At 38.8% G+C, this 125,555-nt stretch overlaps 1 protein-coding gene across 7 annotated transcripts; it reads left to right on the plus strand.

The window, feature by feature from the left end:
• The first annotated feature begins 731 nt into the window (after positions 1 to 731).
• On the plus strand, positions 732 to 119,052 carry LOC124178820 (voltage-dependent calcium channel type A subunit alpha-1). 7 transcript variants are annotated; one of them, XM_046562502.1, is made up of 36 exons: positions 732 to 938; positions 2,013 to 2,161; positions 45,771 to 46,001; positions 72,172 to 72,289; positions 73,130 to 73,512; positions 74,281 to 74,381; positions 76,775 to 76,930; positions 77,156 to 77,376; positions 79,572 to 79,675; positions 80,580 to 80,695; positions 81,018 to 81,077; positions 81,982 to 82,083; positions 85,558 to 85,770; positions 85,891 to 86,321; positions 86,565 to 86,887; positions 87,087 to 87,206; positions 87,313 to 87,891; positions 88,150 to 88,495; positions 88,671 to 88,835; positions 92,117 to 92,227; positions 95,491 to 95,601; positions 97,005 to 97,088; positions 98,075 to 98,122; positions 100,529 to 100,645; positions 100,883 to 100,948; positions 101,492 to 101,583; positions 104,057 to 104,541; positions 104,749 to 104,853; positions 105,012 to 105,118; positions 106,997 to 107,056; positions 111,000 to 111,220; positions 111,342 to 111,591; positions 113,000 to 113,133; positions 113,245 to 113,423; positions 114,153 to 114,185; positions 115,264 to 119,052. In XM_046562502.1, exons 3-36 carry the CDS (start codon positions 45,772 to 45,774, stop codon positions 115,773 to 115,775), a joined length of 6,483 nt encoding a protein of 2,160 aa, XP_046418458.1. In that variant the 5' UTR covers positions 732 to 938; positions 2,013 to 2,161; position 45,771; the 3' UTR covers positions 115,776 to 119,052. The 7 variants fall into 7 exon arrangements, with proteins under 7 accessions (XP_046418458.1, XP_046418459.1, XP_046418461.1 ...); XM_046562503.1 differs by lacking the exons at positions 95,491 to 95,601; positions 98,075 to 98,122; positions 101,492 to 101,583 and adding an exon at positions 103,267 to 103,358; XM_046562505.1 differs by lacking the exons at positions 74,281 to 74,381; positions 95,491 to 95,601; positions 98,075 to 98,122; positions 101,492 to 101,583 and adding exons at positions 76,202 to 76,293; positions 103,267 to 103,358.
• Positions 119,053 to 125,555: the final 6,503 nt, after the last annotated feature.

The following is a 125,555-nucleotide window of genomic DNA, read 5'->3' on the forward strand; positions in this document are numbered from 1 at the left end:
CGTAAGTGCGCGTGTTTATATCCATACACATTCGTTACTATATACACGGTAATATGGCTCTCAGCCAATAAGCAATTTACCAAAAAGCAATTTTGGTGATACGCTCTAGTGGTTGATCGTTTATTGACATCAAGTACATAAAAAAACTTAACTTTCCCGTTGCATAAATTCATCATCACACACTCCGGTAAAACCGTAAAACCGTGCGTAACAGCACCAGGAAATATACTCCGTACATATTTGTAATAACTCCTCTATATTCTTCATACAAACGGTTGTTATAAGGCAAGCAGTATAAGTGCCAGAATAAGTGATTTGACGTCGCACTATTAGATTCTGGTGCATTTCATTGCGCAGGGAAAAAATGTTTTGACACTTGACATTTTAGGTAGAGTCAAGTCCTTCGTGGTTTATTTCTTCACCTTCAATACGCGTCATTAATTTGTGAAGTTTCTTATTACTGCGGAATTATACGTCGCGTCGCGAACGTACAAGGGAGGAAATCGACGGCCGACCAAGACGCGCAGCTGTTACGTATTCCGCGATCGGTGTGTGTATTCATGCCCTAATTTCAACGTATGCGGTAGAAGCTTCATTCTCGTAAGAATGGAGCGAGGAAAACGAAGATGTAGAAGAAACGTCCTTTTCCTATACATCGACAAGGCCGTAGGCCTAACCTTTCGTGCCGATATCAACAGTAAACAAAAGAATGTGCGAGGTACACCACTGGCAGTCGACTCGGATCTCTCGCAGAGGCAGGAGTGCCGACGCGATTTTACGCGATTACACCTAATGTTTACGATCGTGTTTAATACGTGGCAATAATAATTGTGCTTCGAGTATTGTGAGATGTGCTTTTTAGTGAATTAGTCTTCTGCTCTGTGGTAAAGGGGATGTTTCCTCTTCGTCGATTCTAACGATAGTGGATTATCTGAATGGTGAGCTTGAACATACCGGAAAAAGGATTTCTCGTCTCCAGATATTAGCATTTTAATAACGCGTGCATTTTGTCGACAAGGATAGTGCGGTGTCGACGCATTGAATTATTTGCGCGGAAACTCTCGGGGATATATCTGTGGTATATAACTATATACGTACCTATACGCAATTTATTTGATTTGAATATGACGGCGAGCAATTGCATTGTCTGTTTTAAAACTCACGCGGTGGGTGAACGATAAATGAATAATGCATGTCATTACGATAAATTTTTAACGATTCGATTGTAATGTGATCCGGTGAATGTGGGCTGTAATTTTGAAAATCGCGTGATCTAATCACCTGCTGGTATTGATCCGAAATATTGAGGTAATGCAGGTGTATCTCCTTAGAAGGTATAACTTATTATAGCTTGAGGCAATTATACGGAAATTACAAACGAAGCTTGATTTTACAATAAATGAAATACCGAAACACAAGGGGAAAAGAATACCATTTATTATTCTTTTAGAATTTTTTGCTTCTTGTTTATTCTTCCGAAATGAGTTTTAGGCTGGTGCGAGTATGTTTTATAACTTTCGATCCCTTACCTCCAAACTCCCCTCCCTCTCAACAAGATTGATTGTACGCGATAATAGGTTCCCACAGTTTCTGTATAAGATTAAGATCACTTATATATTGAAAAAAATTAAATTAAATAACGATCGTGCGCAACAAATTAATATCACATGCTTTCTGTATACGATTTGCACTATAAATCGAAACGTCGAAACAAAAAATACGGAGGTGGAAAAAAACAAGAAATCTAAGGGATTTGGAGATTGTCTTTGAGACGGCGTTTGGCGGTATGCGATTGGTTGTAACTCGCGATTGCGCAGGCGCTGGCTTGAATTTCATTGGTTACGAGCTTGCGGAGTTCGAAATTCAATTGAAAGCGCCAGTTAGTGTAGCGACCGTGCGGCGCTTGCAGGCGCTACGCGTAGCCTGCGTAGCTTTAGTTAACGGTGCGCGCGAGTGAATTTTTAGTGGATATCGAACAATCGTTTATGTGATAAATAATGAAATTATTCCAGAAAATCAGTGATAGTGGTAAGCAGCGGGTGGTGATTAATGTTGAAATAGAGGAATAGAAAAGACGACCAGAAGAATAGAATGCCCAGCTGACGGATACCCGATCTTTTTAACACTCAAGTGGAACTGAAGATTGCAGAGACGGTGGAAGGTAAGTTTTACAACGCAACAATTCAGTCTTTCATTGTCCATACCGAATTCCTCTCGTTACACTCGCTTGTATTCAATGAGACCAATTTTTGCTACCCCGTCGCTCCGCTTCTCTGTTAATTTTTACTACGATTTACCCATCTATCCGTAGGGTATAAAGCATTTTCCCATCGCCTGCTGTACACGAAAAATTGTTCGTAATCAAACTTCCTCCGCACAATGCCGAGTTGACAGTTCAGTATTTGCAATATTTGCGATATTTTTAGCACATATAGATAGAATACCTGTTGCGTACAAATTGGATCGGGTAGAGTATCTTGATCGGCAAGCGAAGTTTTTATCAGGTACAAAGTAATCTCAAAGGTTGGTGCTCGTCTGAGGACTTTCAACTACCGTTGAGAAGGAAATGTCATTCTGTGAGTCTGAATTACCGGAACGAGTATTAGTCCAGAGCAATCCACTCGACTCGACAATGTTCTCGACATCCTTTTGTTACTTTGTCGGAGGGGAAGCTGTTTGCAGATTGTGTAAGATCGTACCGATATATGCGCGGGGGTCCTTCAGGTGTGTTGGTTATAAGGAAAAATCTCGGCAATGAGGGTGGGATAAAAGAATAGCGAGGGGGGCAAAAGCGAGGGACTTACAATAGGCATTGGACGAGTATATAGCGAATGCGTCAGTTTTGCATTTGCAGAATTTCGGAATTCAAACGCCCCGAGTTTGACGAAGTATCGCAAATTCACTATTGATCTGCGGGTGTGTTACTTGGATAATTTTTAAATAAAATAAGTAAATAGAGTGAAACAAGTAAGTAATTAAAATAAGGAACGCTGCAACAGGTACAAACAAATTTTCTCGCTTGTATTACGAAATCGTACGGCAGGAAACAATAAACTCCCTCGATTACTTCCCGCTGAATGATATCTACCCGCGAAGTATTCATGTAAAAGTTGAGTGGAATTCTCTCGAACCAATGTTCACTTAAAGGTGTAGAAAGATACTCACAATTTGTTTTCAAACGAATTCAGAAGTCTCAGTAAGGCCTTATTAAATAAAAAAGAATAAAAAAAAAATGAAGTTGTTAAATTACAAGGGGGAAAAAAGTTTGAAAGCCTACAGTAGAAAAAATGAGTGGTTTATTTCAATTCAACGATTGAATGTGTAATGCGTTCTAGTATGGTATAAGCGCTGCAGCACTTGAATTTTTCGATTGAAAAATAAGCTTACAAAAAATTCAAAATAGCTATAACGGGACAATATACGGGGTAGAAATCCCAAGGGAGAACTAAGTTAAACATCTGAGAACGGATAAACATGGATAAAGATCAAAATACAAGACAGAAGAGATCTTAACATACGGAAATACCGAGTAACGCTAAACGTTTCAGATTCTACAGGTAGCATTGATCGGAGCAAGACAATATGCGATAGCAGCTTCCAGGTGATTTACTTGAAAAGTTGCCCAAGTCATGATGAAACTACGATGCACAATAACTCTCCGTTTATGGGCCCGGTAATAAGATAGTAGGTATATACACTTTTCAAATGGGTAAATTGACTTTCGGATGAGAATTGAGCTTGCAAGATATTATAACGAGGCAAAAATTAATGAGCAGAAAAATGACAGGGCGAAAGTAAAGGACTATTTATTAACGTGACGGGAGATTTCGATTTGCAAAAGCTCTACGCGCTCTAGCTGTCAGGTGCAAAAGTTGAGTTCGTAAAATTTGCAAAAAAATGAAAACGGTGATTAATAGATGTTCGGAAGAATGCCGGGGATAAAGAGGAATTGTTCGCGGATTCTCGCGCGGGTGACAAATTACGCGTACACCTAATACTCTCGGTTCACGGTCCGATTTCCGGTTCGTATTGTAGTCCTGTGAATTACCGACGGACCCAGTTGCGTCGGGTTCCCTCTTCATGGGCTCGGTCACTCCTGAAGTTGATTACCGAATCGCGGAGATAAGCATCAGCCGTCAACAATTTCGAGTGGAAGCACTAAAAGTAAATCAGCGAGAAATGACAAACAGCTAAAAGCGTTTCGGACCGGAAGGATCGAATAGGTTTTCGCAAATCAATACGGTTAATGGAAAATTGATTGTACACCACGCGCTGGACAAATCACCGATGCGTGGTTGAAATTAAAACGTAGAAGCGAATCGCTTGTATCATAGTTGCTGGTATTTTTTTGGCTGGATGTGAAGGTTCTTGCAATCGTGACAAAAAAAAGAAATGTTAAAAAAAAAGTCACAGCTTTTAACACACATGAGCAGGAATAAAATTTCATGAGCTTATGACGGGCAGTGAGAATAATTGAATGGAGGTTTAACTCAGTAAAGAGAATGGATAAATGTAAAATAAAAAAGAAATAAAAATCGAAAATATAATATTAACATTATTATTATTACGTATATAATACATTATATATATTATTAACTGAGCGCGCTAAAAGTGTGTGGAAAGAACTCTGGCTAATTTTTATTCCACCTGCAGAGATTTTTAATCTTAGAAAGTATGGCAAACTGGAAATTTTTCAGTTGTCGACTTAAAATGTTCACAATATATTTACAGATGATTATTTCTTATCGTATAATCCTTCTACTCGCGAAAATGCCATGTTTGTGCGTTATAGTTATAAAAAGAATAAGAATTCTGAAAAATGCTTCGTGAGCAGGATTTGTGAAAGGTGGTATAAATTGAGCCCTGTATATAAAAATAGAAGGGATGAAATTCGCCGGTATAACTGAGATATATGTATACCGGCCGGGTGATGGGTATGGATGAGAATAAGACGCATTGAAGTTTACAACTGTGGAAAATGGTGTTGGGTCGCGTCTGACTTGTCGTGCGTCAAGAGATAAAAAATATTGGCTCAGAGTGAGGATTGTCAAACCGGTTACGAACTCGCGAAGCTAATCCTCAATTCGATGTTATTGATTTTTGCACCAATCATGTTTTATCCGAAGATAAATATACGCTGCAGGCGTTCCACATTTATTGCGTGCAAATAATCGAGTACCTGTAAAAAAAATTGGTGTGAAAATTCTCGTGCTGTTGATTTAGTCCACAGTCGAAGCTTTTCAAATGAATACGAATCCGCGGCATTCATTCAGCTGCAAATCATATTGGGTCGAAGAAATAAAATCGCGAAGAGAGCCATTCACAATTTGGAATAAATAAATTGCTAGAAATGTAAAAATACGTCGCAACTCAAACGAATGATTTATCCAACGTTCTGTAAAAAGTCTACATAAGTATGTATATCTTGAATAAACGAAACTCGCAATGTTGAGTAAAGAAATTATTATTAGTCGAACGCAATGAGTTTTCAAGTTTCTAACAAAATCTTCTCTTCTACTGTATCCAGCTCATTTCCGTAGAATCAAATAAATATACAGTCGGTAAAAAATTAAATGGACCCATGGTATATTTATTTTTTTATGTTCATCCATGCAGATGAAAAATGCCGTATAATGTTTGTTTGTTTGTTTTTTTTTGCGTCAAAAGCCACTGTCGAAACTTTGTAATGGAATATTGGAGGTGAGAAATAAATGAGAGAGTTCGATTAAAAAAGTCTTCGACCTCACGCCAGAGCTCGATTAACCGGACTTCCGGTACTTGTCTTTCTTCTCTGCGTGTCAGCGGTAAGCTCAATCAAACTATTTAATTAAACTTTTGGCGAACCTGCTGCGATTATGCTACTCGAGGCTCTCTGTGAAAAAATTTGCTCGCGACTTATGATTATCGTTCAGAGTCTGCCGTTCGCTCGAGGAATATGATGCCTGTCTGGTAATTCTCTCCACATGAACGCCTGCGTGGGAATATTTAACGACCGCTTGTGTAATGGATACAAGTAATTCCAGTAAGACGTAAATATAATAGCTGTGCGGAAAGTCATACTTGGTGCGTGCCAGATTATACGCACAGCAGGCGCATACCCGTTAAACTTTTGATACCATCGGATATACATTCGTTTCCCTAATCGAGGCTCTGAATATTATGAACTTAGTTGCTACAAAACAATGGATACAGGTAACCTTGCATGTTTGAGATAGGCAAATTAAGGATTAATAAATCCGAACGATATCTTTTCAGGTCTCAAGCCACGCGTGTTACTTATGCATTTTGAATAATTCAATGAATTCGGTGTGAACGATGTTCGCGATTTCGCATAATTTAACTATGTAAAATGTACCTGGTCTTTTTCTTCGGAATTTCGACTTCTTAGTTTGATAGTTTCTTCGCAAATCGTAGGACCAAGTCAACTGAGTTCATGCGGACATTTCACTCGTCATGCTTTCCTTTCCTATAAATTCGTTCTGTTAAAATAATTTTTCTGCGAATGGAATTATTAAAAAAAAACCTAGGATCTCGATTAATTGGTTTGTCGTTACACATCTTCTGTACAAATATTTTTACAAATCAGTCCTTACATTTAACATTCCGACCATGCATTGACTACTGTGCCTTTTTTTCACATAGGAAAGTTCTCGATTATAATATTTGTTAGTACACATATATTTGTTCATACTTCAACCAAATATTTGAAACTAAGCATGGCACAGCTCGTTATAATTCTCTCTTTATTGTTTCTCGCACAATTCATTCCGAGGATAAAATCTGACAGATTTTTTCCGTGGTCCGCAACAATTCCCTGAGATATTTTTTCAGACGAAACGCTGTAACTTCTGGAAAGAATCACTTCGGGGTATCGGTAGGAGTTATTATTATTAATTCTTTCGTAACGATAACCCTGAAGCGTCTGTTATATCAAACGTTGATTCGTAACTTTTCATTTCGACAAGTCTCGGCGAGGCATTACGAGACTGAGCCGGGATATCTCTCTTCCTCAATTTTCCGGCTACATTCAAATTCACCCTGTTGCTTTATTCGCACAGGCCGCAGGGAGCTGCCGGGTTACGAACTGACAGGGTGCGCCAACGGTCGATACGCAATCACAGCCCGTCTGTCTGCAGTCGGACCTTACACCTTACGCCTTACGCCTTACGCCTTGCGTCTTACGCAGACGCTTTTCCACACGCACAACCCGACACGAAGCACTAAGGCTAAGGTATCGTGCCGAATGATACACCCCGGATCACCACCTTCGTAACGCGACCGCTGCACTGCTGAGATTCCTATCCGAGTTCGCGTTAATTCGACCCGTCATATTACACCGGCTACCTGGGTAAACCAACCCTCTGGGATTAGGGGAAGGCATTCGCCTCCCGTCTTAAGTGTATTATACGTTCGTTAGAATTACACGCAATGGACGCTCGATGCATGGCGGTGTGACATTTTTTGTCGATTACATCCCGTAATGTCGGTACAATATTTGGCGACGCGATACAATTGTTCTTGTCTGATAAGTTTTTTGGAAAAGGGGAAATCAACCGTTTCCCGTTATCGCTAGTCGATGAAAGTATCGTCTACTAACCATCTATCAAGTTTCACATTCATTTTGCGTTTGCAAACTTTTTACTATAATTGTATTTGCTGAATCGATGGTACGGATGATACTCGTCGTCTGAGAGAACGTACAATTTATTGTACCCTCTTCGTTATTTGAATCGAATGAATCGTCGATCGGAAATCGTCGGACAAACGAATCCCTTGGTAAATTTAGGATTTTAACTTCACTGCGGCATTGACAATAATCATATACTACCTCCTAAAAGAGAATCAAATTCGTTACATCTGACTGATGTTGAAATTTTGTAAAATCGCGGACTTTTAAAAGTTGAACAGTAATCGGTACAAATTATATTACCTGAAATACTACCGTTAAAAAAAGTTGACAAATACATCGGACAAATTTTAAGGGAAAAGTTTACCGCGGGTCGTGTTTTTGGCGATACACGGTACGCTAGGTATAGAAGGAATAATTGATTCCCCCGAGAGTTTGAAGGTTTTCACCGGTCGAGCCATCGAGCCGCGGCTCACCGCATGAAAGCAGCGTTCGCGGCTGCAGGAGGGATATTTGAGAATTGTAGAACGCGACGACGACGTCGGCCGATGTTCTGATTGGATCAGCCGGAGTTTAGCTTGGCCATCGGGGGTCAATGAGGAGGCGGGCGACACGTGTATGCAAGCAGTGTGACCGTTGTCGGTGTTGGGAGAGCGATGCGCCGGTTGATACCACATCGCCACATGTAGGGCTGCTCCCTAACATTGTAATCAACTCTTTGATGTCCGCAGCAGTCTGACGTGACGCGATCCAAATTACCCTTAGACGCCCCCGAGTCTGGGTTACGGCGTCTCCGAGTCCTGTACGCGACGATACGCCACAGGCCCCCCTTTTACCCCGGCGATTTTCCCAAAATTCTCGAAGGAAATTACCGAGATCACGATGGAAAAAGTTCTTCCCCTTTCTCCAGATTTCTCCATTCCATGTGTTTTCGGCCGGTGTTACCGAAAACTTGCGGATCTCTGACTCCGAGGGTCGAAGGGCGGAGAATTTCAATCATCGTTTCACCGTATTATATGCGCGAGAGGATTCGCCCAACCAAATTTTCTAGGGTACTCGTTCATAGAAAACCCGGGGAACAACCCCATTAATTACTTTTATCGAGTCGACTGTGAATTGAATCGAAACAATATGGGCGAACGGAGAAATTCAGGGGCTTGACAATTTGTCGCAAGGCCGACTTAATTGTTCCGGGATCAAACGTCGCTGCGGAGTTTCGGGATCGCTGGCGTATGTATGCGGTATACATACACACGTGCCTATAACTGTATGTTCGGCAGGGTTCGTCATAGATATCGCAACTCGTCCGCCAACTCGCTCGACTCGAGAAGGCTTTCCATTATTGTTACGTAACTGTGTGCAGCTTGTTCAGGTTACAGTTTCTAAGGTTTCTCCCATCGGAATCGCGGGACCAAATGCCTGAGCAAACAATTGGCAATAGCTGTGTCTCCGATGCCAAGAAGTGTTTTATTCGCGTTCTTTTTACATCGGTTGCGTGGAAATCACGTCCGCTTTTGCACGCTCTGTTTTGTTATTCATGCCTGCATTATTTTCACTTTTTTTTTTCCTCTTATTTTTCTTCTCTCACTTCACGCATCGATTTTACCCTCTTATTCTTCATCTTCTCCATTTTCTCACACCGCTGCTACGTCCCTACGTGTTTTTCTTCTATGTGCCGTTTTTGTTCATTCTACCGATCGTGCGAAATGTGTTTGTTATCGAAGCTAAACATTCCACAAACGATTTCCCCGCAGTATTACAAGTGTATAACGGGTCTTAGAATGAATTACCAAGCAGCGATATGTATTTGATGATCCTGGAATTTTTTGCATCCTGCATTCGTTAGAAATGACTGTTTTTTTTGACGTTTTTTCGTTGATCCACAGCAATATCGATACTGTCGAAAGAATTGAAACTAGACTTGAATCTGTTCTCCGTATTCGAATCTTCGTCCTCTTTTTTCGAGTCCACACCGCAGAAGGTGAATTAATTCGTAGCTGACGATCGAATAACGTTCAGGTTGGCAAGCTGTTTGGTGGTGGGCAGAAAAAGAGTAAAAATAAAATAAAAAAAACTCATGACGACGCGTCGTGAGCAGATGCAGGATTGGAATATACGTCCGGAAATCCGGGAGAGAGGGTGAGCGTTTCGTGAAATCTGACGCCGAAGTTGGAAATTTCGATTAGCTATTTGAAATTCACCTTTTTGTGCTCGAGCTCGCAACAATTATAAGTAAGTTTCCCCTGACATGTTTGTGCTTTTCTATGCTTTTTCCATGAAACTTATATACACGTGAAAATAGGCGTTACATACCGAAGGAAAGCGTGAAAGGGAAGCAGAATTCGCGCGACGGTAGTTGCTCCGTTGCCTCTGAGTAAAGCTTTGCTAGAGCCGAAATCTATTTACTTTCAGGCTTCAGGCTTGCCAGATTAAGAGAAAGGGAACTTGATCGCTGGCTGCTTAGCCCCGTTCCGCAGGTGTACGTTCAGCTAGTATACATGCACGGTATTCACGAAAGATTCGAAGTACTCAGGGACGAATCCCTGAATCGTGGATGGGGGAAAATCTGAGGCAAATATATTCCGTCCACGTTTCTGATGACGGCCGGCTGAACGTTAAGCCACTCATTTTGGGCCTCTATGCCCCGCGTTTGATGCAGAATTCAACCCGACTAAATTCAAAGCGCCGCGGTACCTATTAGCTAGCCGTGCAAATTAGCTTAGCCTGTGTAACATCCGCGAGCATACACGCGTATCTGTATACATATTTATATCATACATCGTCGTACATAACGCTATATTGTGTGGCAACCAACCGCGTTACGCTTCGGCCCGTGAATATACGTGCACGATGCATAATGTTAAGGGATTAAAAATTTCTCAAATTCGTTTGTTCACGCTGATGCGATAAATATGGTGTAGGTACTCGACACTTGTTAGATCTTTCGTGACCCGCTTATGCTACGACTTAGGTACATATGCTACAAACTTTGCAAGTTGGGTGGTTGAAGAGTCCGAGCAAAGAGACGCCGTGCAGGCGACGTCGAAAAAAAAGGGTGACAAAAAGGAATCCTGACGAAAAATCGTAATTCAATTCCATCGATTGTAACCCGAGAGCGGATTAGGGGGTGCGACGTCATTCGTAAAATACAGAAAAGCTCGGTGTAGGGAAGTCGATCTTAATTTACCAAGGAAGAAATGGTCGGGATTTCAGTAGCTGTGATATCGAGTCCTCGATCCCCGTAGCGAACGTCGCGTGTACTTCGGTATGGTTGGTAACGTGTGTAAGCACAGCTGACTGCAGCGTTAACTCTCGGCGTCCCGGAGCGCGAGAGACAAATCCAGGCTAACTTTGGGAGTGCATCCAAAGTCCTGACGAGCAAGTTCACTTTGTGTATCACAGGGATGTATACGCGCGAGCAGACGACGAACGCATCGAGCCCCCGAACCACGTGCATCGCCAGGCTTTCGTCGGTGGGTTGAGACGGTGTTCACCACATTGGCCTCCAGGTCCCAGGTTCGTCGATCGATGCCCGGGGCACGCTCTATATATAGCTTGCTCTCTCCTGCTGACGGATATCAGGGACTTAGCCCTTGACTGATTGTGGGCACTTTTTGGCGAACGGCGATCTATCGGAGGGTGGGTGGTGCACCAGATGTAGCACTTTACGTCCTGTCTAAGGGCCTGCAGCTGTGCTGTTGCGATTTTCTGCACGGGATGAAAGATGACCGAGCGAAGGGAAGAAAGAGAAAAAGAAAAAGACTCTTTCCTCAATCAGACCTTTGACCGTGAATCAAACGATCCTCGATTTCCCTCGTACCTTTTGTCCCTTGTTGCTGTTTATCGTCGCTTTTCACCGCTTCTTGCACGCCCTGTACTCACATTCTCCTCGCCAACGGATGGGCATTAGATCTGGTTGATGAACAAGAAGCATGCAAATTCTGGTCTGAAGCGCCGGACCAGCTTATTCATGACTCTGGAGATTGTTGCATCGCTCGAGTTTCCCAAGTATAACAGTTTCAATGTTGGTTTAGAGGAATACGCGATCAACGATTCCCTTTGTGTTTGAAATTGTTTTGTCACAGTGCTACGTACTTTACCCATTCAATTACTCTCCGGTTGATTTACTCGTCTACGCTTACGCCGCCATTTTCTTCATTCTGTTTCATTACCGGTGATAATTAACAAATCGAAAAGAAACGTATAAATCTACAGCGCATTCGCTAAAGAATTACAATTCGTGCCTGCGTGTACACCTGAGTATAATTAATGATGTAAAAAATATTACACAGCGGTCCGGAAAAACATCGTTGAGAATATTCTTGCACGGTTATATTGGATTACAAGGATTAACTATATTTTTAATTCATTCCAGCTGTGGCGAAGCGTAATTAGGTTGTGTAAAGCCAGTACCGATGTGTACCAAAGTCTACTCCACTCAAAGTACGTTCGTATTACCTCCGGGTTTTCTAACCCCTTTGCTACATCCGCTTTGTACCTACTTGAGCTTTCACGGCAAAGTTCCTCAGCTTACGATGGACGGAGAACATTCGCCTGTTGAGTCTGACAGTTCTGGGACGATCGGTGGGAAATGGAATTTTTGTGTTTTATGAAATTGGATGACGGGTTGAGATTGTGCGGGTAAAAATAGACCGCTCGCGATTGTAGGTCGATAATTTCGACTTATTCTTGCATGTCGAATGGATCTGTGCGTTTTGTTGACTAGAATTGAAATTATCCGCATTTCACTGCGGCAATTGCTTTTATATTACCAATATTTTTTCTACTCTGTCAACGGTTTGCCTAATTCAATTTTTACCGGCGATTGATCTTTGTTAGCAGCTGAAGTACCGAGTTGGCAAGCAACGGAATTGTGAAAGCGACAAAATCATACATAGTATTAAAGTTCGAAACCCAAGTTTGGATGGTCGGATGTTCGGAAAGTGACGTCATCAAATTTTTTTTTTCTCTTGACGTCATCGATCCATATAGACGATAATCAGCTAGCCGAATTCCTCAGTCTGGAAACCACCGCGCAGTAAAGCGGACGGATGAAAATCGCGCGCCGCAGATGTCGAGTACCGGGTTCTCTACCTCCTGGATCCTGCGCTTCGGGTCCGCTTTCTGATGCAACTCGAGTTCCAGGACAAGCGCTCCGTAATTCTGGCTGTCCAGGTCCTTGACCTGGTGACTTTTGACTTTCAGGACTAATTTTCATGTTTACAAGTTTGATTATTGAAAACGTCATGTTTTGTACCATCAAACCAATATGCATGCTTCAGATAACATTTTGAATCGGAAAAATAAACCGAACGACCAGGATCAACAAATTGCGACTGGCGAGTAGTTGGCATAGTATACATAGGAATACACGACAATAACGTCGTTCAATTAGAGCTAAAATTGCTGTGCGTCGTGTTTCAAATCTGTTAGCACTTAGCTGATTGTTCCGTGGTATTTTTTGACGAAATTTATTGTCATAAAATCACAATACGTTATACTTACATGCATGTATAAACGTGATTTTTAACATTATACAGGAGAAATCGTACGGGCAGATTCGGTTTGCGTCACATGCATAAAGGCAGTGTTCATTCTGTATACTGTGAAGCAGATATCAGAATTTTTTGGGGAGTCCATCGTGCCCCAGTCTCCCCTACAGCTATGTCATATTATATGGTAAAACACTGACAACTAGTAAGCGAGTGCACGAGCACAAAAACCAGTTACACCAGGCATCCGACCCCGAGCGAGACTTTTAAAGTTAGTTGATATTAATCGATCAGGGTTAAGGTGCCGTTTTTTTCGCTACGTTTTGACTATGCAGATTAATAAATCTATTTCCATTTGGGGGAATGTTTCCTCTGACATTCAAATTGACCCTGCAGTTTGCTTGACTTCCAAATCTTCCGTCGCGTGACATTCGCGTCTCGTTCATACAGCTTCGTTAAACGCCAAGTGAATGTTATCATCGGAGAAGGTGACGTGAGGCTAAAAAATATGGCGAAAGAAAACATTTTTCATTGGCAAAAAATGGTCGTTCAGTGTCGATGTGCTTGTGAAAAAGTCATACATTCTATTGTGTTAACTTCCGTACACCTCGACACGTGTGGTAATGGCCGATATATCTTTCTGGGTATATTCAATGGACATAAACTCTTCTGGGCGCAAGTCACGGCCCACCTGTTGCGAGGGTTAAGCTTTTGCATTTCACGTACACTGTTTGCGACCAGAGAAAACATAACAACATGAACACAGGTGACAGTGAAATGTTTGTCGTTCAGATATAGCAAATCGTTCACACGCAACTAGTCATTCGATATTTGCCCGAATAAAAATTAGTTGATGGGCGAAATTGACGCTTGAATAATACTGTGTTGAAAATTATTACGAAACTTAACAGTCGTGTACTTTATAAGCAATACCTCAAATCAATTAGCTGCGTATGGTATTTGTTAGGGTGGCGGCTCAGCTCCACCTTGAATTCATTTGAAAGTCCACCTTTGGACGATTGGTATCCAAGGTAAAACGAATTACCGTAGCAGAAGTCGTTGGCTTTATTGAAACGTCAGTCGCGTCGTTTAGGATGATAAAAACTCAGTCTTTTTCCTGTTTGCAATGTGCTTCTGTTGTTTTGATTCAATATGGAAATGGGACGGTGTTATTCTTTCGATCGAAAAAGTTACAAAAACACGGTAGAAAGCTCAGCACAAAACGTTGAAGCGGCTTTACGCTTACGCTGCATCATATATAGCCGGAGTAATGAAGGAAGTTATAACTTGGCTTAATTATTTCGAAATTTTATCATTTATTCAAGCTTAAGACGGTGGATATCACGTCTGAATTTTAGGCAAATCCTGTCGTTAATTACCTTCTTTATAGCTCTGGATATGGTAATTAGTTTCGTATTAAAGACTGAAAGTTGTGCGGGTGTAATTTTCGTCCGAGTTTTGCATACGGTATGAACCAAGAATAATTTTCCATTCTTGACAAATTACCCTGCACGGTATGTCAAATGATTTTTTGATTTATACTCAACGCGTACCGGAGTACCTCGAGGTGCATGTTTTTCTTTTTTTCTGCTTTTTTCTCCGAAAAACGAATTCAGCAGCATTCTTCGTAACATTGACTCGAGGGCCACGTTCTACACGAAAATCGATAATTCTCTCATCGCAATGCAGGACGATGATCGGAGCCTACGAGAACTTGAATTCAATTTCCGGTTCAATAATTTTGCCAGCTTAATTCTATAACCAGCTCGACCCAAAATACCCTAAGCCATTTCAAAATAGACGCTCGTTATATCTCACCCTGTTAAGGGGTTGCCTTAATCGATTTCGACGTTGACGTATAATCTTCACAGCTTAACAGCCCCATTCTGTATGCAATTCCGAACGAAAACACTACAACCTATTTTCACTTGACGCAAGGATAATGAAATGGCACGGATTGTACGAAATCGCAATAGTAAATTCTTCGAATACGTGTCCTTTCTTTATTTCTGCGTCAAATGAAAACGAATCGGAGTGTTTTCGTTCAGAATCGCGTACAGGACGGGGCTCCCAAGCCCTTTTTCGAGCTTGAGATACGTGGACTTCGATATTTGGCAGATATATACGTCACCCTCGAAATCGACCAGAGCACAGACTTAATAGGTGTACGGAAATCGATTCGAACATTTTTCGTCGGCTATTCCCTCCCTCAAAAGTTGAACCTGCAATCACGGCGTTATACTGCAGCACCTCCGTAAGACTTGAGTCCTGCAGGAATAGTTCGGTTCGCCTCTAGCGTGTCGGTAAGATATTAGATAATCCACACGCTACCGTAAGCCTCGTGTCTATATATGTATATGTATATGTATATGTATATGTATATGTATATGTATATGTATATGTATATCGTATACAGGGTCTGGCTGCCCGCGGGGTGCGAAGGCGTAGGTACCGGATGGCCGTGTTTCGTTGGTAGGCTGGGTAAAAGAGGTAGAGGCTAAGAATTATCGCTCGTTGAGACCTAGGCCCGTGACGAGAGATCGATATTGCTCAGAGCGAGGCGGATGCATGCAGGTATACCTGTAACACGGTATTGTGTACGGTATACGTACATAGGTATAAAGAGAGACGTGGTGCAGGTTTGAGCCTCGGCAAAAAGCTCGTACCGGAAAATATGAGAAGCTATTTTTCACAGCTATTAGGTGTGTATTGTGGCCCCGGAATGCGGCAACGGCGTTAGCTGAAACATATCTACGATGCACATAAGTCTTGCAATATGATAGATTGAGGAAGCGGCGAAGGGGGGACCTCGGGTCTTATCAATGCCGACGGGGAACGAGAGCGGTGATTTTGTCGGAACGGGATTCGTTTTGCACCGCACCCTCGGCGAATCCTGTCCATCAGGATTCTACACCTTCGAGAGAAATGCCTGTGTTTACAGGAATTACCCACCCCACGTCCCCCGCCGAGGCGGAGGGCGAAATCCTTTGTAGCGTTTCTCGGGAGGAATTTCTGTTCCGACTGGCGGGACCTGCGTCGAACGTTTTCGATAACCCACCGAAAGCAAGACTCGCGAAAATCTCGGGCCGCATAAATTGTGGATCCGTAAACGTTTCGCGGTCGTTGAAGGAGATTGGAAAGCGCGTTTCGTGCGCACGAAATTTATTGTTGATTATTAGACCGAACAAGGCACTTGGTTCCGTTTTCACCCTGTCGCCAGCGCCTCTCGCCGGATCTCTAATTCGTTATTTCGCCACGTTTCGTCCGCTCGACATTTTCGGCTGTAACGAACTACGGGGGGAAGGAAAATCGAAAGACAGACGTAGTGTGAAACGTGAAATTACTTCTAGATCCGTGTTTTATCGCAGGATCTTCCTTGTTCTGGTGTTCAACTCATCGGATTGCTCTACCGAGAACAGCTTGATATTGATTGCCCCGTTTGGCCCACTCTATACCTAACGGAGAGTACGAAAAATAGAAAGAAGTAGAGAAAAATGGACAGGAATTGACAAGGCTGGGTCGGTTCGGGGCGCGTTGATCTATTGTTCTATTGCACCGGTCGATATTCGAAAAGGGTATTTTTATCGCCTGTTGTGAACACTGTGAGGAAGATTTTTAGCGAAAGAAAAATACGAGGCGAAAGTAATAAGACGAGGAGGTTGATTGCGAGTCCTGGAAAAGTACAATGCAGCTTACAAGGAGAGTAAAAATTGGATGAAATTATGTATTTTTTATATTATACCTGGGCGGTACCACAATCTCAGCGGCGATATGGAAACGTTAGCGAAATGTAATAAGGTACAGGACCAACCACTGACTGAAGGTTTCACCTCAGGGCCTCACCTAAGGGTAACCGGAATATGTAACCCTCGCATATCGCGTCGAGAGAAAAGGTACGGGGGAAAACATGAACAAAGAAATGGGGGAAATGTAGTAAACGAGAGAAAGTGGATCCAGGGTGGGAGTGGCGCGAGGGGGGCAAAGTGGATTTAGGACAAAATGGAAAACCATAAATTTTAAAGGTTGATACACGTCCTCGCTGCTTGTCCACACGTCGATAGACACGGCGTGTCCGATGCGTGTTTCCTGCCTGAAACCACGCAGGACCTTTTCTTGGATCTTATTTTCAGCTACGAAGAAAAATTTCGCCTGGTATCCTATCATAGGATATCAATAAATATTCTTGGCTTATGTTCGTAACATTTTTTTTGTCATTAATCGATTACTCGCTTCGACGCTTAGACTTATCAATTGTTTTTGTTTTCTCACATTAGGAATCCATACACAGTACAAATATCCTCGGGTATACGAAGTTGAAAAAAGTGCTCAGTTGTTGCCGGAAGCTCGTTGCGTTATTGGGGGGAAAAATGTCTGTAAGCACGACGATCCTTGTACAGGTGGTTCATTTTTTTCTAACTTCTTTCGTAAGGTTTTACTGTTCCACGAATCCCTTCGTCTTTTATTTCCCATTAGCTCTCTTTAAAAATTCTTCTTTCCCTCCGGCAACTTTATACCCATGTACACTTTGTATAATGTATATGATCTCAGGTTGCACGGATTTTCAAGTTACGGAAGCGTTATACTTATCCCTGCTAAAAATGCCAGATAGAATTAATAATTTCATATTAGAATTGTCAGAGAGCATCAGAGATCCGGGTTAAGTGACGATACAGCAAATTCGGTTTTTGAATGTATATCTAATGCGAATTTAACAGTCTCTATATCAGGCTTTTTATGCATTCATCGGAGAAATTGTCGTCTCCAACAATAACAGTTTCGAAAATTTTAATATCCATTTTCACCGTTCTCATTATTGTGTTCTTTAATAAAATTGAAGCAAAGAAATTGGAGTAAAAAGATATATGTATTATGTAATGAAAAGAAACGTAGAATGGATCAAACAATTTACCCACCCTTGTATATATTAAGTGTTACATACCAGAATCTCTTTTTTTTTCATTCGAATGAACAGATCGGAGAGAAAAGTTCACATGCCGTGTAGTATCTACGTATTATACATTCGTAACGAAGTTTTCGACGACTCTTGACATCATTCCTCGCGCTGATTACGAAATACTCACTGATTGTGAAAAGCTTTCAACTAAGGACCGATTGTGAGTCTATTCGAGAGAGAAAGAGAGATTATGAAAGTTGGGCTAGTTTCACCAGCGTGTGATCTTTGAGACCCCGATAAGCTGACGAATCATCATCATCCCAAAGTTCCTACGGTTCTAGGATTTGTTTAAAACACACGGGTGAGTTGCCAGTTCCTGAAACTTCAAACTTCGGGATTGTAATCGTGACGTGGCATTGTGTCAAAGTAAAGCTGCAGGACAGCTTAAAATGACGCAACTTCGTATCGTCGAAGGAAACGAAGCAGCTAACGTCGGTGTTTCTTTTTCCTGGTATCCTCAAAATATCTGGTTACATTGAGGGGACTAGGGAGGCTTAAATGACGGTTGAAAAATTCGCTAAATTGAGCTCAAGGGGACTAGGAAGGCTTTGACGGATGAAAATGTGGAAAAAATTCAATTCGCCTTTATGAACTACTGAAAAAACATGCAATGTTTTTTATTTTTCAATTTGATTATCACATTTTTGTCGATGAAAATCAGTCGTAAACATAAAAAAATATTTATAATAAAGCTAGATATAGTGCGTTGAAGACAATCGTGCGTCTAACTTTCTAATTTTACGCCTGTGGTACATGTTTACACGCGTTTTTCTCTAAACATCGTTTGTCATTAAGTTTACCACGATAACTCAAAAACGCTTCAAGTTATTGCCTCGATTTTATTTATTGTTCAAATAAAGATAACAATTTCCCTCACATATTGAACTGACCTCTATGTAAAAAAATTAATTCTTTCGTGCTGGTATGATAATAAATATAGCAAATTTTTCGTGTCTCAAATTATTAGCCGTAATTTTTTTTAACTTTGACATCTTTTTACAAATTGTAAGTTCTATCTACGTAGGCGAATTCCCCTGATGGAACGTTGTTTGAAAATTTTTTAAATTACGCTCGATATATCCCTTATTCATAAATACTTTTTTACTAAAACCGCTGATTTTCATCGGCAAAAGTGTGACGTATAACTTGAAAATAAGAAAAATCGCGAATGTTTTCTCAATTAATCATAAACGGCATTTGAATTTTCACCTCATTTTTCGCCGTCAAAGCCTTCCGGGTCCCCTCAAAGCCAGCTGTAGCGGCGAAAGGTGTCAAGAGTGTTCGGAACCACCGTTGACCACTTCAAGCGAAGAATCCCACGTGCATCGAATGATTATGCGTCAAAGTGAGGCGTCCCGAGCTTTCGGCCCGACGTTAGGACGGCTCGTGTTTGCGACACACCCTTGCGCCGCTTTTCTTGTTATATCTTCTCTGTTTGCGCTCCTAAATCACCTCCTTCTTTCCTCTCCTCCGCACCCATGAGAACCTCTCTATCCGCATCGCCTTTTTTCCCGGTGCGAGCGAGCGAGCGAAAGTAATTTTATCACCGTCCTTGCGAAGCTGAAGCAGGCATTTTATGGGGAAATAATTCTCTAATGGCGTGTGTATTATAGTACATGTGGAAGTCAGCCATCGTACCGCGTGGCGTTGACGGAGCCACGAGCCTGTCGTCTAGGGCAATTATTACTGTAATCTAAATCTAACATCTGATCGTTGAACCTGGTATACGGAGGTCCGGTAAGTGCTGGTTATACGAGGAACGTGAGTGCGGAGCCAGTCGTACGTCGTGATCCTATGTTTTATTAATTCGCTAATGCCGATTGATGCTGAATTGATCGACAGGCGGGAGAAAACGTGGCTAAAAAATCGCTGAGAAACTAAACATCGGTGCACTTAAATATTGGGAGTGATCGATCGTTACTCGATTCATATTTTTATACTCATTTTCACATGGTTACGTATGTACAATCAAACAATACCGCCTGTGGAATTTTTTTTTCCATGATCGATGCAAAGTGTGGGACGAATTAAATATTTCAACAGAATATGGTAAAATTGGAATATGTATGTACGTACATATGTCATATGTGTGCCGGATTCACCGTAATCATGTACCTCCGTTTCGCGATCGTATGTTGAAGAGAAATTCCCTGAATTCAGGACGGAATTTCCACTTCAATCAGTGGTAATCCGTCGGCGCGTAAAATTTCATTAGCGGTATTTTCTCGTTCATAAATTGTCTGGATGACCCGCACGTTGAGCAGAACAGTGCAACGCGACGTGAAGAAAAAAAAAAGGCTAAATTCAAAAGAGATAGAGAGAACGAGGGACGAGTTAGAGGGAAAGAAGAACAACGAAAAGAAAAGGAGAAGAAATTTTTAACGGTCGATAAAAGGGGATCAGCAAATTTCTCGGAGTACCGATAGTTAGAGTCAATTGGGATCAGAGGCCGGCTTAACAAACTGATGCCGTCTCAGTAAGTGGTTCTGACGCCCGGATGTTTTTTCACTGCCGTCTTCGGATCGTTCTCTTCCTATTTTCGCTACGTTTGAAGTGAGTAGCCCTCCTGCTCCTTTATTTTCCTGCTTGGCTCCAGGCCACCCAGGGGCGCAATCGATCGCCGATAAAACTTGTTGCTATACGAAGCTCCGCGGGTTTCAGCATCGGCGAAATAACGGATTAAACGAAAAATTATTGCATCATACTCATCGATATGAGAGATCTCATACCCGGAGCGATGGGTCCGGGCTGACTCCGCATAAAAAACACTGCCCTGTATTTCTTTTACCGAGTTGACGAAAAAACGTTAGCAAAAATATCGCAGACTTTTTCTCCATCACCAAATACATGTATCTACGTATACGTATATATGTATAGGTAATTATCGAAGCAAAAACCGAACCAAGAATTAATGCTCTAGACTGCTCTGCAGATCACGTCTGGCTTCGGGGAGTCCGTTCTTTATATATTATACGCGAAATGTCGTACTTACAAGATAAGAGGTGACCATTTTTCATTGCCTCGGCCTAATGGTCGGTGATGAAGAGTGCGGTTATATCGTATAACGCACACCCATGTGAACATATATATATATATATATATATATATATATATATATACGATGCGTGCGTTTGCTGTGTGTGTATACAATATATATGTAACGGGATGGAGGAGAGGAAATCCTTATTCGTATTAATCGAGCAGTTCTCTGAGTTTACCGCCACTCACGTCACTTTCGCTCCGAGTACATCACACGTGCGGGAAAATGTAATGAAAATCTAACGGCAGTGCATTAACGCGGCGAACTCAGCGGCTTTAAACTGCAGGACTTTGTTTGACTTTAAGGCCGTTCATCTACCGGATACCGGTCGATATTTCATAATTAATTAGTTTTAATTAACATTTATCTTGGCTGTTGAGGCAGCGTTTGGAGTAGCGAGAGGGGCGGAGGCTCTGATCTCGTTATCCCGATGATGGACGGTTGGTAAACGAAACGTGAAAATAACCAAATTGCCAATGTGCTGCCTGTTGATCCTGGTAGCCGCGGGAAATCGAATTTTCTCTTGATGTCACACCGCGTTGCTTTGCTTAGGGCGGGCTCGTTCACTCAAAATTCATTGCTCGATCACTTTTCAGGACTAATTAACAGAGCTAAAGCGAATCCCAATATTATGCAGTGCATGTTGATTAATAATATACTCGCAGGGAAAAGAGTATGATGATATTTATATTGTAATACGGAACATTGTTGACTCTGGGGCTTTTGTCTTGGTTGTACAATGTTCTAAAACGAATGAGTATCGGATGAAACGTTGCAACGTCAAACGCTTCAATTAGGTACGCACGTGTGACTCGCGACGCGACGTAGACGGAATAAATTACTGTCCACTATACTCGTGGAATGAGTAGTCCCTTGAAATTTTCATAATCTCGAGGGATTTTCCTCGTTCCGCACTTCTTGTCCGATTCACTTTACCTTTCCGATATTCTGCGTACCTGGGGAATCCCTTGTGGTGGTGTCACTGAGTTGAATAAACCCTTGTCACAACGGATGCAGGCTGTCACCTGATTCGATTCTGTCGTTTGAAAATCCTTCGCGATTAACGCGATGAGAGTATAAAGGAAGATTGACGTTGAAATCGTGAGAAGTCAGCTCGTCATTTTTATCGGAATACAGTTTGCTCCGGTAGAAGAATTCTTTTAACTTCGACGTAAACAGATTTCGTGTCAGTGAGTTTCTTTCAATCTCGGTACATGCGTGCGGACAAATTTCATACGTCGAAGACCGAGTTGGAAATTTGCCAGTTTTCATGAAATATTTCTCGCCGGAGAAATGTCGGTATTGAAAAAGAAAAGCCTCCACTTTTCGGAACTTAATCCCATTAATTATTCCAACGGTTGTTACAAATCGCGCGCGAGTTCTAATTAACCGAGGGAAAACTAATTTTCGACTGTTAAAGAAAGGCGATCTTGAAATACAAATTAGGTATTGCCCTAAATTTTACCTTCGCTAATTTATATTTACTCTCTGGCTCTTTCGCGACCTTTTCGAACCCTTCTCGACGAGTTGGTTCACCACTCGCGTAGGTACCTAATCCTAGAAACAAAAGCACCGTGAACCAAATTCCAACCTTCCTTTTTGTACTAGCGTACTGCGCTTTGAAATTGAAAATTAAGTTAATAACTGTTTGACTGCACCCTCTGTTATGCTAACGAGTGCAGGGCTTAAAAACGTGTTAAAACTGGATCTAATTTATCGGGAGGGTTTGTCTCCTGAGCACATCTTCGTACTACTCGTCCTCAATCATGTTGGCGTCTCAGTGTGACACGCTTAAGTCTGATGGATTTGAGAGGAAATATTTTCATTCGTTCTCGAGGGGCACTTGTTTGAATAAAACACGTTCCCAAGGCGGAAGTGCGAATGGCGATGAAACGAGTGGAAGGGAAAGCAAGGAATTAAAATACAATTGTCACTTCGTTACGACTGCCGTTGGGAGAAGAGGAGAGACAAATATATCATCAAAATAGTCGTCTATCCCTGATTTAATAAAGCAAACCGAAATTGAGAAAAACAGCTGTCACTACGGATCGACGCAAGGTGGCAGCTGGCTTACGAGTCAAGGCCTTGAATCACCGACTTCTTTTGCATATTCAAATGTCCGACTGTGATCATTAGGTCTCTTTGGCATAGCATGGATTTTCTCTTTTTGCCGGCGATGAAAGGCTTCTTAACGCTGACGTACTGCGCAGAAGGTATACGACAAGGGGAAGGGGGGATCAAGAGGGGGAGAAAAATGGACCATGAGAGCGACAGGGGGAGGCGGTTGGGGGGGGGGGGGATGAAAGGGAGGTAGGGGAAAATGACGGCTTGTTTTTGCACGAAAAAGCTTAGCAGTCTCGACACGTTCTTTGGCCCGAACCACCCTGAAGAGTAATCAAATAGGTGAGGCGGCGGTACAGAGTCCCCGAACGACTGATGGTAGAATTATTCACGGTTTAGGGAAATTGTTTATCCGGCGCCAGAATCTGGAATTCCCCTGAAATCTGGTGGTTGCTTTCGCTCACGGTAATAACCCAAACCGTCCTCTCGTAAAACACTTGCTGGAATATCCCGTTGCTCGATTACACTGCAGTTGCATTTGTAACTCGCTGAATTGATGTATCAATAGATTTGTGAATTAATGAGAATTGACTGAATTACTGAAACTTAATTGGAATAATGAAAATTAACTGAGAAATAACTGAATTACGGACAATTGAGTCGAGTTGATTTGAATTAGCTTGGATTCATGCCAGAATTATCTGTTTACAGAAAAAAGATAATTACATAGTGATAAAAAAATTAAGTCGAGTAAAAAAATCTGGATTGAAGTAAAAAAGTCAAGTTGAAGTACGTAAATTAATTTAAATCAATTCATCTGGAAAAACTGTTGTGTCACTCAAATATCGAGTCATTTTTTTCTCCGAGAAAACATGGGAGACGATCAATGAAATAGAAGCGCTGTCTTCAAGTCCGATTTTTTAATCCGCTGATCGGCCTGCAGTCGTTCCGACTCTGTTTTTACTCCATAAATCGTACGCCGAGGTAGGAGAAAAAGGGTCTTATTGTTTGCTCGAGGTTTTCCCCGAAGATAATATACGTATAACGTGGCCGGATTTATTTACCCAGAAAATGAAATTATCCCAATCTTTCATCCTGTTTTATGTATGGTGTGAGATGAAAACAAAAATCGACTAAGCACACGGAGAATTTTTGCAATCACTCGGCAACCTCGGATGTCAATGTAATACAGACTCCACGGTCTATCATCGGTATAAGTATACTCATATTCAGCTAATAAGACTGAATACACTCGTCGCGGAGAAAGCGTATATGTATAGACAAACAAATTGAGGACATGTTTTGTCCAGTTGAATTCATCCTTGCGAGTGTATATCCACATATTATATATATATATATATATATACCAATGTACGTATCGAGGTATAAAGGAAAGTGCTCAGTGCCTATGCTGCATGTAGATACATACATGCACAATGTATTCAATATACAACATACATGTCCTGTATGAACGAATAGTTGAGAACTATGCTCAGCTGACGGGATACGTGTGTTTTGTGATCCTCCGCTGGTGACCTTCCGCGAGAATTTCTGCACCTGCTGTGATGGAATTTCCGAGGTATGACGGATTCCTGTGGGATTATGTGCAATATAGCCTGCAGTGACCTTGCATAGCGTGTAATAACACGAAATTGTAATCCGACTTGCGTTGAATGGAAACACAGGCTTGGTTTTAACGTCTGGTGTGTAATTACACCTTGTCACAGAACAACAGCGTGAACCTTATTGAAACGCGATCATTCGGCTCGAATCGAAATTCCTTTGCGACGAATTATTTGGAGTGTAACAGAATAGTTTGTAAACGAGTAGAAAGTTCAGAGTTATACGGCACACCAGTAGCTGGAGTTCGATAGTGAATTCTGCCCCGATTCGAATGCCAGACGCAGCGGTAAAGCTCCGATTTCTTCGGTTGTAACCAAAGCTTTAATGGCGTGAAGTTGGACTCGGTAAAAATGAACAGGCGATGGATGAGTCCTGGGTTAAGAGGGAGTGTAACTCGACTGATTCCGAAGCGTATCCCAACACCTCGGTGAAAGGACTGAAGATCCAAAAGAACCTCGTCAATGAGATAGTCGAGTAACAATTGTCAAAGCATTGAACCCATTCAATCCGTGGTCAGTTGCGTAGTGGTTCAGGAAGTACCCTCAATCTTTCGAACTTCCGGGTCTGTCGATATGTCACATTCACATCGATTCGTCTTTGATTTCTATGCTCCGCGTTCCTCTTTGGAATCTGACAAATTGCCAGGTCGGTACTCGAGTCCAACGAGCCGATGACGCCCGGTCTCTTCGAACTCCAACATGTCCGACCAATTGACCGCAAGTTTCTCGGGGGCTATTGAAGAGTGCAAATAGGGCGTGAGGAAATCCATCGATCGAATAATGCTCGTCCTCGGTGTTCTTCTTGGCCTTTTTCAGGAAAGTTTGATACGGCTATCTCCCCCGGGTTTCTACTCGTTTCCAACTTATCGATCCGAGGACCCGACCAGCCGTTGACCAGCCCGTTCACTCGTGATAATCTTCCGTCCTTCCATCAAGCAGGCGAGGCACTGAATTATGTACTTTTGAAACTTTTCCTCTCTGATTTTCACCTTGCCTCATTGAAACGGTTCAGCATGGCCTTAAACCTTGGCACGTAATCCTTTGTCCTTGGTGGAAAAAGGTAAACTTTGATCCTGTGTAGAAGATCGTGCTTCGACGGTATCGATACGGAACTTGCTGAATTCTCTATAGCAGATGATCAAAGAAAAGCGTTAGTTAGAGCGATCTGCGCCGCTTTCTCGGCCGAGATCAAAGCTCAAATGCCCGGTTAATGTTTTGCTCGAGAAAGTGACGACCAAAGAAATCACATTGATTTTAAGAGTCGAAAATAGTAATGTAAGAATCGACGCAGGTCTGCTTTTAATTTTCTCGCGTTTTCCAAAATATTCGATCACACTGTAAAACTGTATTATCCTACGTCAGAGTGAAACACCGAATAATTCTCACGGTATAACGATGTATTAATAGCCCAAGTCATAAATTGTTCACGTAAGCTGCCGAATGTTTATTCGCGCCGCCGCTGGACCTTGAGGCATCATTCGTTTTTGCGACGGTGGAATCTCGCTCAGGTTTACACATAAACCTGTCACGACTGCTGCCAATGTGAAAACTCACTCATAAAGCTGATGGAAAATAAATAATGATGAATTACGAGTGAGCCAAACGTATTTTTTTTACTTGCATTGATTGTGCAATTTCTTCTTCTTTTTTTGTTGCTGTTACTATTATGCTTTCATAAGCAACTTGTACCAAAGGGTCGTTACTTTTGCTATCTCTACTTATACTCCAAGTTGAAACCGCTTTGATATCGTATACTCGTACATCTTACTCTCCCGTTCCTTTCAGGATTTACGTACGGTTTTACCATTCAGTGGGTTGTGTGAGGTAAAATACGTTTCCATTTCCTGTGGAAATATACATACTTACAGAGTCCTCTACCATAAATCGAAAGAGACTTTCGACGTTTGATTTTACAATTTTTGCTTTCCGTTGGTTATGTTTATACAGTCAAATATTATCCTTTTGAACTTGCGAAGTCTGAAAGTAATATTCCTTCGAATGACTTTTGATTAACGTGAAGTATTAATTGAATAATTCAACTGCAGCTCTACCCTGCCTCCCGGTAGACTTATGCGATATTTCCCAGTAGAGAGCCGGAATTGAATTCGGTATTCCGCTTCAAAGTTTGATTTCCACTTTTCCGCTGCTCCGTTTACGGGACGACTGTTGAGTTGAAGTCAAATTGGTTTGTCGACGGTTCGGACCTTTCGGTGTAATTATAAGCCCGATGGAAATGCTTGCAGTAACGAAAATCGCATGGTGAATTCAAGTTGCAAAACAAATGGAAGAAGGCAATGCTTAAAAACAAAACGAAAGAAATTGAAGTACAATTTTTTTCACGACTGTCGCTTCGCTTAATGACCTGATCAGTTATACTCGCCAACGGTTAATGGTCAGGTCAGAGTTTGTTGAGTAGTTTAAGTCACGCGATGGCTAGCCGCAACCTCTGCAATGGCCGAAGAAACTATAAACATACGATCCGTGGTCTGCACGAAGCAGAGTCAAGAGGATTCTTGAAGAAACAGAAAAAGAGGAAGAAAAGGGAAGAGAGAAAAAAACGACCTCTCAAGGTTTCCATCGTTATTTTACCGGTTGACGTCGCATAGATCGACCAAACAGAGGAAGATAAAAATCAATGGTAAATTTTAACCCGATAAACAGGGCCGTTAGAGCGAGATAAAACCAAAACGTAAATTTAGGAAGAAAGACTACGCAGAAGTTAAAGGAGTTGGGGAAGAAAAAAATTCTTGAAACATCACCGCTTCCTTCGCTCTCCGACCTTTTTCCCACTTATTCTCATCCCTCATCCGTATCTGAACATACGTGCGTGACGGATTTTTAGCCGCGTGTATTCAAGGTCCAAAATTTCGCCGTCAAAGTACGGTATCCAACAATGGTATAAATTCGCCCATCATTAAAACCCTGCAAAACCATAAAACTCTCCATATACTCGGGATTATGCTTTGAGCACACTCGGGCATAGAACCAATATATCTTTTGTCAAGAGATAAGCTGCGGTCCGCACGGAGTGCTGCTACAGCTCAACTCTCAGAAGATACTGAGAAATGATCCTGATACACACCGCCAAGGCCATGGGCTTTGATGATGCCCGGAGACGTTCGCTTGCGGCTAAATCTCGAGGATGAATCGTCAGGCCGGACTGTCTGAATCAAAAGTTGAGAAGAGAGAATATTTGCGACAGTGGCGGTGAACTACTCATTTATGATAGAAATAAATCCAAACGAATTCGAATATAACAAGCTTACTGTAAGATATTAATTATTTGAAAAGGGGTCTTACGATTAGACCGTTCAAAATGATTCAACTGCTGTTTCTGATCCGATCTAAATATGTTGGGGGTCGTTTTCGTAACCATAGAGATTTCTAGAAAAAGAAGCCTCAAGTTTTTTTATACAATATATTTTGCTATCGGATGAAAATAGATTTGTGCAAGTACGATACAACAGATTTTCGTTAGCAGTTGTTGTTGAGCGCTAAAACTATAGGTACTGTAACGTTTCTTTGAAAGTTTACAACACAATTTATCGGTATCTGATGAGCGAGGAGAATGAGCCTCAAAAACACGTGAATTCAATAATTTCGAATTGTTCAATTATAAAACCTCGATGTCTTAGCAATTGTGTCACTTAAATTTGCCCGTACTCATTTCTATTACATAGTAGGGATGTCGTTCTACTCGAGTTTAGCTTCACCCGGAGCCAACAACGTTGCAAGATAATCTTTGAGCTTTTCTTCCCCTCTTTTCTCAACTTTCGATCCAAACTCAACGGCCCTTTCATCTTTCAAACCTTCAACGGTTCCCCCAGTCACACCCCTAGAGCAAGTGCCTCCTTTATCCACGTAGTTTTTCACCTCCGTGATACATTACAACCCCCAAGGAAAACGGGTCGACGTTCCTGCGTTACAGGGAGTGATTTTGTTGATACTCCAACTCAGATACGTGTAACGCACATAACCGAAAACGCGGAATATCGCGTATCGATGTTGAGTCGGATGGAGACGCGTAGCCTCCAGGTACCTAGGCAACGGGACGGGACCAAGCGGAGCAACAGGGTGCCCGTAGATCTCTGACGTCGAGCATCCGCCTCTGCGTTGGGAGATGTTTATGCGCATATCCAATGTACCTACCCAGCTGCGGTTTACATCCGCATGTGAAGAAGACACGCGCAGTTTAACGTACAGCTTGCTATCCCAGCCTCAATAACATTTACATACAACCAGGGTGCCGGCTTGGGGTAACTTTTGGGTGCTACTGATTTATAATCGGTAGAAGGTTTCATCATTTCGGTGATTGATGGTGGAAATTAGTGACAGCCTGCACGAATATTCAGGTTCAATTTTTCTGTAGCTCGTCTTCGCTTATCGGTCGTCACCGTTTTTGAAAAAAATTACTTGCTTAGCTACATGTAGCAAAGGTTACCAGTAGTAGAAATATTAAGCAGTATATGTCTGATAATTCGTACTCTTGTAATTTATCGTGTGATTTCTTATATATTTTATCGAATTTACAGGATAAATCATGTAATAAATTACACGCTGAATTCTTTCCAAACATTTTATGATTTAACACGTGAACATTTTCAGTAGGATGAGCAGTGTGAAATCTAAAAATCTCTGTCTTGAACGGTTTTTGATTTATTTGGTTCTTTCGAGGTCGCAGATTTCGTTGGAGGAGAACCGCTGAAGCGTGACTCAGCAAAGCCACTGGCTTGGCAGTCTCAAAACAGTTTTGAATACCAAACAGATGTCATCTCCCGTAGATGCTAAACGCCTATTTGATTATGTTTCTGGGCCAAGAATAGAAAAACATTCCAGTCTTACGCCGTCGTGCGTGGTGCAAATATTGATCGGAAACACCATGGCACTAAACGTGCGTTTCGAGAGAAGATGTTGCGTTTACGTTTTCCACACACATAGCTGGCTGATGATGACTACGGGATAAACAAAATTAACGATGTGCTTAGACGAGTTATGACACTTCGATGTGTCATTTTGTGTACATTCCTTTTTTCTTCATCAACACATTTTGCCAGAATTTATTTGTGTGTAAAACATTCCGCGAATATCGAGACTGTAGAAATGATAGTAAAAACTCTGAGCTTATCGCTTGTTTTATGAAACAATGAAACGAATGTGTATCACATGGCGTATATAGTATATACGTATTGTTGGTTTTCATTCATTTTTCGGTACGGAACAAGTTTGAAAAACTCGTTCTATTGAAAGTACAAACTGCGAGAAAAACGAGGGAAAAATATTTAGCTCAAAATTTGATTACGGAGAATCGCCAAATTATAATTCTGAAATTTTAGGTGACGCACGGTTCTTTCACGAAATTCTCTTCGTGTGTGTACGTATATACGATGTTAGAGTTTGGATTGAAGTGCAAATATCCTACGAACCATTGTAAATTTTTTTCAATTAAAATTGAGGTGTTATTCGACGTATAATAATAAAACGTATTACCGCGTCTTTATTATACCGAGTGGGCAGGGTGATCACGTAATCCAAGCCTTATAAGCAAGCCCGGAATTACCAGAGGATATAAACCTACTTTTCTGTTACACACGCCAGTGAATAAAACTATAAAAGTCACTCTTCATGTTCGCTATTCTCAACGCCGAAGCGATCTGGGGAAATAACGTCCGTATAGTCGGCGAGTGGCTACACAGAGCAATATCGGGTGGAGTTTGATAAATTTTTAATGGCATATCTCTGGAAAGTTCAACTTTGTCGGGGACGAGTAAAAACTCGGAGGGTTTTTAGATTTATTTCTCCCCGCGTGATTGTCTCTGAATTTTTTATGCAAAACGGGGCAAAAGATTTTTAAATCGCGAAACATTTTGTCACATCAATAACAATTTTGTTACAGTAACGAAATATATTTTTACCCGTATACGTACTTTGATTGTACCCTTGCAAAGAAAATTTTTTCCTTTCAGGCTTCTCTCGGTGTAGGGGTGTAAAGAAAACGTGATGTATAGACTAGGTGAAGGTTGCGACACTTTGACATTTGGTTTAGATCGATTGAATATTTTCGTGCCTATAAATTAATCGGTAATGACTGAGCGTGCACGGTTTGTAAAAATAAGAATATTAAAAGGGAAAGAAGTTGATCACTGAAGATGATTAGTAAATTAAAAGGGCTGCAGAGGCATCGCCAACTTTTTATCCTTCATCCTTCTTGCCCTTCTTTATTTATTTTGTTTTATTTCTCTATTTGTCTTCTTTTCTTTTTTTAAGGAGTGACGTAATTTCGCGCATCGATGATTCGTTGTCTTCTATGGAAGATGAATAAATTAGTTATACAGTAAAAGATAATGAATTCTCTCTTTTCAAATGGCGTTTAAAGCAACTGATCATCAGTGTGAGTTACGATAAGTTAATAGCGGGAAGTGTTTGATAATCTTAGGTTGAAAATAAATAAATATACCCGTAACTCCGAGGGAGCGATGGAAGAAGAGATACGGCTGCAGTGATTTAAAAAATCGTAAATGTCTAATAAACAAAGTAAATGAGTTTTTTCCCCTCGCAAACATCATATTTTTACAAAAAATGATTAAGCCCGACTTTAATCTTGACTGCGAAGATAAAATACTGATTTAAATTTCGTTCAGGGTTTCTAGACTTGCACGTTTCCCTCCGAAAGACTTGAGATTTTTGAGTCTAGTCCGTAAGTCTTGGTTTTGGCCTCGTAGACTGGGAATAAAATTACGAAACAACAAATCTTCCGGACTTTGCCGGTTAGACTATTTCGTAAACTTAGCGCAATTGAGACCCGACTAATAAGTTTCGATATTAATAACTATGCGGAAATAGGCAAGGTTCGCCATACCGACCAATCAGATACGATTTCACAACAAAATGTATAACCGTCAAGGGAATGTAGAGTTAGAAGCGTAAAGTAAACTGCGATAGAGCCATGTATTAATGTGGGTATAGTGAAATGTGACTTTCTTGTTTGAATAAATTACTCTAGATATATGTGTCCCTTGGTCAATAATTATGTAATTAACGTCATGCTGTAACAACATTCTAGGCTTAACTCGCTATCGGTCTGGTTTATAATACGAGGAATACTTGTGAAACTTGCGCAATTATTTACTTCTGAATGGTAACACGCTATATATATTTCAAAGAAATTCATTCGGATTCACGGCAGGTCGATCAATGTTTATCAAGATTTCACTGAAATTTATAATACATTTCGCACATAAACGGGTATTTTATTTATAGGCATTGATTTGTTCGGTAAAAATTTACATCAGCGATTGAATACATTTTTCAAATTATTAAGTTCATCTTATAAATATTGACTGAGCTCTATTTTATTGGGTTTACAGGTATGCATAACTACTTGAGCTGTTCATAGCTTACAATTAATTTGACTTACATTGTATACCGTACACTCATATATAATATAACATGTATATGTATACTATTTTAAACGTAAACGATTTCATCTCTCGTATCGTTCTTATAACAAATGATAATTTTTGGAATAAGCGTGATTTAAAGTGCACGGGAAAATAATCACGCGTAACATAAAGTGAAACGATATTTTTGAACCGAAACGGTAGGAATTAATAATATTACAATGTTTAAATTCTTATAACCACATCCGCGCCTACGAAAGTTACAGCATGATTACCTTATGAAAAATTTCACACGATTTATACTTATAAGTTCGCGAAGGGATGCGAATGCAACGCGGGAGCTCGAGAATTTTTTTAACCGATTACCTGTCAGGTGTTCAAGGAGTATCTGACAGCTTTTGTGACAGTCAGGCGTGTGTACCTTCGTTACATTTTCGCGCCGCCCGCGTTGAGTGATAAACGAAATCCGATGAGAATTAGAGGCGAAGGTAGGGGGCAAATAAAAAGAAGACGAAAAAAGTCCCCGCGAAATGTACGCCCGGGGTTTTACTGGCTGTATAATATCCAGATACCCTGTACAGCACCAGAGGCGCTAACCGAACCGCGAAATATTTATAACTTTTATCACGGTTATACGACAACTGACGTCATACCGCGAAGCGCCTTTCCCTCCATCCCGCTTACTGTTGGTGTGGAGAAAAATTTTATTTGTTGTGGTTATTGAAAAATTTTATAGCTAAATGAATGAGGCTGCAATAAGGTAGTTAAGCTTAGTTGTTGGAAATCAACAAAATTTTTTTTTTTCACATCAATAAATATGGCACAAATAGGTAACTATTTAATGTGGCTATAGTCGTAGATACTACAGTTTCTTTACATATGTACTATAGGTACGAAACTCATTTTCATTTCGTGATCGGAACCACATTTCTTCAGTCATGGTGACAGATGATAATAGTTATGGAATGCACGTGGTAACTAAAACTGAAAACTCGTCGTTTTTGGAAGTACGTAGAAAAGCTGTGTACGCGAATTATCATAACGATTTGAAAATGTATGTTCAATTTGCAAATTCTTCGTCAACTTGAAGAATTTACGTACGGTAACGAAAGTGCATAAGATCTTTCCCTATACGCGGTGTAACTCGAGTGCGCGAGCAATTAATCCGTAGAATCGATATTTCGTGAGGTTCGTACGTACGAGAGAATCTGGGCTCGATAGCAAGAAAGCTTATCAAGGTTGTCAAGGGTGACCGATATCATGGAGTTACGCAGGAGACGAGAATGCGTAGTAAAGGAGGACAGAGCAGTGAGAATGGATCAACTAGATGGAAAATGAGTGGTGAGTTTCGCATTTCATTTCAATACCTCTTCCCACACTTTGCTCTTGGCTGGGTTGAAAACAGTGTTACTTTTCATATTAAACGACTTGACATTGCTCGATAATTCAGTCCTGATTATTCAGAGCCAGTTTATGACTGTTGCGTTAATTGAGCCGTTTAGAATTTTATAATTTTCTCTCTGCTTTCTCCACGTTGTAAAGACTGCACGAATTCTGCGAAGTATTAATAAATCAGCCTCTATAAAGTTTAGCTTCAAAATTGTGAATAATTGGAAATAGAGAATATGTACGTATTTCTTTTTAAATTCGTCTCCGCATTCAAATCGTCCAGCTTTTGTAACATTTTGGATTGTACGTGTGTCTAATAACCGGTAAAACTGTTGAATAAAAAGATGTTACGTCAATTTTGTTTCTTCATTTTCACCAACAGATCAGAAACGAAGCGACCGGTTACAATTTCACTTTACTTTTCTCCTTCATCGATTACAGTCTTTTTTTTTTTTTTTTGATTCAGCTTTCGAATAACGGGAAGGAAGCGGAAGCTTAGCTTTTCTCAATAAAAATTAAAAACCGCCCACTTGAAATCCAAACAGCTTGACTTTGAAAAATTCAAATCTAAACATGTCAGTCAGCCGAGCAAGCGATCAAACCGACGTCCTTTCGTCGACGTACTGTTACAATCAGGATCAGCTTGTCGCTTAGCAACGCGATTTTCCGTGCCGACGGTTGCATCGGTCGTCCGATAATTGGTAAAAAGTTAACCGTCGCATTTTTCCACGTTCAGAACCTCGTGTATATCGTATAGTTTAATTAGGTTTTCTTCGTCTATCGTTTTTTTTTGTTTCTGTTTTATGTTTTTTTTTTTTTATATTTATTTTTTATTTTTTCTGGCGAACAAACGAAAACTAGCGGCGCGATGCTGATCTGTGCACACACCCATCGAAATCGAGCGAGTAGTGCGGTAACACGCTATTGATTTTCAAACACGTAAGACGGTGCGAGTCGCCTGGCTGACCAACACAATGGCACCGCTACTTAATCCACTTTATCAAATGAACTGGTTCTTCCTTCTCAGTTTGGCTCGTGTTCCTCAGACGAGGTTATACCCACCTTGTAACCTATACCTTGTATACCTACCTAACTTATTATACATACCCTGATATTCAGAGTCCTTGCGGACGTGGTTATAACATCGGAATCTAATAACGGAGAGTGTAGTGAAATGCTCGCCGAGTCTCGGGGAAATGTAAATATACAGACGAATCCGAACGGCTGGATAGTTGGCTTGTTTCAACCGTTAACGATTTCACGGATTAAATCTGTGACTGCAGACTTTGCGATCGTAAATCCATACCTCAGACACCCCCGTAGAGTCATTTGACTTTCGGATAGGTTAGATGGGTCAAATTTAGAAATGATCTAGAACAAAAAGCCGTTGTAACGGAGTGATCGCTATCGCTACGTGGCGTGTTTCCAGCGTCGCGACATACAGCCGGAGCTCAGATATTGCAAACAATTATTGCACGGAATAATATCTGCCGAGACAAGCTGATTGTTACAGGTTGTCACAATACGAGGAAAGGGAAAGGCAACGTCAAGTTAAAAAAGTATATGAATACACACGGTTCGCGGTGAATACAAAGAAACTCGTACAGGAATCGATGTAAAACTGATGTTAGTACACCTAATAACAATTTCAGAACATTTGATTTGATATTGTTGCGTTCGTTATCCGTTATCTACTTTCGTCAACGTTTCTACGAATAAGATAAATAGATTGTCATTTTTCACGTTGAAAACTTATGCCCTGTTTGTTGTCCGCTCCGTCTTAGTTGCGATGATTTAGACTCCCTTGGCATTTCGAGGCTATTATACTGTAAATTATTATCATCACCCATACTAGAAACTCGCCTATGATGGTTGCATATGCTAACATAGTGTAATTACGGTCACTCCGAGGAGAAATCGAGCCTGAGGTTGAAGAGTACCCTGAACTATACCTGTTCTCTTCCTCGAGGCGACACCGAGGACCGCGTCTACCTTACTAGCTCTCCATATTTTAACCCCAAAGGACATCGCATAATACTCTGCGTCAATAATTTAATATCGCTATTCTCATGCCCTGGCACCATTAAGCGGGAAAGGGCGCCGAACCGTAGAACGCGAGGAATTTTCCATCGGTGTTGTACCAGCTATGGAATTTCCAAGCATGGTAATAATCGACACGGATTGTCTCCCAATTATTTCTGTGAAACACGTGTGAGGTAATTACGAACATTACAAACCTGTTTATTCAATCTACAGACTGATTCGATTATAATCGTGACGTTAATTTATCACCGGTATGGTTTTTCGTACAGCGTGAACAGCGTGGAAATGAAATTATGGAAAATCTACTTTTTCGATCGCTTGATCGAATTATACAGTATATAGCAGCGAGCGATGTATTTGATTTAATTTATACCGAAAGCACAATCAGCTGCGGTGTTGCTTGTGAAGCTCGGAGTGCAGAGGCTGCCAGGCAAAGGGTGTATAACGGCAGCTCATCACTAATTGGTAGATGCTAGAATTTCCCGAGCATTGTAATGACTAATTAGTAATTAGGTACGGCATCAACATGTTCAAAGGAAGAACGATAAAGCTTGCATGGCATGACTAAACACCGCTATAGTTATAATAATAAGTTTTCGTTCGTAAAAGCTCAGTTGCTGTTATCACGCTGAGGGTTCGCTATTGATTTGAATTTTTTTCTTCTATTTCCTTATAATATTCTCGGTAAATTTTTCGTTTAAAATAGCGTACTTAATTATACATACAAATGTAAATCGTCAAAGTAACGAAACGGAGAATGAAGCGATCGGTTGGGTTCATCAGATCGTCTAACGATTCGTTGAGGCGTGTATATATACGTTACTTATACGAGTGTGAATTTTTTAGAGACTTGAATACTAAATTTAAGTAAAAATCGTATATTATATAATTCAGAGACGTACAACGGCGGGATCGAAGACAATAATTTTTTATTTCCTCGCTGCCTTCGTTGGCCCGCGGGTTGAATGAAGTAGGTAAAACTTGACAGTAAGTCGGCCGGTGTAATTACTCTCCGTAAGATCGGTCGGAAATATTCCGAGACAAACAGAGATGGAAACCTTCGGATCGATCGGCAAGTAGTAATTCTGTTTGCCTGTCCGTAGCTCCTGACGGTTTTATTTCATTTCACTGTAATTCACCTGTGAAGTGGCCTCTGTCCGTCACTTGAGTCCATGTAGCACTATGCCAGATTCCTCGCAGCGAGGCGTCGCATCGCTATTTTTTATTCACGAAACGGTGCTCGTTCCGAGCTGAGATATCGAACTGGATGGACGTTCAGTTAATTGGACACTTTTAATTCTACGGCATTCCGCTCGTTACAAATGATTCGTAAAGTTAAATATTTCCGAAGCTGTGCAGTTCTTTGCTACCAAAAAGTCACCAGACTCGAAAATATATTTCGAACAAAATCGTGAGTTGCTCACGCGGAATTATCGAGCAAACTTGTCACTTAAGCTTCTCAAATACAATGGGCAATTATACAACGACCGATTTAATTTTGATGCAAACTTATTTGAAAAGAATATTCCTACAGTTGTTAAATTCAATTCGCAGAGTATTCGAACACGCCTGCCTCGTTATGGACTTTGCCGTTTCATTCGAGTGGAAAACATTTGCGACAGTTCAACGCCCGACATTCCGCACAGCGAATGATCGATTATAATTATCTCACATGATAAAGTTCACTCAATTTCGCTGCGTGCCTTTTGCTAATTTGTAGCGTTATTGCTTACTGCTTGGGTCTTCTCTCATTTGCGAACAATTCAGTCTAGACAATAAGATACAAGTGTTTCTAACCGTCTTTCTATACTATTTAAAGAATCCAATTAATCTCTTCGTTGTACAATAGTCTGATGGCGATGGCGTTAACGAAAGCGCCTTGTGATCATGGGATGAAATTCATTCCGAATAATATCTTGACTAGAAAATCATTTAATTATTAATATTGATCGAAAACTAATCAACTTATATCAGTACCAGAATTTTATATTAATGAGATTGGTTGGCCAAAAATAAAAACTTTTTATCGCGAGATGGTCGTAAATTGAGTACTTACTGATTTCTGATATTCGTATGCTACGAAGATCTCTTCAGTAATACTCTAATTGTGAACAAAAGGTGAGATAGATCAATGCTTTCTTTCAAGTCACTTCGAAATTGTAAGAAAACTAGCAGTTTCGTTCGGTTTTACTCCAAAGTGGTAAATTTTATTAAGAAGAATATTTTTTACAAAGTTACGAGAACAGATTTATCATTCGGTATTCAATTCGATAGTGTCGAATGTTCTTTATCATAATCAATATTGCTATAACATTATACATGTTGTGAAATTGAATATCTAACGATGCCAACTTTATGAAATAAAAAAAAGTGTATCGGCCTCAAATTTAAAGAATCTTAATGGATTTTTAACCATTTTGGAGCGAATTGAAACAAAGCATCGATTACTGGCGAACAAACCTCCTTATCGCAAACACACGCACACACAATTCGGTATGCTGACCGTCCAGGAAGGCTGGGAACACAATCCGCCTAACTTGGACGCGAACTTCCCGTGTACAGGAGGTAGGTATAATCGCACCCGGGTTCCCAAATTCCTAATTAATTAATCCGAAGTGGTACCGAGGTCGGCTTAAGTATGGAAAACTCTCTGTTGCCGGGGTGGAGGGTCAGGGTGTTTTGGAATCATCTCAACTCTGGTTGAAATCTTGAAGCAGGTCTGGTATGTTCTTAATGATCGGGGGCCTTTATGCGTCTGTGAAACTGACGAATTGCGGTCGCGCGGTAGGGAAATCTGTAATTTAGTACCTGTTCGCGGTGTTGAATGTCCAAGCGTTACGCGACGGTTAATCATAACTGATTGTTGAATTAACGAGCGTTCCGCCGATCCGCCACGGAGATTCCGCTTAAATTCAAGACGCTTCAGCATCAACGGCAGATGGGAGTAATTTAAGAACTTCGCAATTGGCGAATTTTATTCCCCTCCGTCAATTCGTGTAATTTCAGGGTCTTACCAGACCGGTTCTCTAATTAAAAAAAAAAAAAAAAAAATACCGCTTAAACGCCGAGTACTACCGACAGCTCTGCAATTAAGTTTATACCTCGGGGGGCAGATCGGCGGCATGCCTAATCAACTCGGCCTCAAAGTGTAGTGTAACGATTACTGACGAGATAATGACCGTATCTTTCTCCGCCTTGGAGCAGAATGTGTATTCATAATCATTTATGCGGGTTTCCAGCTCAATTTTAAACGATACTTGTCAAATTATTTAGCGTTTTTAACACGATGCCGTCGTCGCTTTCTTTCATTCTTGAGGCTCACAATCAGTTATGACGAGTCTTTGCTCTTGGAATGTACAAAATTCGGCATTTAGCACGGTGAACTTCAAGTTGCGCGTGGCTTGACAAAAATAGATCCAAAAAATTGTGCATGTATAAAGTTTTCAGCCTGTTCGTAAATGAAAAAAGCGCCAGCCCGGAAACCCTAGCTGATCCTCGTCGCGATCTATTCAATTTTTAACGATACTCAATTATTTTTCAATATAAACCACTTTTTGCAGTACCCAAAAAAAAATATATAAAAATATAAACTCTCTCTTAAAAAAAAAAAAAAAAAAAAAAAAAACAACATGAAAAATATAAAAATGGGCCATATCACCACAACGTACTCACCGTTAGTCCTGGGTAATGCAAAAAGTGGTTGATAGTGAAAAATAATTGAAATATCATTAAAAATTGAATATCTTGCGAAAAGGATCAGCCTTGATTTTTTTTTCATCTACGAACAGACTGAAAACTTTCTGTACGCACGACTTTTGGATCCATTTTTGTTAAGCCTCTTGCAGCTTAAAGCTCACCGTGTTGGACAGCGAGTTTATCTCTGCAGCACACGTGCAGCACACGTACCTATAGTGCACTTGTACTCAATTGCAGTCGGTGCTCGTTGAATACCATACCTCAATTAATTAGGGTAGTTTCAGGCACAAATCTCCTTGCAAATGATCTACCAGTGCTCACCACTAATAGCTGCAGGCACGTCGAGCGGATGGAGGACCATGCATGAAGTTGAATGCTTACGGGATAGACACTGAACCGAATGCAATTGAAATCTGATCTCTTGGCGTGATTCACGGGCGTTTTTCAAACTGATCTTTGATCTTTGAATCGCGAAGGGAAATACAACAAGAATCAAAGTAACAACTCACGGCTGCAGGTTGTCCAAAAACGAAAAAAGAGATAAAAATTTATCGGATAACGAGGCCGTCAGTTATTTAAGGGAGATGGAAATGGAAAGCCGCCGGGGGCCTAAGAGCTTGAAGAATTGATTTCTTTTGCTTCTCGTTGCCCGGAGTGGTTTTGTTTCCAATAATTAACGGCTGCAAAAATAAATAACAAAACGAATTCGACGTTACGTTTAAACTTGACGGACAGAATAATTTTACCCCAGAATTGCATGTTGCTGTATACTAGGAGGTAATGTGTGTGCAGCCACACGTACTTGTAAAGGTATACGTCCAGCGGTCAGATCATCGGTGAAGATTATTCCTTCACCGCGAAACGTTGTATGTTGGTACGTAAATAACCACGTGTTCGTTTAACGACCGTAATGGCGACTAGGTCGTAAACGTGTTTCAGCAGCTCAGCTGCCTATTGACGTTCACACTTCACCTGCGCCACGGAGCTGAACTAGCCTGCATATTCTATTTCTTATTTTTTTTATCTCTATCCATGATCTTTTTTACGTTTATTTTTATTTTCCGCACCTCGGTTATACTGCAAATCGTTGTCACTACGACACGTCCCTAATGTCAATATTGACGCAGACACATTGATCGCCCTACAGGATCGTTAACGCAACCCATATTCAAGGGCTATTTACTTCAACTCTACGAGTGGCGTTGCAATTCCTAGTTTTATTAACCGCCTGGTGAATAAAAGACCCTGTAAATATGGCGGTCTAAAAATTGTTGGCACCAGCTTTTATCCACGTATCCAGCCTTCCGAGATCCATCTGCATAAGATTATTTGTAGCGCGATCACTTAGTCTGACAGCACACGTAGTCTAGACTACTTCGGGGCAGTTGTGACCGCTCTAAGTTCAGCTCACATCAGCGCTCGGTGGTCGCATTGAGATTCCCGAGACTGCGGTTCACCCGGAATTCTCAAGTCGTATAATTTAATACGCCCCGAGAGTAGTTTGGAAGGTGAATGTGTGCATTTGTGTTATTGAATCTGAGTTACGTCCTCCACGCCGGAAGCGAAGTACGACGCGGCAGGTATACAAAGTACGCTATTTAATTCTTCCCCTCTTGGAAACTACGGTTGAATCGAATCTCAAGGTACTTTTCTCGATATTTTAATTTTCAATTGTCGAATCAATTGTACGGAAATTGTTCGCCGATCGATGTCGGCTCTGATTTCGAGACCCTGCTTCGTTATAATTTACAAATCAGATCACGGTAACGAAAAATTGTACCAACTCACGCCCCGGGAGTGTTTACAAGCAGCTGAAATTTCTCGACTGTGATGAGAAAATTTTCAGTAACATTGCAGTCGTTCTTTGGTCTGAAGAAAAATAAATAAAAAATAAAGAACAGAAAATGAGATGTACGTGTTATATCGCTGAGATGGGTTTTAGCTGTCGAAACGGACCCGTATCTCGGCGAACAACGGTTTGATTTTTAGCTCTTTCACCACCTTTCAGTCTCGTGGAAAAAGGAATGTGCGAATTGGAAAGGCTGGCGTAAAAAGATCGAGCTTTAAGCTACGGCCTGGATGCCGGGACGGTTTTACGAAAGATATATTCACCTGTTTTGCATCTACATTGTCGCTGCGACGCGTCTCGGTTCTTAATTTTTCATTCGTGCCGTATAAGAACTCTTGTGTGCGAAGTAATGTTCATTAATGCCTTGGGTTTCCGGCTAACTTATTTTCGGTATGAATCAAAATACGAGCTCGATTGTATTACGAATTACGTGACAATGACTGGCGACGCAGTATATTTGAGAGACCGGGAGTCATTGTCAGATAATTCGTACAGAATCGAGCTCGCATTTTGTTTCGTACCGAAATTAAGTTAGCCGGAAGCCAAAGGCATTAATTAACATCACTGTACAACCAATTCCCTTAATTCGCCGTGCTTTCATTCCGCTGCACGGTTTCTGATTTCCGGTTTTCGCGGGATCACTTTCCAAAGATTGCCATCTGGTCTGTACCCATCTCGTAATTAAATTTCCTCTTGAATCAAGACTATGCTAAGAAGGGACGGAAACGGGGGATGGAATCGAGATTGAGAGATCTATACGTTCAGCCGCAGCTGACTAGCTAGCGCTCGCGCAGAAACCGGAAGCGAATTGGCTCTGTCGGAGTGAAACTGGCCGGGACCGTCGTGACCAGGGATGGCCAAGAGTTCCCCGGGGTGCCTAGCAACAGGTTGCTACGCTAAAACTCCCTCTTCGCTTCTCTTCTTCCCTTCCGCTTTCTTTCGCCACGTTCGCCGTGCTTCTCGTCATCCCCCCGTCACGAGTAGATAATACGCCACCTAGGCATATATATATACGTCTGTGTGTGCGTTGGCTCGCCTGCAAAAGAGACACACTCGCGACACAGCTAAATGCTTATGCAAACCTCGTTCTCACTCGAATTATCATAATTTGTCATTCCCTCCTCGCCAAGGGCTGACACAATTTTACCTCACGGGATATAGCGGCCGCGTTTTTCGAGACGCAGAGGCGATGCTGGGTATATTTGTTATTCACATATCAAGGTCCGCGACGGGGATCCTCGCAAATCCTTGTCACTGACCTTGGCGGGAGATTGAAATTGCGGTCGAAATCATAGCAGCTGGCGTAGAGATGCGATTCAAGTCACAAGGGAAATTGACCCGAATTTTTTTAAACAAAAGAACCATTCCAGGCATTGACGATTGTTATATTCCCGACGCGGAAGTTTTTTCTTTGTTGGGGGTTTTTGTGTTTTTTTTTTTTTTATTTATTGTTTACGAAATATCTTTTGTACGCTGTGAAATTGCTCATATTCAGGCAAATATTCGACGGGTGTTGTTTCGGTGAATCAAAATCCCGTTATTTGACGATTAGCTGCATATTTGTATTATTATAAGTATTCACGTCAACTCCGCTCTCGCTGTCGAGCAATCAATGCAAATCAATCGCAAAACAGTGAATCTTCGAGTTACAGCAGCGCGCTTGATGCCTCGATCAGCCGTACGAATTATTGCACGAAAAGTAACCATCTCGTAACGAAAATATTCGTAAGAATTAGATTGCGATATTGCTATCTGTGTGAAAAAATGTTTGAGTCGAAAGCTTTCGGTTAAAAACTTTCCGAACGGTGAATCACAATGGATTCATTTTGAGTGGATATAGAAGGTTTACGTATTGATTTTTTTTTTTGTGAAATTTGTACATCATGTATAAACTGAAATCTGTGGAGTTTTTTTCAGGCAAAGAAGTAATATTCATCCTTCTCTATAAGTCTGTTTCGCTAAACATGATTCTGCTATTATTACCACATTTCATTTCACACCGCATAACTATATTTGGTTTAGTATACCAATGAATTTTGATGCCTTGGTACTCGGACAGTGTTATACGACTATAATAATACCCTAGATCAATCAAAACAAATCCAATATCCAGTTGCATTTCTCGACATTTTCCGCGCGTGTTGCGTAAAATCCTACGAATATGGGAAAACGCAAATTGCGCGTCCCGCGATAATTCTGCGCTCATAGTCGTTAACTCCGATGCGATTCAAATGACAATGCATAAAAATTTCTAACAACACATTCCTCCGAGGAAATCAAATTTATTTTCATTCGTGAACAGCGCCGCGCGACGGAATTATAGACCGAGCGCTGCCGGGACAAAGCGCAAACAAACCGACAATGAAAGTGTCCAATTCCACGGGCACAATTCGTTCGGGGTAAAACTAATTTCCCATCTCTATTAGTTCGAGTGTATACCCTCATCGTCAAAGATAGGCTAACTCATTTGTCACCTAACCATAACTTCCGTCGGTCATATTTCATGGAAAATAGCATTGCTGCCCAGCGGCGAACCCGGGACGAAGAATAGAAGCCGGCTTCCGCGCTCCGTATCGGCGCTACGTGTATTCGACCACTTCTATAAAAGCAATTAGGCATTGAGTGTAGTCAAGTTTCAACGGCATGCACTGTCATGCAGAGAACTTACGGACAGGCATCAAGGGCGTAAAAGCCAACCTGTATACAGGCGATGTTGCCGTAAGACAACTTTAAGGAACTTGTAATGAGATTCAAAACTTGATACTCGGATGTTCGCTCGGTCCGCCAACTCGCCTTGTCTAGCGTATAATACCGCCTCTCTTTCACACTCCGCGTGTTTGGATTTCTTTTTTTAAAACCTAATCATCCCAAGCATGCATTTCTTAGGCGACTCGTGCGATCACACTTTCTTGTAATACTACGCGTCTGCGATTTACTATCCATATTTTATGCAGCATCCTGACGGGGCTTTTATAATCGAATGCGGCAATGATTTAGGTCCTTAACGAATTTTTGTAAGTCTGATACTGTCATTGTATTTATTTTAAACACGAGATTGCTGTATACTCAGTACTAAGTTTTTATAATTCTACTTTAATTCGTCCTTCGATATTGGGCGCACCTTACTAACAATTTTTAACAGTTTAACATCATGTTTTGGTCACGTTCGTAATCGAAGGCTGACGATATTTGCATTGAAAATAAATGACGCTAAATTGAGTTAATTTATAAATAGGAGCGATTAGCGATTAAAGGTGAAAATATCGTTGAAAGCGTATCTTCGAAGGAAGGAATATTTTCCTCCATTACAGGGGTATTTTCACTCGGCATACACAAAGCGGGGTTTCCATTGGCAACGCGCATATATTCAACGCTCCGAACCATCTCGTCGTCAATAATATTTTTTCAATACAATTAAGCGACTTGTTTGTACAATTTGAAAAGAAAAGAAACAAACAAAAAGTTGTAAAATAATTATGAATATACGGTCGCGAAGTAGTTGCAGATTATAATAATTGTATATAATAAAATGAAGGGAGGGGCTAAATTTTAGGTAAATTAAAACCGACGAATATAAATCTGGGCCAGATAATTACCGATAAAACTTTGCCCAGGAAATAATTCTTATTATAGCGTGCTGTGACTCACAACTCACCAGCTACTACCAGCCGACCCTAAGAAAAACTTGACACGCAGCTTTGACAAAGGTACCCACTAACGGAAGTCTAATCGTGAGTTTTGCGCAGCGGCGGAAGCCAGACTTCACCTGCACTACTCCTACTCACGCAAATTGATTATCTCAGATTTTAATATTCTCTTTGTTGAACTCTCGTTTCTGACTTTCCCTCTCTTTTCCCGCTTGCCACAGAAATGAAAAATTATTCCCCGAAGGTGAGAACGGAAAGATCGTAAATTGGTACTGTCACGGATGTGAAGAATTCAAATCGTGCTCATAATCATTGCTGCTAAACGGTTACACAACGATCTTATTTTCAACAGTATTTAGGTTTATGCTTCAGGCTTGCGCGGAATCGCATAAATTTCAAACAAATTCTGACTGCCAAATATAATCAAATTTCAAAGGCGAGCTACTGTACGCTGAGAAAAGAGGAAAGAAGAAACCTACCAGGAAAAATGAGAAATATGAAAATTGTTTGTACGGAGAGATTCTTGTAAATGACGGGTGGTTTGAAAACGCGTGTTAATTAAATAATGAAGTATTCAACGGCAGCCAAGCCAGAGAAACGCACCCTCGCCTGCATAACTTCCCGTCAGATAATCCGGCAACTAGAAATTCAAATTTTCCGCCAAAGTCTTGACGCAACCTTGTGATTACGCTCCCTGGATCAATCTCGCCAGTTCATTATTGAGAATGAACACAACCCTCCAGTGGGAAATAATCATGAACTTTCTCAAGCTTTACTACAACGATCACCATCCTTCCCTCTCCCCCTCCCCCTCTCTCGCCCCTCGAATATAACTTTGTATCGTTCCAAAATAGTGCCCGAAGATTAAAAAATGCGCGCATATGTTACGGTGAAATTGTTCGAACCATTGTATCGAGGCCATTCACACGAAGCCCCGATTTTTTGCCCCCTAGGATGTTGGGCGGCGTTGGAGGCCGACACCTCTCTACGCGCCGACGGGGCAGCAGTCCCATGGTGCGCGGGGGCGTGGGCCCGATGCCCTATGGGGCCCATCTGCTCCCGGGGGACGCCGCCGCGGTCCCTCCGGATGGACCCAGGTATACCCGCCGACGCCGGGCTGTCACAACCAGCGACCACAAGAGCTGTGCACTTATCCAGACCAGGCTCAAGCTGGGGGACATCATGTGAGTACCCATATAACACACTGGCGTCTCTGAATATGCATGGAAACGTGACGTTTGTTCGTTTCAGGAGGTTACCATAGATTTATGTGTGGTGTTTCGTATGGATTTCACCCGAATTCGGGTCTAGGCACGAATCGTTTGTTAAAAATTCAATTTTCATTTGTGTCTATCAAGCTTAACGACGTAAATTAAGGGTCTCGTATAATCAGGTAATATTTTTTCTATTTTTTGACAAAAAATACAATTTTGTAACGGTGTCAAATGAACTATCGAATTACACAGATTTTTTTGTATCTTACAGATATACGAGTCTATCCGCTGTATATCTGATTCAATATTTGTTTAAATAAGAAAAGAAAAAATATGACCTGTTTATTTTTGCGGGTTTTCTTGACTTTATACGCGTATACGGAGAAAAAATCAAATTTCATCGCAAGAGTAAATTTACGAATAAATAAGGGATACATAAGGTATTTCACAACTTAAAAATTTGGGAATATTATTTTTAGGAAATTGTATTTCGAATCCGGGAGATTCGCGGCTGCTATTACTTTGCTCGTGCAATTATAATTTCTGGTCATGTTGGGTACGTACGAGGGTATAAAGGGCGATAAAGTAATATCCACCATATTTTAACCAGTGATTTCAGTATCAAAAGAATACAGCTTTCGCCTCACGGATTTTGATACATTCCGAGTGAAAATAATTCGTTTTAAGAGGTAGAGACCGCGTCGCTCGTCAAAGACCTTTGATACTTGGCCGGGAAATTGGTCCAATCACATGGTTCCGTATACCGTTTGTAGATTAAATGTGAAAGATGAAATTTGTCTCAACTTTGTACGAAACTTGGAAATAATGTCGCTGATCAATGGAAACAGACGAATTCAAAGGAGGGATAATTTTCTTAATGCCGCGAAGAGAAGGTCAAATCTACATAAATTTTTGTGATTTTCTAGCTGGTACAACGACAATTTTCATCAATAAATCCTCGCGGTAACCTTGCCTTGAGAAATTTCTGTAGCGATTTGTAATGCAAGAATCTCCGCTAAAAGCACGCGAACGTCGATCGCGCAGATTTCAGCGAAGAACGGAAAAGCTTGAACCTCATCCCGTGCCACGACCGTCGGTAAAACGGATTCAGAGCTTTTCTTACACATGTATCTAAAAGCTCGCTCTGCAGGAAACTACCGCATCGGCTGCGACGGTATTCCGCGAGCTTTTCACCGATGGTAACAAATTACAAAGCCTTACCAAGGAAGGATAGAGAATACAATTACAACATCGTTTTCCCAGGGGTAAATTGACTCTTACCTATCTTTGTTCTTTCACAATTTTCCCTGCTCAGTCGTTCTTTGTGGAAAATTTTACCTCGGGAGTGCAGAAATTTTCGAGCACGCAAACCGGGGTGATCGATTACATACATCCGTGCGATATTCGAAGCTTCTGCAATTCGCCGAGAGTGCCGCAAGCTGGCGCCAAATCGCTGTCTGACCCAGACATTACTCTTACTACTGCAACTCGAATTAACATCCGACGCTCGCGGTAAGGTGTTCGCCCTGCTGTACCTAGCGGATAGTTAAATGCGTCGACGAATGACAGTATCGATCACACCTTCGATCGTTTCTTCTTACTTTATGTTTTTAGCTCAGACTGTCGTTGCCCGTTACGTAAAGTTCAATTATTCTGCCCAAGTACTGCAGTAAAGCCTCCAGATTTACTCGTAATATACAGCCAATTAGGTCTACGTATACTTGCGGCTGAATGTGCTTCATTATGATTCTCTTCATTTACCATTTTTCGGACTTCGGAACACTTCTTTTCTAGTTCAATAGTTATTTGCTTCGTTGTATTGCCTTGACCGCCTAGTCAGACTGATATTTGAACCTAATTATAGTTTGCTCATTTTTTAAATTTTTATATAACGCATCTGAGCAATTTTTTGAATTGGCGGTTTACAAACAGTGTAAAGCGTATTACTAAATATACAATATTTCGACAAGCTATGTGTTTCTCATATTTATTTTACTAGACTACATGAGACTTAGTGCAAAATTCTTCGTCGAAACTGTGTGATGTAGGATGATACTCTGTTCTCACATTATTCCCGTTGGGATAGTGCTTGTAGTATTTATATGTCATATTCTACGTTTCACAATCAGTTGGAATTTCATTGAGGAATGGCCCGAATGCACACATACATTATACATACCTATTCGTCTTTGTTCAGTCACCTCTAAAGTGGCAGGTTTCGTTCGACGCGCGATTTGGTTCTCTTCCTTTTTCACATTTGATTAAGAAATATTGTTTTTCCCGACAAATTTATAGCTCGTTGAAAAAAGATGCGAGAAGGAATGTCTTAAATTCCGGTAATCGCAGACTTACCGTGGCGAAAAATGCATGGTTTTTGAGATCAATGTACGCACACCAGTTTTCTACACCTAAAAATCTGCATTATAATTCGTTTTTGACCGTATGCGGAAAGGCTGGAGAACAAAAGTACATACATCTTAACACGGATTAAAAATTCCCCACCCTCCGTAAAGTACTCGAAGTAGGTTACAGTGTAAATTCGGCGTTGTGACTCGAAGCGGCCATCGATATTGCAATGCGTTGGTTACATTTACACCCGCAGCTCAACTGTACTGCCGCTAATGTGCATTATACATACGCGTATATCGGGTGACCGTTGAAGCGAAGCTGAAATAAAAAGCTCGACTTGCTATACGGGGGCAGCAAAGGCAAGCAAGCAAGCTGGCAAGCAAGCTGGCAAGCAAGCTAGCTAGCAGGCAGTCGGCAGGCAGCAGGCAGGAGAGAGGCGCCCTGGCGTCGTGAATCAATACCCGCATTGCGCGTGGCGTCTCTCTATCCCTCTTTCTCGGCCTATCCGGCTCGTACGTCTCTCTCCGTCTGGGAGCCACGAGGAGACAAGAGAAAGTGACGAGACGCATTCGAATACGAGGATGCCGATCAGGCTGATATAAATGCAGGCTTACATCCCCCTGCCCCCTCCCTTATCAAGCCCCGAACAGGGGTGGCTGGGGCGAAACGGTCAACCGAGCGAAATTTTGCAACGTATTTACACGCGAGGGGAAGACGTAGTTTAAAAATTTCGAAATCTTATGGTTAATGTTCAAGATACTTAATTATTGATGGGAAATTTTTATGAAATATGTATATTAACTGGGCGGAATCAATCGAGGTAACTTGAATCATTGGAAATCACAGCGAATCGCTTGAAATCGCTTGGTATCTGTGAAGAAGTCGCGTGGCGAAGCGTTGGAAATCGTGAAAATTGTTGTTGTGAGGATTGTGGTAAACGTCGCATGGTTAAAATTTATTAACATTCTAGAGATTTCCATTTAATTCCGACGATTTTTCAACATTCCGGGTGATTTGTAGTGATTTGTTGTGATTCAACGTGATATGGTCCTATCTGGAAACCGCTGAAAATCGCTTAGAACGTTAGGAAATCATTGAAAATCAGAGGTTACATTGGAAATTAATCGAAATTGCACGACGAGGTAGAAATGAATAGGAATCACAGGAAGTCAATATTAATGTATCGGAATCATTCATGTGATTTTCAAGTAAATGGCTCCTCGAAATTACATACATGTATTACAAAGTATTCACAGCAGTTTTCAAACCAAGAACATCTGGGAAATCAAGAATATAAACAAAAATCGCGTCAATTTTTGCTAACTATTTTCTGTACTCATTTCCTTTTCACCCAAAGAGTTTTGATGATTTTTTGAACTTGTTATCCTTCAGTAACGTAGGAAAAGTAGAATAATCAGGATTTCGATCACCAGTCGGTTTTCCTCGCGATTTCCAATTTTCAACTAAAGTACCGTTATTGTCCCGGTCTCCCCCTATACATTATCTTCCAACTCTTTAATGAAATGGATTTTCACTCACCGACGTTATAATTCCTTTCAAGTTAAAATCTTTTCCTATTTGTTGATCATATTTTCTAGCACAGCGTTACATAGATTAAAAAAAACGAAAAGATAAAAATGAGAAAGTTAAATTATAAAGTTCTGATAATCAGTAGAAGGAGATCTTACAATAGTTGAGCAATTCGCAAAGTGCACTCAGGTTCTTGATGCTGTAGGAAATTTTATTTTAGAAAAATATATAACTTGACCGCGACGATATTTTCCCTTTTCCATGACCGCCTCCGGATTAACGAATGCGTCTTTTATCAAGTATGGATATAATTACGCAGGTACACGATCAATCAATATAATTCTGCCATATGTACATGCCTATAGTTGCTCGTACAACGATGAGGTTACGAGGAAAATATTTTACGAGGCACAAAACGCGCGTGTCTCATACCCGTGTACGTTATACGCAACCGTCATCTAAGCCTCTACCTTTTGTATTATAACGCTAAACAAGCGAAGGTCGACGATTCAATTTGATCGCGTGTCTAGTGGTTACAATTATTGTCATTTTTGTTTTAATTATTTACTTTTCATTCGTACATTCGCCAATATCCGGCATGAATCTGTCGGCATTCGTTATAAAAATTTGCTGTTACTATAATATGCAATTGTAGATAGCAATTATTTCCCATGTATATCATTCGCAGTTGCTCCCCGATCTTGATGCATATTTATTACGAGCTCTTCCGACGCTGTACAATGCAAGGAACTTCGCCCATCGTCGTGCACTCTGTGAAAATATTTTTATCCACCCTTTTCCTAACGCGAGATTCTGATCTAATCATTCGATTGATTAGTCAAAGGCTTTGTGACGTCACGCATACCGAGCTAGCCTGCCGGTCGAGTTCAGGTGAAACCTACCTCAAGGCTCGCACACAGCAAGTACAGGGTTGATTAGTTTCAAAAATATAACACTCCCTGCAGTTTTTCCCGTTCGCCGCAATTTTGCCTACGTCATAATATTCACAACAAGTATATTCCGTTTACGCGCATGCTCTTGTCACCCGTTATATTTTCACCACGTTGTTTTTTTTTTCGTCCTGTTTATATCAAGTCGCCTATCGCGGATTTACGCGAGTTCCAACGTACGTACGTTGCACCCGCTTCCGGCCGCTTTAGGGCTTCTTGGGTCAATCCATCCGAACCCTATTAGGTCTGGTGCAATGGGCTCGCGCGTTTTGAACCGCGTGAAGGATTACTTGTTCATCTGCGAGTAGCGTGAAGAATATTTTTCAATCGTTATCGTGTCAGGTGATTCCTTTCTTTACTATTCCTCCCGAATCTCCTCCGCCCTCTCCCTCCTTCCCTTCCTCACACAAGTGAATCAAACGGACCGGGATCGATCCTTAGATCACAATTATTGCCGCCGCAGATGGACTTCCGTAAATCTGCAGTTTCAATTTTATCCGCCGGAATACTGTAATGAATATGTAGCGCCAGGCCGGTTCGTTTCTCGCAAACGACCAACCGAAGTATGAAAATTTCTTTTTTCAGGCAATCGAGGTCGCAGTTCCGTACAGCGTGAAGGGACGGGGGATGGGGGGGGGGGGGGGTCTAGTGAACGTCAGCCCGAAGCGGCGATATTCTCGTTGGCAAGATTATGAGTTGTTTTTCTTTTTCTATAATAGTACCGAACGTTATACATATCAATGGCTAGGTACAATACGTACAGGTATGCATGCACATGATAGGTGTCCCCAGCTTGACGTTTCAATTACCCCGTGTGATGCATTGATGAGAACAATAATAGGTAAGCGCTTTTTGCCGCGTACCTACATCCTAGGTGTGCATTTATCGCATACTGTTGCATGTACGCTTTTAATACAATGCGAGTACGTACACGTGGTGCTCGGATCCGTAGGTGGCGCACGTACGTACGTGCCTCACACATGTGCGGAGAGTGCATCATGATCATCAACGCCTCGGATATGCCGCGTAGAGCAGCGATGAAAAGAGTGTCTTGCGTGTAACACAGATGTGCAGCGTGCGATATAACGCGGTAGGGCGAATGTGTTTTCAACACGAAGACGAGGCTAGGCAGGCAGGGAAATACGTGCAGCCGGCTGATGGCCGGACGCGGACGGCGAGAGAAGGAGGAGCAGGAGGAAAAAGGGAAAGAGGCGAAGGCAGCACCCTGCAGGGGAGAGTTCGATGTCCTACATTTTCTCCCTCCTGGGTAGCTGCCTCCGTCCCCAGACTTCCAGCCCTCCCCCTACCAACCCCCTCCTCTCTTCGACTCCTCATCCCTTCCGCGTACCTGCAGGTTACCTCCTCTTTCATCCACCCGCGCCCCCAACCCCTTCTTCTCCCTTTTTCGCCCCATCTCGTGGCGCCTCTTGCCTCCGGCCTCGCGGATCCCATCGGGAACGAAGAAGAGATGAATAAGGGGTTGCCTCTCAGACTTCGAGTGAAGTATACCTCGTTGCATTTATTGTTCCCCCGTGCAGTTTCGCAGTGTTGTTATATACCTGCATCAGGGATTTATAATTCGAGCGATTACGAGAGAGCTCTCTACATTTCGTTGTTGTTGTTGTTTTTTTTTTTTGTTTTTTTTTTTAGAGTTTTTTTTTTCCATTTTGCTTACATTATATTTCTTTGTTCATCTTCTGTTTTCAATTTAACAATATCCTCATGTACCGCAACCGTTATTGTTATAGCAAAGGGATCGGAGATTATTGTTTTTTCTTTCAATTTCTTTTTTGTCCTAACAAGAAAATAATTACAACTCTTCATAAGTACTGCCGTCAACATTAGCGGGGCTTAAACTCGTATCGCAAAACCTTATCTTAACTTGTGCGACGATTTTCAATTATATTTTATACGTGTACAATTAAGTCACTTCCAAGGGAAACAATGTACTGTAAGGTAAGGTAGGCAGAGTTACAACAACTTGGTAGAATGGCAACAAGGAAAGAGGATAGACATGGTTACGTATTCGTTGTCAGCGATACAGATACGCATTAAAACTAATCACGGACTGGTTTTGTGTTAATTAAATTTTCACTATTATAATCGAAAATTGCTCAATCGACCGATCAAATATCGGAGCATTAAAGTTTCATTTATATTGTTTAACGATAATGCGTTTTTACAAAGCCTCATAATATTTGCATGCCTGGGACCGGCGAATTCTCTTCGATGAGAGAGGAAAGAAAAAAGAAACTCACACCACGAGCAACAAAAATCCTACACCGAATCCGTTATATCCAGTAGTAGCGTTGATTTTGAGGAATCTCGGTTAATGCATGTACCATACCCCGGAAGATTCGTTTGAAAATAATAATGTACCTATCAAATACATCGTTGAGGTAGCCTGCAGGTACGGGAAACTTGACCGAGTTCAAACCCCGATCGTGGTGCATGGCGACCCAGATTCGCGTTTTCCCTCCCCCTCCCTGTCAACCCCTAACCGTCCTAACCTCACCCGAGTCACCCCTGCTGGCTGTTAGCTTCTTTACCCCGTCGTATTCGTTCTTCCCCCCTGATCTCATGCCATGCCTTGGAAACACCGTGCTATTTTTGCTGTTTTAAAAATCAAGAAACGATCGTCGTCATTAACGCTTCGCGCAGCGGAGGAATTTTCATTATGGAAAAAAGTTATCCGGAAAAGCGGCGTGACGACGTATTTTCCTCGACAGGCGTGGAGGATACCCCGAAGTGGTTTATAATTCTTCTAGAATCTGGAACTGGAAATACGTTGTTGTTGGTTTTTTTGTTTTCTTTATTTTTTCTTCTTCGAGTACTTATTGTTGGTCGTATTTTTTATTTTGTTACCTAAAATAACCAGTTTGTTAGGTAACAATTGGCTATAGATGGTCTAGGAAAACAAAGTTCGACGACTCGAAGGAGTCTAGTTAAGCCAGTCATATATCACTAGTAATTACTAAGCTTACTGGACTCGACTGCTCTTCGTGCTTAGTAATTAGACCAATTTACCAAAAGTTTCGGTGACATTATAAATTTTCCTATAACCCTCGTCGTCTGATTCGACGTTCTTACTGCCAAGTTTTGTCCCCGTTCCGTGTAGGTAGGTACCTAAGATATTTCTCATTTACCGAAAAGTACATATCAGCGATTATGTCTACCGCAATTCTTGCACACTCTTGCAACAAAGTGCGGAATAATTTCAATGGCACGAGGTGAAACGTTAGTTGCTCTTTTTTTTTTTTTTTGTAAAATTATTACAATGTTCCTACCACCGTGTACTTCGCCATCTGAAAAATCAGACTGAATCTGATTGCCGTAAATCCATTATTCTCTGGGTCATATAGTGCACCACAACGTACGTTTTCCACCCCCAAAAAACTCAGAAAGGCACAATCGTAGCAGTATGGTTGAGTCAAGCTGAAATGATCCCTGAGTCATTGTGTATGCTATAGAATAAACAAACAGCAATGTTGAAATGCAATAAAGCTTAAACGTATTTATTGTTAGTTTGTAAGCTGTTAAACGTGCGATCGTTTATATACAGATATCGTAATTATACTGTCCATCATTTATACACGCGCTGCAGGTTATCCGAATGGTTAAAGTTTTCGCAGAATTTACATACCGATTAACTCTCTCAGGGACAAGTAAATACCAGATTCTCTACAAGAAATCACTGAGTCTGTTACACATTACAACCGACCTCGCGACGTGCGGTTTAAAAACTTGAAGCACCCGATAATCCGAGCTTTCACGAGGTATTTAACGGCATCGTCACCCGCCTGTCATCGTTACCTGTTTAGCTGCTCTATATTTATATGGTACATGACGTGTTTTTCCGTTGAAAAATGCAGGTACAGTTTAGTCTATGATATATGAGAACATTTGCAATTTATTAAAAAGCTTCTTTTCAACGAATTGCGGGCACGGTGTCGACTGAAACTGTACGGAGTGTCACGTTACTCGCGGACAGTAAATCCGTAGCAATGTTATGTATGAATAATGAGGCTACTCACAATCAGTGAAAATAAATGAAATTTCTTCACCCCGTACTGTACAGTGACGAAGCTATGATGCAACAACATTTTTCCATATCTCCGATCTACTCGACGTTTCAAACTCGAGGATTTTTAGGATCAGTGTTACGGATCTGAACTCAAAGTACATAAGTTCAGAAAAGGCTGACTGGATCCGAACATACAATTTTTTAAGTTTTAATTTCTGAAAAACCTCCAATTACCAAAGTTTCGTTCAAATCAAGTAACTTCTTGCATTTTGAATTCCCAAATTTGGAGTTCAGATTCTTGATCCGCAACCTGTGAAAATTTGCTATATCGAAATATCGAGTAAATCGAAGGCAAGGTAAATGTTGTCGCTTCGTCTGCTCAATTCGATAGAGAAATTTCCCTGCCATTTTACTATTCATGTTTTTCACGCACGTCACTGCCGTGCAAAAGTTTCCACTGCAGGGTGTTGATTGTCGTGTTTTGTTAACCGAGACTTGCATACAGTGCAAGTCGTTAAGTTAATCATGGGTATCGCATGCCGACTCTCTTTTCCGGAGGGGGTGAGCGCCTCATGCCAGAACTACGGAACCATAGAATCCACCTTCAAGGTTCGAACTTCCAACGAGGCCGTCGACGAATGTGGAGCACTGGGTCACCGCACTCCCGCAACCCGGAGCCGAAGAACCGCGATGCATACGCGACGAATTACAACGTGATTTGACCTCCCATCGCGACTACCTACCGGCCGCGAGGTTCGACCACCCTCCCCATTTTCACCCCTACACGTCCGTAGTTGAAAATTACTCGGTCGAAAAATACTTGTTTCGTTCGATTTTCATCTCCCTGTAGCTGTCGGCGGCCGGATTTTTTCTGTTTTTTTTTTCTTTTTGTTTTTGTTTTTTGGATATACGGTGTGTTCCGGGTTGGGGTATTCATAGGAATGCCTAATTAATTCTCACCAGTCAATCAAAGTCCGCGACATCACATGCATGCTCGGTTTTCATGGTATACGTGAGGTTGAGCAGGTCACGGAAACGTTTAATCCTCCAAAAGGTGATATCTTTTCACTCTTTTTATTTTCACTTTATTTTAATTTTTCATACCGTGGATCGAGTTCGGAGGTGCATATATTGTGTCGTATGTATAGGTTGATTTTCGACCCAATTAGCCCAGCTTCACATTCTGCGCAGGTAAATTATCGAATGAATACTTCTTGTATAACCTACATCTACCATTCACGAACGATAAACTAATGAAAAGTAAAAAACTGAAGGGTCAAACTAGTACGTGCTTGGAGGATTCCAATCGATATATCAATTCGCAATAAAACTTTTTAGTCCATGGCTGCAGGTTTACTGTTTAAAAAAAAAACTTTATGTTGCAATTGCCCGGGTCATTTGCTAATATCTTGCATCGGTGAATTTTTCACGATGCGTGACATAGCTCATTTTACAGTTCCCGTTAATATACCAGCCCTCTGCAGCGTGCCTGCACTCGAAACACAAAAGAAGAAACTACTTTGTTTAGTCGACATGAAAGTCGGTGTATTCAGAATTAAATCTATCACGGCTTATTACTCTATTTATACTCCGAAAATTACGATCGTGCGTGCGTAAGTCGAGACCGCAATGACAAACCGTTCAAATTCATTCCTCATTTGGTTTTCACAAGACGTCTATGTGTACGTGGTACGTGGTGTATATATATAATTTAACTATAATTTATAATTTCGGAGTGTAATTTTTTAATAACGTAAAGTTTGTGGTTGGGCAAAGAGGGACGAAAAGCTGTAGATTGAAAATCGCATACGTGAATTAATAACGATGTATAAATACTCGATGAGGATTGTTGGCGTGATGAAAATTTGCAGCTTTTAGGGAAATTTCTCAACGGCTTAACACGTGGCTCGTCGGGTCTGAGCTACGCCCCTAAATTTCGGTCCTCTTCCTACGTTCCTTCGCCTATCTCGACGGGCGCATGCCTCGCAACCCCGCGCAGTATCGGTTAAACATACACCCTCGAAGAAGCCCTCTCACCGAACCTTCCCTCCCAACGCACACCTCCGCAACCGCTGCGTATCCGATGACATCTGGCGACAATCCGGCAAACGAATCAAGAGCTTTTCCCAGCGTTGACCTGCAAGCGCGCGAGCTTATTTCAAATCAAACGAGAACCACCCCTAACTGGTCAGTCTTCCGAATATTTCGCCTCTGTTGAGTCGTAAGACAACAATCATTGTTTCATGAACTGATCGATAGCAAACTGATTCCAAGACGTTTGAAACAACAAAATTTACCCCGTGCCGATTTTGGAGACAAATTTTTTTTTTTTTTTTAGTTTACACTTATTCCAAGGAATTAAAAACGCGGAGAACGATCGTTTCGTATTCTATTGAGATGAAAAATGCGGGAGTGGCTAATAAAATAATCAGCTGATCGATTGTGGCGAATTATATGTACAAGAATACCTTAAGGGACAGATATTACAAGTGCGTGCAAGTTGTTGGCAGGCTTTTTGCCCAGACTTAACGAGGAGGGTGAAAAGCGAATTCGACTGCAAACCAAAGCCGGCGACTTCCTTCCAGTGGCGATTATTCCGCCACGAGATGGCGTCGACTCCGTCTCTGCGCCTGATCCCACGTGAGCTTTGCCGCGAGGGGGGGAGGGGCGCCCCGTTTTGATACGGCACTGCGGTTCGCGAGTGACAGAGCCCTCGGAGGGTAGAAAGAGGGAGGTACGAGGGTGGCGGAGCGAGCGAGGGAGTAGAGTGAATGAGAGACTGAGAGAGAAATACTTTGTCGAGTAGAGGCACCGTCCGACCGTCCCAGCGGCCACGAGCGAACGGCTCGAGTAGAGATAGTGTCAGACTTTCTACCAGACTGAGGGGCTTTTACGGGGACGGAATCGAGGCAAGCTCTCGCGAACGGGTGCTATGCACAGATACAGTGGTGGATAAAGTGCGTGGAGTGTTTACGACGGTGTGAACGAAGTGTAAAATAGGTGCAGGTTGAAAGTGCTTGCCGGATCAGCCAGCAGATACGCCAGCGGGGCAGAGTCCTGAACGCATGTAGGAACATGGCCGCATCTAGCCCCTGCCTCCCTCTAGAGGTGAGTGACGTACGGAATATCACCCAAAAACTACACTGCTAGGCGATTTTTAGCCATGGGCAGTCGGGGGAATCGTAAGAAAAAATCAGGGATTTTTGGGCGTAGAATTTTAGCCTTGTTTCGCACTGGAGCACCGAATTATTCGGACCATGTACACCGTGCCATCGCGAAAGCGTTGGAAAAGAAATGAAATCCCCATTCGTCTGTGGGTGAAAATTGATAATTATGGGTAAAATCGGAGCGCTGGATTTTACCGTATACATTTTACTACGATCGAAACGCAGGCTTGACAGTTGTCGTTTTTTCTTTTGTAACTTTTTTTTTCTTGAGGAGATATTACACGCTTATTTCTTCTCAGGTCGTTCGAGTCGGAGCAGAGGGAAAATAAATTTCATGCCAAGTTCTCTTTGGCTTCGGGGAAACCGCCCAGAAAAGCGTACGCGAAAACGCGCTGCATACGCTAGATTTCGATATTGGAAAATTCGGTCAAATTTTTTTTCTCTCTTTAGGTTATACGAAAAGGCGCTATTTTATTTTCGAACCTAATTTGCCCAGAATTTTACGATGTTTCGATGTGTTAAACGGATTCGTTCGCTTGTTCGCATTCAATATACTGGACAAAATAGTACATACTTTAGTATTTTGAAAAGGGTTACTATACGAATAATTTTATTGCATATTTACTAGAGAAAATGAACAATTAATACAATTGTTTCAAATTTTCGTCGAACGGTGAAAAAGTTAATTACGAAATTACGAGTTTTAAATATCACGCGTTATTGAATCATCTGAGAATGATTGAGAACTGCGTTGAAACGATCGCGTAAAAATCAGTATACCAGCGAATAAGAATCCGTTTGAAGTTATATTCGTTTGGAATGATTTTTCCTTTTTCCGCTCAACGAAATTCTCTCTGGAATTCAATGTTACACTCGCTTATATTGAAACAAATAAACAACCACCATTTATTCGACCATTAATTTTATCGTTTTCATTACAGCGTCTGAACGTTCCACATTACGTGATCGGCGTAAAGACATACGAGTGTGTTAACATTGCCGTGCAGTATTTAACCTGAAAAAAAAAACAGATTTATGTGCGAACAGAATTTCATCGCGCGCTTGTGCAATGCCGGTTACCTCGGGTCCAACTAGTTTTCATAAAGTTTTTTTTTTTTTTGGCAGCTTTGAATTACCCAAAATAGTTTTTTAAATGTCAGATATTTGACGAATGCTCTCCCTCTCCTTCTTCGCTTTTTTTCTCCCAGAAGGTATCGCATCAAATAATATGGATCTTCTCAATTAAATGCAAAATGACGCAACGACGAAGGTGAACGTTAGTTTTTTATAGCCATGCCCTGAACATCCCGCACGCATCAATCTATTTCACCGAGTTTTTACCGACTGCGCAAACAGGCATATATCTATACATACCTATATACCTATATACCGTATGTATATATATATAGCGACACCGAGGAAGAATTGCGCGAATAGGATTTGACGTTCGCTGTCAAGATTATACAGGATTTCAGTGGGGCTCGAATGGCCATGAATGACTACTGTCCGAGCACCGTTATACGCGCTAATACACTCCGCAGGCAATTGATCAGCCATTTTGAAAACATCGTCTTGTAAAAAGGAGACGAGTTAGTTCTCTCGTTTGTATTTTTTTTATTTTTCTTGTCTTCTCATTTCACCGAAAATGAAACATTCCGACGTAGATTACGAGCCTGAAGAACGACACGCTTGTGATCAGAAAGAAATCACCGCGGAGGAACACAATCCTTTAGGCATGTTTTTGTTCGACTAATTTCAATTGTTTTTCACTAGTTATCCACAGGGAATATCGTTATTGCCGATTGCTTCGATTCGTGCTCCTTCACGTCGATTCGCAATTTTACGCTCACGGTATCAATCGTAGAGATTGAGTAGCTCGCATTTCCACGTCGACCTACATACGCAACAATACCTACGTTGACTGTGTCCGTATAAGCGGGCGCACCGCATCTATTACGATACGTACATACGCGCTGGTCATAGGCGGGGAATAGCGTTAGGAAAGCGCGATGCAGAATCGTGAGTAATTAGCGGCTTCCACCACGTTTTTTGTCCCCATCTCCTCTTTTGTGCCTACGCCTTTCTCCGTTTCCTCTTTCCACTATGTGGGAACGATAAGCGTATATAAAATCGTACCGTGAAACAACACCCTTGATGCTCTTCGCGACAAGAGGGGAAATCGGCACCCGTCGAATATGACGATGCTTGTTGCGTTTCGGCAGGTCTTCATTTCGTCACGTAATAAGCGGAGAATTTTTCAGCCCTGCGCACGTTTATGAGCCGTTTGCAGGAATGTGCCTATATTACACCACGCTGTATATCCGGCGTTTAGCCTAGGCTTGATTTTATGCTAAAAATATGCAAACGCATCGAATCATTCGAGATTTATCGGTAAAATGGATAAGGTTACTGGACATGCGAAGGACACCTTGCATGTAATTGATGCGTAGCATACGACGTTGTCACGCACATTATATGCATATATGTATAGGCATGACCCCGTTCCGTTGGCATTCCTGCGCCAGTGAATCGCCACGTGATGTTTTGTGAGGGGTTGATTTCAGTTGGCAGGACTGACTCCGCTCTATACAGGTTCGACTAAAGTATAGAAGCTTCCCGAGGGTGGAAGGAGCGACTGGCGTTTGGAAGGGGGTTGCCGGTGGTGGAGGAGACGAGCCGGGAGAGGGGGAAGGCGCCATGAATGAACGATCAATAGATATATAGCGGTTACTTGCCCTTAGAGCCGGTATTTTTGCGTATTATTTTTCAAATATTTTTTTACTTCACGCTTTATGTACGTTCGTTGCAAACTGATTGAAAGGCGAGACACTTCACTAACCACTTATATAATTTCTCTGATCGATTATCAGTATTATACGGAAAATCCCTGAAATTCGTCCATTGGCGCCACGTAGGCGAACCTCGTGTCGCGCCAACCAGACGCTATTTTTTTGCCAATCGATGCGCCTTTCGTTGCGAAATAAAAATGGGAAATTAAATAGCTTTAACTGTGAGATATCTTATCTATGCGTATAATGTACGCTATTTCGATCCTCTTAGAAATTTTAATTACGATTTGGGTGCAGCGTACATTACTTATGACGGAAAGTGGCATCGATGATGATACTTGAATATTATTTTAATGATCAATAATCCGAGTCGAGCTGCAGATGGAAACGAGAAATATTCCGTTTTTCAATAAAGATCGATGGAAACATAATTGGACGCCATACGCGTGAGTGATTTTTGTCCAATTAATTGGGACAATGGTTATTGGATGCCTCGATCGCCGATTACTATATTACCGTTAATTTTATACGTAGGTACCATACGCACTTCGAATTATCGAACAAATGTTTTTAATATTGCCAGGGTCTTTATATAATTCTAGGGTTAAATCATCGCACTCGCCGCGTGTAAAAAATTAAACCGAAAGCATTTTCCCTTGGTCGTATTTTGTGCACGGAATAAAATTGAGTTCAATTCTGGAATCCAGATGCCAGTAAATGTCGCATTTCAACACGTTGAGGTCTTGGATCAAAATTAATGTCCTACAAGTATTCATATTACTTATTTATTTTCTCGTGACAATGAAACTCTTTGTGCTCGGTCAAATTCTGCCGGAACAGCGAAGAAGTAGGGACACGTATGCAATCAGGCATTTAAGGGAAAACTCCACAGTTCGGTCCGTCTGTCTGTCCAACGACGTTTGCTACTACTGAAATCTAGCGCAGTCTCACGCAGCCTTCGTCAAGTGGTAACACCACGTGCATTGTCAGACGGCTGAATTCTTCGCGGTTATCTATAATCAGGGATAACTTCATCTCAAAGTGAACAGACGATGTGTAGCTGTGACTTTATTTTGATCGTGAAAAATGTCTCTCGTTAACTGAGAGGTTGATTAACGAGGTCGGTTCACCAAAAAACCATACTTTTTATTAGTTTTATTACGTGATAATCGTACACGGTGCATTTATTAATTTATGATATTCGTAAGATACGAAGATCTCTTCAAAAATACGAACCTAAAATATTCCCGAATTATAAACAAAAGCTTTTGTATTCTAACACCGTTTCAAATCTCTTCAAAATTGTTGAAAATCGGTTGGATGTAAGGTTAAATTACATTCTACGAAGGATTATTTTATTCAGAAGATTATTATCGACAGTCAGTACGTTTTTTTTTTTTGTCATGTTGGCATGTTGAGTATTTACTTTCACAACATTACACCGACATTGATTTGATCAGTAAATGGCAATATTGAGTTGATTATTGAAAAAAAAAGAAACTATGTTTCAGTGACTATGTAAAAAATAGTCTTCTGACCGAAAATTAGTCATCGTAGAATGTAATCAAATGAATCTACGTTTTTGAAAATCTTGAAACGATGGTTTATAATTCCAGCATTATATATTTTTATTCTTAAAAAGATCTTCGCAGCTTATATATATATATGATATTTTGATAAATACTCAATGTACGACTACCTCGTAATACAATTAATGAAACTTTTCAATGTTTGGCTAACCAACCTTCTTAACTGAACAGTTATTACGTGGTGTTGCTCATTTCCTTCATATTTTTTGTTTAACTATCGTACAAAGTACGTTCCGATTCTCATGTGATTGAAAGTTGTTTTTCTATGATTGGTATTTCTTCAATTTCCGTTTTACTTTTGGGACTTTATAAATCTTTCAAGGTCACTTGTCGAAACCTTGTAGCACGATCTGTCTTTACCGCCATCACAAACGCGAGGAAAATTTGTAAAACGGTCTAGAACAGTTATCATTCGGAACATTTAGTAGATAGTGTGGGAATATGACTAGCTTACGGATTAAAATAATGTACGCGTTAACCCTGTATAGGAAACACGGAATAGGGATTATACGAGCGTATTACGGCGGCTGACCCAACCTCGGCTATACTACTTGGCAAGTAGCGGAGGCACAGTGACGACCGCCGTTTGACCTTAAGGCGCATTCCGAGAAGAGACTTAAATCAAAGTACGAGAAATATACGCATCCACGTGTCGAGGATAGTCGAAATTGGAGGACGGGGTTTCACGTTAGGTACGAAAATATATTTCTGCTCAATTCGATAACAATATTAATTATAATCTCTACGGCATTTTTACTGCTGCTGCACCGTTAGCGTCGTTAGCGCTTTATACGTAATTGACCCCAATTTTTTACCTGTTTGGTATTCATTTGCATTTTTGCATGGGTTGAAATACAGCTACGCGGGACAAGAAAATGGCACATCGTTACTCGTGACCTATCTGCATCAAATTATTCCCGACAATTGTACCGTATAACGTGCATGGCTCCGTATCGAATTGTACGAGTGGAATTTCCACACTCTGTTACACATACGCGTGTCATGTTTCCAGCACGATATGGCCTACAGAAGGAGGGTAAATTGCATAAGCGTAAAAAAGATCAAGATTCGGGATCGTTGATGCTTTCGACGAGCGGACAACGAATCTGGGCGTGTTTTTAATTCTCGTATCGATTCGATCGAAGAAGCGCTAACCAACCCTGTACAGAACTCTTTCTACCTCTAACCGGGAAATATAGATATATATATATCGGTTGTAGGGAAACCTGCAGTACTAGTTATCCCACCCACGCAGTTCAGACGACAGGAATTCGCCAAGGGCGCGGTTACGGAATCACCCAGAGCCGTGTATGGTAGTAGCAATAGTATTAGTAGTAGTAGCAGTAGTAATAGTGGTGGTAGCATCAGCAGCGTGGCGCCTTCGGTCCGGGCAGATCTGAAAAGCCAGCCTCAATTCAATCGCTCCCTACATCGTCGGTATATACTTGCCAAAAATCAAGACGGAGAACCGGCTGCGTGGGCACGACTCTAGCCAAGCTGGCGTCTTTCGGATCTTCCAAATGCCATATAGAATTTAAGCCGTGGCGCCATGGCGTCACCGCGGTTAGATATAGAGATTCGCGAGGCGGACGATACGTGTTGGTGTGGGTATATCGTTCGGAGTCCTGTTGTGTCCCACGCGCAAACTAACTCGTGCGAAGAGTCGTTTCAGAAACTGCGCTATACGTTCTACATACGTGTGTACGCGGAGTGAGAGGGATGCAGATTAATAAAGGCACGTGACGCTGTAGAAATTTCAAGTGAAATTGATCTCGTTCTCCTGGGAAGGATACGGATGATAATACGTGGTTAATTGACTCTGCATTTTCCACCGTGGTACCGCCTAAAAAGTTTGTTCAGGTCAAAAGAAAGATTCTGTGAAAAGGTGAGCGTTCTAAGCTACGTGGAAGATCACGCTCATTTGATTGTTCGCCTTTTTTCAAAATTTTTTGAATTTGTCAAGAAACACATCGTAGCACTTCGGTTACTATTTCTCTCCTGACATTTATATTCAACCCAAAGGCCACGATCCATAACACAACGATATACATGTCATCCGGGAATCTTATTCTCCTAAGTTAAAAGTTCGTACTGAATTATAACTATCTTATGAGATTGAATTATTAATGAAAAAGTCGTCACATACACTTCTCAAACATCAACTAGAGACTTGATATTACAAGTGTGGGTCTCCATTGTGACGCAAATTGACTTTACGATTGATCTAAGGAATAGAAAAAATATTTTATTTACGATATTTCGTAAGTCAAAAAAATATATAAATGGAAAATCAGCTGAGCGCCATCTTCCACATAACGTGGAACGCTCATCTTTCGACAGAACCTTTCTTTTAACACAAACAAATTGCAAATTGTTTTTTTCTGAAACACCCTAGTACACAACCTATCGACTGAAAAAAATATTACATCATAGCTGTGAACGTTTTGGCTTTTCACAGATCATATTAACGAATAAAAATTTAGGAGTATGGATGCACGTAAGTCTAAGGTGAAATATTGACGTGTTTACGACGTATCAGAACCGCGGCAATTCTATCTCATCATTGCGCACCGGTTAGTGGGTTTATCGCGCGAATAATGTGTTTGGATAAAAATGTAAATAATCGGACGGTCACAAAAGACGTTGTATAACAAAGTAGGCAACGGAGAATCTTGGATCGTATACGATTTCTCGGTGTTTTCTGATTATTATGTATCCCCGTACGTAATATCGAGGTGCCTCTTTCGCCGATACTTTTCTCTCATAGCTCGGAGCGTAGCCAGTTCTATGATAAAGAGTTGCTTTGTTGTCAGACAACTGGGCCACCCTCTGCATTAAAGCTTCTTTCAACTCTGGGAGAAATCGTTAGAGCTTGAAGCAGTGTGCAGGCTGGCGCCTAAATACACGAAATAATCTTGCCAAAAATCGCCTCGTCCTCTCGCCGAGCCTGAGGATGGTTGCGGCAGGAGGAAAGGACCAACCGAGGGTGGGCGACGGACCACCACCGCCGCCGCCGAAGGAGGGGTGGTTTCTGTGACGTCACGCCGCCGCCATTTTTCCCCATGACGTCAGCGGGCGCGGGCTGCGTGGCCCTGTCGCGTTTCCACGTAGATTCGTTGGTAGGGTATCGGTGTTCGAAATAACGGCTGGCTACTCGCCGCGATGCTGGTGCGTATTCACAACCTACATGGATTTTATTGTACCGGTTGCGCGAGGTTTATTTTTTTTCCCCCGCGGTTGTATAACATGTATACCTGCGCCATGAGCGCACACCATACGATACATTACCACATGTTGGTGTACGGTAGGTTTCAAGTACATACATGAGAGAAATTCCCATGGCTTTGCTCAGTGGACACGGTCTTTGCAACTATTTTCGGTTTTCATCGTAAACGGAAAATGTAGAGTTCTCGATAGAAAATGAAATGAAGATTTTTATAGCTACAGTTACCAGGATGTCTGGTACGTGTCACTAGATCCATATTTATTACAATCATTCGAATCTACTATTTTTTTTTTTCGTTGTAACTATTACGATAATTTGATTTTGGCGCAAAGATAAATTCATGGTTGAGCGATCGTTGGAATGACAAAATGTAAGATCACCAATGAAATACGTTTGATCTTGTAGAGAGAAAATTTAGTAACCACCGTAACTACAATTGCAACAAGTGTAGTTTCTTTTAATTCCAACAATATTTACACCGTTGTTATAAGTGTACTGAATCTGCTAAAATTTTCTGTTAACTAGGAGAAATTAAATGTGCAAATTGATGCTCAATAAGCACTGAATTTTTCAGCCGAATCGATTCATCATATTTTTCATGCTTAAGTATGAGTCAATCGCTTTCGATACCCGTGTTATGAATGCCTGAACACGAAGAAAACTGTAAAAAATTCATGTTATGGAAGTATAAATCTAAAAACTCGTTTATTCGATGATCCTTATGGAAGAACATTATTGTTTTTTTTTTTTTTTTCACAACAAAACTGATTTGACGACTTATTACACATGTGTAAGTTTTTTTTAATTATCGTATGACAGCTTATTTCTTCAGGAGCTATTGTCCAGATTTAACATTTAACCCATTTCTCAGTGTTGAACGCGACTCAGTGCACGTATAGAATTTGCATCGCCTTGACCATTCGTTTCCTGATAAGATACGAGAAACTTGTCACATTCAGCCTTGAAATTCCGATACTGTTCTCGGAAAGCGATAAAATACCCAGGAATCTGTTTTCAGCGTACCGCTGATTACCAGCAGCTGATGCTCGATGGAATCTCTCGTTACTTTTGGGTATATTAATAGTTCAGTTATAGTCTTCGGATAAAATCTTTGGCAATGCGTGCGTAGGGACGATTGTCGTCACGTAATATTCCGTTTCCTCGTCTGAGAGGTGGTCTGCAGGCAAGTGTTTCAATTATCGCGTCGTTCGATGAAAGGTGGTGCATACCTCCAGGTGAGGCGTAACAAAATAAAATAATATATCCTCGTATAATACTCGTGCATATAGATGTTGTACGAAACGTTCGCGAGGTATAAGGGAAATTGGCCGCGCGCACGTCACGTTTCCGTACGATTGTAATTTATTTATTGTTTTCGTTATACATATTTTCGCCCGGTCGTATCCGTACGATTTTCTTTCACGGCTTTAATGCGTCAATATAATTCAAGTAATCAATATATTGATGCTTCGCGTCACGTAACTCAAGGAGAGTTTCCACACAGTCTTTATATTTGTGATTCAAAAGTATCGTTTGTGCATGTCAAATCAACATCTTTTATGCACAATAATTCCGAACAACCGGCGATGGCGAGAATCTCGATTCCCACCGCCAACTTCACTTACCTTATAATACGTGACTGATGAGGTGCACGTGTACTTTATGTGTCAATTCTCAAACGGAAAAGAGAGTGAAACGCAGTGGCAATTATACATGCTGCGTTCGTTATTTAATTGTATTTTCTCGACTTCGACGACAAGGGATGATGCTTGAACCTGATTCTCATCCCTGCAGGCTTACACCCTCCGATGAATCGGCAATGGATTGTGAAACGCGTAACTGTAATTGTAATACGAGTAAAATGAATTCAAGTTATCGTGTGTTATATTTTCACGTTGAGAATCTCGTCATTTTTCACTTACAAAAGCGTGAGTGAATCAAGGTTACTTGACTCCTCGATAATCACTTCGTTTATTTATTGATTTATGTTAGAGTGCGGGGCTGAAGGAGATTAAGCGCTTCTGCTCCTCTCGCGAAAATGCAGCCATATCATTCGTTATATACGCGGGCCACATTGCCAGTTCATGGTGAAACGTATCTGAGAAAACCCATCTTCGTTCTGGATATGACACGTCGGAAGGCTATACCTACTGCAATTTATGTAACAACGTAGCCAGATAGACTTTTTGCCCTTTGCTGTATATACGACAACTACTATACTGCCAGTGCTAGCCTTGCCAAATCGTCGTGCTGCCACCAACACCGAGGTGTATCTGTCACAGGGGGATAGAGTAAAATGGGTTTGACAATACGGAAGCAGGCGGGTCCCGGAGGGCTGTCCTATATAACCGTGGTATGCGTGCATGCGTTGCTCATAATTCATCGAAGTGAACGACGACTTGGTTGCTAATAAGTTACATGATAACGTACAGGTGTAGTATTTTAATTCCTCACCATTTTTCAATGTTTAGTAATTTTTTAAAGAATTTCCAAAATTATTCAAGCGTAATGAATGTGCATTAGTTTTATTCTTATTAAACGCCCGATGATATAGAGGTGAAAAATGTTTCTATACTCACGGAATGATTTCAAACGTTATATTTGAAATTAGTTGTCGGCGAAGAATCCATATTTTCTATTAGTTTTATCAGGAGACATTCGCGCACTGAGTATTTATCGAATTATTATATTCGTAAGCGATAAATATTCAATTTACATCTCGTCATAAAATTAACAAAGAGTGTACATTTTCGGCTATCCAACCTCCTCAATAATTCCAAAATTACGCACAATTTATTAGACCAACGAAATGTCGTAAGGATGTTTATGTACGTAGAGCAAAAAGTGTGAAACGCAGACTGATCGACGGAGAAGGCGGATAATCCATTGCCGGTTGGTCCGCGATTCATCGAATTACGGAAGAGTGGGTAGATGGTCTTACTGATATGAGGAGGGCAGGTCTGTCATTACTCGTTGTACAGTCCCAGAAGGAATTGAAATGCGGAAAGATCAATAGTTGGAAAGAATTAGGTAATTAGGTAGAGTGCGGAGAGAAATTGGGCTAAATTGGTTGTAGTGGTATCTAACCTATATCTGAAGGCTGAAGAATATACATTAATGAGAACTGGAATACCCGGCTGCCGGTGTTGCTAAATGATTGTCTCACAAGTGAAGAAAGAGTGCGATGCTACAGCAGAGAAAGCAGAGAAAGCGGAGAGAGGAGAGGTGCCTATTCGCAGTACGAGGCGAATTTCAAAGATGCAGAGCTTGCGGCTCGGCATGCCTTTAGCTATTATTCTTACCTTATGACAATCGGTGGGCTGCTGCGTCTGCGGGGTAAGGCGTGGTCGGGCGTCCTTTGGCGCCCACGAGGCGTCGCGACGCCGACGCCGACGCGACTCGTCAACAACCCAATCTTCTTTATTTACTACTATTTCCCACTAACTCAACGTTGCGCAATCAATTCATCGCTTAAGCTCGGTCGCAGGAGAGATTGAAAATTAATACGAACAACCGTGTGTTAGACGATCGGCTATCTAGCACGGTACTTTTTAACCTGTGGGTCGCCGAGTCTTACTCGGGGGGTCGCGGTCGCAAGGCAGGTAAAAGTAAAAAGCATAAACGAAGTTTTACGAGGAATCCTTTGATTCTAAATATCCTTTGAAATCACTGACATAGTTTTATTATGGACCTAGGAGGTCGCCGGACTTTTTTTTTACTCGCAAAGGGGTCGCAAATTCAAGAACGTTGAAAAACACCGTGCTAGCCGAAGTTTGGTTCTGATCGAGATAAGAAAAAAGATTCATAAAATTTTCATACCTTTTCGATAAGTCAATAATTTGTCATACATCGTGTAACAAGGAATAATTTCGAAACTTTGAAAGAATCATAAGCAATTTTTAATAATTGCTCAATTTTCAAGGAGCAATTATTTCTGTACTCTATCGATGCAGCGTTGTTTGTATTTTTTAGGCTAAAATAATCGTTAATTACCTTCGTACAATAGACAGTATTAGGGGAACGTGGGAAAAAGGATAAAAATAATTTTCTTCTTTTTTTCAATGACACCGCATTGTTTAATTCTACCGGTATATTGAATGAATCATTGATTCTCTATCAAAATTTATGACCAAAACAATTATATACCGGAGCAAATGACCTTTGTCTAGAATATCATTTTTATTAAACCTTTCAAAAATTTCTTTTTGTTCTAAAAGGATGTTAACCTCTAATAATATTTAAATATTGGGAAAAAAAAATTCTTTCGCCCTGCCTCACGTTCCCCTATGTACCAAAATTTTCTACACATTAACAGAAGATGTACTTTACGAATGGTTGAAAACTACATCTGTTGAGAGTGACTGCAGCGGTTCCCTGATTATCGCCATCATATACATTTGTCTTGACACTCCGAGATCGGATCCCTGCAGAAAGATGATTCTTCGAAACCTTTATTAAAGAAATATCGTCGTTGTCGAATTTCGGAGAACGTGGTTAATCTTCGAAAGAGCTCGTCGATGGCGTTTGTATCGTATAACCTGGCTCGCCCAACAAGGGGGGTAATTAAATGCATTAGTTAAAATTTTTGGACCTCTGACACGCAGTAACGGCCTGCCGGCCGTAGTCCCTTTAATGTGATAAACAACAACTCCATCACCGAACGGCCGCTTGGACACTTCCATCAACAGCTATTATCGAGTCATTTACGCTTTCGTATGTCCGCTGCCGATACATTGTTTCCTAGATGCACTACGCAAACTGAAATTCAATTGTTCCTGCATCAGTTCCGTTATCGCATAATTTCGCTATCGTGCGCGAATTCCAATTAGCGTGACTTCTACCTTATAACCGTCGCGGATGAACCATGCTATGTACGTTAACGTTCTGCTTACGAAGCAGCAGGTAGCAAGTCACAGATCTTTTCTAGCTACGCTTTTTTTACAGTGCCTTTTCTACGCCCCGTTGAATTTTCAACGCCACAGAAACTTGTTTAGTAATTTATCTTAAAATACTCGCGGAACATTAAATTACACGTGTTCGAGCAAACGAAAATAGATTATCCAATTCTTGTTGCAAGGATTTTAGATCGGAGTAAATTAGCAGATCGTTTCGAAGGGATTTTTTCACATTTTTACGTCGTAAAATACGGAATTTCTGAAATTGGTCGGTCTATTTTTGACACTTATGTTTGTAGGTACGTTAATTCTCTAAAATACAACTTCCTTCAAAAATAGATACATACCTGTATAAATGCAGCGGAATATAGCTCTCAAGCCTTCCGTGAAAGATGCGCAACAGATCCTCTTGTGCCGGCGCGATGCAAGTGACAATTAAACGTGATTGAATATTCTTAATTTATTATCAACCCTCGACTAAAATAGATTTTCCGATAATTCAGTTTAATTGGGGAGAATCAAAGCGTGAAGGTCTTATAGGCAGACAAGCACACGTCTTCTCTTGGCCCTGGTGATGCGATTATGGGAACTATTTCACCCATGGGCCATGGGGTTATACCTTTCTACCGAGTAACGGGCAAACTAACTCAATTTCACTCAACGCTAGACATGCCTATCATTTGCAGATAATGGTAGGTATAATTGAGGGGAGACTTTAGTGACTTTCTTCGTGTTTTCCTTATTTTTATTTTCATATCAAAAGGACACGCGTGAAAAATTCCTTCGACAAATTTTTATATCATCCTAGTATATGTGTACCCCCTAGAAAATTACTTCCAAACATTCCTTCGGTATAAACTTTCTTTGCAGAAGGTTGAAATTTTTTTTTTTTTTTTTTTGTGGGATGCATACTACCATAATGTATAGAAATTTGTGGCAGGAATTTTAAATGGACATTTTTTGGTACAAGACTAATGGTGGAGTCAGATACGTTAGGTTGAAAATTCCTTTTTTCTCAAGCTGGAAATTATGGTTGTCCGTCCGAATGATCATTTTCGAGTCAGAGCGGATTTGAGTTGGTTAATAAGAGAGTTGATAGTCAGTAAAACAATTTGCACCGTCTTGCAAAAATGTTTATAAAATTTAAAAAATTCCCAGTCATTTGGCTACAATCGATTCTCAGAGCTCCGCTCGCGAATCTAACTCGAGTTAACTGAACTATATTATATCCTTTTCACTCCTTTCTTCGGCAAGAGAAAAGCATAAGATGAGATGAGATACATCCGAGTTAACTCGAGTAAAGTTTACGAAGAAAGCTTAAAGTAAATTTTATTCAATACCGTCTTGCCTGCTTAAATCGTGACTCCGACTGGTAAACTCAAATTTGAAGTGATTAAAAAATGATTAGGTATTACGTCAAACTTCTCGATTGAGAACTATTACCTGTTGTTTTTCCTTTTTTTTTTTTTTTTTAATAAGAATTCCCACTCTACGAAATTTTAGAGTTGGTGCCTATCAGTGCTTGTGGCTAGTCATTCATAATTTGTGATTCATACAGTTTTAAATCACCTTACTTCGACTCTCATTCACATTCTTATGCGCAAATAATATTTTGTTACAGGTTGGCAGCAGCACAAGAGGCGGCTCAAAGGGATCCTGGATATACGAGTCAGTACCGCCGAAGGCAGAGGTTGGCCGGACTGAGTGGTATCGGTGACTGGACTAGCTTTGGAGGCGAGGTGAGGCCTGCAAATTGATAGCAATTTCAGTCTTTATAGGCTAAATAAAGTCTAGTAGCCGCAAATTAAACTTATATGTTGTAAATAATAAGTGGGAGTTTGACCGAATGCATTCGTGAGGCAGGAATTCCAATGAGATTCCTCTTCTGAAACGAAGAATGAGAAACTCATCTTTAACGAGAAATTTCTCCTTCCAACTGCGGCTGCTGCATTATATTTGTTTCTCACGTATTTTCATTGGCTATTCCAGAGAATTTAGTCCGTATCTTGGGATTGTTTCACCAATATTTTATCAACGTTTAAACAACACGGAAATATCCTGGAATATTACTTGTGTCCTGGGAATTTCGTAGATTCTTTTTTTACTTACTGCAGTGTGCACACATATAGCACTATTCAATTGCAAGTTGAAGCGACTGTGGTTTCTCAGTCCAAAGCAATTAGAAACTAAGTTTGTTCATTTGCCATCATTAAATCTCAATTCTCTTAAACTGCATATCCTATACTACCAACCGAAATCATTTGAAGAAATTATCCTGGCACGAGGAACTCATTGGCACCAAGAAAGTTCCCGGAATATAAATTGACTGTTACCTGATACAAAAATAATTATAATTCGGATCTGTACTATTTTCATTAATTCAGAACATCGCAAAAAAATTTGTATACCACACTGTACTACAGTTCCGTCGTCCTCGACTGGAATACCAATAAGATTTATACTAATGATTGAATGTCTTTCTAAATTCAGTCAAAAATAAAAAAAAATAAAAAAAATTGGAAAAAAAGAACGAGGCGCATCAGCACTAATAATTGCGTGTTTTCATTTCTTTGCACCAGGTACCTGGTCTGGTCGTCATGGCGCCAGGCCGTGATCAGGGGGGCGGGGGTGGGGGCAACAAGATCCCATCGTCGTTGTTCATATTGAGCGAAGACAACTGTATTCGGAAGCATATACGGTTTATAATCGAGTGGCCACCGTTCGAGTACACTGTCCTGCTTACCATCATTGCCAACTGCGTGGTGCTTGCTCTCGAGGAGCACCTGCCCTGCGACGACAAAACCGTCCTTGCTCTGAGCCTGGAAGACACCGAGAACTATTTTCTGGCTATCTTCTGCGTAGAGGCGAGCCTAAAAATCCTGGCACTTGGCTTTGTTCTTCACCGTGGTTCCTATCTCCGAAACGTCTGGAACATCATGGATTTTTTTGTAGTTATTACCGGGTAAGTAAAATTCCTAGTTTATGCACAGTTTCTTAATACTCGATCGTATACTGTGATACGTCTGATACAAGCGATAATCAGGCCGTCGAAAATAATTGCTCAAATCTGAAATATGGCTGAGAACGCATTTGTCCAACATCTGTGTGAAAGCTAAATTTCAGCCCTGTGCCTATTCTCTTGACTCGTTACCTTTTGTCAAGAAATTTTCTCCTCAACATATCGTCATTTAGGATGAGGAATGGGGTAATGGTGAAACTTAACTTACGTGAAATAAACAGGAGTTATGATTTTTCCGTTTAAAATTACACTTTGAGATGGTAATCTAATTCTACTTTGTATTACTTCAATTATTTCATGAGAAAAACTTTTTCCATCCATTTGTACTGTCCCATTCATTCAGTACGATAAATGTTGAAATTTTTTTTTATTTCCATTTTAAATTAGTTCTCTGCGCCAAATGAGAACGAATAATTTCAGATATCAGTTGCTTCAAAGAACAAGTTATATCCTCGTAAGTGTTGTGTTTTTTGACCATCATTTTAATCGCATCACAAGCTGAAGTTTAGATTGTTTTTCATCGTTTTATACATTCGTTCTGTGGCGTTAAAATCACACGAACGAGGTCGTTAGGTACTCTACAAATCCGAGTTGTCGAAGGTTGCGGAACGATAATGAGACACGTGTAAATCGCGAGGTTATAAGTAATACTTATATCGGCAAAGTAAGGGGGTAACTGTCATCCAGACTTTAGAATAAAAATTGGATTAGGTCGATGACGGTGTTCGCCGAAACGAACGTGGATGTGGACCTCCGTATGCTGCGTTCGTTCAGAGTCCTCAGACCACTAAAGCTGGTTTCAAAAATTCCAAGTGAGTCGGCAGCTACCAAAATCCCAATAAATCTCACGTGTCCATAGCTGCTGTCGGTGTCTTAGACAATTTATATATTAGATTAAACAATGTCTTAGCCAAGTTGAAATAGATGTCAAAATAGTCTTTACGCTATACTGTCATAGAAAATGATAAACCCAACAGTAATTGAAATAGTGCTTCCAGTGTCTTGGGCCAAGATCAGATCGCAGTCTCTCTCGTACAAAAAGAAAAAAAAATACGTCACAATTTCCAGACATGGTATGACATTCTATACACTTGAATTATGCGCAATATCGTGCTGAGAATATTGTACTTGTAGTCATCAATCACGTCGTCGCCAAGTTGATTAGCAAGAAACAAGCCACAACAAATTATCGCAATTCTTTATCACAATTTTTTTTTTCCATCTCATTGCTCGTCGGAGTTTGCCTTCGTTCTGTTATTCCATATGAGGCAAGTAACGGCGATCTAGTGGTATCTCAGAGTTTACACTTTGGTCGTATCCAATCTTTGCCGGAGTGTATATTTAGCTCTTCCAAAAAATATTACATTTCATCAAAGCAACGATGTCTGAACTTGGCAGTAGATAAATTCATATAGATTTTCTCTTTTATATGAAAAAGTGTGATCTATAATAAATCGTCGGTCATAGACCATTCTGACTATGATAGATAGATGTCCACTAGACGAGTTCCCTTTACTCAATCAAGAAATATATACTGAAATTTCGCTAGAAACTAATCATGTATTTAATCTCTTATTAACATAAAATTTACACTGATGGTATTTACCTTGATGCGTTGATGCGTATTTCCACTACAGAATCATAGATTTGACTATAGGTAATTATGTGTCATAGATTTGTACACTGTACAATTCGCTCCCATACATCCTATACTGTTTGCTAGACATTTTCGTTTCATATTTTGTTATTCGATTTTGTTTCGTAGGTAATATTACTATTAATCACATATTTTCAGACGATGTGTGAAAAGTGGACATTTACGATTTACCAATTCTCGCAGGTAGCAATATATCAACACTCTGCAGTTAGGGAATGGATGCTACAGTTTTACTTGTCGGATTTCGAAAAATAATAAGTAAACGAAACAGGTATCAAAACTGAGACCCGTTCGAAACTTTGTTTCAAAACGCACAGTGTTCACTTAATTCTATCAGGAAATGACCAACTGCATTGTGTTGTACGCAACTAGATAGTTTAAATAATACATGCCTATATTTTATGGTTGTTTTTATACTTGAAACCATAGACATAGAACTAGAATATTGTCCATAGAATAGAACTGAAACAGATTTTATCACTAAATTGAAACAGCCCCATTTATGCTCCTTTTTACAATGTAGAATAATGAAATGGCATTGCACATTCAAACACTCTACTAACCGCAGTGAAATCAATGTAGAAACATTTTTCAAAGTTTCAACAATATAACAATCGATCTTGTGCCTATTAATTACGTGTCGGAAGATTTCACTCGTTATTCGAACGAAATTCAAGTTATATTAATGCAGTCACAATACCAGCATAATTGTTGTTATTTTCTGCATATATAAGGGAACAGTAGCTACTCTCTCACGTCACCTGCTGCACAGTCATAACATGAGTAATATTACATTATGTAATAAACAGTAAAGGGTGATTCCTGATACTTTTGAACCATTGGTGTATAGATCTTTGATATATCATATTAGGGTTATCGATAGATGTTAGATCAGTACGTTAATAAGTAAATAAGTAGCAATAGCGTTATAGAGTAGTAAGTAGTAAAGTGTGGCGGGGTGTGTGTTTGGGGCAGGATCATCACGGTGTCTACGCAGCGCATGGATCTACGCACGCTGCGTGCTATACGTGTGTTGCGACCCCTCAAACTTGTCTCCGGCATACCTAGTGAGTACATTTGTTTTTATGATTGAAACGCCCGAGAAAGGTAATAGATTATGCCAATTAATCCGCGTGACTCGTTACAATCAGAATAATTACTAAGTAGAAGCACCAATAATATTGTATCCCTGCAAACATGAGCGGTAATTACTTGATCCTTGAACTATTTTAGAGTTTAAATGTCTCCGATATCCTTGTAGCAGTACCCTGTGTGAAAGAAATCTTACCCTGCAACGAAATCCAATGACTTTTCAAATATTAACGGCTAAATTGAAATTTTATTATGCAACGTTAAAGTTTATCCGTTATGCTTGTAGCCACGAGCTTCTTGGATATTTTTCTTTATAACTCATTCAATTCTGAATCTGGCATATTGCGATACACCCAATTTACACGCATAAGTCGATCATTCGATATTCTATCCCCCGAATCGCAAGAAGAAGCGACGAATTGTATCACGTTGTAATTGTTCTGTTTTTACAATCAGGCCTGCAAGTGGTGCTCAAATCTATCATCAAGGCGATGGCACCGTTGCTGCAGATAGGCATGCTGGTCTTGTTCGCCATTATTATATTTGCCATCATTGGTCTGGAATTTTATTCAGGCGCTCTGCACAAAACATGCTACAGCATAGATGATTTGGGTAAGTTTTTCGTCCACTGTATTATACCTATATTACGTGTTGATATTTCTATTCACTTACCGTCAGCTTGGTTATTATATTCACGCTAAAGCTTGGTAGACAATATGTCAACATTTATGCAATTATTCGTATTATCGATGTTTCCTTTTTATCTCGTCCGCTTTACTCGGTAAGTAGGTCTGATTCGGTGACGTAAATCAGCTAATGAAAATTTTCCGTGAACAGAGGTAGTGATGAAGGAGGGAGAAACAGCCGTGCCGTGTTATTCCGACAACGAGACAGATCACCCCGAAGGTGCATACGTATGCAACGCCAGTCTTTCCACATGCCTCGAGCACTGGGCTGGGCCGAACGATGGAATTACCAGCTTCGACAACATCGGCTTCGCGATGCTCACCGTTTTCCAGTGCATCACTATGGAGGGCTGGACTGCCATATTGTACTGGGTAACGCAAGCGATATGTCCTTCAGTGTTAATTAATGATTCATTACCATTATACCTCTTTGTGTGTCGTCTTCTTTTTCAATTCATTCATTATTTAAAGCACATGAAAAATTGATCAGCAGCTTTTTATCTAGTCTAATTATTATTGCTCTTATCAATTATTCGGGATACTAAACGGTTATGTTTAAAGTACACTCGAACAAATTTTCGGCTACCCTGTATATTTTAGAAAAAGTTGCCATCGCGTGACGAATGACTTCGAGTCATGAGCGCCGTGTAGAAAAACACAAAAATATACTTCGGAACGTTAGATTTGAAAATTCAATTTCAAGCTGAAAATTGACAAAACAAAAACAACGTAAATATGCACAATTATAAACACAAAAGATGATTAGCGATCTTGTGGAACTTGTTGTTATTTTCAAAAATGAAAAAAATATACAAATAATAGGCGAAAAATGTTGACAAATTCATAATTGTTCGTTAAAAGATTTTCGGCGAAGGTGATCAAACTAACGAAAATAATTATGTCGCGAATAGGACAATATACAACTAATAGACATGATTTTTGCTATCATGGTCAATATTACAGGACGCATTCGCTCGCATACAACCTTTTACTTCCAAGTTTTCGAGCGATTGATTTCGAATAAGAGAAAAATTAATCTCTACCTTAAATATTACCCTCCCTGAGTGTATTAGTAAATTTACCATATTTCTCGGCAACCTTAAGATTAATCATATTCTGCACATCTTTGATCCTAGACTAGGCTGGAATTTCGCGTCAACGCTATTTCTAACTTTTTTCCGCTGAGTCTTCACCGAGAGCCGTGGTTTCTACATTCTCCGGCACTTTTTGAAATCTGTTCGTCATTCTTAATGTGCGCATAAATGTATGAATGTTAAAATAGAAGGATATTTTTATACCACGAATATTACTTGCATAAACAACAAATTTAACATTAAAATGAACAAAGATTCTCATTTAGTTGATAGGGTCAAGTTTTCAAACGTTTCCGATTGTAAAATGAGCCCATTTATATGTCGAGTACAAAACCACGAACACATCTATAAATTAATTGTAAAATATATTATTACGAACTATCGATTAATTGTTAGATGTATGAAAAAAAAAAGAAATTGTGTTGCACTTTTTTCATTTGGAATTTGTGGCTATAAATGTATATTACTGTCTCTTATGCTTACCTTGTGCATTTTACTCATTGCGTTGTTTGTTTGTCTATTTTTTTTTTGTTCCATTATATTCGGTGATTGTATAATGATTTTCAATTAATAATTGGCAATTATTGGTGTCCTTCATGTAGTATTATTTCAGATTGATATTTGGGGTTTGGGTGGCTATTGTGTGTTAAACACAGCTCAAGTATACGGTACGCACGAAATACTTAAAACTGAAACACTGACGTATATATACAACTTGCTCAGTATGACATTGACAGTTTTGGTCCTCCATTACTAACTACTTTATTAGTATACTAGAAAGAAATGAATAAAGTAATACATTATAACAGTGCAGTTGTGCAGAGGGCAATATCAGCTGATACAAATTTGTAGAAATCAGTTTACGATGCAGTGACGCTATAAAGATACGACTAACGAAGTAAAAGTACAACGTGATCGGTCTTGAATATTATTTTTTGTATTCCTTGAAACTTTGCATGACAAAATCGGCAAACACCAATTTCCGAAGCGAATTATTTTATTAACAGGCGTGATTCGTCTTCTGCACAACCCAGTTATGTATAACAACTGAAAAATATTGAAGGAAGTTCATTTGAACGTACAGGATTACCAGACTTGCAACATTACGAACATTTTTATATTCTGGCCAAAATTATACCGCTTTTCGAAATAATCTTAATCTGGTTTGAAAAAAAAAATCATACAAATTTTTGAATGCAAGTACAATGCTGTGTCTAAGGATGTTGGCAGATACACACAATTTTTTTGGCAAAAAAATTAAACGCAATGTATTTTTTTCAAAACTTGCGCTTTCATCTATTAACCTTCTATTCGAAATAATTCGTCAACTAAATCACTGCCAACTCTACTTATAAAGATAAGCTATTAATGCATATATCTCGATGTTGTTTGCTAACTGGTGTCTGAATGGGTAATAATACTTAACCAACAATAGTTTAAGCTTCATGATATTTGATTTATGGTGAATTACAGACAAACGACGCCCTAGGGAACATGTTCAACTGGATTTACTTTATTCCCTTGATAGTTCTTGGCTCTTTCTTCATGCTCAACTTAGTTCTTGGTGTTCTCAGTGGGTGAGTATATTTTATTTTTCGTTGATCCGTTCGCAATTTCTCAAGCTGAGATCGATTCATACACAGAATTTTAAATAACATCATCGTCTCTTCATCTCTAGACCGAATTTATGACTTTTATTTTGTTCGATCTAACGCTGCTAAAATAATACGTTTATCAAATTGTTCAAAATATTGTTTTACCGGCGAAATTTCAACACTGGACTAGACGAATTCCGAATAACATGCAGATGAGTTCTGCAGCATTTGAGAAAACCAATTCAAATATTTCGATACGATAAGAATGATTCAAGTTACAGATTACCCGCGTTCCTAGCAATGAATTTTCACCTCATTCTACTTTATCGTTTAAATAAATAAATAATTGATGGTTTACACCCATGAGGTTTTTTCTTTATCTTCGTTATCGTTTAAGGTCATTTAATTTTTTTTTTTTCTTTTGCTATCCTGGACACAGTGAATTTTCCAATGAGAGAACTCGCGTGGAAAGACGAGCTGCATATCAGAATGCTAAAAGAAAGAGGCTGTTCACGACTGCATTCAGTTCTTATTTAAAGTGGATCACACAAGCAGGTTTCCAGCCAATTTTTATTGAAAGTATAACAATTGCTAGATTGTAATCGCTAAATTCACCTTATTTTGGTAATACAATATTCCTACGCGAGTTTGAAACTTGAGATATACCGACTTGAATAAATTCCAAATTTCTCTATTTTTTCCTATAATATTTCGACTAGTGGCTTGCAGCTGATAAGTTCGGTAACGCTATTTGAGGACAGATTTTTCGTATCATTCCCATTCGCCCAATCGAGAGGTCCCCCACTCCTTATTGCGCTAAAGTATCACAGCTACACTCGATGCTGTAGTAATCCGTAAATGTAATTCATATTTGTACCGCTTGTAGTGAGTTTGCAAAAGAGAGAGAAAAAGTGGAAAACCGTCAAACGTTCTTGAAACTACGAAGGCAGCAGCAACTCGAAAGAGAACTCAATGGCTACGTTGAGTGGATCTGCAAAGCAGGTAAGTTGGCGAACCTCCCGCGTAATTCCTTCGGCTAAGCTTTGAAACATTGCATCTTAACACGACGATTTCATCCAATTTACTTACCAAGCTCGACACAAGCAGGTCTATTCTCAAGATAAATTACGTAGAAAGTATTGAGTAAAAATTGTATAATACAACACGTTTCATAAATCTTGCGCAGCTGAATCGTCACGTCAAGTTTAATATATGTAACATGTATACATTGTGTAACGCATATATTATTGTATAGTTGCAATACCTGCTGCTTATCGATAAGCTGGTGTGACTGCAACAACTTAACATTTATGAAATTTTCCAGAGGAGGTAATACTCGCTGAAGAAAGAACCACGGAGGAAGAGAAAATGCACATTATAGAAGGTATATATATATATATATGTATAAGACTCTTTTGACGATACCTTTGTATTACTCCTCCACGAATTTTTAATTCTGGAAATATTATTTCTACAAATCGCGTGACTAATGCCAAAAGGGCGTATAAAAATTGTACGCCCTTTTGGCTTTTCAAAACCAAAAGGGCGTATAATTTTTTTTTTTTGTGCCAATCGTTTTGTCAATATATTCTAAGCCTAAAAATGAAAAAAAAATTTTCAAAGCCAAAAGGGCGTATATCTCAAGTTATAAAGCCAAAAGGGCGTATTATTTTTTTTACACTAATTGTCTTTTAATTATATTCTAAGTTGAAAAATAAAATTCAAGAGTTCACATTGAAAGTATTTTTATTATTGAATTACACAAACTAGAAACAAATGACATGTAATTTAACTTTTTATTATTTAAAACATATTATAAGAAAATTTATTTATTGTTATAAAAAACAAATTTTAAAATTAGGGTGGTTAATTAAGGTACAATTCCCATACCTTCTATAATTTCTAATTTATTCCTTACTCAATAATATGCAATTTTTATTCAAAATTTTGAAAAATCTTGATTTTTTTTATACGCCCTTTTGGCTTTAGGCCGGCAATTTCCTAAAGCCAAAAGGGCGTATATCTTGAGATACGCCCTTTTGGCGTTAGTACATCGAAAAATTTTTTTTTGCAGATCTTTACGTTTCGAGTGATTTTAAGTCGAATGGCAAAAAAAAATTTTTTTATACGCCCTTTTGGCATGGATCCCTATCTAACTGCTGTAGTACGCCCTTTTGGCATTAGTCACGCGAAATATCTTTTTCGGCCCCAAGTTGTGTGGTGAATTTTGACTGTATACGTTCTTTGATAAACCAAAATCTGACCTTATTATTGCGGTATTGTTTCAGCGAGAAGAAGAGCAGCCGCGAAAAGAAAAAAATTAAAAAACCTCGGAAAAAGCAAAAGTACCGACACCGAAGAGGAGGAGGGTGAAGATGACCCGGATGATGGTGAGTTGTATTTTTTCCAATAAAAATTACTGTTTTTTTTTTCTTTTCTTTTCTTTTCACCATATTTCGACTTGAAATTTTACATTTCCACTGAATGGGTGATCAGATGCCGCAGTGAAATGAAAAAGCTAAGACCAACCGCCCAATGTGCGATCAATCGACGTTATATGTCAAGTCATGAATTATTTTAGTTGCCCTTTAGTGTCAATTGTTACAAAGATTATGCACAAGTATAAGGAATGATCTTTGAAATTTTGATAAATTCAAAAACAATTCATCTTCATCATCATCCCACGCCATAGCACTTCAATATCGCTGCTATTACTGCTATTTCACAGGATTTACAGTTTAACGTTAAACGTGATACGAATATGCATATATTATCACTTGTTTTACCTAGTATACTATTGAAATGAAAGGATATTTTTATATTTTCGAAAGAAAGAAAGAGAGAGAGAGAGAGAGAGAGGGAGGGAGAGAGAGTGAGAGAGATGAGATGCTTCTTAATTTAAATATCATGTTCAATAATTAACAGCCAACTTGTCAATGAAAATTCTAAACACACGCTATCAGATGCTCCTCTTGTTTCAGTGCCTAAGAAAAAACTAAAAGGTAACTACTACACGATGCAACAAGTATTGTACGAGTAAAATGTTGTTATTATAACTGTATGTTTTTAAAAATTTACAGTAAGCGTTACAGTAATATTTAATTATGTATACTGTATGACGTGTGCCATACTGCTATGATAAGGTTGGCTGCGTCTCGTAGCTAGAGTTGTTGTTATAATCATATTAGCATAGAGCTACTGGATATCTGTTTTATCACTTCCGCGGTGCTATACCATGCAAATGCGCTGTAAAAAATTAATAATTTACACGCGTTGTTCAGCTCTGTCGATTTCAAGCTAAAAGCGATATTTGATTCAATATTGATAGATACAAAAAATTTATTCCGTTGGATCGAATTTTTTTTTCTTTTTTTTTTCACACCTAATTATGCCTTGTACAATCATCGAAGTCCACACTTACTAAGGTCAGGGTAAAAATTTCCAAAGAATTTGGTACATATTTCGATTTCAGCATAACTCTAATTTTATGTTATCTTCGAGTCACGTTAAATCCATTAATTCTATGCTCATTGACTTATGAAACACGGCGGAGTGTCGTGATTATGATCAATGAATTTAATTTTCTCTAATAGGTATTGCTTCTGTTGGCTGGTGATGATATTCATTTCGTTCGGACAGAGTATTTACAATATCATCCATCTATGATTTGTCTATTTTGTTCCTTCTACTTTTTTATTTTACCATCTCTAAAAAAATGACTAGACTCAAGGAATGCACCCCTTCAATATTGTAATAATAGGTGAACAATTGCATCTTGGGGCTTGATCTGCGTGGATATTTGTTATCATTTACCATTCATGAATTATAGATATTTCATTCGTCTAAACCTTCTTAGGGTAAAGTGATTATAATTTTTTTGTACATCCCAACACTCACTCAAAGATTATACGAGTGAAAGAACATTCCAAAAGTATCGACAGTGCGATCGGAGTGATAAGAAGCTACAAAATATTGTGATTGCTCTGAGCTACGTGTATTTAGGTATGCGGTGACAGTGAGGCCTGATTCACTGATTGATGTATTAGCTAACAGTCGCTGTAAGGTGATCCAATGTAGTTATTAGTCGAAGTTGAGACATTTCTGTAGATGCAAATCCTTTAGATTACTAAGGCCAGCTGCCGGTGTCGCAGCTTTTTTACCTACTATAGCTATCATAGTATTTCCCGCTTGTAGAAACACTGCGTTAGATTAGATTATGGTGTCATAAAATAAGAAACATTTGAGTTTAGTTGAACTGATAGTTTCTGTGTACAATGAGGGGAAAAAAAGCCACAAACAAAAAAATAAATAAATAAGTAAAAAAATAAAGAAATAAATAAAATGAGGAGAGAACGTATAGTATAGAGTATTTGCCAAGTTGATGCTTACCTAAAGTAATTGTAACGTTCCTGTAACAATAATAGCAATAGTTGATGATATGTGTAAGCCGTAGACTACATATATTATTTTCCCTAAAAGAATAGGGAGGTTCGTGAGCAAAAAATCAATACTCTTTATTAATTCTGTTACATGCGAGGTAATCGCACATTCAGCATTTGTCATTTTGTTATAGGTATGTATTCATATGGCAGGATGGGTTCTCTAAAAATGTGAAAATAAGAAATACTGAAATTATAAACATAGACTTAGATATCAGTGGTTCATTTTAAATACATTCAAAATTAGGAAAACTTTCAGAGATTGATTAGATTTCACTCTTCAATGGTTTATTTCATTAAAATGATTATTTTCTACAGAACGACATATTGAACACTTTTTTTCAATTACGTTTGCAACGTTCGATACTTAATTCTACAGTACTGTATCAATCAATTATGATTAGCGAATAGCAATATTAAATTTGTTACTGAAAAAAAAGCATCCTTGCGCGTAAATTTTTTGGAAAAAAGTTTTCCGAATAAAACGATGCATCCCGGGATGAAATCGAACAAATATACTAGATTTTTTCAATATTTTGAAGCCATTTGCAACTGACCATCGGTATCTAAGCTTTTGTTCATAAATATGTGAGTATTTTTTACGATTCTCATTTTTGGCAGAAACATCGTAGCTTACGAATATTTTAATATGGTAAATAGTCGTTGCCTGACTACCTCATAATAAAATGACATAATAATAAGTATCAAATTTTGGCTCGGGAACCTTCTCAAGCCTGACGTGACATAATTATTCCCAATCTTGGAGGTGAAATATCGTACGGAAAGCCAGATGAGTTATGCTGATGAATTTTTTTATTAATTTTTATAATTATCTACCACTCACGTCTGATTTCTCAACTTCTTCATATCAGAAAGCTGTTAAAATTTCATTCTATTTTATTATCACACACATGGATAACGAAACATTGACAAAAATTTTCATTAGAGCTGAAAATAGGTCGCGTCATTAAATGCTAATACTGACGCCATGCCGGTGTATTAATTAATGGTTTTTGACGATCACAACATCGAGAAGCGACGCAATGATCCACGGTGTAAGAAAATTCCTTAAAAAGTTCCCCCAACCTGGGTGAAAACATACACGACACGTGTATATTTACCCACACATATCCAGTAAATTGGAGATTCCTCTGCGACTTATCGATTTCGACTAATCATTTAACAATTTCACCTTGCCTCTTAGATAGGATTATCTTTTATTTTCTTTCTGGGTAACATGTATGTATACCGAGGATGTGTACTACTTTCTGAATTGCTTTAATCTATTTTCGCAATCTGTATTATACGTATATGAATATTATTTGACAGTATTTAACGAAAAATTGTATTTTACGGTAATATCCATTTACAAAAAGTTAGCCTTGTTCGTTAAGCATTTGTTGCAAAAATAAATTATGATTATAGGGTTTTCGAGAGCTTCCTACCTCAAGTCTAAGGTGAAAAACAAAGGTGCTTGTCTACAATTCTGGCGAGTGGAGAAAAGATTTCGCTTCTGGATTCGTCACACTGTTAAAACACAGTGGTTCTACTGGTTTGTGATCGTTCTTGTGTTCTTCAATACCGCATGCGTGGCGGTCGAACATTATGACCAGCCAACTTGGCTCGAACAGTTTCTATGTGAGTACAAAGCTTCGGAACAAGATTGTGTCTAATTAGGATGATCGTGACGATGTACCCGTTACCCTTAGTAATTCAGCACGTGACTCGCGGTCTAAACGAAGGACTTCCTTTTTTCAGATTACGCAGAGTACGCGTTCCTCGCTCTATTCATGATGGAGATGTTCATAAAAATGTATGCACTTGGTCCACGTATCTACTTCGAGTCGAGCTTCAATCGATTTGATTGCGTCGTCATATCCGGGTCAATATTTGAGGTGATCTGGTCGGCAGTTAAGGAAGGCTCTTTTGGCCTCTCCGTCCTGCGAGCTCTTAGGCTCCTCCGAATTTTCAAAGTCACCAAGTACTGGGCCAGTCTGAGGAACCTCGTAATATCACTGCTCAATTCTATGCGCAGCATCATTTCTCTCCTCTTCCTGCTCTTCCTCTTCATACTGATCTTTGCGCTGCTCGGTATGCAGCTCTTCGGTGGTCAGTTCAACTTTGACGAAGAGGAGACACCTCCTACAAATTTCAACACATTTCCTATCGCGCTGCTTACTGTCTTCCAAGTAAGATATTCACTTATATTATTATCATACTGTCATGTTTTTAAGTTGCAATAACGAGTAGTAGAAGCGAATGGCACATTGGCAAGAGAGATTGTTACATTGCCTCTGCTTTTATGAGAATAGATGCAGTAACGGCACGACCTTCTTTTCGAGTAACAAAATAGAATGACGTAATTGTGTAACATAATCTTTGTGTTCTAATCGTTTAACGATAATATTATAATTCGTTGTTACTTTGAACAGATATTGACTGGTGAAGACTGGAACGAAGTGATGTATCAGGGCATCAATTCTCAAGGTGGCTACAAAAAGGGAATGGTATATTCCCTGTATTTTATAATATTAGTGTTGTTTGGCAACTACACACTGCTGAATGTATTCTTGGCCATCGCCGTCGACAATCTTGCTAACGCTCAGGAATTAACCGCCGCGGAAGAGGAACAAGAAGAGGAAGATAAAGAGAAACAGATGCAAGAATTAGAAAAAGAAATGGAGGCATTGCAAATGGGAGCCGATGGGACAGCGCCAAATGTGGAAATATGTCCGCCAAGTCCGACGCAAGATTTGTAAGTATAAATCCCACTTCGGTGTATACATTATCGGCCGGTAGCAAATAATAACGTTGACGACGTCAAAGTTGGAGAATTTTATTCCTAAACGGATCTTTGACGTTATAAACGAGGTTCGTCTTCTCGACACGACCGATCGAACAGTTTGCATGTTACGATTTGAGATTAAAACTCGTCTTCTTCATTCCAATTCCAGTAAAAGTGGGAAAGGTAAAAAGCAAGCCTCCGAGGAGAAGAAACAAGACGCTGAAGACGACACGGGACCAAAACCAATGCTGCCATACTCCTCCATGTTTATATTATCCCCAACAAATCCGTAAGTTGTGGCTGTTTCTCGTTATAGTTCCGATTCGATTTGGCATCGTGTAACAATCATAATTCAACTGACAATGAAATTGGCTGCGTATTGTTTTCTGTTGCAGCATAAGGAGAGGTGCCCATTGGGTGGTGAATCTACGTTACTTTGACTTTTTCATAATGATCGTGATAATCCTGTCCAGCGTGGCGTTGGCCGCGGAAGATCCAGTGACCGAAGGATCGACACGAAACTATGTGTTGAATTGTTTCGATCATGCATTCACAGGAGTGTTTGCCATAGAAATGATACTGAAAATTATTGACTTGGGCGTAATATTGCACCCTGGATCGTATTTGCGAGAATTTTGGAACGTTATGGATGCGGTTGTAGTGATATGTGCGGGAGTTTCGTTCGTCTTTTCTAAGCTGAGCGATCCCACGTCTTCGACGTCGATGGGTCAAAATTTGTCGACTATAAAATCTCTCCGCGTCCTGAGGGTGTTGAGGCCACTTAAAACTATTAAAAGAGTGCCGAAATTAAAAGCAGTGTTTGACTGTGTTGTGAACAGTTTAAAGAATGTTATAAATATTCTCATAGTGTATATATTGTTCCAGTTTATTTTTGCTGTTATTGCTGTACAGCTGTTTAATGGAAAGTTTTTTTATTGCAACGACGAAAGCAAGTACACAAAGGACGACTGCAAGTAAGTTTTCTTCATTTATTGTTATTACTTGAATAGCAATATGAAAGTTCGTTTCGAACCTGTGCCGTTGGTATTCACTATTCGGTAAGAATTATCGTCGATGCAATATTGTCAACTGCTTTGTTAATGTTAATTAAAAATTGTAACTCAGCACTGCTATGTTCTGGGCATAATTCCGCTTATAGAATATTGCGGAGGTATAAAACACGTGTTACAGGTATGTACGGGAAATTTTAATTTATATCAATCGTGTTTCAGGGGTCAATATTTCAAATTCGAACATGGGGCGTTGTTACCTGTTCCAAAAAATCGGACCTGGGATACCCAACACTTTTACTACGACAATGTGATGGTTGCTATGCTTACCTTATTTGCGGTACAGACGGGGGAAGGCTGGCCTCAAGTTTTACAAAATTCGATGGCTGCGACACACGAGGATAAGGGTCCTATTCAAAATTTTAGGATTGAAATGTCGATTTTCTACATAGTTTATTTCATAGTATTTCCATTCTTCTTTGTCAACATCTTCGTGGCCTTAATCATCATCACATTCCAAGAGCAGGGTGAAGCTGAATTGCAGGATGGTGAAATAGACAAAAATCAGGTACAGCATTCTTATGCGAAAATTATGAAATCCCTGTCATGAGTATACTTCATTCGTGTGACGAAAACGATTCGATACGACTGAATTCATACTCGTATCATTCATTCATGGTGTACGTTTTCGACGAGATATCGAGTTGTCGGTTCGTTTATTTATCATGTTTATTTGTTGACAGAAATCTTGTATTGATTTCACGATACAAGCAAGACCACTGGAAAGGTATATGCCAAACAAACGGAACAGTGTGAAGTACAAAATTTGGCGGGTCGTAGTTTCAACGCCGTTTGAGTATTTCATTATGATTCTCATCGTTCTCAACACCCTGCTGCTTATGATGAAGGTACGCATTCGTTTCGTATTAAATATTTTATATCTACCTTGTGCTCTTTAAATATTTGAACATTCAACCTGGACCGTTTATAATCGGTGTAGAAATATGAGGAAATGGTCGACGTTACACGGACATGTCGAATAGAATATCAAAATTCGAATCTCTCAACTATTTCAAGCGGACACTTAAATAATACCCAAAAAAACTTCAGACATTCCGTCATGCAATAACCGCGACGTAATTTTACTTTAAAATTCCACGAATTTTCCTTCAAGACCATATTTTACACCGCTGTTTTCTTTATAAGTCCGTACCCATTGAAAATATATGTAACAAATGAAATCACATCATATCAGATTACGCTGATAACATAAAAAGAAGAAACTGCATTTTTGCGATAGGTACCGTGTGAAACAGTGATTATGACGAATATTTTATCGTTATTCTAACTATTTTTGGCAAATTTAACCAATCGAACATTCATTTCAATCTTACTACTACTCCCAATGATTATCAAAGATAATAAGGCGCCGGGAAATAACGTAACATAACACATTAACGGACAATGAAGTAACGGATAACGATGCAACGACTTATTTATATCTGCCTGCGTACTTATGTGTTTTTTGTGTCATGTTTAATTTTGTCGATACACAAATCTCTAAAATTCACGGTGTGGTATCATCAATGATTAATATTGTATTAGAGCAAAAATGTTATTGTCATGGTACGCATATCGCATATACTGGATCATTTCGTGCGAAGAAACTAGCTATCGTGATACCCAAGAGTCGTGGTTGTTTGCAGTATTAGTTGTGTTGAAAACTTACGGCAGCTTCGACGTTTAGTTAAATTGCTGATCGTGGCAGAGGATGAAATCGCAGCTCACCGTTCAGACTTCTCTCTCTCTCTCTATATATATATATATATATATATGTGTGTAAGCTTTGCACGAAATTATCCGATGTGTATTTAAATTCGGCTGGGAGTTGGTTCTAATCTGAAATATTATTTTTCTTCCCCCTCTCGTTTCTTCGACCGAATTATTTTGACATTTTGGAAAGTGTTTTGCTGGCAAAGTGTCAGGCTTGAAACCAAAGTTATGAATTTTCATTTATATATATTGCTGATATTATTTTTACAAATGTACGATAACTATTTATAGATTTTTTTTCTTTCGGCAATTCCCTTCGTGAAATTGGAACTTGTGAACTGCTTCAGATTATTTTCAACCTTCGTTCAAATTTGTTTTTCATACAGTTCGCATGTCAAGCATTTTTTCTCTATTTTCATGTAATTGTGTAGCCTCAAAATGCGTCAGAAAATAGTTTTGGTTCATGAAACGATTCACTTTTACTAAAATTGCACTACAGCTTCACGGTGTTAATGGAGTAAAATAACGCACAGAAAATGCTTAAAAAACTTTGTCGTAGACGGAATGGATAATAGTTTAAAAATAAGACTAAAAAAAATTCTCTTCGCATCAGAAGTCGAGCGCAATACATTTAAAACAGTTTCGAACTTCAGGGTCAAAACAATATACATATTTTTTTCTTATCAGTTTCAAATTTTTTTCCAAATGTAAATTTCTCTCGTTACTTTTTTAATTTTTTCTAAAAAATGAGAATTTAATGTCTTCACAGACTTTGCATGATTTTCACGAATGTTCGTACACGAATTGAATTTTGCTTGTAATTTTTTTACTCATGCCTTCGCAACGTATGGGTATAATTTGATTTCCCTTTTGTTGATGGTAGTAATGATTATCAATATTACTACTACTGAATGATGCGAACTTTAACGATCTTTACATATCCTTCTGTCCCATTAATTTTGATGTTATTGGTCAAAGTTTGCCTCAGATGACGAATAATTTCGTTTTCTAAATTAACACTTGGTTGGGCAAAATTTTTTTTTAAAAAATCGATGTTGTACTACTTCTAGTTTTAATTTGCAATGCAAGCAGTGTTTTGCTCCTTGGTTTCCATTCAAATAGTCTGTTTTGGGGACAAGGGTGGTTTCCTGTACAGATGCACAAGACACAAATTTGGGTTGCATAGATCTGTGACTGCATTGCGTGCACATCCCCATACTAAATTAATGCACCTAGCAAACGTGAAAATTGATAATGATCAGCACCCGTTGAAAAAAACCCGATGCTCATTGAGTTAAATTTGTTTGAACTCAGAGACCATAGAAACCAAACACGAACAACAGATATTCACTTGCAGCATGTGATATTTTTACCACATTACAATTACACACGTACAACAATAACGTAATACACGTATATGTATTGCATGGTGGCTGCCGGAAAATCAATCGTATGTTGACCGATGTATGCACGGGGCACTAGCCTAACGCAGAACAAGCTCCAGACCCCTTTCTGAACCAAAACCTGAAAAGAAACCTTTAATAATTAATTACGTATTTTTTGTTCGTTAACGTTCAGTAATTCCGAAATGTTGATTTTACTTGTTTCTCAATTATTTGCGATAATATGCTCTTAATTTTCAGACACTAACACATCGTTTCACGTGTCTGCGGTACAGACAAATTTAATATAAATTAACATACGAATAATTGATCCGCATCGACTGATAGGGGTATTTCAGAACTCATGAAATTGACAATAATAAGAAACACATGAATGCACAAGAACCGCAACCACTAATCGTCTAATAATAATTGTTATTCAATGATTGTGATTATTGATCAGATTTTTCTGTAAACATTGATCAAGTCCTCAATCACGCGTACAAGCATTATAAATTAGGCTCAATGTATGATCGCTAACGATCTTAAATTTGATACACAGCGAGTGAACATTTCCGATAAAATTAAGTGAAAAATAAATACGCCTCACAAAGCTGCGTACGTTAAGCGTAAATATCGTTGATATAAAATAAATGCAGACAATTGTGTCACTGAAAAATGATTGGTTAAAAGAATCCGTTTCTCCTCAAAGTTTGCTCATTTCTGCAATTGGGTCTATTTCAGTGATTTTTCTCGACATAGTTGGATCTACCAAAAGTACAGTTTTATATTATCCCCCGATGCCTTGTCTTGTTACTAGCTTCCGAATGAAAATAATTTTCAAAACTATCCGTAATATGACCGTAACTAGAAGCTACGTAGCACGTGCGATCAGTTGGCACATATTATAATATATCTATTCAGCGCGTGGGTGGCGGGCACGCCTTTCCTCAAATTTATCGACGATGCCGATACAATGTATTTGCTATTTGTCTGTCTGTCGGTCCGTATGTTCGTCAGTGTATGCATTACAGTACCACGCTCAGCCCGACCCGCAAAAGTTAGTACTGAAGTACATGAACTGGGGTTTCACCGGGATGTTCACCATCGAGTGCACTATGAAGATTGCCGCATATGGTTTTAGGGTAAGCCCCTTACCCACCAATCTAGCAATGGCCGGCATTTATAAGTGGACATGGCGTTTCTTCCAGGTTAATTCGTACGGTACGATTGGCACAAGAAATTCAATCTCACTAAATTATGTGATAACTTGTACTTTCGACCAGTGGTAACGGGTATTGACGGTTATTGGAAAAGAAAAAAAAAAAAACTCACCCGACTTACCGGTCAATATTTACAAAAACTCGAATCACTGTAATCAATCATTCGAACTAATATTCATCAACTTAAACCGACGTGATACGGTGTTAATTTTTCAAAATTACCGCAAATTATCGGAGCTTTATTTATAGTAAGATGTTGAAATATTTGCACCTCTGCATAACCTTGTCATGGTTTAATTTTTCAATAACACGAATGAAAAAAAAATGTTCCGATCACGATTATCCGTTGAACATATCAGTATTGTAAGAAAAAGATCTTTCGTTGCTCTATCAAACGAATTAATTCGCGAATGAGCTGTTGAAAACGACCATGTATCAGTGAAACTGAATGAAACGTCACAGCCAAAAATTTTCAGATATGTAAGTCCTGCTTATTAGTGAACGTATAGTGCGTTTGACTCACGCGATACCTATATCTAACTGCAAAACTATGCTAAAGATATGGTATCCCATTAAATATATTCTATTAAAATACACAGACACAATCAATCGAGTATCAAATTCTTAGAAATTTTATGGTGAAAAATTTTCTAATCATCACCTTTTCAGTCAGACCTCAGTTTCCCTTTGCCAAAGTATCAAAAGTATTCTCGTCATCCTGAAAATGACACAGATCGTGGTGCATATACGCTCTCATTTATTTATTTACGGGTAAATCGGTATACTCATGAAGTGTTTTTCTGTACGAAATCGAATTTTGTTTGCTGTTACAACGTATTATTAAATGTTTCAAGAATTTAAAGTGAATAATTTGACGCTCGATCTTGATATATATATATATATATATATATATATATATGCTATATATATATATATATATATATATACACATATACATACACACCTTTACATCATAGATAACCATCAGCCATTACACATAACATCAATCGTACAATATTTTGTGAAAATCCATGAAAAAACCTAATTCCCAAATCACTGTGTAATTTTTCAAATCCTAATTTATTTTCAACATCGTTTTATCCATGAACCTCCCTTGTTACCCCGCATGTCCCGTTGCGTATACAGCACGCTGTGCCAACATGCCGAGGTGTTTTTTGCATGCAGTCCTTTACGTTTGCGTATGAATTACGATGAAGTGTATTAAAATGTCCTTGCCCTGCATGATCTTGTGAATGCAATTAACAAATTATGAAAAACACATCGCACACCTTGCAAGATTGGTTAGACTTGCTAGGCATATCAGGATTAACAATGCGAATATTATCACGTATGGATAAGTTACAAGCTCAAAAATATTTAGCGAAGCGAGTACAGAGTATAAATGAAAATTTTTGCATCTCGTGTGATGATTATCTGATGTGTTCCTGTAGGAAATTTGTTCCAAATGACAAACTACGTTTCGTACAGGTTGTAATCCGATGTTCCCTGCTCCGGTTGAAAACCAGTTGTCTGTAAATATTTTGATTGCAATAACTGTTCAGAACAAATCCCCTTCAATACTATTCCGATGTGTGAGATACATTTCAAACAATGAGAATGCAATAGTTTCGACTAAACAGACTTCACCGTTTATTTGTTGAATACAATGACATTCAAAATGGCTGTAGTCAAAATATAATGATGATCACCGTCTCCCATTAATCCGAAACTAAATGTGACTATTAATATTTTCATAATTTACCGTTCTCGATTCTTTTTCGTAAAATTATTACCTTAAGTGATAGGCTACAAGAAACTTTTTTTTCACATGTCCCGCATTAAAAGTAAAATACCAGAATGTGGATAGCAGTTGTCATATCCCATTAAAAATGGCTTGCAGGTTCCGTTGTGTATAACCAAAGAATGACATCTGTCTTCGGTATAATGATTCTGTACCTTGTACTGTTACTAAAATAATTATACAACTGCACGCTGCGCTGTTTTATGGAATTTTCATTTAGACTAAATTCCCTGAGCCAAATCTGGAAGCTCACAACGCACGGTAATCTGAAACTGTTATAACTGAATATATAAAGTCGGATTATTGCAAACAGTACGTTGGATTTCAGGAACTGGTTAGCTGTTAGAAAAAAAAAGAAAAAAAAAACGAGTAAGTCGTCTGCGAAATTCAAGCTCACAGGATATATAATCTGAATGTTCTGAAATTTTATAATGCAATGTCTTGTTTCACTTATATGATTAACCACGACTGTACACAGGGACAGAATCATTTTTCATCAAGTGTTTTCCAGTTTGAGAAATGTTTTGTTCCAACAACCCGCATACCCCTGTGTAATATATTATGCAAGACATTTCCAACTGGTATGTTGTTATGAAATGACAATTCTGTTTTTTATTGCGCCCTTAGAATAAATATCAATTGATGGCAGCAGGGAGAATCATAATAAGAATAAAACAACGCTATCAACGCCGAGTTCAATCCGCAATTTTTGTATTTGCACGTCAATCTATCCAAACAGAATTTTACATCCGCTTTTTGAATATATTTTATCCAAGGCGGTAACATAAGTGTGAATTTACAATTAGTAAGCGGACGTAACATGAAATATACACACGTTACTATTTTCAGAAATATCGGGTACTGCGAATTAGTTTCAAAAGGCAAGCTCGTATATTTAATTAAAGTTATGAAAGAAAAACTAATTTTCAAAGCGACAACTCTGAATTGTAACTAAAAATGGTGGGTGCTGTTGAAAAAACATGACTAATCGACACTTTGGAGCTCCGAAAGTATTTCTATTGGCATATTATCGGTTGCGAAACATATTTCTCAAATTAAACCGAACGTATTAGCATCGCTGAACCTGTGCCTTCACTCGTTTCTTTTTTTAGAGAATTATTCACTCAACTGATAAAGGAAATATTTAATTCGTGACTAAGAGCATTTTTTTCAAATTCTGCGATTGCAGTGAAGGCCTAATTAAAGTTTTCTGAAACCTATAACAATTTCCGGTCCCGCTGCCATCTAATGATATCCTAAAATACCCTGAAGAAAATTAAAAAAAGAGTCAATTCGGTATACGACAAGAATGCCATAGAGGTATAAAGGGCAGCAAATAGAGTTGTAGTTGGGTGTTACGTTTGTGCGTTGGGTGTGTTTGTAGTATCACGAGGCGCCGCCTATTCTAGTGGACAGCCTGGCCATCATGAACCTGGTCTTCACCCTCCTTTTCTTCATTGAGTGCATCCTTAAACTCATCGCCTTTGGATGCAAGGTACAGCCAAGCTTTTACTCAAATTCAATATTCTTCATATGTGTAACTTACAACAATCGATCGGTGTTTGAAATAAGAAAAGTAAGTTTCATCCACAACACAGTGCACCCTGTAATACGGAAGAAATACATCAGTGCCGTTGTCGCGCTATCAGTTTTCAATCTAAGAGATGAGGTCAGTTTGTCTTCAATTTTTTTCAACAGTAAACATAAATACGTCGACATCTGCATTCTAGATATTTGTTTCCGGTATAATAAGTTTACGAAGATGCTATTTTTATATCACCGTGGAAATAACTAATGGATTGATTATTTATTTACTTATTTTTTTTGATAAATAAAAGCCTGAATATCAAATAGAGCACGAACAAACTTCTCACGTAAAACATTAGTTTCGTAAGTAGCAATGGAAGTATTACCGTACAATTCAGAAAATTCAAGTTTACAAAGATACAACACATTGAGAAGTTATAACAAACTGACCCAAGCTGCGCGATCGTCAAATTATGATTACAACGGTATCCGAATACCAGTTTTTATTGAATGGGAATTGCATTATTGAAAAAAAAAACTTCCTCCTACACTACCCTACATTTATTATTCTTCATTCTGTACTTTTCACACATGCGAAACGTCGTAACATAAGTCAAACAACCAGTCATTGATTTTTCCGCTCATCACGTTACACTGGCCCTTTATTGAAAATAAAAACTGCTTCACTATTACCGTAGGTACTTACACAATTACCGATTTGTAGCTGCTTGCTGTCGGCATGCTCTTATATCCCTAGATTACTATAAAGATCCCCATCATTCCACTAACCACTCATCAAATAGTTTATTGTTTTTCATCACACATGCAAATACATTCTGCACACATATATACACATTGCATTTCACCGTTCATGCTTCACACTCTATATAATATGTAAACTTTGGGCTGTTTTGTACACTATTTATCGGTGGCATATGAACAAACGAATCTTCATTGCAACGAAGGTGCAATTTTCTTATTATTGTCCCCAATAATTTAGGCTGTTTGTAAATCAACCATGGAAAGGAATTATAGATGTTGGAAATGATGGTACTGTTAGTGATATAATTTTCATTTATCGTGGTAGTATTGACCTTCTTCTAGTCCTGCGTATATGCTATTCCATTATACAAATAATCGAACGACAGATACTTTTCAGTGCCTGTTATTACTGTGCGATTCCAAATTTTTTTCGTTAATATTACCGTATACTATCAGTGCCATTTGAGTATATAAATTTTGCAATAGGTAAAAAAAGTATCGGTGCAACGATTTTGGGAACAAGTGTGCATAACTCAGCAGCCTTTAAATGTGTACAAAATGGCTGCCCAGGTTACGTTAATGCTTTAACATTTCTTTTTTCGTCAACAGAACTTCTTCAAAGATCCATGGAATACGTTCGACTTCATTACAGTGATTGGAAGTATCGTCGATGCTCTCGTAATTGAGTTCGGGGTATGTAAAGTTATATTTCCCTCACTCGCCGTATAAACCTGAACACGAAGTTCGAGTGAAGACTTGCTTTAAATACAAGTTTCATTTTATAGCAAATCAGATTGTCGATGAAGTCATCGTAAAAATTCTACTTAAAGGAGGAACAATTTGCATAAATTTGAAAAATAATTCGTTTGTTACACGCATAAATATATTTATGTAAAGCAAGGCTTCCTGTAGCGCGGATTAATCGGGAGCTTTATAGTCAAACTAAAAGTATAATATATGTATAGGTACATACCCTTCAGTTAAATACATCCCTGGTGTCCTTAGGCTTGAACACAAGCGTGAATTTTCGACGTATAACTTTGATGGTTTAAAGCTTCAATTAATTTTTTTTCAAACTGTAAAATTTCAAAAGTGTTATTTTATTGATCAAAATGCCTGAGTAGAAAAAATCACTTTTTCTTTAATTGGGTCGATGCAAATTCGCACCTGTGTTTTAATGAAGGGTTAAAGTCAAGCTTGTGACTTACTTAGGTGAATGGATTGAACAATGCTTTTTATGAGATTGTGCAGATTGAAATACCAGAAGTAGCGATGCCCGATTTATAACGTAAAAGATTAACCTTACTCGGATCATTAGTACACAGCATCTTCTTGCCTCTGAGATTAGTCAGAATAATTATTTACATTCGTTACTACCACTTAGACCACTTTGTTACGATCAACTCTGCACAAACACCTTGTTCAGTTTGTATTGAATGGAAAATGTAAAAGGTATCCTCGTACAGTAAAACCTTTCACACTGTCCTACACGACCAATTTCACCAGGGTACTTCTTTGAAATGCCGTGAAACATTGGCCTGGCCAAAAAATGACAAAACTGTGGCTAAAGAACCGATAGTTTGCACTTCAAGGAAATACCCGTGTACAAATTTAGCTGGCATATCCATAACTTAAGAAAACACATTACACTTACATATTCTGAGTTTATTCCTTTATAGAATCCGGTTGTCTACATCATTAAGTACTTCTTTCCGAAGTCAACCTTGGTAAGAAGCAACACCAACACAGTTAACTACTCTATCCCACCAGTATTTAGCACATGGAACATAGTCTCTACACTCGATCATCACGGAGGTCATAACTTTGAGCCAATAGGCTCAAGGCATTCAATCGAGTTAAAGAAATACTTGAAGAGGAATGCCTTAATTTTTTCATATTCCGACGACACTTACCTACCGGTGTATATCGATGTACGAAACATTGAGAATCTGATTTAAGTCCTGGCAGAGATAGCAGTACACAAATATTAATACATGTCACAGAACACACCTTGCAATGAAATAACGTACACAAGAGTAAGTGATTGCACTGCGTAATAAAGTATAATAAAGAGACGGAGTCTACTGACTGTGAAAATGAATGCTAATTGAAATAAGCAAAGCGATGGAAACCGAAGCAAGTAAAAAATCCAGCATTGACTTTCAATAGAAATCTCAAAAAGAAAAAAAACGGTGAAAGAAACTGAAAAGACACGCACATATTTATCTTGCAGCAAGCACTGATAACAATCCTACACTCATTACGGTGCAAAAGATCCTATTGGCATTGAAACGCCTGAAACACAAACGTCTCTAACTATTAATTTGTTCGTACTTTCTTTTTGTTCTATTTTTACCTTCATTTAAAAGATGGCCGGGAAAATCTTTACAGAGATATTCGGTCTTCTTTCGCAATCGTTGCGTTTCTCTATATGGCTGGTTGAATTTCATGCCAAAGCATTAACTTTGATAAAACGTAAAGGCAATATTAGATTATATTCTATTCTGTGATGAAAACTTTAGATCCTTAGGAATCTAGTCTATTCAAGCGTTTTCATAATAATTGTACTCGTTAACTCAGTATAAAACATAATTCTTGTACAGTAGCTTCATTATAATCAAATGAATAGATTTTTTGCCAATTTGGGAGCAGTCAGTGTTTCTTTTATTATTAATATAACGTTTGTGCTGTTATTTCTTTTTGATATTGCTTCATTAAATAAGTCTCTTCGTTTTATTTGCTATTAAAATTCATATTGAACTGCGGGCAGTTCATCATTACTGAGAAAATCCAACATTCCAACATTCGCACAGCATCGTTAATTATGCAGCATTGCTGGTAATCCCGGAGGATTTCACTGTACAATCGCAAACAAATATTCAAGACACCCACACACCGACATTCTACTTTGAATAAGACGTACTCACATAAATGGTTTCAACCAATTGAGTAGCGGGAATTGATGAACAAATTTTTCCCGTAACAAATTTTTTGAGTGATCAGTAGTTACGTTCTTCCGTCAAGAGAGCTCGACAATCACAATTAAAATAATTCCACAACGTCGAGACGATTCTTCTTAAATTATACAACGTTGAAACCATGAGCGAAGAAGAAATTAAGTACGACTAGAGACAAGCGCACGTCCGTTAACTCGGAACGTTATAATACGTTAGATATTTACTATACAAATACTTGAAAGAAGTCTTCTACACATCGGTGGTAACTTGCATGTTTTCCAAGCAGTAGAATTGCTCTTTTACTTTAACAGACACAAGAAAAAAAAAAAAAACTTTCCTTTCAGGTCAGGTAATATATATTACACTAGGTGCTTTATCATGCAATGTAGTTGCTGTCCACGTATAATAGTATAGTGATTAGTATCCAACAACCTGAAAACCTGCGTCCGTGAAAACTAGAAATTTTCATGCTGTGAAATGCCTCTCACGATAGAAATAATAATTAATGATTGAGTTGGTAAAATGAATAGAATCCTTAACGATGCTTACATCCTTGCATTTATTTCCCACGGATTGATCCGGGGCGCAGCTAATTAGACTCCAACTGCCTTAACCGCGCGATTCTAACATGCATAAGGGATCAGAAGGTCTTGAGACTGTCTTTGACTTAAAACTAAATATGCAGACATCGAAGTAGTAAAAAAGGATTGGAAAACTGATTTATACGCAACATCTAACCGACTCGTATCATTATACATACATATCGATATGGCCAAAAAAAATTATCGGGTAACTTTCGTATTTGGTAAAAGTCGAAACCAACCATAAAGACACATATTGGTGTATATCGTGTAGATTAACTAAAGTCGTCTGTAAGTATCATTGAGCTAAACTGCAATGAAACCAACCAATCGCTGCGTATTCATTAAACAGCTATAGATGTAATAGATATTCATCTTAGATACGCCTGATATATTAAAGCTGAAAAATGAGTGTAACGTTTTGAAATCTTTCTGTCGCTTCGCTCTAGTAGTCTTATCTCAATGTTGTGTGCAAAATTTCAACGATCTTTTGCTCTACATTGATTTTTAAGGTCTACTCGAGTGAAGTCTGTAGATTAAAAGAGCAAGAATTTTGTATGTGTTTCTGAAGTGCAATTTCCTCTGCCCGTTACAGGAAAATTTCATCAACGTCGGCTTTCTGAGATTGTTTCGAGCTGCAAGGTTGATCAAACTTCTACGGCAAGGATATACCATACGAATTCTCTTGTGGACTTTCGTACAATCATTCAAGGTGAAATTTAAACGTCATGGTCATTATCCTCTATTATATAGCTTTTATAATAATTCAACTTCGAGACGTGAATATGTGAAGATTAATTGTAGACATGGTCTGCAAGTAGTGTCTAAATGCTCAACTACATTTGTGCCAATGATTATAAAAGATAAGGAAGACGATACCTGCAAGTTGTATTATACAAGTGAAGGACAAATTCGAGCAAACATTGAATAATTTTTATATCTATTCCAGGCCCTGCCGTACGTTTGTCTTTTGATTGCCATGCTGTTTTTCATCTACGCGATCATCGGAATGCAGGTAAAATACTTTGACTCATGTAACGCGTGTATTTCTATAATGTAATAACAAAGTGCAGAAACTCGATTGATAAAGGAGACTCAATCAGTCTCGCCCAACGATTTCTGAACGGTTCTTTTACACGGTATTTTGTCTGAAAAAATTGATACGCTGTATTATTGATTAAAGTAGGAGGTGCACTAACTCACAACCTTCAATTTCAAGTACGGTGAACGATTACGTCGAATTTCAGTAGCTGATCATTTGTTTTAGAGAATATCGGAATAACCTGTGCAATTAAATGATACTTACGAAGTTATTATGCTTTGATGTTTTACGTTGAACAAATTACGTAGAATCATTGAAAGTGTCGGATACGAACCTGTTGTAGGTTGTTTGAGTTTTACATATTTTTCCATTCAATGATATAATTTTTGTAAATCAAATGTATGAGTGATGTTATTCATCGCGATTGTACGTGTTGTTGGAGCATAAAATTCGATGGCAGCGCCCAAAATCAAACAAGATGCCAAATGTTGGTGATATCATATTTTACCTCTATAGGTATTTGGAAATATAGCCAACGATCCAGCATCTGCGATTGATCGGCAAAACAACTTCCAATCATTCTTCGGCTCTCTATTATTGCTGTTTCGGTGAGTCGAGCAGCTAAACGAAAAACAAGTGTGCGGTGTTTTACAAGTTGAATTTAATTGATGAAACAAACCCAGAGTCAAATATTGCAGCCCAGAAAAGACATTTTCTCCCCTCTAAATATTTAGTTACTCTCGCGAAGAGTCACTTGTGTAAAAAAATTCTACCTTAACTAAATAACGTGGTGACACTGATGCCAGTTACATTGGACATTTGATATTTATCGTATCATGTTCGTATGAAGTGAGGCCCGACGATTAAGCTCTATCACGTTATCGTCGTAATAAGCACCACACGTCAATCCAATGAAGAATTGTATTTCGAATTTTCATTATTCGTGAGTCATCAATAATTTCGGTAAGATTGTGAATTACGAGGTGAATAATTTCACAATATCTATTGTATATACTGAATGATGATTAATTAAGTGGAAGTTGGCAAAGAATAGGTAAGCAAAAAATTTAGAACTCCAGGACAAGAGCAGTGGTTCTCTGTCTATGTCCTGACTGGAATTTAGTTCGGGCAATCGTTAAACACAATCAGTCGCAAGCAACTTCGGGTTTGTCGAAATAACACTCAACACGATCGTCAATGCTTACGCTTTGCGTGACTGCGTTTAACGACTATGTGAACTGAATTCGAACCAGGACATGAGACCCGTTGCTCATGGCCTAGAGCTCTGAATTTTCTGCAACCTCATTTTCTGTCAACTTGCACTTCACTGATGATGAGATCGAACTTTTCGAGGCTGCATTGAAAGTAAGGCGAAAGAAATTACATGTTGTATTAAAGGTAGCTAACTCCTACGTATACGCGTATACTACTACACTGCATCGTAAGCATGGTTTAACAAAAGTAAGCTGCTCGACGTCTTTTAAGCGCTAGATTGTTGGTCAGCTAGTATTGCTTCCCTAACGGGAATCAATTAATCAAATTACTAACCCATCAAATACGTACAGCTGTCGAATCCCGCAGTATTAAATGTGCACTATCATACCTTGAGATCGTAAACTAGGTATTGTAAAATAATTCTGTAACTACAAAACGTTGATGCAGTAGAGTCGGTTATTATTGGTATCAGTTATAAACGTTGTTTGTACTGCCTGCAGGCAATTCGATGTTCCGATAACTTGTGGTTTCGTTCAATCTGTAATTGAGACTCTACTGCATTTACTCGCCAATGAGATTCCCGTAATTTTAGTTACATTTTTGGATAAGTCTATGAGTTGTTATTACAACAAAAATACGAAATGGCTGTATCATGCTTATTGTCTTTCTCGACAAACATCCCGATGAACTGATATGCAAAGTTTGATCACCAATTGTGCGTACTGGTTCTGGGATAGAGTCCGGGTGGATAGAAAACAAAACTGTAACATTCATTTTTCTTCTAAATCATGAATTTCAAGAGTGTTGCCTGGTTCGAAAGTTCATTTTTACGTTTCAATTCACTAGCGGCTGGCCCAGATCCGTTTGTCTTCGGACTAAATTGAAAGTGAAAGATTCATCGAAAGTGAGAAGACAAAATACGAAACGTTTTCTTGGGTTAAGGGTGTAGGAACTAGGCAACGCTCTTAATATCCGTTTGACAATAAGTATGAAACGTAATTTTAACTGTGCTCCAATTCCGAAAGTATGCGCTGTTAACACTGTATGGGTTTTGGTTTCCCTGCTTATCTGGTTAGGTGTTTGGTAACATCAAACTGGATTCTTCAACAGCCATTTCGAAGCACAACAATTTCCAAAGCTTTATACAAGGACTGATGTTACTGTTTAGGTAAGTAACCGTCCTGTATTCAGAAAGGCATTTATTTCGATTAGCAGTTTTTTCTTTCAATTGCGATCTTTCCGCAATGCTTTTCGAATATCCGTTTTTTTCTTCTGCTTTACATATTTTTCAACGATAGTTTATATTGTTGCGGTCTTGAGCACTAGAAATATACGTACATTATTTGAAATCGTAACAACTGCTACTGTAATTTCTGAATTCATTTGTTGTTGAACAGTTCAAGACTGTTCCAATTCCTACCATGGTTTTCATATTTTTTAAATACGTTGCCATTGTTGGTAGAAAATGTAGCATTATGGGATCGTAGAATTTATGTGGCAAGTTTACAATTTTATTTCTCACGAGTAAACCATAAAGAGTTATCGTACAAGTATTATATTTCTGGATATTAGCGTACGTTCCGCTAATGTGAACGAATCATCAATAATCAAGTAGTCGAACCTCGTTACTAGGCTGATTGCTTACGATGCTTATACTTTCGACTAACGCAGTAGGAGGGTGTCAAGCTAAAAGAGTAACTATATTCCAATCTTCCGGTACAGAAAATCGATCAACGATTCATGAAACATTAATTTGGGTCGCAATATAACCCTACTACTTTGTCGGTTTGTTTCATTTCTTAACTCGGTGTTCTGAAAATGTCAGATTGAGTAAAATTGTAATCGTATAACTTGTCGTACCTTCAGATGCGCTACCGGCGAGGCATGGCCGAACATTATGCTGGCATGTAAGAAGGGCCGTCCGTGTGCTCAGCCAAAAGAAGATAATGCTGCGGAAGGATGCGGCTCAAACCTCACGTATGGTTACTTCGTCTCGTTCATCTTCTTTTGCTCGTTTCTGATGCTGAATTTGTTCGTTGCCGTCATCATGGACAACTTCGACTACTTAACAAGAGACTCATCCATATTGGGCGCCCATCATTTGGATGAGTTTGTAAGAATATGGGCCGAATACGACCCGAATGCAACGGGAAAAATACATTACACCGAAATGTATGACATGTTGAAAAACATGGATCCGCCTTTGGGGTTTGGCAACAAATGTCCGAACAGACTGGCGTATAAGAAATTGATTAGAATGAACATGCCGGTAGATGTAGATGGAAAAGTTAACTTTACTACGACCCTGTTTGCACTCATTCGTGAAAACTTGAGCATCAAAATGAGAACAGGCAAGTGTACATTTCTTTCGATAATATCTATTTCACGCAAGCGGAAACACGTAGAGCTCTCATGGTGTTATCGAATTTCTATTATCTTTTATCACACGTGAATTAAGCGTAGATACTTGCGCAATTTGTTCGCTATCTAGCAATCTATCAGACTTACGTGAAATTCTTTCACTTTTTTCCCTAAATTGTAAATTGGTACATGTGCAGCGGAAGAAATGGATCAAGCTGACGATGAGCTCAGAGTTACTATTCAAAACATCTGGCCATTGCAAGCACGGAAAATGCTGGATCTTTTGATACCAAAGAAAGATGGTACGAGCTTTTGTAATTTAAACTATAATTTAAATTCAACCGAATAGATAACTGTGTATTAAGAAATCACGACAAATATTTTTTGCAAGTATAGTTAGTATTTCGCTAACAACCGCAGCAAACTCGTTTATTTGATTAATTATTTACTTTGTCCGTAGAGCTAAACAAGGATAAATTAACAGTGGGTAAGATATATGCAGCTCTCCTGATCCTTGAAAGCTGGAGGACAACAAGGTTTGGTCAAATAGAAGCAACTGGACCACAGGTGAGCCCTTAAGTCGAATAAACATTCAGTATCACATTAAGCAGCGTCTTATCTTATGAACTTGATCATCTTTATCAAAATCCCCTTTTTGCCGAAAAAAATGACGGATCGCAATTTTCTGTGATTATTTTTCATTGTGAATTTCGCAAACTAAAGAGATTATTTGGGGGTAGTAATCTATGAAATTTAGCTGAAATCAAGAAGAATGAATGTTTCTTGTTAGCTTCATCGTCGTAGAATTTGACAGCCGGTGCGAAAATTTTTGCAAAAGTTAGCAATCCTCAAGCTCCCGTAGATTATAGACAAACCTTGAGATCGATTTGTGTTTGTGTAACTATTCAACGCCAATACTTACTAACCAGTTTTGTATTTTGGGAAAATTCTGTTCACCATATGCAACGTTAGCAATAACAACTGAACTCGTATACGAAACATCAGAAAGCAACACCTCTTTTCTCCAGATTATTTATTATTAATTAGGTGGTGATAAAATTTCTAATTGCATATTAAAATGACACAGATACGACCGACACGTGTCGTTTTTTTTGAATCAATAAAAACGGCGTAGCTGAATGCCCTTGTCGACTATTTTTCCAGCTCGTTAACTAAATAACACGATTAATATCTGAACACAAATCGATCTTTGATTCCTATTTCTCAAATTGTAATCATTCCTATGTGCTAAGTAGTGCTGAGATATTTTTTCTGACATTATGTATACATATATACCTGTATAAAAACTGGCCGTGTTTCATGCGATTCATACTCCCATTTTGAGTCTACAGGGTTCAACGTATAATTTTCCACCTTAAATTCAGGAAATAAGCGCATAAATACCTATTTATTAAGGATCGCATACATGGTGATCATTGATTTAAATGAGAGGAAATAACTCCGAAAGTCAATATCTCAACGAAGGTGGATATGAAAATTTGCATTATTGATACACTTGTCAATTCTCTGTCAATTCCGATCAAGGCCGAGCTTTCCGATGCTCTCTGTTGTTGAATTGTATGAATTATAAATATAAGCGAAAATCAGACTTTTATGTCAGTCTTCGTCGTGAAATTACTTGGTGCAGCTCATACAAATGAATCAATGAATGCCATTCATTATTGAATGGCAAAAATATATACATATATATATATAACAACCGTATTAGATGTCGCAAGTTCAATTACTGAATTAGTAAATTCGAAATGATATTTAGATTCTTATTGTTGTCCCCCTCCCTGAACGATTGATTGATACTATATATCACTTGTCAGATTAGAGTGTGCCCCCAACTTTTCCCATGACGTATATAAGTACCAACTACAAAAAAAGGTTAGATAGAAAATTCACTAGAGAAAAAAAGAATGATGCTTGGAAATAGCCATGAGTTTTAATCCTTTTTTTCTGGTAATATTTGACTGGCTGATCAGACGTGATTCCAAACGTCGTTCGTTTCTTGAATGTCGTTTTAACATGACGGTATCGGAGAAGTGAAATGTTATTGATTGAACTTTTACTTTCGAAAACTTGGACTGTGCGAGTTGTTGGTATCTCTATAAATATTCAGACGTAATGTCGGACATCGAATTAAGTTTTTTAAGTGTAGAACAGTTTCGAATAATATCTTTCATTTCTCTGATATTGGAGATTAATTAGGGGGCCTTATTCATATAGTCAATATCCGAATAAGATCTCATTGTTAGTTAGGAGCAGCTGGATGAATACATAGAGTTACTAAGAAAAAATTTGACATTCATTCTAGGAAAGTTAAATTAAACGATCGAACTTAGATAGTGTGGGTTTGATGTATAATTTGTCACGCAAAACATTTAGGTGGTGAAAGCTCTCAATCATCTTTGTGTGTGTTTTCTGTTTTATTTTCAGAATGATAACGATCATATCGATAACGATAATGCCGGGCAAAGTCCTGCAGCCCAGGCGGTAGTACGTTAATTTTTCTCTTACTTCTTTATCCTCGCACACTATTTTATGCATTTTTATCTATTCCTTTTAATAATATTTCGTAGCCAAATGTAAATAACATCTTATTCAGACTTTAAATTCTCAAATTAATAGCTTAAGATCCAACCACACAATTATACGAAAGATTATATTTTCCATATACAAACTAGAGTAAGAGAAATTTTCTTATACTTTATTTATAAGCAATTTCGTAGGTCCTCTCCTTACAATTAGTAATAACGATACTAACCGTTGCTAGACTTGACGTAACTAATGGTGACTCGTCTGAGGAAATAACACAAGCTTGGTGTTCGCAGAAACCGATTTACGGTCAATGTTAATCAGATTATACAGTGCTTCAATATTGAATACGTCTTTATTTCTTTGGTTCTTTACACGTGCGGATGAATTAAATCTCGTTTATTTGGAAATTTCTTTGATGTTCGTGAATAGCGAAACAGGAATGTTAGATCTAATCTTCAAATTTTTATTATTCTACTTGCACATGCCTCAATTTCGAATCAAAAAATTATTTATCTTTTTCAAATTACTGTCATTTATTTAGAATTCTCTCACGATGAGACGTGACCTATTTTTGCGAAAGAGTAAAAAGATAAATTATGCAAAGTCTTCTTACAAGTAATCGTAAAAATTTTATCCTAGAAATGTAATCAGCTGAATAATTTTCTTACATTTGACTACAGTGAAATAATTCACAATTAATTGTTCAGTTCGCCATTAAACCCACGTTAGAAGATACCATTTTCTGCTCCAATATGCTGTACAGACAGTAAAATTCACAAGGACTCGGTCATTTTGATCTTCGAGTTGCGGGAGGATAAATGGTATTTTCACTAAACAATCATATTATCACCCTCAAATAAATTTCCAATTTATTGTACATTCTTATTGAGTTAACTTTTTTTGTCATTCAGTTACTTAGTTTCTAAAATTTAAATCATACTTTTATGTTACTAATACAATTGAGAGAGCATTATCCCAATCACCATTTCAATAACAAAGCTGTTTTGATTTTAATGCAGAATGGAAAAAGTATAATATTATTGTCCTAAAATTGCAAACAAGTTGCAGGAATGGTGGATGTGATATTTCTAGATTTACTCATTACAATTTTTAAACTCTTTGCGCACCTTAGTAAGAACTAGATAATAATCAAATTCCATATAAAATAGTAACTAGATAATCCCATTACAAAAAGACTCCCGTCGAAGTATATTCTAAATGTTGTCCAATTTTATATATCATATACGTAAAAAATAAGAAAAACATTATATCATATAATAACGTCAAATCCAGTAAATTTCTGGATAAAAGCAAAAACAATGTTCAGTTATTGATCGAGTGAAGTCTCCCTCTATAAAATAAAAGTTTTGAGGTATATATGTAAAAATATTTCAGTTAAATTTGATAATCGGCTAATTACGTTTTGCTTCGCTGAAAGCTAACTCCGGCTGATACAATTTAAAAGTTCAAAAATATACAGTTATTACAGCTACAGCTAGTACAAACATATAATTTCCTGTTATATTTTCAGTTTACACTGTAACGATTTTCTGAGAATTGGCATTTATCACTGTGATGAATAAGCAAATGATATATATAATTGTCACACAATGAATTTAGTTCACACACAAATGGTTTCGAATAGCAGTGTGAAAAACACAATAGCCTCCACTATACCCAAAGATGTAATCCATCATATACATGATGTGGACTTTCAAGTTAGTCTGCCTTTTGCCTCAACCCAAGTAGATACACTTTGGACATCATGAAATAGATACAGATAGCGATACTAGATCGACTTTAGAATTTTCCGTATTTTCACAGCACTTTCGATTTGCCTAGATTTTGCTGTTACCTCTAGAAACATATTCAATTTAATAACACTGGCGTACCGACGAAGCAATAAAAGGTTTGTTGTTGATCATCGAACGGAAATTCCACAAATCACATTCACAGTGCGATTTTCGATGGTTACAATATTATGCAAAACCACAGAGAATGCAATTCTTGAAAATTTGGTGGTGTGATTCTAGAGATTTTTAACAGCTTCTGAAAATATGAAAATACGTATTATATATAGTTAGAAAAAAATTTGAATAGACCATTAATGAACTATATAGAATTTTTTGCTTGTTTTTGTGTCTTGATACTTAGAATACATTACCATTATTCTGCTAATGCGAATTTCCAGAAATTAAATAATTAGTGACTTAAAAAATGATTGATCATTACTCTTGAAATTATGACTGCTTTTGTATTTTAAAGTAAGAATATTACGCGAACGTGTTTATAATTTCAATTCATTGTTTTGAATGCATTTTCGTGTAACTATAATATTTAAAAATTATGCATTTTCCATTGCGAATGAAAGTAAAACTGACTCCATGTTTTCTACGCAACTTTTGACGTACGTAATTAAGCGACGCACAAAAATTCAACTACGTTTCAACTACATTATTTTTACTAAACTTTACGAAAATCCTTACCTCAAATTTACCGTAAATATATAGATATACCGGTGGCCATAGTTTCGTTTGTACTGAAATTCTGTGAAAATGTTGGTTATCCAATTAGCATCTGGACTAGCATTCCCATATGATATGGTTTACTAACATTTTTCGGAACTTAAACGTGAAAAGTAAAGAACAACGTCTAAGCACCTGTAGGCATGTTCCCCAAATTACATCCCCGTGTTTGTGTGTAGGTTCGTTCATATATTACTCTGTGGTTGGTGGCTACTTCTTGTACAAGCTTGCGTTTACTTGTACCTAACATTGAACTTGTATTGTACACTCATTTATCCATGTTTCTTACAACGTTTTCAGCATTCACGTATATGTCTAAACTGCAATGTTGCCAACATCGCGTTAGCTTTATTCGACATTGAGAATTATGCAATCAGAAGGTATCACAGACGTTCATCGATTCGTAAAGTTTAAATCAACATTTAACTGTATTTCAATATGCGATTTATTTTTAAACAGTATTTTTGTAGGCAGATTGTTGTGCCGCGGTCGGTACAAATACCCGAATTGAATCTAACGCGACATTGGTACACATTGAACTGTGCATGTTTCATTATTTTTTCTTAATTGCATTTGCAATATCTTATTAATTTGTATGTACTTGTATTATCTTACAATATCTTGACCATATACCCAAACACAACTTATAAATTGAATCCAATATAATATCTAACTTAACAAACATATACAGGCTTTGTAAAATAAAATTATCCCAATCACAAAGGATTGTACGGTATAAATGTAATTTATCTGTGCCGCGATTGTAATTCTGAAACCCGGTGACAAAAAGAGAAACTTTTGATGCTGAGAAAAAACCTGTCTAGCCTCATGTAAATTTTCCATAACAATGAAATTATTGTCATTATAGAAAAATGAAAATACATACGATCGTGCCCGGGGCTGTTGATGCAAATTAACAATACAGCACCAACACCAGTAGTTCAGCTTAACATCTTATTCAGAAATCGTACTTACACTTTGCAGTTACTGATCTCTCCAATACGTATAAATCAAAATAGATGCGAGAGCAATGAATTCGTTTTCAAATTACCATCACAAAATTGATTGGAAAATTGCGTAATTGCCGGCATTTATACGGTACACCCTTGCGATGTAATAAAAAATATTTAAATAAATAACATTACCTTCAATTCACACTCAGCACCGTCACACTTTGGCATGGTTTGAGACATTTTTACAATCTCTTTCAAACTCGACTTGATCTTTTTCACTTTTAATGCCTGGGGGATGATACATTTATGGTATACATATTATATCGATATCGCTATTGGGTAAAGCCTGTATGTGGGTGAAGGTACCATCTCGTGACGGGTAAAGTATTGTGACTTTGACACGGGTTTCGCACATTCGAACAGCGTTCAACCTTCTTCAACTGTCTCCTGGATATGGCCGGCGTCAACCATACTGGAGGAAATAATCACGGCACGCAACCCGGTGATAGCCGAGCTAATAGCTTAGAGCCCCCGCCAGGACCAAGCGGGGACTTGAGAGGGGAGCGCAGAGAGCTAAGGGATGAAGAAGAAGGGGCCCTAGGGGCTCTTGCTGCCGCCGAGCAAAGACGACAGCGTAGCATCAGGTTCGCAAACATTATACAGCCGTACGTGCGTTTGTCGCCTAACAAAATCGGCCTAGTTATTTAGTAGATTTATATCGACCGACCGAGGTGATTAATCGATCCGTTCTTTTCTCTCCCTCAGGAACAAAAAGGTGAACTGGATTGTGTCCCATCCGTACGATAAACTAGGCAGCAGCGGAGAGAGTAGCCAGGGAGGGGGTGGGAGTGGGGGTGTAGTTAACAACCTCGATCGAGCTCCCGAGCTAGAACCGTTGTTAGCCGAGCCCTCTCAGGAGTACCTACGCTACGATAACAGCTACCACCGACCCTCGTACTACCAACACCACCAGAACACCACTTTCGTACCTCGCTCCTCAATCCGTTACCTCAAGGTCTCGGTTCCAATCCTAACTCAACTCACTCTTTCGTACTGTCGAGTCAATATTTTCCAATTATCAATTGCCGTTATTTCTTCATGATAACACCCTCGTTAAATACGTACCATGTGTGTATTCTCTCTCCAAATTTTTGCGAATACCACTTAACAATGATGATTGATAATTTTGTTAAGAGTATTCTGATCAACGCCACGAAACGTTCAGTTGCCTCACTTTTAATCGGTAGTACCACACCGAATAGTACAGCCTTATTCTTTATACGCTATGCCGATTGAATACCAAAGCAGATTTATCGTACATGAATTTATATGTTAGGTATAGATTCTAGAACCAAATACTACATAGTTTCTGTCGATAGAATTCCTTTATGTTTCGTATGAATTTACCCAAAATATTATAATTACAAGTAGATTCTAGACCAACACGTCCGATCGTTTTAGGGAAAGTACAAATGTAGACGCCATTTCAATTCTATGCAGCTAATCGTGGGCTTCGTTAGTAACATGTGACGAGACTTCCAAAAATTGAGTTATTGATGTACGTACACTTGAGGATGGCGGTACAAACGGAATCGAACGACGTAATAGTAACCGCTGTGTATTCCTCAGATCTAAATAGTACAAGACGAGACATAAACCCTCAAGTTATAGTACTTTTCGTCAGGTATTCATATCCACCACTTACACTACCAACTAGATGTGTTAGAAGAATAGAAATTGTCCCACCCTTCCCTAGCTGCTTTCACCTTCATGGTGTTAGTGTAATTATGAATATTATTGGATATATCTTTTCACCTTGTAAAAGGTCCCTTTATATGCGAGTGGTAAGTATGGGGCACTTATGCGTTCGACACTAGTGATTTCAGTGATTTGACTCCTTAATTATTACCTGATGCATGAGCATGGGAACGCATGACATAGAGTTTCTCTTATACATTCCAATTTTAGTGTTCTATACTACATTACACTGAGAGTATACATGGAAATATTGTCAGTCGTTTGAAAAGATTTTGAACATTTTATACACAGTGTGACTAATCGATCTGTATTCAACGATATTGTGCGAGACAGAGCGGTTATACAGTTAGCTGGATCTTTTTGCTCCATTTTTATACCATAAAAGTTGAATCATCCGATTAAAGAACTCGCGATTTATGTAACGAAGCGTTCGTCCGTGCTTAGCGGCAATTAAATTAGACGTTTCAAAACCATTCAAAAGACATGACATCTTCAAACTCGAGGCAAAAGGCGTGATACTAAAGTTTATGGCTTAAAAGCTGTTCTGAAAAAAAAGTTGAGACATCATTTTGTAAGTCAAGATTTCGAGCCAATTACAGATCCTTCCTCTTTTTCCTAGCATGCAGCAAATGACGGAACGTATTCTCATGATGTGATTTCTTTAGATGGAGCTACAGGACGTGGTAGTTAGCGAATCTCGAGCTGGGAGCCTTGAAAGTTTAACGCATCCTGGCGAAAGGCTGCACCCTCATCATCCAATATCTCAACAGAGACATCATTCTAGGTCACCCAGCTTAAGGTATCCCTCTTCATCCCTCAGTTACACCCAAGATTACGCTTTCTTTGACTTGGAGGAACAGTGTTCGATCTCAAATTAGTTTTGGAGCTAAATGTTGTCGTCAATTTATAGAAAACACTCTCCGATCTTGCATAGATCGCCATCGCCCAGACGGCATAGATACGATCATCGTGTTCATCATTATCACGAGGGTCCCGGATTCAGCGACACAGTTAGTAACGTCGTTGACATTCAAAGGCACTCACAGCATCCGCATGGCTCCCAGTATAATCATCGGCATAGAGTACGAGGTGAGTGCGTTATTTTCATTGCACTGCTCTCTCACATGGTTTTGTCTTTTATTTTGTGCTACAAATTGTATTCTTTTGTTTTTCCATTTCAAACGGATGCGAGACTTTCAATTATTCGCGCATCATCGTAAGAATTGATCGTAAACTGGTCTGTTTGACTTGATCTACCGAATAGTGGGTACTTTATGACATAGTCGAAAATACCAATGATCCATGGTGACACGTATATCTTCACCTGGCTCAGTCGTTACGATTCGAATAAAAGTATCGAGACATTCACGTATTCACGTCGAAGTTGTTCCTTTTTTCGTTACGTGAGAATTGCACATGTTTCATTGAAGCAGCGGGAAAGCTTTAATTGTAGATTCATTGTTTGATTTTGTCTATGAAGCGGGTCACGTCACCATCCACAAATAAACCATGTAATTTGCCATACATACATTAGCACCGCAAATATAATTTTTGTATCACGGTGCTGCTACTTAACAAGGTTTCCTGAAGTAACTTGAAACAACTTGCATCATTCTCTTGAGCATACGTAGGAAACTACCCACAATTACAAACATGTTTTTTAAATTAACGTCTTGCATTTAATTCGTACAAATGAATTGTTTAGTTAACAATCGGTTAGCTAAATTTGGTCTCAAATTAAAACTGATATTTGCAAAGTTGCTCAACGTTCCTTGATGTAATATATTGTTTTATTTTGTTCTGTTTTGCGCTACATAGACTATTACGACTTCTGCAACTATTACGACGATGGTAATTTTACTGTTTAACCTTGGCATTACACCTTTTATCATCTGCTATGTTTTCTATTTCCAATCAATAGTCGCTCATCTGTAAAGTTACAAACATTGTACATACCACTTAGTTCAACATGTCACGTAAAAATATTACAGTCCCAAGCATACAATATGAAAAAAAACGGTGAAATTACTTATTCAAGAATCCTTTTATTCAGTTACTTGTGCTTACGAAAAGACTTGACAATCCTCAGTAACATTATCCAAATTCCTTTAATGTGAAAAATAATGTACACACTGTATACACATATATGCACAAACGAATTGCATGCAGAATTCGTTAATGTACTAACACCGAAGAAATGCTGATTGCTTTTTTCGTAGTCAACATAGTATTATTATTCATCTTTACAACATTGCCTTTGTATATTTGACCTATCGCAGCCATCGTTAGTATATTTCTGTAACTCGTTAAATAGAAAACGTTGATAGGGTTCGTAATCTTGAACACAAAACAGTAGATTCTGATTTTGAAATTCGAAATCTGTAAGCAGTAAACGACTAACGAGGGTTTGCGATGGATGCAGATCTACATTCACTTCGAAAATTCATAATTTTGCATGAAAGATGACGCGGGCAATGATCTAGGATTAGAAATATGTTTACCGCTAAATATTATTTATCTTTTGGACTTTCACTGTCATATTTACCACGTCAGGTGCAGCTTGTTATCCGTACATTGTCAGCTTATACAGTTTGTTTGATAAAAATTTCAATCCATCTTACGAACCTGTCAGCCTTCTCATAACATACTAACATCAAACAGCTTCATAGTTTACACCGACTTGACCATAAATCCCACGTAGAGTTGCACTTTAACAATAATCTTGTAAATATAGTGAGAAACGGAGTGTGATGCGAAAAGACTCAAAGCCCTTACAGTTCGTTGTCGTGTAAAATGAAACCCTGACACTGATCCCCGACTTGGATGTTATTTTCGGTAGTATGTCGGTACCCGTTTCGATCCTCCGTCATACGTCGAACACACATGTATACGGTATGATTGAAGTGCGCTAACCGAAACACTTGGACAGGTTCGTGGAGCGCCTCGACGAGTCCAGCCAGATCACCCAGCCCGGTTCACAGGATGGGTCACAGTCAACATTACGGAACTACGAGCCTCGAGCAGCGGTCCCGGTCACCGAGTCCCGTCGGTGGGCGACAACCGGCGCACACGCATCACCCTCACCAGCACAGCTATCCGGTCCTCGTTACCAGAAGAGGTCAAGGTAGAAGGTTGCCGCCAACCCCTAACAAGCCGTCGACCCTCCAGCTGCAGCCTGCGAACATAAACTTTCCAAAGTTGAACGCATCGCCGACTCACGGACCACACGTGACGCATGCACCGCAAAACTCGCACGTACCTCCTCCCACGATACCCTTGAGCCATTGCCCGTTGAGCTTCGAACAAGCTGTGGCAATGGGCAGAGGTGGAAGGCTGCTACCGAGTCCGGTGCCGAACGGCTACAAGCCGCCACCCTCGCAGCCGAAGCAGAGAGCGCCGAGATCAAGGCACTCGGACAGCGACGAAGACGATTGGTGCTAGCCAATATGGGACCCTGGATTGTCGAGTGAAGAACTGGACTTACCTAGGGATTTGTCGGTATGCGCGTAGTGAGAATATGAATTTTCGTGTCTCGGTATTTTAAATGCGGTCGCTCGTGACGCGGAGGACGCTAAGTAAATATAAATATAAATAACGACAACAACAATAATAATAATTATAATAATGATAACAATAACAACAACAACAACAACAACAACAACAACAACAACAACAATAATAATAATAACGAACTGCCGAGAGCTACGGGAAAAGTTTCGACGTATAATGTATAGTAAGAGGTGAAAAATCAAATTGTTGTATTAATCAGCTGTTTTATCCTCGTTATGATTATCGTTATTTTCTTCGATCGATTTGTCACCTCAAAAGTCCGGTGAACGAACTTCGTTGTGACTGCAAAATTTTTCATCTTCAAACTTCCAGGAAGCAGACTTGTGTGAGGAAAGAAAAAAACAAAGTGCTAAGAACTCTTTAAAAAATTCTCTAGTATAAAAATTTACCAAAGGCTTGTTTTATAAAAGAACGAACTGATAATAAGACAGAAGACTTTGGAAAATACGTTATGTAAATTTTCCGTATGAAGATACATCGTGCGCCGGTGATCAGTAAAGAGAGTTAAAAAAATTTGAAAAAAAAAAAATCATAAACGTTCAAAACAAACCTGCCAGAATAGATCATTCGAATTTGTACGGAATCGCTAACTGAATCTTCATATGCAATACCGGTTATATTACAATCAAACCCTTTCATTCTTTAAACACAAAGTATGTCTAGAATTGATATGACAACTCATTTATCAGGGTATAATCACGATGAGAGTCGTGCTCTTAATGAACGTGAATATATTTTAATCATAGAATGGCAAATTTTAATTACTTCGTTAGTTTCTTTAAAACACATCTCTCATTATCTAGAATCGGAAAGTTTACAAACAATTTTTACTTCAGTTTCTTACTGGCCATTTATCAAAACTGAATGCTTGAATCATTGTTACGTTCGTTCTCGGCACGGACAATGTGTATTTATCATCAATGCATGAGCTGCAAATCTAAGTACAGTTTTCGTTTAGATTTATTGTCATTGATACGATGGAGAAATATTAGCTAAAAAAATAAGAAAAATCAACAATGGTGATTGAAAAGTGTATAGCCAAATTGGTTTACTCTACGCTGCAATTAGCGACATTCGTAACCCAATTCTTAATGTGTTTATTCACTAATAGTTAGACTTCATCAGTCAGCGCCATTTCATTAAATAAGTCAAAATACGCTGTGAGATATATGAAATTAAGCATATGCCTGCAGAGTGATCATCATCAATGAAAAATAACAACAGTTGTGAATACCGATCAAGGTGTGACTATAAACCATGCATAGATTTATTCAAGTTTTTTCTTAGCCTTTTTTTCTAGTACGATTTTTCAAAATTCGAGATTAGGTGTAACGGAAAAATACTTTCAAAAGCATACGGAGTTCACAATCAGTACAATTCACTAGTTCAATTTTCAAATTGTGTTGTTACTTTATTCGGCAAAATCCTGTACGCGTCTACATATATGTGTATTTGCAGTTACAATTTGTTGTTTATTTCTAACCATTTTAACGTGTAAAGTTCAGACATGACACACGAGTTATGCTGACAAAAACATGACACGTGACACACACACACAGACACAAAAATGTACAAGTTTTATTCCAGTTTAAATACATAAAATCCTAGTCAACGAACTAAATCATTATCAACGTAAAAAAAAAAAAACAAACATTCTTATGAATCTCTGCACTTGTAAAATATTGCATATAAATTACTATAACACGTGCTACGTATTACTAAACATAATAATAAATAATAATACATTTATTTATAAAATAATTAAACTTGTCCTTTCGGGATATTAACACGTTATATACTGCCAATCGTACGAGGTGTTTAAGAAAGAAGTTTGGTACGAAATGAGTAGAATTGTCTCCATAAAAAAGTTAGTTTTCAGTATTTCATGCTTGCGTGGGGCAAATCTGTGTGAAACGCGTATATATGTAGTATATTGATATGGTCAGGCTGACGCAACCATTGCGTTGTGTTAAGAGACTTTTAAAGACTGCAGTCGCATATTTATATATCGTTTGCAATATGATTATTCGATACTCGATACGTGGATTTTGCATCCTTTTTTTATCTACCGACAAGAGCGAAAGGATCGATCACTGATTCGAATGTTCCGAATTTGAAACATTTAAAACGTGGCAGCAGAGCTACCAGATATAATTTGAATTTTTATTCCGAACGGAGCAAGCAATATTTGCAGATATTTCTGAATTAAAATACGTACTTTTATTGTTCAGAGATTCAACAAAATAAACCTTATAAACTGCGAACCTTGTATCGTTATAGTGAAAATGCTTATTAACGTGATATCATTGTTTCTGCGTATGATTGGTAGATTTTTGCTAACACAGTATTTCAAAATTGGGAATCAGTTTGTTTCTTGAATGAGGGGCACATTGAAAAAAAAAAGAAAGAATGCAAACTCCATGGATCAAGATATCATTAAAGCATATTGAATTCCATATACATCGAGTCTTGGGAATCATGCATACATTGCATTTGATTATATATCGGTTCATGGTCCATAATATCTCGATTCGGTCTCCGTGGATTTGGCGCGAAACAATTTCAAATATTAGCACGTTGTCGGCACTATCCAAATGCATGTATGCATTTTATCTAAAGACTGTACTTAGGAAGCAAGCACTTTACAAGCCTCTTAATTTAGTCACGCTGATTTTGAATCAGAACCGCGTGATTCCTTCCCTTAAGTGCTTTTACCAACTCAATCGTACTTCGTATGTCCCATAATGTTGCTATGAGTATAAAGAAAAAAAAAGAAAAAAAAAAAACAAATATTGAAAATCTCGTTCATTCCTCATTGAAAAAAAATCATGGATGTACTTAACAGGAATTCATCCAAAAACTTCGAAAAAAAAAAGTATAAGATTAAATATTATTACAATGTTTTTCTGTGATAAATCCAAATCTTAGTACAAGGGGTCACACCTCTTGAATCGCAGCTGGACGATTAATCTCGAAGTGTTTGTAACAATATTAAAATTAAAATAAATAATTTAATCTTTACCTAGTCTTATGCAAGCAGATGACCAAGACCTTAACGATGAACTAACGTTAAAAATAATAAATTAAATAATAACAAACAAAGAAAAAAAAAAAAAAGAAAAAAAAACGGGGAAAAAAAAAAAGAAAAGACTCTTGTAGGTGATTAAGAGTGTAATAAAATGCTGTAGTCAGGACTGTGCGTATGTAAGAGGTATCTAAAGTGAAAACTTTTAGCACATAAATGAATAATTAATGAGGTAAAAAGTAGCTGTTTCTATACGATACTATTGATACATAGCATGTCGCCATTTTCTTATATGAAAATTCATACTCGCAAAGTATACATATTATAAATATATGAAAACGCTGTGCCTGAAAGTTATAGATTGACAAGTCCATTTTTCCCAAATATTTGCACTATTTAATTTTCGCATACGGACTTGTCAGTAACCGATCGAATATAATTTGTCTAATTTCTTGACTACTTTCATCCGAGTAACATGCTACACATGCAGGTCCAGAAATGTGTAGAATGTACTATCGATATACCTTTTTGTTCTGAAACACACCGACATGACACGCGCGTCCCATTTAATCTTGTAAATAGAGCTTTTGTGATAATGATAATCGTCATTTTATTTTTCGAGTTTTCTTTGTGGACTTGGCACTCTATAAATCTCAGTTGCTGGTTATAACTAATATAAATATTAAATTACCATTAATACATCAGACTGCTCCCGTGCATTTTTTGCGTCACCATGTTTATTGTCTCTTGAACGTTCAAGTATAATTATTATCCTGATTATTACAGTTCTTAAAATCATTAAAGTTATAAATATTAATAAAAGACATACTTATGTGAAAATACTGTAATATACACAATTACACAAAACATGAATTATACAAATTATAAATATTACCATGTAAAAGTATATAGATATACGAAATTATAATATAATATTATAATATATATATATATACGTACATATATATATATATATATATATATGTATATTGTACAGTACCGTCGATTTCAATTTCAGATATTTTCGTGTGGTATATTAAATCGCGCTAAAAACCAGTTGGATATATGAAATCGATTGTACAAAACAGCAAAGTATTCGCGCAGCTAGCAACTCTCTCGACTTGTTCAAAATGCCCATTGATTAGTGAGAGAAAAATCTTTAATAAATTAACTAACTTATATCAAACGATTTCATTACTTGCATTTAATAAAGACACGTAAATATTACAATTAAGAGTTTTTCTACTTATCTATATGGTAAAAAAAAAAAAATATATGAAAACGTATTATATTAATTAATGCCCTGTCGATAATAATCACATTTGTCACCAGTCAGTCAGGCTCTGAGACTCGGAGGCCTATATAAAGTTTGTTCATTGCTAATAAACATCTTGTTATATAATTTTCCTTACCTAATGCGTAGAATAATATTTATTTAGGTACGATTTGAAAATGTTTGCCTTATGTTGTAAATTTAATATTTCAAGGGGTGATTATTTATGTTAATTAAAGCACTGTACTTACAACTCAAAGTTACAAACAATAACGTCATAATGGTTGTCCAAGATGTTCGGAAATAATTGCATTTCATTATCAACGGTAGATTGTTTTTCACGATCTTATCATCTAGCGCATTTAATTGAGGTGCCGAGATTCTCAGGCTTACTGAAAGAAACTAAACTCTCATAGAAAATTACTCTCTGTATTTAAAGATTAAAGTAAAAAAGTATCCTATATGATGAATCATTAAATTTGTAACAAAAGTTGCCTTAATAACTAACACTCGTAATCGTGGTTTGCGAAACTCTTGTCTTAAATACGTTAACATTTTTTTGCGTTTCATAACAAATGTAATACAGTTGGACATAGTTTCATTATGACTAGAAGACATGGTATTATCGATGCTGCCAAGAAAGTTACGCTTTAAAAGAAAAGAATGGAAATTTAATTTTCTTTTCGGGTATCGCGCTGTAAGTCGTTACCAAAGAAACACTGCTAACTCTTTTCTTGTTTTGCACAAACAACATTATTGTGCCAGTAGTCACTATATTCCATACGTAAGGATTATTATTTTATCTTTGAAGCTGTTATATTCACTTGCCATTATTTGTTCGTTAATAATTAACCATTTCTTAGTATTAATTTCGAACCTTGAAAAAGGACGTACCTATATTTGTAAATACGTAAAGCATGTATATGTGTTTGTACAACGGGAGCTCATATTATCAGAACCGCTTTAAATAAAGTTATCATGACAACAAATATTTGTAGTAAAAATATGATAAATGTGGTACTACCCGGACCTCGACATTTTGTAGAAAATATACCCCGTTTTTTTTTAATGAAACATAGAATGCTAATCCGAAACTGTTCTTTTATTCAACGAGGAACTTGGAATCCAAAGAATTTTAAAAGCGTCTCAAACGATGTGAACGTCCACTGTACATGATAGAATTAATTTAATGCATAGTAGATTAACGTAAGATTCTTAACAAATGGAATTCTTTTCGATGCAATACAATAATTGCGTTGCAATCATAACGGGCGAATTTATTAATCAACGGTGATATCGCATGTCTGGAGAATTCTACGTAACATAAAATTCTATTGTCCAACTGTAAATAAAATGGAAATATACTTCCGACATAACTATACGTACTTCGAAAATTAACAGTAAAGTACAAGAAATCAAAAATATGAAAAAAATCATTACGAACTAAAAAAATACAGAATAAATGAACGAACGATGGCTAGCTGTGTCCTGTGAGAGGCTGGGATTCGTTGTAGTCCGTTGTTACAACATTAAAAAACCATGGAAAGCTTTAACTTTGAATAAAATAACCTTAATGGTATAGAGTATTGTAATAAATATGAACATACGATTATGAAAAATAATGTTGTGTGAGTGGAGGCTTAGCTGAATGCTGCGGGATGCTATTTTTTATAGTTTAATATCTATATACATCATTTATTACCAAAGAGTCATTAAACTTTAGTTAATAAAGACGATGTATGGATGTGTAGATTACAATTAACGTGTGTCTATAGAAATTATTTTGTCGAATACGAACTTTTCCAAACTGTAATTAATCAATGAAAAGTCTAATCTATGAATCCACCAGTAAATCAACAAACGAATACTCCGTAGACATTTGGATACTCATTATACGTGTTTTTGCACGCCTCTGACGACTTGGCCATAATACGTACGGTTAGGTCGTTCATCTAGTTGTACAAGGATTTTCATAATCGATAATTATGGATAATCTTGGACCATATGTTAGCTGTATAACATTGCTGCATTCAAGAGACTTGCATACTTTTGTTGACTATTTACTTTGTATTAGCAAACAACTGCTCAAGATGACCGAAAAATTTGACGCCTTGCACAGAAATATTTACACGGTCATCCGTTATCCAATTTCAATACCTATGCTGAGCATAATGTGATCTTTGTTTGTTGATTGTTTAATGTTCATAATAATGTTTCGTCATATCGCATCCTGCAGCACCCCGCTCGACCTCGTATCATTGTAAACTTATTGTATATGACTTATTAAGACAAGAAAAAAAAAAGTTTGTTTTCTCAAAGAAAATTGTACCTTTATATATAAACATACATACACGTATATGTTACAGTGAAAGCTGAAACTTTGTAACTGTCGATAAGAAGCAGGTAACTTTAGGCTTGTATTTAAACGACATGCTCATTGCAGTGTCATTCTGATAATAAAAGAAAACTTTTCTTTGCCAACCCAAAAGGAATTGCATAGCGGTATATTATCAATTGATTGAGAGCCTGAGTGAATAACAAGTTATAGTTTGGAAATAATACTGGTCTGCTTTTCCTGATAAATCGAGAAAATAGCTATGCTATATGCAAAAGTAGATTTTGCCTGGTAAATTGCCGGATTTCTATTGTTGATACCAGATTACTAATGTTTATTGTTAGTTCTGTGTATCTCCATATTGTGACAACTCGCTTAAACCTATGTCTGAAATGAATCCTGGAATGAAAACTCACTAAGTTTCAGCCGGTTACTGTAGCATATATCGATTGATTACTACGTTAAAGTTAAAACTATTCTAAGGACGCATCTGCCAGATTTGACATGCGCGCGAACTTACCATGAAAACAAGAAAAGTAAGAGAGAAACAAGAAAGAATATAAGGCATAACAGGCGTTATATTATAATAATGAGAAAGATACCTACTTATACATAAATATTATAATACTAGTTCAATTTGCAAATTTAGTGTGTATTGTCGCTTAGAAAAATGCCCAATCATTATTCGCCAGGATTCAACCCGAAACCGATTTCCAAGTTCATTCTTTTTTCAAGGAGAAACAATAAATAATGTACTTGAGTATACAACTACCGTAATTTAACTATAATCACAAAGCTATATCACCTGCATATTGAACATTCTACACAGTCGACTATCTTAAATTGGTGGAGTAGGGCACGTGATTTATACCAATTCAATGAATTCCGCTTTTATATGAAAATGCGGTGAAACTAGCCTTTGTCTGAATGATAGAAACACCCGTTAGATAATGGAATAAATCTGAGGCGCATGAATAGGAGGTAAAAATTGTTCTCCGTTTGGATTTGATAAGGCCGAGTCAAAGTCAAGGCCCTTGCTTCCGTAGTCATGTATTATACCAGCTGAACGCCTGACCATAAAAACGTTCGAACGATCACCAACATCGATCGCACGTCAACAATCGATAATCCGGATTTTGAACGAAGAGACACAGCTCAGATTTCATTCTGTATTCGGTGGTCGGCGAGTGCGGTCGTACTCTCTGAATCTTCGCTCGCTTTACGATCGGCATATAGTATTATTCAATCCCGGCTATATTTCTTGGGTACCCATTTTCAATTACGAGGTTTCCGCTCCATTTCGAACCGTGGGTGCAACCCAGTTAATTTATGTTATTCTTCATTTAGTTACTTTTCTTTTGCTGTTGATTCCACGTTCTTTGTGGTGCGTTTTCTGCGTTCTTGGGGGTCCAATTAGTCCTCAAAGGGTCACACGAATCGATTCGGTGACAAAAGATTTTTTGGTAAAAAAAAGTGAGACTAACTCCTTTGGATTTTTGGTGAAAATTTGACGATTCTGAAAAGCGCTAAAATAAATTAGATATATGATGCACAATATCGACGTCATTTCGCGAGAGCAATCAATTGCGCGTAGTCTCCAAGTCGCTGGTATCAGCGAAGCAAAACATTTAATTGACAAATGAAAAAATTCTGACTTGCGTCACTCGCTGATCCTCTGACGTAATCTTTGATTTTCTGAGTTGCACATTCATCTCAGGATGAAAATACTCAGCCTTAAAAAGTCAGACTCAGAAGAACGAATAGAATAGATCCTAATGAATGCGGACCTATGAAAACGACGTGTTACGGATCAATAAATCCTAAAATGGGATTCAATCATATCAACAAAGAGTGTGTATGCGCCAAGACCCCCAGATAATACATCCAAAGTGACATCTGATTCCATAGTTTTTCCATGCTGCTTGTTTCGTCCCTCAAAGATCGTAATACGCAAAGTTAGCAATCATGAACTTACTAAACAACATTTCTAAGAATCAGGCGTTCATGTCAAGCTGATTGAAAATAATCCTCCGCAAGGAATCGATTCGCATACTGTAGTCACATGTAGGTTATTGTCAGTAACGTTTCTCAAGTTTCATATGTTTGTGCGAGGATATCGTTGACTGAAGAATATAAAGACGGATACCCCTGGGAAAATTTTTGTGACCAGTTTTCGGCAGACAAGTGGGCCCAGGTGGGCCTGGGAGCGTGCGAGGGTTCTGCTCTATCGACTCGACCTAACGTGCTCGCACCAACATTCGTAGCAGCCAAAGTAGTATCAGTATGGTAGCTTGAGATTGAGTCGGTACAAAGTGAGTACGTAAGACTACTTGTCGACTTAAAAATGTCGATCAGCTAGATCATCCCGCGTAACCGCGTCCACCGCGAACCACCGCAACTACCTCCGAGCACCTCCAACCACCGTCAACCACGTCCTCCCACCTCCGACCACCATCAACTTCTTCGTCCATCTCGTCCCCGTCCTCCTCCTCCTCCGCCCCACTCGGCCACCACGACCACCGCCGATCACCGCTAACCACCTCCAAACACCTCCTACCCCCTTCAACTTGCACCAAACACTTCCTACCATGCCCTACCACTTCCTACCATCTCCGACCACCTTCTACCACCCCCTGCCAGCTCCTACCAGGACCTACAATCTCTTACGTTTTTTGAACACCTCCAACCACCTCCGACCACCTCCAAGCACCTCGTACCACCTCCAAGCACCTCCGACCACCTCCAAACGAGTTCTGTAAGTAACACTTCGAAAAGTGTTCGTATGGAAAAACATTCAGAGTAACTGTAATGCATCACGGATCAACTGATTTTAACCAAGATAAGATGGTTGCTCCGTATACGAGATAGTATTTAACGCAGTGTCCTGATTTTTGTGTTTTTGACAGGGAGAGATGGAACGAAGCTTCTTAGAACTTCGAGTGTATTTTAACACACATATGAAAAGTACGAGCAGATATTTTTATCATCCAACCGTCACAGAACGGCAGCGTTATTAGC

The sequence above is a fragment of the Neodiprion fabricii genome, chromosome 3, assembly GCF_021155785.1.
Source record: "Neodiprion fabricii isolate iyNeoFabr1 chromosome 3, iyNeoFabr1.1, whole genome shotgun sequence".
In the NCBI taxonomy this organism is placed as follows: domain Eukaryota; kingdom Metazoa; phylum Arthropoda; class Insecta; order Hymenoptera; family Diprionidae; genus Neodiprion; species Neodiprion fabricii.

Bases quoted from the DNA above. Each gene is read 5' to 3' on its own strand.
- LOC124178820 (XM_046562502.1), top strand. From the start codon at position 45,772: ATGTTGGGCGGCGTTGGAGGCCGACACCTCTCTACGCGCCGACGGGGC. The intron at 95,602-97,004 runs GTACAGCCAAGC...TTTCGTCAACAG, and splicing joins TCATCGCCTTTGGATGCAAG to AACTTCTTCAAAGATCCATG. The intron at 100,646-100,882 runs GTGAAATTTAAA...TATCTATTCCAG, and splicing joins CTTTCGTACAATCATTCAAG to GCCCTGCCGTACGTTTGTCT.